This window comes from Dromiciops gliroides, chromosome 1, assembly GCF_019393635.1.
Source record: "Dromiciops gliroides isolate mDroGli1 chromosome 1, mDroGli1.pri, whole genome shotgun sequence".
Lineage (NCBI taxonomy): Eukaryota > Metazoa > Chordata > Mammalia > Microbiotheria > Microbiotheriidae > Dromiciops > Dromiciops gliroides.
In genome coordinates this window covers 141,040,492-141,165,162 of record NC_057861.1, presented here as the reverse complement: position 1 = coordinate 141,165,162, position 124,671 = coordinate 141,040,492, and the positions used below count along the sequence as shown (strand labels likewise).

Genomic DNA, 124,671 nt, shown 5'->3' with positions numbered 1-124,671 from the left:
TTTCTTTCACTTTTCAGTCCTCCTGGAGCTTAAAAGAATTTGATTAATAACAGAACTTGAATGTTTACTAAGTTCTTGTCAACCAAAACCAGTTTATAAACAAACTGAGGCTCCCAAATGTGTGTCTCAGGTCTCATAGTGTGTGACAGTGCTAGGAGTAGTTGACTCCAGTTCTGCTGACTCCAAAACCTTGTTCTTTCCCTTACAACAAATACCTAATCATATCGATTTCTACAGAGCTTTAAGATTTGCAAAGCGCTTTACACATATCGTCTCATTTTATCCTCACAACAACCATCGGAAGGTAGGGGCTATGGTTATCCCCGTTTTACAGAGGAAAAAAACCGAGTCCGGAGAGAAATTAAGTGACTCGCCCCAGGGTCACCCAGCTAATAGCTAGCTTCCCGAGGAGGGATTTGAACTCAGACCTTCTGGACCCAGTGTTGATAGGTGGTGTTCTATCCACGTTATGGTTTTCTGCAAACAAAGAGATAGAAGATAGCAGTCCGGGGGCTCCGCCTCCCACCCCTCAGATGCGGGACTTCTCCAGACAGCTCGAACTCTACCCCGCCCGAAGCCCTCTTCAGCCCTCGCCCCGCCTTCTTTCGATCCCAGCCAATCAGTTGCCCCAGTCCACGCACGAGGCAGAAGGGGTGGGGTTGTTGAGGGTGCCTTGCGTCATTTTGAAGCGCCGGAAGTAGATCTCGCCGCTGTTACTCGAAGGACTAGGGCTCTCCGGCCTGGGGCGTGTGAGGTATGGTGGGTCCTGCGGGGAGTGAGTTAACGTTTCAGCTCAATATTAGAAACGGTTGAGAGATCGGGACGGCGGAGCATGAAAGAGGGAAGTTGGCGGGATGCCGGGGCCGGTCGGTCTTGACGGCGCCCTTTCTTCCGCTGGGCTGTGCAGGCTGACCCCTGGTGCTGCTCTTGTGTGCCCAGGTTGGGTCACTGCCCTAGGCAGTGTCTGGCCGGACGAGGAGGCGGGATTGGGGAAAATGCCCTTCTGTGGACCTGAACCGTCCTTACAATTGCCGGGTCAGGACTTATTTTCGTGACCCATGTGGTTTGGGGGTGAAGAGGGAATGCAGGCTCTTGACTCAGTTTGGGGGTCGGGGGCCTCTTTGAGATGAGAACATATTCCCGTCTGTGATTTTTAGGGAGTGACGATGGATACCCAGAAAGATGTGCAACCGCCAAAACAGCAGCCTATGATATACATCTGTGGAGGTGAGTCCCTTCAGAAAAGTAATACCCAGTTTAAGTGTTTAGAAAACACATCTCCTCCTTCCTCCTTAGAGTAAATTGTGATGGACAGATTACTCTTTCAGAATATGAGACTCCACAGATTGATTTCCTATAATCAATAGCTTTCCTGTTAACCACCAGGTTTAACTTTTTAAAAACTCAACTTTTCACAGATCTATCAAACAGCTAAGAACAATAGCTCACATTTATGTCGTGGTTACTATGTGTCAGACAGTGGCTTTCTTTTTCATATTTGTAGCCTCAGTGCTTATCACAATGCCTGGTACATAGAAGGCACATAACAGCAACAATAATAATTAATAATAATAATAACAAACATTTATTTAGCACCTACTATATGCCAAGCACTGTGCTGAACATTTTACTTATCACATTTGATCCTCACAACAATCATGTCAAGTAGATGCAGTTATTATCTCTCTTTTACACATGAGGCAATTTGCCCAGGGTCACACAGCAAGTAAATGTGTCTGAACTGGATCTGAACTCAGGTCTTCCTGACTCCAGACCCGGTACTCTACCCATTGCATCAACAAGCAAAAAAGAATTGTCTTGTGTTTATCTATTCTCTGTTTCCCACCAAGCTTTACTAAATTGATTTAAAGGCAGAAAAAGATGGCAGCAGGGAGGAAGGAGGGAACAAAACAAACCATAAATAGCTTAATTAACTTATGTGTATTTGAGAATGTTATCTTTGTACATAACTAGCACCTGAAAGTTTAAAAGAATGCAATTAGTGACAGAGCCTTAAGTTTTACAAAGTGCTTTTCTTTTCTTTCTTTCTTTCTTTTTTTTTTTTTTGGTGAGGCAATTGGGGTTAAGTGACTTGCTCAGGGTCACACAGCTAGTTAGTGTTAAGTGTATGAGACTGGATTTGAACTCAGGTTCTCCTGAATCCAGGGCCAGTGCTTTATCCCTGTGCCACCTAGCTGCCCCTTACAAAGTGCTTTTCAACAAAAACTTTTATAAATAAGACCTGAGGCTCCCAGATGAGAGGTGAGACAACAATCCAAGGTCTCATAGTATGACAGTGTTGGGATTTGACTCCAAGTCTTCTGACTCTAAAACCTTGTTCTTTCACCTACAACAAAGTAGGGAGTGGTTAAAAGTACCTAGTTTGCTCTTATAGTAAAAAGTATGTCCCCTGTCTGTAATAGTACCTTGGGATATTGTAACTTTTTAGGAACTTTGTAGAGGATGGAATAGGAAAAGGAGAGACAAGGCCAAATATTAAGCTATTCTGATAAATCAGGCAGGAGCTGATAAAGGTCTGACTAGAGAAAAGGAAACCAGTGCTAAACATGTGGAGGTAGAAACAAGATTTGGCAACTAAGGGATATGTGGGGTAAGGGAGAATAGGGGATTAAGGATAATTCAGAGTTTTTGAACCTGGCTGTGTGAAAGAGTAATGTACCCTTCTCACAAATAGAGAAGTTAGGAAGAATGTTTTGTTTTGGTTTTTGGTTTTTTGTGGGGTCAGGTCAGGAAGGAAGGAGGTGATTTCAGTTTTGGATGTTCAATTTTCTCTTGGTGTTCTGTTTTGGCTGCTTGAGCTACCTATGCGACAACCCATTTTGAAATGTCTGATGGGCAGTTGGTAATGGACTGCAGCTCAGAATAAAGACTAGTACTGGATACGTATCTTGAAGAGTCATCTATATGGAGATGATGTTTGAATCCATGGGGACTGATGAAGTCACCAAGTGAGAGTGTAGACAGAAGAAAGGGCCCAGAGCCTTGGGGTAATCTTCTAGAGAGGAGGATGTGCACAGTGAACCAGCAAAGGAGACAGAGGAACTGTTGGATGGGAAAACCAAGAGAGAGTAGTGTCACGAAAACCTAAAGAAGACAGAGTATACAGGAGGATCCAGCACTTAACATAGTGCTTGACACATAAAACTTAATAAATGCATGTTGATTGATGGAGGGAAGGGTATTCAGTAATGTCAGAAAGGTTAAGAAGGATGAGGATAGGGGCAGCTAGGTGGGGCAGTGGATAGAGCACCGGCCCTGGAGTCAGGAGGACCTGAGTTCAAATCCGGCCTCAGACACATAACACTTACTAGCTGTGTGACCCTGGGCAAGTCACTTAACCCCAATTGCCTCACTAAAAAAAAAAAAAAAAGAAGAAGGATGAGGATTAGAAAAGGCCATCAGGTTTGTCAATTGAGATAATTGGTATCTTTGGAAGGAAAAGTTTGAGTTGTGAGAAAGTCAGGAAGCCAGATTATAAAAGGGTTGAAAGGAGAGAAGAGAGGAAGTTGAGGCAATGGGATAGACAGTTTTTTCTAGGATTTTCCATCAGCAAATATTCATTAAGCACCTACTACTTGCCAGGTACTTGTCTAGGTGATGGGCAATGCAAATACAAAGAATGAATCAATCCCCACAATAAGGTTGTATGCTAATGGAGTAGACAAGTATATACAGGCAGCTAGAGCACTGGTCCTGGAGTCAGGAAGATCTGAATTCAAATCTTGCCTCAGACACTAGCTGTGTAATTCACTTAACCTCTGTCTGCCTCTGTTTCCTCAGCTATATAATGGAGATAATAATAACACATACCTCACAGGCCTGTAGCAAGGATAAAATGAAGTATTTGTAAAGTGCTTAGCACAGTCCTTGTTACAGAGTTGGTGCTTAATAAATGCTTGCTCCCACCTTCTCCTTCCATTTGAAAAATAAATAGTACAAATAAAAAGTTAATAAATGCATACACACAAAGTAATTAAAAACAAGATAATTAGGGAGAGGGGAGATACTAGCAGTTGAAGGAGACCAGGAAAGATGCCTCTGGGATAGCAACTTTCCTAGAGCATAAATCTGACCATGTCACTGCCTGAATCAATAAATTCCAACATTTATTAAGTTCCTACTCTGTCAGGCTGTTCGAAGCACTGGAGGTATAAAGAAAAGCAGAAGGTGACCCCTGCTGTCCTGGAGCTCACTGTATAATGGGGGAAACAACATGCGTAAATTATGTACAAATATGAGAAATTGGAGATAATCCACAAAGGAAGGCACTCTGATTAGTTTGGGAAGGGCTTCCTGTTGAAGTTGCAGTTTTAGCTGGGACTTGAAGGAAGCCTGTAGGTGGACATGAGGGGGAAAAGAGAATTCCAGACATGGAGAACAGCCTGTGAAAATACCTGAATATTGGGCTGGAGAGGGGAGAGGGGAGCTTATCAAACAGAGGATTTTATATTTGATCCTGGAAAATGATGGAAAACCACTGGAGTTTATTTAATAGGGAGATGACATGGTCAGATGTTGGCTTTAGGAAGATCACTATGATTCATGAGTGGAGAATGGACTGGCATGTGGAGAGACTTGATATAGGGAGACCAGTCCTTAGGCTATTGCAATAGTCCAGGTGTGAAATGATGAGTTCCTACACCAGAGTGGTGACAGTGTTAGGAGAGTCATGTCATGAGGGTAAAGTTATCAGGCCTTGACAACAGATTGAATATGGGAAGTGAGTGAGGAAAGCATGACACCTAGATTGTGAGCCTGAGTGGATAGTGGTGCTCTCAACATCATAATAGGGTAATTAGGAAGAAAGGGAAGTTTGATGGGAAAGACAATGAAATCAGTTTGTATATTGAATTTTTGTGTGTGTGTGTGTGAGGCAATTGGGGTTAAATGACTTGCTCAGGGTCTCGCAGCTAGTAAGTGTTAAGTGTCTGAGGCCAAATTTGAACTCAGGTCCTCCTGAATCCAGAGCTGATGCTCTATCCACTGTGCCACCTAGCTGCCCCGTATATATTGAATTTAAAATGTCTATAGGATGTCTAGTTTTGGACGTCCAACAAGCATTTGGAAATGGGAGACTGGTGGTCAGCAGAGAGGTGAGAGTCACATGTGTAGTTTGAGACTTGACCATTGAATTCATAGGAACTACTGAGATAACCAAGTGAAATAGTACATAAGACAGCTAAGAACAGATTCCCCTGGGCTGCCTATGATTAGAAGGCACAACCCAGATAAAGATCCAGCAAAGACAACTGAGAAGTAGTAGTCTGATCGGTAGGTGGAGCCAGAAATGTCCTGAGAACCTAGAAGGAAAAAAGTATCAAGAAGGGTGTAATTGACAGGGTCAAAGAGGCTAAGAAGATTGAAGATTGAGAGAAAGCCAGCAGATTTTGCAACTAAGAAGAAATTTTTAAGAACTTTGGAAAGACCTTTTTTCGTGAATGATGAGGTTAGAAGGCAAAGAGTGAGAGAAAGGATGGGGCGCCCCCTATTTGCCACTAGGATCAAATATAAACTACTCTGTTTAGCATTTAAAGCCCTTTGCAAGCTGGCCTCAACTTACCTTTCCTGCCTTCTGCATCATTCCCCTTCTTATTTCCTAAGGGTCAGACAAACTGTTTTTTTCTTACCCAGGACACTCCTCTCTCATCTCTGTTCCTTTGTGTTTTTTGTTACCCATTGGAGGAACATTATTGCTTCCTCACCTTTACACCTTGTAGAATCTCTTGTTCCCCTTCCAAAATCAGCTCCTGAATCCCTCCCTAATCCCACTCTTCAAATGCTATAACTTGTGGATAGAGCACCAGCCCTGGAGTCAGGAGTTCCTGAGTTCAAATCCGGCCTCAGACACTTAACACTTACTAGCTGTGTGACCCTGGGCAAGTCACTTAACCCCAATAGCCTCACTAAAAAACAAAAAAACCCCAAAAAACCCCCCACAAATGCTATAACTATCTTCTTTTCCTCCCACCCCATACCTTGAATTTATAAAATATAAATTCATATAAGAATGTTACTTCTCTCAGTAGAATTTTAAGTGCCTTGAGGGTCAAGACTTTTTTTAAGAATCTTTTGAGCCTTGCACAATGCCTACACACAGGAGGAATTTAGTTTTCTCCCCTGCAAAAAGTACCTACCTTGCTCTAAGGAATAAAATCCTATCACTTACCTGTATCTGTACTTCATAATAGACAACCCATGAGCTTAGCATTCAAGCAATATATTTTGAGTTCATAAATTCATAGATTTTAAAATTGGAAGGAACCTCAAAAGTCATCTTGCTCTACCCTTTCTTTTTACAGCTAAGGAATCTAAGGCCCAAAGAGGTTAAGCCCAAGTTCACCCAGGAAGTGTTAGAGGCATAATTTGAACTCAGATCATCTGATCTTTGGGTTCAAAATTTACTAGTCATATGACCCTAGACAAAGGTCACAACTTCTCAGAGCAGATTCTTTACCTTATTAAAATGACATAAATAATATTAGACTTAATTAGGTTATTGTGAGGGGGGAAAGCAATTTATAAACCTTAAAACACTAAATGTGAATTTGTTGTTCATTACTATGTATAAAAAGCTGCTCATATGTCTATTTGGGTAGTGTGTGACAATAGAAAATACATGGCATAGGGGCAGCTAGGTGGCGCAGTGGATGGAACACCAGCCCTGGATTCAGGAGTACCGGAGTTCAGGTCTGGCTTCAGACACTTGACATTGAGTAGCTGTGTGACCCTGGGCAAGTCACTTAACCCCCATTGCCCAGCAAAAAAAAAACCATGGCACTAGGGGTCAGGAAACCTAGATTCTAGTTCAATGGCTGATGTTAGAGAGTCAAAATCTGTTTGATGTTTAGGCCAGAGCTGTCAGATTCTCTGTGGTGAGCAACATTTCCATATTACCCTAACCAGATTAAAACGTACTTGGGATTAAAAACAATAGAATGGGGCAGCTAGGTGGTGCAGTGGATAAAGTACCGGCCCTGGATTCAGGAGGACCTGGGTTCAAATACGGCCTCAGACACTTAACGCTTACTAACTGTGTAACCCTGGGCAAGTCACTTAACCCTCATTGCCCTGTGCAAAAAAACCAAAAACACAATAGAATAATGTTAATATGTGGTTTTCTAAGTCAATTATGGCACCCAGAGGATCCTTATATATGGTTTAGTGGCCCCAATTTCTATTTTTTTGACACCACTGGTTTGGGCAGCTCACTTAACTTTTCTAGGCTTTAGTATTTTCAATTGGAAAATGAAAGCATTGCCCTAGATGATCTCTAAATTCTGTTTATTTCTAAAATTGTCTAAGTCTGATTTGTACAATTAGAATAACAAGTCGATAAGCAGTTATTAGGAATGTTAATATTCCTGGGTGGTAGGGGACTTTAACTAAAAAAAAGTTTACTTTTTCAGAATGTCATACAGAAAATGAAATAAAATCCAGGGATCCAATCAGATGCAGAGAATGCGGCTATAGAATAATGTACAAGAAAAGAACAAAAAGATGTATCCTTTCACCTTCTTTAGCTATGATAATAAGAGGTGGGTAAAAAGAGTGTTTGAATTGATATCCAAGGTTGTTTACCAGCAGAAGGAGTGATTTAACTTAGGAAAAAATAATTTGTAGAAAGATTAGTATTTATATTGATCTGGTATGAATTAATTGAAATATATGACCTGGAATAACCCTAAAAGCCATCATGTTAAGCTTGCTTGATATTTTCTATATTCTCAGTATTTTTTGTAATTGACATTTACTCAGTGGGCAAACTCACTTAGTTATATAAGTTGGAATTTAAGTATTTTGTATAAACATAGACATGACATATTTTGCTTCAACCATTAAAATTGGACTTGCTTCTATGACTAAAACTCTTACTAAAAGGTCATATTAGTAGCCAGGAATAAAGGAGGGAAAATATAACAAAGCTATCATCTTCATTGTTGTTTCATATGTGTGAGAGAAACATTTAATAATATGGCATGCATGTCTTTGACTTTTCAAATGGAAAAGGAGATTGAATAAAATTTCGAGTGATTTTTCTTTTAAACCATCTTCAAGATTGTCAGTACATAGTACATTGTCTCTTTGTGCATTTAAAAATAAGCAAGACTCAATAAGTCTATCATTGAGTGCTTTGTAGTTGTCTATAGTACCATATGTGTTATTATTATTTAGTTGTATCAGAACATAATTTGAAAGTGTGATGACTGGCATAACTTTTCATTGTTTTTCCTTTGTCCTTAACACAATTTTAATACAGTGGTGGTTTTTGATGCACGGTGAAATCCCAAGAATTCAGAGTAAAACCTTCATTTTCTTCTGTATTTCCCACAACCATTTCAAATAGTATAGCTTTTGGGTGAATATGTTTTTCTTTTACACATAAAACTATGTAATACTCTTCCATTCTGTAGCTTTAAATTATTTTTAGAATAAAATTTTTGAATGTAATGAGTAGTTTGTTTATTTTCTTGTCTTATTGCTTTTAAGAAAATTATAAATGAACTAATTATCATTGAAAAAAGCATAAACAAAACAAGGAGGAACAACTTACATAAAATCTTTAACATTTAAGATATTAGAATAAATGAAGAAAAACAAATAAAAACTCCTTTTGTTCTGTGTCCCCTTCTAAGATCTGTGTGAAATTCGATTACCTCTTTAATAATTTCTTGATTTTCTCTTTAAAATAGATTTAAAACCTTCTTATAATGTCTGCATCAGGGGAAAAACCTGCCTATATGTTCTTTTTATAAAATCAACTACATGTAAAAAAAGAAAGGAATTTCTGAACAGTTTTGTGTAGCTACAGTGTGATTTACAATGTGTTGTCTGTGTTGTTCAGTGCACTGTGGTAGGTATTAAGACTACAAGAATGAAAAATCCATAGTCCCCTGCCTTCAGTGAGTTTATATAGTCCAGTAGGAATTAAGACATATTTACAAATGACTATAATATACATCAAAATGAGAAAAATGTCCCACTGTGATTTCATCACTGTGGACACCTTCCCCAGATGGATACTGCAGCCCTTTTACATCTTAGGAAATAGCCTTAATGGGTTACCACAACCAAAAAAGTGATGGGACTCTTGCAGTCTTAGCTAAGCTAGACCTCTAGCAGACTCATTCCATTCTTTGGTCCCTACTCAAAGTCATTTTAAGTTGCTGTAGGTGCTGCTAAATCGTGTGTTCAACTGACATAGTGTAATCACAGAAGCTGGGGTTCCAGCCACAGCCCTGTGAAGGATTATGGTGTGTAGGAGAGGTGAAACAGGGATGAGAGTGGGGATCGAATAATCCTTTTGAAAAAAATTAAATGTTTTTATTAAAAATTTAATGAACGGAAGTACAAGTATCTAAACTTATTTAATAACCACATATAAATTAATTTCAGTGTATAAAGTATCATAACAATTTCAATCTCTTAAGTCCTCATCAGGATTCTTTGTCCATTCTCATTGTTTTCCTCTTAAGTAGTATAGTTAATCTATACTACTATTCTGTTTTTGCTTTTTTCTGCTTTGTATTACCTCTCTTTTTTTGTAAATAGTATTTAATTACATTACATTCAATTTTTATAAATTTTTGAGTTCCAAGATTTTCTCCCTCCCTCCCTCTCCTTATACGTATGCAATCATGTTAAACATATTTCCACATTAGTCATGTTGTGAAAGAAGAAACAGAACAAAAGAGAAAAACCACAACTCTCCCTCACCCCCAAGTGAAAATAGTATGCCTTGATCTGCATGCAGACTCCATAATTCTTTCTCTGGATGTGGACAGCATCATGATGTTCATGTAAATCCTTCCAGGTTTTTCTGAAATTTGCCTGCTCATCATTTCTTGTAGCAATAAATATTTTTGTACCTGTGGGTCCTTTCCCTATTTTATGATCTCTCTGGAATACAGACCTAGTAGTGGTATTGCAGGATCAAAGGTTTGATTGCCTTTTGGGCATAGTTCCAAATTGTTTCTCCAGAGTGGTTGGATCAGTTTACAACTCCACCAACATGCATTACTTCTTAGAGGTCTGTTCAGATTTCTTTGTATTTTGTCTACTTATCTTTCCATTCCCCCAAATCCTCCCATTTTATTAACTTTCTTCTGTCAAAGATATTGCTGTACTTTCAGTCACCCAGATTAATGACCATAGAGTGATGCTTGACTGTTCACTCTAGTTCTTATTCATTTTTTATATCGATCCCTTTTAACACCTAACATCGTGCCTTCTACATAAAAAGCCTTCTATAAATGCTTGTTTAGCAGTTATATAAAGGATACAGAATTTGCTGTGGCAGCAAAAATACTATCAGAAGACTTGATATTTTGTGTCTTTTCTCCAGTCAGTATTTTGGTGCCTTCTTGAGACTTAGCAAATTTTCAAAACAATATGAAAGGCAGAACATTATAGGATTAGATAGGACCAATGAATGAAAAGAGAGCCACATGTGCTTATCCTAAGCCCCTTAGTAAGGTGTGGTTGGATTTGGACCATAAGCTTTCTGCGTTCCAGTTCTCAGGTGGGCAAGTGGTTTTAAAAAAACCCTTTTAAACCCCAGTTGAGAGTCAAGACTGGACTGGGATGACTAAGTGTCTAATAACAAGTGCCCCAGAGGCCTTTTTGGCAGCTCTGGAGCTGTAAGAGGAAAAAGCCAAAGGATAGTATCAATACCCCCTGGGGTCTGGATGGTCTTCCTGTGAGAGGAAACCAAGGTAATTTGATCTCTATAAAGACATAATAGCCTGGGCAAGGAGGTCTAAAAGGTACAAATATTTGCCCCAAGTGAAAACAATAGTTGAAGCTGCTTCTGACTCTACCCAAGAAGCCTAAGGTTGCAGTGATGATTTTGAGATTCTGGGAATGGTGGCTTTGAAAATGGAACCAGGTATGACAATGGAAACAGCCCACAGATAGCTGTGTCTGGTGCTGGCTGCCCAGAAGAAAACCTCACCTGGTTACAGCAGAGAATGAAGGGCCTGCCCAGAATACTGGGAGCATCAAGTCAAGGCAGCCTCTTGGGTCACTAATGTATAAATATTCCCTTCTTCCTGCTGCACCCTGGAATCTGTTCCCTTCTCCTTGATGGAATGTAGGATTCTGTGGGGAAATATTGCTTCCCATTTTTTATGAGGGATTACGAATGATTTTATTGCATAGGATTTGTGTTTTGTGTTAAATACCAAAGGGGAAGTAGCTAGGTGGAATGATGGATAAAACACTAGCCCTGGATTCAGGAGGACCTGAATTCAAATCTGACCTCAGACACTTGACATTTACTAGTTACTTGTGTGATCCTGGGCAAGTCACTTAACCCTCATTGCCGTGCAAATACATACATATATACATACTAAAGAGGAAGAACAAGATTGATTCCATATTGCAGCAACCTTGGCAATTGGAAATAATAAGACAAGCACATTCTTAGGAAATTACAAGGATGCTTGTGAAGCAAAATACCTTAAGATGTAAAACATAGATATTAAAGTTTGAGAATGTAAACACAGAAACCACAATATCTTATAACATCCTTGACATTTTTCTACTGTTTAATCCATTCCCCTTTAAACCTATAAAACTATAAAGCTATTCCATGTGGAACAGTAGTAGAATTCAGAAAGATCTGACAGTTTTGCCTTTTTCAAATAAGCAAAATCTCTTGATTTAATGTGTTTTATTTAGTCTAGGTTTTTTTTTAATAGTGTGGTTCATTTAAATGCTTTATTATTCTATTGCAGGTCATTGCCTTGGTCTGCAAGTAGAATCTGCCCTAGATGGTGTGGTCTGATCCCCCCTCAATAATGTATTTCACCGTTTAAATAGAACAATACATGAGAACTCTCATGGAAAAGAAACAACCCTCTCTCTTTTAATTCATATAAGACAATTTTGTAATCTTGACCACTTTAAATCTTTTCACAAAGTTGTTCTTTTTTGTGGGTTTGAAGTATCTTATATACATGTCACATGAAACTTCAATTTTTAAGTACTCTTATCAAGAGAATTATTTTTCATCATTACACCCATCTTTAAAATGGTGAAAACTGCACTTGCAAGCCACATAACACAGATAAGTAATATGAGGTACAATATCCAAAGAAGAGCATTGGTGGAGAGGGCAAAAAATATTATTTAAGAGGTAAAACAGCAATGAAACACATGGCCTCAAATTCCTCAAATGTATGACAATATGGGCAGTAAACAAGGCAAACTAGAAATCTTTGCATAAAGAGGTAAATTGGGCTTCATAGTTGTCACTGAAATTTTGTAAGATGTGACCCATGACTAGAATCTGGCCATTACAGGGTTTACTTTCTTCGAGTGGGATAGGGAACTCCCAGGTGAGGAAACTCATTCTACTAATGCAGATTGGAACCTTCTCTGCAACTTAAAAGTCTTAAAGAGTTGCCTAGAGCCCTGAGAGGTAAGAGAACAAGCATTTAAGCACTTACTGTGTGCCAGGCATTGTGCTAAACACTTTTTTAGATCTTCATAAACCTATGGCATGGGTGCTATTATAATCTCCATTTTACAGTTGAGGAAATTGAGGCAGACAGATTAAATGAGTTAAACATCTGAGGCTGGATTTTAATTTAGGTCTTCCTGACAACACACCCAAGTGTTGCTTCAGGTTAAGTGAATTGTGAGAGGCACTATTTGAATCCAGAACTTGCTGACTTTAAGGCTGGTTCTCTGTCCACTATACTATGCTGCCTCTTTCTATTCAAGGAATGTGTATAAAAATATGAATGAGTAAATTCAGGAAGAAAAAGGAGGAAGCATGATAATAAAAAACATTTGGATGAGGATCAGAGAAGGGACAAAGAGAAACAATATTGGGCTAAGTATGCTACAGAATACCTAGCCAGAAGAAAGAAATGGATGGCGAGTGGGAATTAATCTCATATCTCTCACAGAGTCATACAATAGTATTGGAGACTTTTTATTATCTGACATTTGCTAAAACTGACAAAAACTAAGAAAGCTAATAATTCATGACTTAGCTTAATGATAATTGTATTCTCTAAAAGACAGAGAAAAAGATAAAGTGACCCAATTCTGACCAATAAGGAGGATCTCTTTGCCAGAGTAGAAATGGTGGAAACCTTGGGATGAAATGGCTATCTTAGTGTGTGATAGAGGAAGACAAAAGCTAGGTATGGATTGATGTTAATGAGTATGGTCCAGATTTTAAACATCAAAGATTTCAGAGAAAGCATAGATAGGCACAGTGGATAGAATGCTGGGCCTGAAGTCCGGAAGACTCATCTTCCTGAGTTCTAATCCAGCCTCAGGCACTTACTAGCTGTGTGACCTGGGTAAACCACTTGACCCTGTTTGCCTCAGTTTCTTCATCTGTAAAATGAGCTGGAGAGGAAAATGGCAAACCAAACTGGCAGTATCATTGCCAAGAAAACCCCAAATAGGATCATGAAGAGTCAGACACGACGGAACAACAATGACCACTGAGGTCCAGACCAGTCCCATTTTACAAGATGCAACCAAAGTTTAGGGAAGCTGAGTGCCTACAAGGCACAATGATAAGTGGCAGGAACTCCCTTGTCTTTCTGACACCAGTGCCACCATTTTCTCCCACTGTACCAAGAGGATGCTTGAAAAGCTTTAAGGATAGGGAAGATTTCAATTGGCAAGGAGAGGGGAAGAAGAGCATTCTGCCACAGGGAATATCTAAAGCAAGCAAGAGTAGCCAGATGGAGAACAAAGGCATAGGCCAGGGTACAGGAGTCTTTCCTTCAAAAAAATTGCAGGGTGGACGTTGAAAAGTTAATCGCTTTTCAAAATGAGTAAAAAGATTCCCTTTAGCAAAAGGCCAGGCCAACTAATATTTCTTTAATTTTTTAAAATACTAAATATTTAGGGGCAGCTAGGTGGCACAGTGGATAAAGCACCAGCCCTGGGGATTCAGGAAGACTTGAATTCAAATCCAGCCTCAGACACTTGACACTGGCTGTGTGACCCTGGGCAAGTCATTTAACTCCAATTGCCTCAACCCCCTCAAAATACTAAACATTTATATTTATAGTTTTGAGTTTAAATTTTTATCCCTCCTTCCCTCCCCTCCCTGAGGTGGTAAGCAATCAGATATGGGTTATAGAAGTACGATTATGTAAAACATTATTATATTAGTCATTTTGTACAAGAAAACTTGAATAAAAGAAAAAAATGAAAGTGAAAAATAGCATGCTTCAGTCTGTGTTCAATCAACCTCAGTTCTTTCTTTGGAGGTGGATAGTATGTTTCATCAATAGGCCTTTGGGATTGTCTTGGATCTTTGTATTGCTGAGAATAGTTGTCATTCACAGCTCCTCATTGAACAATATTGTCACTGCACAATGTTCTCCTGGTTCTGCTCACTTCACTATACATCAGTTCATATAAGTCTTTCCAGGCCTCTCTAAGAGCATCCTGTCATTTCTTATAACACAATAGTATTCCATTATCATCATATACCACAGCTTGTTTAGCCATTTCCCAATTGATGGGCATTCCTTTGATTTCCAATTCTTAGCCACCACAAAATGACCTGCTATAAATAGTTTTGTACAAATAGGTCTTTTTCTCTTTTTGGGGCTGTCTTTGGCATATAAACCTAGCAGTGATGTTGATGTTGCGGGATCAAAAGGGACACACAGTTTTATAACCCTTTAGGCAAGTTAGGAGGAGCTATTTGAACCTAGGTCTTCCCGATGGCCAACCCAACACTATTCAAACTATTTTTTTGTGTGTGTGAAGCAATTGGGGTTAAGTGACTTGCCCAGGGTCACACAGCTAGTAAGTGTTAAGTGTCTGAGGCCAGATTTGAACTCAGGTCCTTCTGACTCCAGGGCTGGTGCTCTATCCACTGTGCCACCTAGCTGCCCCCAAACTATCTTTTAAATCTCATACTCTGAAATGAAAAGAGCTGATTGTTAAATTTACAGTGTGAACATTTACACCTCGAGAATCAGCAAACTGCAAATCAGGGATTGAGTTATTGTTTTGTTGATTGTGTGGCCTTAAGAAAGTGATGGAAAGGGGCAGCTAAGTGGTTCAGTGGATAGAGCACCGGCCCTGGATTCAGGAGGACCTGAGTTCAAATCCGGCCTCAGACACTTGCCATTTACTAGCTGTGTGACCCTGGGCAAATCACTTAATCCCAATTGCCTCACCAAAAAAAAAAAAAAGGTGTATGCTGCATATTTCTCCCCCTTCGGAAGCCTGGTTGTTAAACATTTAGCCCGACACCCTTTGTGGCAGTCTTCTCAGCTCCTCCCACCAACCCAAAACACGCTAAACGAGAGGAAGAACCAAAAGCGAAGGAGGTGGGGCTAGCCCCAGAGAAGGGGGAATGGATCAATCAGCGGATATGCTCAGGTGCCAGCCAATCAGTTCGCCAAATGGACCTTGCCCCGCCCCCTTGGAGGACAAACTACCCTGACTCCTCTCCCAGCCCCAGCAAAGCATCTTCCAGATCTCTTGGTCCTGGGTCCCGCCGCTGCCCCGCGTCTTCTCCGAAGGGCCGGTGCCTCGGAACGAGGTTAGTGCTTGTGCCCCACCCCTCTGGCCCTCTGAGGCACTGTGAGAGCCCCTTCCTATCCCCCTCCCCCTCCCCGGTGACCGCAGCGTTATATGTGCATGGGGCAAGCGGTGGGAAGGGGCCCGAGATCACCTCCGGGACAGCTCTGTGACACTACCCCAAGACACCAGCTAGGCGGACTTGGGCCGTTAACCGAAACTGAGACGGGGGCATGGGGAGGAGGGAGCGAGGCTTGAAGGGGGAGGGAAAACCCAAAGGGTCCCCCGCTGGGGCCCCGCACTGTACATAGCAACGGTTGCTAGGAGAGGGGACGCATCTCCTTCCGGTAGGTCGGGCTGGCTGGGCTGGTGGGGAGGGTGGAGGGAGGTGAGTGCGCTCTCTGGGTCCTTCAAATCCAGGCGTCTGCTTGGCTTGCCCCGGGTGGATGACAGACACCTGTAGTTTGTAGAACTAGGGGAGGCATCGGGGCAAATTCGACCCAACTATGTAAGCACGAAAGTGAAGTTTCAGTCCGGGGAACTAGAGATCTTGCAACCCAAGATCCCCAAAGAAGAGAGCAGGTAAGGGAGAACTTTATCGATTTCCTTGTGAGATCCGAGAGTGCAGACTCCACTAAGTAAGCATGGGGGGAAATTTTTAAAATTCAAAATGATTCCTTAAAACCATATTCAGAATGATGTGCATATGATTACCATGAGAAATTTATTCATTCAATCTGTGCTTTGCCCCGAAGGCTTTTAATGTATGAGAAACACTTTTCATATATCTGATCATCACTAACTATGCTGTTATTATCTATACTTTGACGATGAGGAAACTGAGATGGAGAGAGGTGACAGAGGTGACATGACTCTGCCCAGGGTAACACAGCTAGAAACTGTCTGAGGCAAGATTTGAACTTAGGTTTTCCTGATTGCAAGTCCAACACGTATCCAGCGGGCCACCCAGCTGAACACGTGGAAGTTTGTTGGTAATGAGCTGATGAGTTAGTACGACGGAGGACAAAGTATAAAAAGCAATCTATAGCCTGGAGTCCTGGACCGACAGGTTCCAGCTTACCTTTCTGAGCTCACCTCACTTTAATTCCCTTCCAAAAATCAGTCAAACTGGCCTTCTTGGAGTTCTCTAAATTTCTCATTACATCTTTGGTTTCCTGCCTTTGCACAGACTGTCCCTATCCAGCATAGAAAACATCCTCTTCTCACTTCTACTTCTTAGAATGCTTAGCTTCCAGCTTTTCAAGATTCCTTCATTATTAATACTCTCTTTTTTGAATGATCATGTACATACTTTTATGTCATAAAGAGGTGCATATGGTATTGGTATTGAATTTGTTTTTCTTTCCAATTATTTATTAATCGCCGTCTGTGTTAAAGATACTGAGCTAGATGCTAGGCATGCAAAATTAAAAAAAAACACTTGTTTTCTTTTTTAAAGTTATTTAAATTTTTCATTTCAAATTCTGAGTTTCAAATTTTCTCCTTCCCTCCTACCTCTCCCACACACACTGAGTATACAAGTAATGTGATATCAATTATACATGTGAAATAATGTAAAACATATTTCCATGTTAGACGTAGTGCAAAAAAAAAAAAGCACCAGCAAGAAAAATAAAGTGAGAAAATTATACTTTGTTTTTCACTCAGAGTTCCTCATTTTTCTTTCTGGAAGTAGAGGGCATTTTTTTCATCATGAGTCCTTTGGAATTCTCTAGCATCATTGTATTGATCAGAGTAGTGACATCTTTCACAGTTGATCATTATTTATTTATTTATTTATTTTTAGTGAGGCAATTGGGGTTAAGTGACTTGCCCAGGGTCATACAGCTAGTAAGTGTTAAGTGTCTAAGGCCGGATTTGAACTCAGGTACTCCTGACTCCAGGGCTGGTGCTCTATCCACTGCACCATCTAGCTGCCCACAGTTGATCATTATTACAACATTGCTGTTACTGTGCACAATGATCTAATTTTGCTCACTTCACTTTGCCTCGGTTCATGTTCTTCTGAAAACATCCCACCCCTGGTCATTTCATATTGTGTTATAACACAGTAGTACTTCATCAGAATCATATGTATACCACAGTTTGTTTAGCCATTCCCAAATTCATGGGCATCCCCTCAATTTCCAATTCTTTGCCACCTCAAAAAGAACTGGTATAAATATTTTTGTATATATAAGTCCTCCTTGCCTTGGAACTGTGACCATGGCTTCTGCTCCCTTGTGATCCACCACAAGCCACTTCCAGAACTGTGTATGGGCCATAGATTTGCCAGTATTTGGTGGTGTACAAATTCATAGGTATACAAATATACCGACATTAAGTAGACTTGCCTGTGCCAGCAAAGAGTCCCCTGTAATCTTTTTGTCCTACCCCTTTGCTGTGTCTGGGTTGAGAGCTCCTCATGCTGGTGTTCTTACTGTTGCAGAGGCCACCAATGCCTCCTGCTGATGCTGGCCCCACCCAGGGCCATGGGCCTTTCTTGCCACCCTCCTAAGTTTTCCTAGGCTGGAAAAAATGTCTCACCCTGACCTTTTGTTGGCCTACCACTCCAAAAATTGATTTGAGGCATCATTTTAAAGTTGTTTGGAGGGGAATGTTGAGAGAGTTCAGCTGTGTTGCAGCCTCTAATCTGCCATTTTGGCATTTTTCTTTTTTTAAAGAAAGTACCTGCTTTCAAGGAGCGTATGTGTTGGGAGGGGAGGAGAATAAAAGAAAGTAAAGAAGCAAAGCAAAAATTATCTGTAGGTGAGTATATATTCACATTCAGTGTTTCAAAATTTTTCATTAAAAAAACTATTGCTGTCAAGAGCCGGCAGTATTAACATTATCCTGCTGTTCTATTCTCTTGCCATTAAAAAAATTTTAATTTATACAAACTTCATTTTATTCCAGTAAGCCTTAAAGGGCAATAACTAATGTTAACATTATATACTAACATTTTATAACATTATATCCTAAATAGCTGTCCAAACACACAAGCTTGCTTGAGAATACTAACTTTAAAAAATATATGTCTTGGGGTGACTAGGTGGCGCAGTGGATAAAGCATGGGCCCTGGAGTTCAAATCCGGCCTCAGATACTTGACACTTACTAGCTGTGTGACCCTGGGCAAGTCACTTAACCTTCACCGCATATATATGCATTAGCTTCCTTGAAATTCATACCTTCAGACTTTTCTTGATGAGTCAGGGAAAAATTAGGAGCATAACATGGAAAATACTCTATGTTCTTTTCTTAAAAATAGACTGTGGATATTATTAGCAGAAATTCTTCATACCACAATGATGTTCACAGTAGAGAGGCATTTATTTTTATTTGGTCAATATGCATTTACTGTGTCAGAGAGAATAAACATTTATAGAGTGCTTACAACATACCAGGTACTGTGCCAAGTGCTTTATAAATATTGTCTTATTTAATTCTTATAACAACCCTGGGAAGTAGGTGTTGTTATTATTTCCATTTTACAGTTGAGGAAACTGAGGCAAACAGAGATTAAATGACTTGCCCAGGGTTCTCATACAGCTAGTAAGTGTCTGAAGCTGGATTTGAACTCAGGTCTTTCTGACTCCAGGCCCAGCACTCTATCCATAACTACCACTGTAGTTGCCTTGCAGAGAAGAGAAGAGCCCATACTTGAGATTGTTACAAAGATAAAATCAATAGAATTGTCAACAGATTGGATGGAAGGGAGGGCAGAATGAGATAGATTGAGGAGTTGAGGATGACACTTTGGTTATGAGGCTAGGAGACTGGGAAGATGATGGTATCTTGGGCAGTAATAGGGAAGTTAGGAAGAGAAGAGGGTTTGGGGGAGAAGATGATGAGTTCAGTTTTGGACTCAATGAACATATGATGTCTAAGAAACGTGCGATTCAGAGTATCTCATAGGCAGTTGGAGGTACAAGAAGGCAGACCAGCAGAGAGGCGAGGGCTGGATAAGCAGATCAGCAAAGAGACGATCATCAAAAGTGGCATCACCAAGTGAAGTCGTAAAGAGGAGAGGGCCCAGGACAGAGCCATGTGGACCAGCCATGGTTCGTTAACCCTTGCGAAGACCCAGCAAACACACCTGAGAAGGAGTGATTAGGCTGAGAGGAGGAGAGCTAGAAGAGAGCAGAATCCAGAAAACCCAGAGGGAAGAGAGTTGTAAGGGATAAGAGGGTGACCGACCACATCCGACCCTCCAGAGAGGTCAAGAAGAATGATGACTGAGGAAGAAGCCTTTGGGTTTGGCAATTAGGGGATCATTGGCAACTTTGGAAACAGCAGTTGGGGTTTAATAATGAGGTCATTGGAAGCCGGATTGTAGAGAATTAAGGAGGGAGTGAGAGGAAAGGAAGCGGAGGCATCTATTGTAGACAACCTTCTCAAGGAGTTTAGTCACCAAAGGAAGGAGAGATGTGGGGCAATAGCTATCTGGGATGGATGGATCAAGTGCTGGGTTTTTTGAGGATGGGGGAGACATGGGCATGTTTATAGGTAGTAGGGAAGTAGCCAGGGAGAGATTGAAGATAAATGAGAGCGTGGAGATGATGGAGAAGGAGCAGTCTTCTGGGACAGACTGGGTAGAATCAGATTGCTTGTGCATGGAGAGGGTTTTGCTTTGGCAAAGAAGGTCCCCTCTTCATGGGAGACCAAGGTGAAGGTGATTCTCGCGATAAAAGGCACATAGGTGATATAAGATGGGGGAGGAAAGAAGTGGGAACTCTCAGTGAATGGCCTTAAAACTACGGGGCGGGGGCAGCTAGGTGGCTCAGTGGATAAAGCACCAGCCCTGGATTCAGAAGGACCTGAGTTCAAATCTGAACTCAGACACTTGACACTTACTAGCTGTGTGACCCAGGGCAAGTCACTTAACACTCATTGCCCTGCAAAACAAAAACAAAAACAAAACAACTATGGGGCAAGGTTCTCAAGGGAGAGGATGGGGGAAGGGTGCCATGGGAGGTTTGAGGAGGGATGAAAAGGTTTGGAAGAACAGGAGTGGAGAGTGGGATGATGGGTGAATTAGGAAAGTGTAAAGGGATGGCCTCACAGCAGGGAGGGTCCAGTAGAAGTCAGACAACATGAATTTGTAGTGGACCCAGTCAGCACAGTTTTCTTCAGCTTTGTTCAATAGCACATGCATAGAAGTGAAAGCAATGGATAGTGGGTATGAACCAAGACTGAAGCTTAGATGGGCAACATCAAAGTTATGATAAGGGAGCAAATAACTCAAGAGGACGTTGGTTGAATTGGTTCACCAAAGGATCAAGATGGGTCAGGGAGGAATGTATAGCTGGTGCGGAAATGATTTCCTAGGGAAGAACTTGGGGGAGGGTCAAGGGATTGGAGTTCATGGTATGGATAAAGAACAGGCTTTGAAGGCAAGGAAGAGATGCAATGAAAAGCTACTGTGGTCAGAAAAGGGAATTTCAGATCCTTGAACACAGAGATGGTACATTTGTGGCAAGTTCATGGGTATGACCATCTTTGTGTGTGGCTGAGGTGGGGTAGAGGAGTAGCTTATGTGAGATGAATAAGTTGATGAATGGGATTTTATGGGGTTTGAGGGAATATAAATGTATACATCTTTTTTTTTTTTTTGAGTGAGGCAATTGGGGTTAAGTGACTTGCCCAGGGTCACACAGCTAGTAAGTGTTAAGTGTCTGAGGCCGGATTTGAACTCAGGTACTCCTGAATTCAGGGCCAGTGCTTTATCCACTGCGCCACCTAGCCGCCCCAAATGTATACATCTTAAAGTCCCCTAGTGTGAGAACAGGAGACGAGTAAGAGAGAAAATCAAATGGCACAACCACAGCCTCAGCTCAATCCCACTCACTTCCCCCTTGTTGCTTTGCTCTTATCATCATGGTGCCTCTGTTATAGGAGTCTAGGAAGTTGCTTGGATTTGTGCTGTCCTGTAGGCCAGTGCCTGCCTTTCTCCTTCCCTCCTCACTTCCCTACCCCACCTCCGACGATTTTTAAAAATTACAGATGAAAACATGCCTACTTATGGTTCTGGACGGACTATACAAGTTTTGTTTTGCTTCCCTCCATCCCACCTTCCTCCACCAAGGAGAATGAACCTCTGGCCATGTCTTATGGAACACAAATGCTTAACAGGTTCACAAAGGACTACAAGATATCACTTAGAGGCCTCCAACTGATGAACTAGAGTTCAGTATATGGAAAGAATTGTGGTTGTGATTGTTGTGCAGTTACCAATGATCTTTGAAAAATCACAGATGGAGAATAGGAAAGGGGCCACAGAACTGCAGATCGGTAATTGTTTTTCCAATTTTCAAGGAAGGAAAGGGCGAGTTTTTAAATTTATAGATTAGTGAATTTGGCTTTGACTTTTTGGAAACATTCTAGAACATATGATTAAAAGGATGGTTGTTGGGCACTTAGAAATGGAAACAAGGATCCCTATAAACCAGCATATTTTTTGTCAAAGACAAATCATGTCAGATTAACCTCTTTTCCTTTTTTGACAGGGTTCCTAGCTAGAATGGTAGATGCTGGGAATGCTAGAGATATGTTGTACTCACATTTCAACAAGGCATTTGAAAAAGTCCTCATGGGGGCAGCTAGATGGCGCAGTGGTTAAAGCACCGGCCCTGGATTCAGGAGTACCTGAGTTCAAATCCGGCCTCAGACACTTGACACTTACTAGCTGTGTGACCCTGGGCAAGTCACTTGACCCCCATTGCCTGAAAAAAAAAAAAAAGTCCTCATGATATATTGATGTACAAGGCAGAGTGATATGGGTGGAATCCTATTACATTTCGGGAGATCCATAAGTGGTTGGCTGACCAGACCCAAAGAGTGGATGCTTAATGGATTCATGTCAACTTGGAAGCAAGCCACCACTGGAACACCATAGATCTCTGTCTTTTGCTGATGTTTTAAAACCTTTTTTATTGATATCTGTTAAGGGCTAAAATTCTAGCTAAACTGTCTAAAATATCTAATGAGTGGTCGCCAATAAATTATAAGCTTTAGCAAGAGTTAGACTTTTAAGCATTTATTAAGGAGAATAAGAATTTGATAAAGAGAGAGAGAAAGGCCTAGATTTCTATCTATTAAAGGGAGAGCACATTTCTAGCTACACTCTCCACCAGTCTCAGGAAAGAGCCCCAGAGCAAGCGCCAGTCTCTTCCTTCCTCCTCCCACTAGCCCCCGTCACTTCCTGACGCCAAAGAAAAGACTCCTGGGTCTTGCCCTCAAAGACCTTTGCTTCATGGCAGAACTCTTCTACAGTAAGTCTCCAGCAGGTGGCGTCATTCCAATCGTTACATGACTTAAATGAAAGCCTGGATAGCATGCTTATCAAGGAAAGATGAACCTGGAAGGGAGAGCTAACTTATTGGATGACAAAATCAGAAAACAAAAAGATCTTAACAGGCTGAATGGGGCACCAGCATATCTAGGAAAATAAAAAATTAATTATGATAACTTTAAAGTTTTATACTTGGGTTCAAAAAATCAACTTCACAAGCACCAGATTGGGGAAGCATAGCTGGACCACAGTTGGTATGAAAATAACCTAGACATTTTAGTGGATTATAAACTCACTATGTGTCAGCAGAATGACATGACAAAAAAACTAATGGAAACCTGGATGGTCTAAAAAAGGAAGGGGAGGGGGCAGCTAGGTATCGCAGTGGATAAAGCACCGGCCCTGGATTCAGGAGGACCTGAGTTCAAATTCGGCCTCAGACACTTGACACTTACCAGCTGTGTGACCCTGGGCAAGTCACTTAACCCTCATTGCCCTGCATAAATAAATAAGTAAATAAATAAATGATTTTTTTTAAAGGAAGGAAGGGAATAAACATTTATATAATGCCTATGTGCCTGGTCCTATGCTAAGTGCTTTTTACTAATATTAGCTCATTTAATCCTCATAACAATCCTTCAAGGGAGGTGCTATTTTAACCCTATTTTGCAGTTGAGGAAACTGAGGCAAATAGAGGTTAGATGACTTGTCCCAGGGTCACACAGCTAAGAAGTGTCTTATCTCAGGTCTCCCTGACTTTGGGCCCAGTGTGCCACCAGAATGAGGAAGTGGGGTTTACTGATGATCCTTCTGTTCTCTGCCGTAATCAGACTGCCTCTCTAGGACTGCATTTGATTATAGATGCCATACTAAGAAAGATGTTGGCCAGTGTAGAAAGGTGGGTAACCAGAAAGACAGAGGGGGATAGAGACAATGCTATATGGGAATATGTTTTAACCAGAAAAGAGAACTTGGTAGCTATTTTCTAGTATTTTATGGATTTTCATGTGGAAGAGGATTTGACCTTGTTCTTAGAAAGCAAAAGTAGTAGTGGCAATGAGTAAAATTTGCAGAGAAAACAGAAAAGCCTCCATCTTAGGTAAACCTCCACAGTTAGAGTAGTTTAAAAGTAGGATGGGTCATACCAGGTGCTAGTCAGTCTCTGTCAGTGGTAGGGCTGTAAAGCAGAAGATGACTCCATAAACATTGGGGGGGGGATGGGGGGGATCATTCCTACTCAGTTTTGGGATTGAGCTAGTTTTCCTCTGAAATTCTTCCAAGTCTAAGATTCTGCCATTCAACAGAGGGAACAATTATTTGGGCTGAGCCTTGAATAGCAACTAATGTCATCTAGGATCTGGCCCACATCTCTTCACCTTATCCACAGGGATTTCGTGTGAAATCTTGTCACATCCCTTGCTGGATGCTAGGTGTAATATGGCTATGGCATTTCTCTGACATACCAGACAAGTCACCCTGTCCAAAACGGAAATGAAATTAGCCTGGCATGACTTACTTATTCTTATTAAACTCCTGCTGGATCTTGGTGATAATTGCTTCGTTTAAGTCCTGACAAAACATTCATTAAATAGTCTCTTTTAGAGGCAAGCCAGGTGGCACAGTGGATAAAGCACCGGCCCTGGATTCAGGAGGATCTGAGTTCAAATTTGGCCTCAGACACTTGCCACTTAGTAGCTGTATGACCCTGGACAAATCACTTACCCCCCTCGTTGTCCCCCCCCCCCCAAATAGTCTCTTTTATAATTTTGCTGGAGAGTAGTCAGTAAATATGTATGAAATGCCTACTATGTACTAAGCCCTGGGGATACAGAGAAAGGCAAAAGGCAGTCCCCTGCTCTCAAAGAGCTCACAATCTAATGGGTGAGAAAACATGAAAATAAGATTAGAGTTAAAATCACCAAGGAATTACAGAAACATTTGAACAAAACTGGATTTTTAGAGCTATAGGGCACTTTTAAGATCATTCACTCCAATTTCCAGCTTACTGATAAATAAATAAACTGAAGCTCGGAATGTTTCTGGAGGATCAAGGATATCTGAAACAAGTGGCCTCAATTGGCTACTTCAAAATGTCCTTATCTTCACCTATGATGCCTCCTTCTCTCTTGTTTTAGAGCCTCTTTCGCCAACTTTTGATCCTAATACTTTTTCTTTTCTCTCACACCGTCTACTTTGGCGATCATACCCATGCATGGTTTCTACTATTATTTCTTTTTTTTTTTTTTTGCAGGGCAATGAGGGTTAAGTGACTTGCCCAGGGTCACCCAGCTAGTAAGTGTCAAGTGTCTCAGGCCAGATTTGAACTCAGGTCCTCCTGAATCCGGGGCCAGTGCTTTATCCACTGCAACACCTAGCTTCCCCCTCTACTATTATTTCAAAGAGCATGATACCAAAGTCTGTATCTTTAGCCTCAATTCTCTCCTAAGATCCAGATCCACAATTCAGATTGCCTGCTGGACATCTCTACCTGAATGTTTTGGTGGAACTATAAACAAAGCATTTCACAGCACAGTAGAATGTTAAGAGCTGGGAGGAGCACAGCACCATAGACTTAGAGCTGGGAAGGAATTTAGGAGATCTAAGCTAATTTTGCAGACGAAGAAGCAGAAGCTTGGGAAGGGGAAATGACTTAGCTATGATCACACAACTGTTAAATATCAGAGCTGAGTTTCAAACCCAGATCCTTTGATTTCAAGCCCAGGTCAGATAGCTAGTTAGTAGCAAAGCTATGACAGGAACCCAAGTCTTCTGACTTCTGTCCTTAATAAGTGATTTTCTGCTTAATGTGGTATGTAAAATATTAAATTACACTAGTCTGATATGAGTACTACTCTATATTTTAGGAGAATAACGACAGCTTTTCTCTATTATTACATATTATAGCTATGACTGATCAAGCACCTTCACTTTGGAGCTTTGGAACAACAAAAACATTTCAAATTCCCATTGAACATCTGGATTTCAAATTTATTGAAAAATGTTCAGATGTTAAGCACTTGGAAAAGATTCTCCTTGTACTCAGGTAAATATTTAAAAAATTTTTTTAATTCTTTAGAAACAGTATGTTAATTAACTTATTTAGTTGATTCTTTTTATTTACTTTGTGTAACATTTAAATGGCATTAGTTTAAGATGTAAAAATCTTAACATGTTAGAATTTTGAATAATTTTGATTGTTTCATACACATCTTATCCCTCACTGGTGGTCTTACTATGTGTATCTCTAAAGTTCTGTTGAAAGTCCTCTTGGCCCATTAATAACTTTAAAGTTAGGCTAACTCGAACTTGTTACATTTTTCTGAGGGATTGGGAAAATAGTGTGTATATTATATACCTGCCCAGTAGCTAAACATTATGAGTTTAACTAACCTACTATCCCCTGATACACAAATGTCCTTTATAACAGTTGTAATGATTGGAATGACACCACCTCCTGGAGACTTACTGTAGGAAAGCTCCAACATGAAGAGAGGGCCTCTGAGGGCAGGACCATGTGTCTTTTCTTTGGCGTCAGGAAGTGATGTTTGCTTGTGGGAGGAAGGAGGAGGCTGGCGCTCTGACTCACTCTCTTTCCTGAGGACTCTGGTGGAGAAGGGAGCTAGAAATGCGCTTTCCCTTTAATAGATAGAGGAATCTAGGCCTTTCTCTCTCTCTTTACAACATTCTTATTCTCCTTAAAAGTCTAACTCTTGCTAAAGCTTATAATTTATTGGTGACCACTCATTAGTATAGCTAGAATTTTAGCTATCCCAAGAAAAAACATAGAGTGGTTTACTAACCAACTGATTGTGACTGGTTATGATGGCGGCTGGTGGGGTTGGATGAAACAAGCTAGAAAATGGACCATGTGTCATTTTGAAAAGGGGGGGGCCAAGGCCAGATGGAGAAGGCAAGAATCATATGGATCCAGGATAGTCATTTTCAAACTGGTAATAGGTATTTGGGGTTTCCTAGGGAGATTGAAGGGTATGTGGAGACTGAAACTAAAAGCCTGCTTTCTTCTACTATGTCAACGTTACTAGCACTGTTGTATTCCAGCCACCATGAGCACTTTGTCGATCATCCATTCTTATCTTTTAGTTCCTTCTTGCCATCTCTCTCTACCATAACATCTTCTTCCCCAGGGTAATAACATTAAGTTTAGAAACCTGATTATTTCTGAAATGGGACTATTTTAATTTATTTTTGTTGAAGAAATGATATAAGTAATGAAAGCACCAAGGAATAAAAAAGTTTGAAAATTATAGTTATCTAAAGATGTCCAGTAGTGGTTAGGGGTAGGTGCTTAGCTGAGGATTAGAGTTAGTCATTATCTCTCTGGCCTTCACCCTCATGTGGGCATTGCCACTTTGTTCCCAGTTCCTCCCTTCAGGGACTTTCTAGTCACTACCTTGGCTCCACTTCCATGTGTCGGTAAGTACAGGGTCATTTAAATCTGTAGAGAAAGAAACAATGGGGAGAAAATTTGTCTGCAGCCACTGACTGCCTCAGATGGTGCTGATTCTGACCAATTTACTAAACCTCCTCCCACCAGAAAACTCCTGTCTCATCCTGTGTTCCACAAGAAAACTGCTCTCATCCTATGTTCATGATGGTCCTGATTAATTTATCCTTCTCTGCCTTAGTTGTTGTTGGTGGTTGTTCAGTCATTTTCCAGTCCTGTCCAACTCTTTGTGACCCCACTTGGAGTTTTCTTGTCAAAGATACTGGAGTGTTGGGGCAGCTAGGTGGTGCAGTAGATAACACACCAGCTTGGATTCAGGAGGACCTGAGTTCAAATCCGGCCTCAGACACTTGATGCTTACTAGCTATGTGACCCTGGACAAGTCACTTAGCCCTCATTGCCCCGCCCCCCCCCCAAAACAAAGACATCACTAAAGATACTGGAATGGTTGGCCATTCCCTTCTCCAGATGAGGAAAGTGAGGCAAAAAGGGGTTAAATGACTTGCCCAGGGTCACACAGCTACTAAGTGTCAGGCCAGATTTGAACTCACCAAGATGTGTTTTCCTGACTCCAGGCTCAACACTCCATCTCCTACAATGCTTTTAGAGATCTATACTATATAACAATAAAATCTTTTCTTGTTCAGCTCCCAGTTGGTATTTCCAGCAATGAGGTAGAGTCAATTTCTCTCTCTTCTGTATCTGGCCAATCATACATAGCCTTCTTCTCTTCTGCATTTAATCTCTCCAGGGGAAAAAAATAACACAATGAACAGAATTTTAGGGAAACCCGTTTAAAAACACACACATGCCAAATAAAAAAGTAGATACATTCTTTAAGTTTACCATAATTTAAGAATACATTAAAAAAAAACTTCTGTCAATTGACATGGTGCATTTTTTAATCTAGAAGACAAAGAAAATACAGATAGCATGATAGAGATTTTTATTTCCAAGTAAAATTATAACATCTGTTTGTGATGACTTTTATTTGATTCATTTGCACATGTAGAAGAAATTATAGCTAATTATAGTAAAATTATGTTTTAAAATTCTTGTACCAATTGATGCATCTGGTCCTTGTGGTATTAAATAAATGGAGAGTGGGAATATAGGCTTAGCATGAGAGCCATAGCAAGGTAAGGGTAATGAGGAGCATCCCCCAGTTCCATTCTCAGCAAATAGAAACATTTACAACAATCTTTCATCATATTCAATGTGGCTTCTCCTTAGTATACCAGCAAAGCAGCAGCAGATCTGGGCAGCTTCCCAGCGTAGATGGTGTCTCATCTTCTCTCCCTTGCTTGGTTGTGTCTTGGAGGGCCTCACATGCTCCCTCTCAGCTTAGCCTCCTCACTTCCCTGACATTTCAGCTCTTCTTTCTACTTCAGGGGAAGCACAGACACAGCCCCCATCCCCCTACCAGAATACACTTAATATTTTGATCTTTTCCTACAGTTTTTTAATCTGCTCTCTAATTCCTTGAATAAGGAGGTATTACATGAGACATTTTATGAATATTCTAAGATTATTGTATTAAGTTCTATACTTGTTTGTATTTATTCTTTTTTTGTACAGTACCCCCAAAAGGATGAACTTTAAAAAAATGATCAGATGCCCTAGTTTAACTAAGGAAGGAGTATGCTACTATTTCTCTATGTGTGAGCTGCTTTTTTTCCAATTTCTTCTTGGATTATATTAGGTTATAGAATCTACATTCTAGGAGCAGCTAGATGGCTCAGTGGATAAAGCACTGGTCCTGGATTCAGGAGGACCTGAGTTCAAATCCGGCCTCAGAGACTTGATACTTACTAGCTATGTGACCCTGGACAAGTCACTTAGCCCTCATTGCCTGGCCAAAAAGAAAAAAGAAAAAGAAAAAGAATCTACATTCTACATGGGTGTTGCAGCTTCTCCTACTTTGCCTCTGTCTAAGATTTGCAATCCCATCTGTGAGCTGTAGATCTTGCTATTCATTAAATGAAGAGTATGTATGTTCTAGTGATCATATTTTTCTAAACCAAAAAAGGGAATACATATTCTTATGAAGCCTCACTAAAGTATCCTCCCCTTCCCAACGCCTTGAAATCAGGACCACTCCAGAAAATCAAGGCTGTATGCTCACTATAGACATATGGTACCCATTGTCTTGTTTATTCACTTTTTGATGCATGTAACTGCTGTATCTTTTAAGGTCTGGTGAGGAAGGATTTTACCCTGAACTTATAGAATGTTGTGAAAAACGCATTCAAAGCCTATGTCCTGAAAGCAGAATCTTAAGAAAAGAGAAACCTGCAGCAACAGCATCTAGTTTTACACGAGAAGAATGGGAACAAATCGATGGTGATATAAAGGTATCTCTGTGACATCTGTTTTTTGACAAATTGTATATAACTGTTTGGTTAGACTTTAAGACCACAAAATTATCAACATCCATTCTTGTCATAAAGGTGATATTTGAGGCACCTGGGTGTTAGAGGCCTAAAATACTAGGGATTTAGTAGATGAATAAATGGGGTGAATGATGTTCCATCACTCACTCTCAGTGATACACATAAGACCACATGGTAAGAGGATATAATGGAAGGATATAATCAGGTAGTTGAATGTTTAGAGAAGGGGAAAAATAATCTTTGGAAGGGTTAGCTCCAGTCAAGTTTGGGTAGCCACAGCCCCTTGAACCATTTTCTGGTCTCTGTGGCCCTGTTGAATGCTTTCTGAACCTAACCCAAATTTGGCACATATGGTCAACAGATGCAGTGTATCACATATTAGACAGAATAAAGCTTTTATGTTACTCAGCCACCGATCTCATTTCTTTCTGTCCTTTCTAATTATTGGTTCTCATTTCAAGCTAGGGATTGTGAGAAAGGATACTAAGTTGCTCTTGGAGAATCTTGGTCCTATTAAAAATGCAGCAATTGAGTCCTGCCTTATCTGAATCTACCCTTTTGAAAACTTCATAAAATGATGTGACTAGAAAGGTAAGAACAGAGTAGTGGCTGCAGGAAGCAGAAATGTAGCTGATCTGGGAGCTTGTTGTGGATAACAGAGGACAAAATGTATCAAGTTGCTCTAACTAGCTACATTCTATTTGGTCAGGATCTCTTTCTTGGTTTCCCCTGTCTTTATTCTGAAGGAAAAATAAAAGCTTTTTACTGGTAGTGAAGATGAAAAAGGAGTTTCACAGAACTTTCAGGTTTAATTTTTTTTATCAATAAGTTGCAAGAGTTACTGGTCTCATAGTTTACCATGTGGGTAGGCTAGTAAGTGGCTAGTAAGATGGGTAATGAGATCTTCTTGTTGACTCTTTTTTTTTTTTTAGTGAGGCAATGGGGGTTAAGTGACTTGCCCAGGGTCACACAGCTAGTAAGTGTTAAGTGTCTGAGGCCGGATTTGAACTCAGGTACTCCTGAATCCAGGGCCAATGCTCTTGTTGACTCTTAACAGTGAAATCATCTAGGTGGCTGAAAAGAACAAATGGCTGTCCCAAAGAACAATGTTTCTACTTACTAGCAGATGTGAACACTCCTTCCCCACGGTAGATGGGTAGGCTGTCATTAGTTCTCCCATTTAATAGATTTGAAATTGAGACAGAGATAATAATGTGATATCATATTTCTGGAGCCCCTTAAGATAGATCATAATTCTATGAGGTAGGAAGTATATTATTATGCCCATTTTAGAAGTGGGTAATTCAGTCTCAGAAAGATAAATCATGTGACTTCACTCATGTTCATACAGCCAGTAGGTATCAGAGATGATTTGAACACACATCTCCTGACTCTGAGGGTAGTATTCTTTCCTCTACACCAAGCCTTGAAAGGTCAGTTTTTAAAGGTAAATTTGATTCATTCAGTTCAAATGATTGCTTTCATATTGTGTTCTCCTTTATTCGGTTTGTTTTCCAACAGGTTATTTTTCTTTTCATCTTGATTAGGTTTTGTTGTTGTTATAATGGTACAAAGTTTTATTTTTTTGTGAAATTGAATCCATCTATCTTGTTTGCAATAAGTCCTGTTTATTTAGTAGAATACAATTGAGCTAAATATATTTTCTACTTTCTTCTAACTTTTTTAAATAGTTTTTTTAATTGAGTCTATGATCCAGCTGGAATTTATTATGATATATAATGTGAGGTAAAGATTGAGATTTTTTTAAAATCACATTTCACTTCAGTTTTTCCCACATTTGTTAATCCTTTTTCCAGTTTTATTTTCCATAGTTTACCCAGCACTACTACTTTGTATACATCTGTTTCTTTTTTGTGATTAAATATATTCTGTTCTGAGAGGCAGTGTCATATAATGGAGAGAATTTCTGGACTCAGAGGCAGAAAGTTTAGCGTTACATCCTGCCTTTGACATTTCCTGGCTGTGACTGCCATGGCCAAGTCACTGATCCTCTCTGAGACTCAAGGAACACTCAATGACTATCTAAACTCTAGAGTGATTGGACTGAATTCCTGCACCTACAAGATCATAGGTCATTGACAGATTCATATTCCTCTATTTCCCACCCCACCGGCAGTAACAACTTTGATCATCACTACTTTATAGCTCGCTCTCTCTCTCTCTCTCTCTCTCTCTCTCTCTCTCTCTCTCTCTCTCTCTCTCTCTCTCTCTCTCTCTCTCTCTCTCTCTCTCTCTCTCTCTCTCTCTCTCTCTCTCTCTCTCTCTCTCTCTTTCTCTCTCTCACACACACACAGAAGCATGTCCGTGAAGGCAAATTTGCCTTCATCAGAACCCCTCCCCACTATTAATTCTCGATATTCTTGCCTCTTTGATTTTCAATATATATTTTTGTTACACTTTTATCCAGTTCTATATCTCTAAAGAAACTTACTGATATCATTGTTATTTTGATTGATATTTTATATCAAGTTAGAGATTACTGTCATTTCAAGTCAACAAGCATTTATTTACTATCTGCAATGGGCCCAGCACTGTGCTAAGCACCAGGTCATTAGCCTTTATTGAACAGATACATTCATGAACACTGAATTTCCCTTCAATTATTTGTATCTGCACATTTATTATAAAGATCACACGTTGATCTAGGTAAGTTAAATCCCACATATATTATTTCTTTATCATTATAAATGCAGTTTCTTTTTTTTAAATAATGTCTTCTTGGTTTTAATTTGGCAGTAAAGAATAATGCAAATCAATGTTAATCCCTGAATATTTGAATTAATTATATATTATTTTAGCACAATTGTTTGAATATTTTAAACTCTGTTTTCCTGTAATTGTTTTTCTTCTTTTTAGAGTTGGGTATCAGAAATAAAAAAGGAAGACTCCAAGATGCATTTTCATGACATGGACACATTTCAAGAAGTTGCAGGCCAGCTGCCTCCAGTTCGTGGTACAAATAGTCCTCTCAATAATGGCAAGGTATTTGGGTTTCTTTTGGGGGTTTTTTTGTTTTTGTTTTTGTTTTGTTTTTGGGTGGGGCAATGAGGGTTAAGTGACTTGCCCAGGGTCACACAGCTAGTAAGTGTCAAGTGTCTGAGGCTGGACTCAAACTCGGGTCTTCCTGAATCCAGGGCTGGTGCTTTATCCACTGTGCCACCTAGCTGCCTCCTGGGTTTCTTTTTGTTTGTTTGTTTGTAAGTGAGGCAATTGGGGTTAAGTGACTTGCCCAGGGTCACACAGCTAGTAACTGTTAAGTGTCTGAGGCCGGATTTGAATTCAGGCATTCCTGACTCCGGGGCAGGTGCTCTATCCACTGTGCCACCTAGCTGCCCAACCTGGGTTTCTTTTCAAACAAGTTTTTAAATAGCTGTGGCCAGAAGTCACCCGTGAGTGGCTTGTTTCAGTTGTCCTTTTCCTGTTACACTCTTCCAGTTGACATCCAGTCACCAAGAAGTGAAAAGGATGAAAGTTTCTCCTGTCAATGAAATCCCTGAGGTCACAGTTTTCTCTACTTTCTCTTCTCCTGTCTATTGCTTCTTCCACCTTGGTAACCACAATCTAGTGTATGTGCACAGGTATCCCTAGAGAGTGTGGGGGGATATCATGGTGTATATACACACACACACACACACACACACACACACACACACACACACACACATATATATATATTTATATACAATTGAGGGAAATTAAAGGTTCAGTCTCCTGTTATTTGGTTTGGTGCAAGACTTAAAATATTAAATAATATCCTCTAAGGCATTCCCTATTGCCATTCAATTCAGCCAATGCTCATTAAAGTGCCCACTGTATAAAGCTCTCTGATGGGTTCTAGGAATATGAAGATGAAAATGAAACAGTCTTTGTCCTCATGAACCTTTAGTCACTCATTAAGCACCTACTGTGTGCCAGACCCTGTGCGGGGCTCTAGGGAGGCAAACACAAAGATGAAATACCACTTCCCCTCAAGGAGCTTACTTTCTAAGAGGGGAGAGGGGACAACAGATGTCAGTATATACATTTATATGTTTACATACACGTATATGTGTATATACACAAAGCAGCTCAATACAAGGGGGTTTGGGGTGAAGGTCACTATTACTTGGGGGAGGGGGTCAGCAAAGACATTGAGCACAGGATTTGCATCTCAAAGGAAGAGAGGCAGAAGTCAGGAGAGTTCCTTTTTCCAGTCCACAGGCCCTTCTTCTGGACCTTGACTCTTCATCTACTGCCTCGAACTTTTTATATATAAATTAGCCACTCAAATGCACACCCTTGTACGTTTATATACAACATTTATCTAGCCATTTCCCAATGAATGGTAACCTACTTTCTTTCTAGTTTTTGTTGTCCAAAAAATGTCTGCTGTAAAACTGTGGGATATGTGGGGTTTTACTATCTTTGAACTTGAAATATATCAATCAGTTAATAAACATTAAGCACCTACTATGTGCTAAGCACTGGGAGATACAAAAAGAGGTAAAAGATAGTCCCTGCCCTCAATTTAATGGGGAAGACAACATGCAAAACAATATGCAAACCAAGCTATGTACAGAATAGGAAATATTCAACAGAGGGAAGACACTGGAATTAAGAGGAGTTGAGAAAGGCTAGAAGGTAGAATTTAATTGGGACTTAAAGGCAGTAGTTAGAGCAAAGGAGGGAGTGTTCCTGGCATAAGGAATGGTCAGAGAAAATGCTTGAAGCTAAGAGTTTTGTTAATGGGACAGTCAGAAGTGAGATCTCTAGGCCAAAGAGTATGAACTCTTAAGTGACTTTTCTTATAATTCCAGAAGGGTTGGATACATTTATAGATCCACTAATGTGTAAGTGTGCCTGTCTTCCTTCTGTCATTGAGAGGTAATGACCTAGAGTCAGAAGGACCTGGGTTCAGACAGGATTAGCTTTGTGACCATGGGCAAGTCATTTAAGCTTTTAATGTCTCAGTTTCCTCATCTAATTTAATTTTTTTCCCTCTAAGGTCCCCTCTGTCTCTGAATCTATGGTCTTGTGATTATTTCTATTTTTCTCAATTTGTTGGGTTTGAGATAAAACTTTGGAGTTGTTTTAATTTATATTTCTCTTACTTGTAATCACTCAAAGCATTTTGGCCTGATCATCCACACTGGAAAGACCGAGTGGATGATAAATATAGATTGTCCAGACTACAACATACATTTAGATGGGCAAAACCAAGAACTTTTCCATTGGCGTGCATATCTAGAATAGACAAGTCAGAATGTTTATCTAGGACAGACAAGAGAGAGGAGTCAGGTCTAGAGGTAAATAGGAGAAAGAGAACATACTGGATTGCTCTGAGAAAATTGTAAAGCAATTTTGGGGGATCCTTTATTGACTCCAAGCTTCTCATGAAAGCAAATACCCATCTTTTTAATAACAGCCTTCCACCTGTGCTGCTATAGGTCAGCAAGACACGAAATATGGCAGTCTCTGAGAAATTAAAAATGAATAACATATAGAAGGTAATGGAGAAGCTCATTGGGGGAGGGCAGGGTTGTTCAGGAACTCTGAAGAATAGGAGTAAAAGATGTCATCAGGGACTTATGTGATAGGAAGATAAAAATGAAGCAGTTTTGTGGTGAGTCCAGGGCATGACAGGTGAATAGCCAAAGTGCTCCATGGATACCCTCTTGATGTCAGGAGAAAGCAAGGCAGGAATCCAACATATTGGGTGGACCTCCTATGGCAAATTTATGGGAAAACATGGGCAAGAGCTGCATGGGATGTGCAAGCATGGATGGATTGCTATTTCATCTTTGGAAGGAACTTCCGTATCAGTAAAATCCTAGATCCATTTGAGTATTTGAGTTCTCATACTAGAATAGTCTTTCATATATAGGACAATAATCTGAAATTCTTCTTTTAAAAAATGTTTGTTCTTACCCTTTTATCATTTATTTATTGGGAAAATTTAAACTTGATATACTGGATATGATCCTGATTTTGGGGCTCTCAGCCCAGATAGAGTTGTTATGAAGATAACCAGAACCTGGAAACAGACAGTAGATTCAATAGATTCTGGCCCATAGTTCATTGGTTTAGTGACATCTTTTTAAACTTGGCTTTGGAGAATTCTGGGCACAAGGATACCAGAAGAGAGAAGATTGTCCGTTTTGTACCACATGGGAGGAAGTTATATTGGCTGCATATGATTTGTGTGGCAAAGTATAGGGCACCCCACCTAGAAAGGGTGTGATGGGTAACCCCGGCTCGTGGAGCATGAACACCACACAGGAGGCTGGTCCTGCCCAGCTTCCACTTGCATTTGCCTCAAGGGTTTGCCTCAGTGAGGGCTAAGATAATATGTATATAAAATAATATCTCTCTACTTATAGCACCTCCTATTTATGAGGGAGCTTGAACTCACCTCAGGGCTTGATATCAGCACACCTCCTTTGCTCATATACCTTGCTTAAGGGATCAGTGTCCACTTGTCCCTCTTGGGGTTCAGCCTAGACTGAAGCTGAGGTGAATCTCCTTCCTTTCAAAAAAAAGATAAAAAAATTTTCCCCCAAATCTCTATCCTTAATGGCCACTGTCATGTATCTCACCAGACAAGGATTTGCTGGCCCACAGGATTTTCTTTATAGACAATGCAAGGGGGCAACCCTATTGGAACATAACTGCACAGAGGAACTCTGGTCTCTTTAATTATATTCAGGAGTCCACCCTCTGGTTCTCTTCCATATTTTCTTCTTTTATTCAAGCAGGAAGCACTGTGGGGTAGGAAGTAAGTGTGGCATCACTTCTGCGTGCCCCTGGCCTGCCTCAGCCTTCCAGTCCTGGAGAAGTGGGGCAGGGTATCCAGCATCTAGAAATTGGATGTGAATTGACCCTACCAGTAGTACTTCTCCCACTGGTGCATGGTTCTTATGTTGCTTAGTTCTGGGTTTCTCTCTCTCTCCCCTCTGTTCAGAGTAAAATTTTACTTATCCTGAGAGTGGTCATTTATAAGGCTATTATACTCTTGTGGTTGTTTTTCATGTAATGGGTACCACTGAACACTAGAGGGTACTGTGGGCATCAGCCCATCCACGTCTCTTTTCCTCCTTCAGTATCTTAGGCCAGTTGGTTGTCAGTCACTCCTGTCTTGGTGGTGCCAGGTTCTATGGCTGCTTGTGGGTGTGGTTACATCTACCAATCACACCATTCAACTTGGGCCCCTATCTAGCTACTCCCGTTTCATTGCTTTGAGCTTTGTCTCCCCAAATTACTTTTACTAAGGTCATTATTTTATAAAAGTGTTTAAACTGGTAACACAAATTAATATCAAATCCCAATCTACCAAGCAAATCCCAGATTGCCACACACCCTGGGGGGAAAAATTCTAGAAATTCACTTTTGACCCAGCTTCCAGCCTGAGCTGAACAAAAGAGTTTCTGGTTTTTTGTTTGTTTGTTTTTTTAAACTGGATGATTGGCAGGACTGCTTCAGTGAATGCCAGAACGGAACAGCACCTGATCTTTCTCCCAAAAGCTGCATTTGCTGATACAATGTGTGGGGCAGGGCCGTTGGATTAATTTTATTTACCCCAAGGTTTTGGCAGTTTCCTTCCCACCAATTCCCCACCAACCCAGCATCATTCTTTCAGTTGAGAATCAGTTTCAAGAATCAAACCCTGTCCCTTTATTGCTGGAGCAAATTAAAGTTTTTTGGGTTTCACCTCAGGAAGGTAGTGTTGCCCAATTATCAGATTCCCTATGTGAGCAAACATGAGGGGAATGAATTAGCAGACCTGTGGTCTATCTCCATTACTTCTTGCCCAAGAGTTCTATCTTCCAATGCCTGCTCTTAGAAATGTGTGCCCTAGGGGCAGCTAGGTGTCACAGTGGACAAAGCACCAGCCCTGGATTCATGAGGACCTGAGTTCAAATATGACCTTCAAACACTTGACAGTATTAGCTGTATGACCCTGGGCAAGTCACTTAACTTTCATTGCCCCGCAAGAAAGGAAGAAAGTTCGGAAGGAAGGAAGGAAGGAAGGAAGGAAGGAAGGAAGGAAGGAAGGAAGGAAGGAAGGAAGGAAGGAAGGAAGGAAGAAAGAAAGAAAGAAAGAAAGAAAGAAAGAAAGAAAGAAAGAAAGAAAGAAAGAAAGAAAGAAAGAAAGAAAGAAGTGTGTGCCCTTACATCACTATAACTCCCCACATCCATTGACTGGGGAGAATGTAGCTACCTTGCCTGAAACTATAATTGTGTTTACTATAACCCAAGGTCCCCACATCTAAATCACATTATTAAGAAAATAATTAAGAAAAATAGTAAATAGTTTGTAAAACTTGGCTTTATTCTTCCTTCAGGAGAAAGATAATAAATCTAGATCTTCTCAAAAGAAGAGAGTACCAAGAGATTATGCCGAGTGGGATAAGTAAGTACATTTATAACATCTATTTCCTTAGGTGTGTGTATTTGTTTCTGAAAAGTAATGAATTACTATAAAATGAATTCTAGGGGCAGCTAGGTGGCGCAGTGGATAGAGCACCAGCCCTGGAATCAGGAGTACCTGAGTTCAAATCTGGCCTCAGACACTTAACACTTACTAGCTGTGTGACCCTGGGCAAGTCACTTAACCCCAATTGCCTCACTAAAAAAAAAAAAAAAAAAAACAGAAAAAAAAAATGAATTCTAAAACAACTTCCTAAATGTCCAGTCAATCCAATTAACATTTATTTAGCCCCTCAGATGTTCCGGGCACTGTGCTAGGCGCTGGGAATACTGCTGATAAAAAGAAAGGTAGTACCTGCCTTCAGTGAGCTTACAATGTAAAGGGGGAGACAATATGCAAAAGGTTACCAAAAAAAAAAGCAGGAGACACCAGGAAGTACCAGGCCAGGGGCATCTTGTTTCCTGGTGTGGAAGAGCAGCAGATGCAAACTGGAGAGAGCTGAGAGTCCAGTGTCTGCCTTCTATAAAGGAAGGTATTGGGAGGAGTTTGGTGCTTTGCCCTGAGGGGAGATATCCTAAGTTTGTGTCCAAGGCTCTTCAATAATCATAATGATGAGAGCTGAGATTTGTAGAGCCCTGAAGTTTTATAAAGTGATTGATATCCATGATATCATTTGATCCTCATAACCACCTTGTGAGGCCATACTACATTTGGAGTACCTTGTGAGGCAGTACCTCATTTATCATCCCAGGTGTACAGGTGACAAAACAGGCTCAGAGATAAAGATGTCTAGGGCCACCCAGCTTGTATGTGTGACAGCCTTCAAACTTGGGTCTCTTCCTCTTTCTGGGTCCAGCACTGTTCTTATTACATATGCCATACTGCCTTTAACGCACATGCAAAGGACGCTGGAAATTTGGAGTCTATATGGCTGTTCTTGGTGCAATTTATTCTGTGGATATTTTTTCTAGAGATAATTGCATCCCCTTCCTCAAGTCCTGCCTTTTATACATACTAATTGTGTGGTCCTGGCCAAGTCACATAGCCTCTCAATACTCTAGGCATCACCCTGACACTCTAAGTTGTAGAGAAAGCTCCAGCCTACATTGGTAGGAACTCTATACCTGGTAGCTGTGTGGTGCAGTGGATCAAGGGCTGGGCCTGGAGTCAGGAAGATTGGAACTCAAATTCAACCTCAGATACTTACTAGCCATGTGACCCTGGGCCAGTCACTTAACCTCTGCCTCAGCTTCCTCATCCATAAAATGAGGACAATAGTGGCCCCTACCTCCCAGGATTATTGTGAAAATCAAAGGATATTTTATAAATTTTTTAGTACAGTGCCTAGCATATAGTAGGTACTTTATGTTAGCTATCACCATCATCATATTGTATTATTATTAATATATTATTATGTCAGGTTCAATTCTTATCCCCTATTATCTTTCCAATCCCCTGTTACCATTTTGTTGAGTTGTTCAGTCATGTCCGAATCTTCATGACCCCATTTAGGGTTTTCTTGGCAAAAATACTGGAGTGGTTTACTATTTCCTTCCCTGACTTACTTTTCAGCTGAGGAAACTGAGGCAAACAGGGTTAAGTAACCAAGCAATAATATCTTCCCTATCCAACAAGGCACAATGCCTGAGACTTGAAAGGTGTTTCTTGATTTTAATCTATAAGGCCAACTATGGCATAGGTTTTAATTATTTTAGAAGTTCTCATTAGATTATGAACTATAGGAAGGATAATTTCTAATGTCAGCCTATCTTGAGAAGCAATGTGGTATTGTGAAAAGAATGCTGGACTTGGAAGCGGGAGAGACCTGGGTTCAAATCCTGGTTCTGTAACTTATTAGCTGTGTGACCTTGGGCAAGTCATTTGTTTAAATCTTCTGGCCTCTCTAAAACAGGACTTCCTAAACTTTTTCCACTTGAAACCCCTTTTCACCCAAGAAATTGTTATGCAGTCCCAGGCATATAGGTATACATAACCTTTTACTGTTGTCAGATTTTCCACAACCCTCACATTCAGTTACACAACCCCATATGGGATCGTGACCCACAGTTTAAAAAGCTTTGCTCTAAAATAGGAATCTGAAGTAAACAACTGTAGGTATTAACTGCTCATAGAGCAGTGATAAGGTACCAACAAGATCAGTCCATCCTCAGTATTCATTAAGTGTCGACTAAGTGCTAGGCACTGTGCTAAGTAAATGCTAGGCAGACAGAGACAAAAATGAAGTTCATTCTACCATAGGACACTACATGTACCAAGGTTAAAGTTTTGGTAATACATCTGTGCATCTATACAAAAGGCACACAAGGTGGTGGCAGGCAGTGGAGAGGAGAAAGCTTGGGATGAGGAAAGCCTGCTAGAAGAGGTGGCTTTTGAGCAGAGCTTTGAGGAGAATAAGGGGTTCTAAGAAAGGATGGTAAGGGTGGGGGGGAGTGCATTTCAAGCTCGGGGATAACCTCTGCAAAGGCACAGGGAAGGAAGATGGAATGGCATTTGTGTGAAGCACTGTATAAACCTTAAACCGTTATGCAAAGACCGCATTTACTCGGCTTAGTGTCACATTTTAACGTGTATTTGTTGTTTGAAAAGGTTCTCAAAGGCACAGCGCAGAAAACTAAATATAGTGATAATTAAACTTTCCTTTGTTGTTTTGAAGCGTTCCATATGTTCCATTTATAAGTTACTTTTTTTTCTTTTATTTAAGATTTGATGTGGAAAAAGAATGTTCGAAGCTCGATGAAGATTATAAAGAAAATACTACCCCAAATGTAAAATCAGAGCCGCTTAAGATTGAGAAGAATATTGGTACAATAGGTAATTGCAACATAGCAGAAGTTAATTTAGTAAGTTTTGAAATTTCTGTCGTATTATGTTGACCTTTGATAATAAACTGGAAGACATCTTTAAGGGTTCAAAAATACAATTTTAAAAATTGTTTGAAGGTTTAGGAATTTCCCCCCGAAGCTACTTTTCCTATTCCAGTCAAACCCTATCTTGTCACAGGAACATACCATTTAAATACTGATTTATTATATTGGGGTTATAGAACTTCAAATATATCCAATTTTCTTGCCATGTATCCAATTGTTTTTCTTTCTTTTAAAATTCTTCTCTAAAGCTCTTCAATTCCTTTGTTTGCCATCATTCACATACAAAACAGATTTAAGGCATGCTGTAACAGTTCATTGGTTCACTTTAGGAATCAACTAAGATTAACATTATTCAACAACAGCAACAACCAAAAAAGCCCTCAGACTGAATTCTGTGATTCCCCACAAGACCTTCAAAATTATAGAATTTTTTATTAACGAAAACTTGGTGATTGTAAAAAGCTTTAGTTCCTATTTAAAAAATTAAATACTCTTAGTTTGGTTTTTTAAGTTTTTAGCCCTTTTTATATGCAAAGATGTTCTTTTCTAGGTCTGAGTGACAAGGAAAAAGATTTCTTAGCTACTCGTGAAAAAGAAAAAGGCAATGAAGCCTTCAGTTCTGGTGACTATGAAGAGGCTGTGACGTATTATACTAGGTGAGCTGGGACATAGTTTTATATTCATAGCTCACTGATATAGATAGCGAACACAAGATCCCATTCTTTGGGAGTGCATCGATTTTTTTTAAAGTTTTCAACATTCATTTTTTATAAGATTTTGAGTTCCAAATTTTTCTCCCTCCCTCCTCCCTTCCCCAAAATGACAAGCAATCTGATGTAGGTTGTACATGTGCAATCATGTTAAACATATTTCCACATTAGTCTTGTTGGGAAATAAGAATCAGAATAAAAGGGCAAAACCATGAGAAAGAAAAAACAAAAGACAAAAAATGGAAATAGTATGCTTCAGACTCCATAGTTCTTTCTCTGGGTGTGGATTGCACTTTCCATCATGAGTCGTTTAGCATTGTCTTGGATCATCATATTGCTGAGAAGAGCTAAATCTATCCCAGATTATCATCATACAATGTTGCTTTTACTGTTGTTTTCTTGGTTCTGCTCAAGGAGGGCATTGATTTTAATAGAGAATTTGGTTTTGTTTTCTGCTCTAAGCTAGGCTGATCCTTGGTTACCAGATTGAGTCTGCTGTACCTCAATCCTCCCTGCTTGGTAGAATCTTCATAGAACCAGGAGAACATTGTATACAGTAATAGCAACATTGTGTGATGATCAACTGTGATAGACTTGACTCTTCTCAGCAGTGCAGTGATCCAAGGCAATTCCAAAGGACTCATCATGGAAAATGTTCTCCACATCCAAAAAAGAAAAGAACTGTGGATTCCGAATGCAGATTGAACCATACTGTTTCTACTTTTTGGTTGTTGGTTTTTTTCCCCTTTTTTGAGGTTTTTCCCTTGTGTTCTGATTCTTCTTTCACAACATGACTAATGCAGAAATATGTTTAATGTGATTGTACATATATAACCTATATCAGATTGCTTTCTGTCTTGGAGACGGGGGAGGGAGGGGAGGGAGGGAGGGAGAAAAATTTGGAACCAAAAAGTCTTATAAAAACAAATGTTGAAAACTATCTTTAGGGGCAGCTAGGTGGCACAGTGGATAGAGCACTGGTCCTGGATTCAGGAGGACCTGAGTTCAAATCTGGCCTCAGACACTTGACACTTACTAGCTGTGTGACCCTGGGCAAGTCATTTAACCCCAATTGCCTCACCAAAAAAAAAGGAAAAAGAAAAAAACTATCTTTACATGTAACTGGAAAATAACAAAATACTTTTTATAATTAAAAAAAAAAGAATCTTTATAGAGCTTGTGCCTCCATACCATGATGGAGGATCGGGTAGAGCTTTGGTGGAGGCTCTTGACTATCATGGGAGTAACATTTTTTAATTCTTTATCTTTTAAGTGATATTTTTTAACAAAATGTGTCAATGGCCACCACATGCAGCATCTCTTTTCAGCTTTGGGTCTCCTCATCTTGTCCTAGCTGTGCAGGGCTTTTATACTTCCTTTAGTAATCTGAACTCATTCTCGCTTTTTATTACTTTCTGCCTGTAATTTGCCTTCTCAGAATTGATAGTTTTCTTGAATCTCTTGTTATCCTTATCATTCCTATACACATGTATAATTTGTTCTAGGATATCATATAGCATTTTTTGAACGGCAGCCAGACTTGTGGGTCCTTTTGTTTCTTAGTTTTTGTTTCTGCTGGATGCTTCCCACTCATACCCTGAAGCTCATAAAATTTTCATCTTTAGAATTCATTTTCTAAATCTTGTTGACTTCTTTCTTCTATCTCTATGAGTATTAAATTCAGTTGATTTTGTGATCACTACTTCAAAGATTTACAGCCACTTCTCAATTATTTTCTATTAGCAAAGAAATGAAAACAAGATTATTTATTCTAATTGATTCTTTTACCTTCTATATGAGAAAATTGTCTTTACAGTGATCCAAAATCTGCTTGGCATTTATGGGCTCTCAAATGAATTTTCAATTAGCTATCTTGGATAGTTAAAGAAGTCTCTTATCACTTTTAAATTCTGGGTCAAACTTTAGCTCTCAAGTATATTTAAAAACTTTTATTGAAAACTGACTTGTATGAGTTTGGTTTTGCTTGTATTAATTTTTATTTTATCTTTTTAAATGGCTTTATAATTTTATCTGAGTTATTATATAGATATGCTTATATGTACATATGAATATACACATACTTTTGATGTCTAACAATTTAAGCTTTTTTGGTAAATAGGTTCACTTTAATATTACAGGAGCATATCAGTATCTCCCACAGTGGCTGCATATAACAACAGAGCTCAAGCAGAAATCAAACTTAAGAACTGGGATAATGCTCTTCAGGATTGTGAAAAAGTGTTAGAGCTGGAACCTGGAAACTTAAAGGGTAAAACAATTCATAAAAATGACTTATTGGGGCAGCTAGGTGGTGCAGTGGATAAAGCACTGGCCCTGGATTCAGGAGGACCTGAGTTCAAATCTGGCCTCAGACACTTGACACTTACTAGCTGTGTGACCCTGGGCAAGTCACTTAATTCTCATTGCCCTGCCCCCCCCCAAAAAAAAGACTTATTAAAAATTTCAGTAGAATCTGTTTGTTTGTAATGTCTAATTATGAGTTACCTCCTTCATGTAAGTATCCTTAATTAGAAAAAGAGCCAAAGTTGGAGTCAGAGAATCTGGATTCAAATCCTGGCCCAACTCCCTGTGTGACCTGGGCTGAGTCATTTACAGTCTCTTGGCCTGAGTTTCATCATATGTAGAAATGAGGGAATTCACAGGAGCATAGATTTAGTGTCACAAAAGACCTGAGAGGCTGTCAAGTCCAGCTTCTCCCTCATTTTGTAGATGAAGGAACTGAGGCCCAGAGTATTTAAATGACTTGCCTAGTGTCACACATCTAGGGTGTATCTGAAGCAGGATTTGAACCCAGGTTTCTTGACTCCAAGTCCAGTGCCCAACCCACTACTCCACACTACCTCCTGGGATTGGCCAAAATAAATTCTAAGACATTGCCCAGTTCTATTAAAGTTGTGACACATTAAGCTATTAAGCTAATCATTCTCATTTTTTAGAGGCAGTTTGGTACAATGGAAGATATGGTGGCACAGAGTGTGTTACCCCATCTGTAAGATGGAGAAAATATTGCATATAACAACAGAGCTCAAGCAGAAATCAAACTTAAGCTTATATTGCTTAAAAGCTGATGAGAAGAAAGCTCTTTGCCAGCCTTAGAGTGCTATGTAAATGTGAATTATTATTATTACTATTATTATTACTATTATTATTATTATTACTATTATTATTATTATTACTACTACTACATGAGCGCTCTATTGGGTCTACTGGAGTCAGTGGTGTACCATCAAGTATGTGGAGTTTTAAACCAATGATGCTATCAATATCGCTAACTTAAATTCAGTTTATCGAAGTGCCCACCTCTAGATATAGATGATTTCCACCCTTGTGTCTTCTAAAGGACTCTCTGCTGATATTGTCTCAGAAGTACCTTTTGGGGGCAGCTAGATGGCGCAGTGGATAGAGCACCAGCTCTGGTGTCAGGAGTACCTGAGTTCAAATCCGGCCTCAGACACTTAACACTTACTAGCTGTGTGACCCTGGGCAAGTCATTTAACCCCAATTGCCTCACTAAAAAAAAAAAAAAAAGAAGAAGAAGTACCTTTTACCAATTACTTTGGAACCTTCAATGTAAACTTCACTGATGGTACCATATATGGAGAGAAATACTAATATGAAATAAGCTAAAATTAGAACCAGGATATTCTAAAATTTTCCTGCTTTTTGTCACTATTAAAAGATTAAAAAAGAAGTTGAGACTGGAAAAATGATTCTTATTTGGTATCTATACACCTTAGTAATTACATAATTAATGGCTTTGTGCTACTTGCATTTTTTCTTTAGTTGCAAAATAAGCCATGTCTGTCTATGGTGTAAATGTTGAAAGAATTATTTTTGCAAATTTGCAGCTTTCATGAGACGTGCCACTGCATATAAACATCAAAACAAGTACCAGGAAGCAATAGTTGATTTGAAGAAAGTGCTAAATGTTGAACCAGACAACGTTATAGCAAAGGTAAGGAAAATGATCTCCTGCTTGCTTCTCTAACTTCTGTTCCTAAATTGTATTAAAATGTAACAAATCTAGTGGATAACAACCTTAGCAAATAAAAAGACTGAGGGCTAGAGTATTTATTTGAAAGGTATTATAGGTAGTGCAGAATATAAATTTTTTTTGGAGGTTGAAAATATATACTTAGGTTTTTTTAAAAAATGATGCATTTAATACACGTGTGCACCCACACAAACTATTAACTTGTTAGCAAAGGACACATCGTTGTGTCACAAAGTCAGTATGTGTCAGAGGAATGACTTGAACTTAGGTCTTCCTGACTTTGAGGCCATCTGCCACAATCTACTGTATCTCCTGCCTCCTTACTGAGAGCTCCCTGCACCAATGTAAGCATAGGTCCAGTCCAAAGTCAACATGTATACACATCTTCTTTGCCTAAAACAATAGTCAATCAGGACCATTAGCAAGCAAATGTGTCTGCTGGCATCTTCTTTGAGACTACCTATCAGTTCAAAAAATACAATTGGATGCAGCCTTTGGTGTGTTCCATGGGTGGTTTGAGCACAGGAATTCCTCATTATTTGGAAGGATTTTCACTTATTCCCAGAGGCCTCAGTTAGAATGTGAAGGAAATATGTCTTTCCTGAACTCAATTGCCTAACTGGGCCTTACAGATTAGAAATAGAGGAGAGACAGAGATAAGTATAAGCCTCTGGAACTGCTTAAATTTTGGGGTGCTGGGCCTGGAGTCAATAAGACCTGAGTTCAAATACAGCTCAGACCTTGAGCAAGTCACTTAACCTTTATCTGCTACCATTTCCTCAAAAGAAAAATGGGGATAATCATAGCACCTACCTCCCAGGGTTTTGGTGAAGATTAAATGAGATATTTGTAAGATGTTTAGTAGTGGGGCAGCTAGATGGCGCAGTGGATAGAGCACCGGCCCTGGAGTCAGGAGTACCTGAGTTCAAATCCGGCCTCAGACACTTAACACTTACTAGCTGTGTGACCCTGGGCAAGTCACTTAACCCCAATTGCCTCACTAAAAAAAAAAAAAAGATGTTTAGTAGTGTCTAGACATAGTGCATGGTTAATAAATGTTTGTTCCCACCCTCCCCTTCCACCAAAGTTTTCTGCAATGAAAACTAAGTGGACAAAGACTTCCTGGCAGAAAGGGCTTGAGGAACATAGAGTATGGTTTATAATAGCTCTGGGAAATGGGCACTTAGTCCAAAGTAGCATAAACTTGGCTAGATTAAGTAATACCAGAAGATGGTGCATTTCTACAGGAACTAGATGCACCAAAACAGGCTGAAATGGGGTCATTTCATCAAAAAAATTCCTCAAGCAGATGTCCAGTGGCTTCTTGACATATAGTATGTGTATACATGCACACACACATATGTATATGTATATTTGCACATATGTGTGTGTTTATGTATGTATATTTATATACACACATATTATAGGCAGAAATGAAGTCAGGAAGAAGAAAATAACCTTGCTGTCAGGGCCTAGCTTTATTTTGGAGCCTCTCCCCCTTCCCACTCAATTGAATGGGAAACCAAAAGAATCTTTGGGGTCCTCGAACCCAGAGAGCCAGTGGCAGCTTGTTAGAAGGGCAGCCTCTAAACTGATGCCAAGTTGGTGCAGTTGAACAGTCAACCATTCATCAGGAGGTCACTAGGAACATCAGTCCTAAATCAGATTGAGGGTTCTGAAAGTGACTATACCCTTAGTGAGCAGGAAGTCAAGCTCCAAGAATCAAAGAATAGTGTTTGCAGCCACTTCTGTTGCCCTCCAGTAGTAGGAGTCATTTTTAGGGACTTGTCTCATACCAGACAAACTGTCTGCAAATTCCCTGGTGGTAGAGCACCCAGGAAGTAGCTCCTTGTCCTAGAGGAGTCTAGAAAATTCAGTGCTGCAGGCCAGGAACCATGGCCTTCTGGGAAATCTGACCTTCAGAAGACCACTGAGCTTCTGATTGGGACACTTCCCCTCTAGCCCTGGGCCTGGGAAAGTGCTCCAGATTTCAAAGCAAACCTGCATTTCCAGAGTGCAGCAATTGGGGCTTTGGAGGAGCAGAGGGAAGCCTGTCTGGTTGGTCCATCTGAGAACACCACTGAAGTGCTATCCTTGCCAAACATGTTGTAGTCATGCCAAAAGGTATCCAGCTAGCACACCACATATGTGGAGAGCATGCTTAGAACTCCACTGAGGAGAAACATTCTTCATTCTCAAAACAGAAAAAAGAAATTCTTCTTCCTGTTATTGGTAGTTTTGAATGTTAGATATTTTTTCCAGTTGAGTCAAAAGGTACCTAGGTATATGATTTTGAATGGAAAAATAAGGGATAGAATCAGGTATTGGCAATTTTTTCCCCCGTTTTCATTTGGAAGTGAATTTTTAATATAAATGTGATGACATAAAGGCTTAATGCAGTAAAAATATTTCAACCATTCAATTTTATAATAATTATAAATAAATCTGTTACATTTTTCTGGACATGCCAGCATTTGGACTTTTAAAAATAAGTAAATTTCTTTTTGATGGCAACTAAATAGTGTTTATAATATTTTTATTATTCAGTAGATTCTTTCCATTCACTATACTTTTCCGAGTTGTCCTATATGTATGTGTTTTTAATGTTGTCTGTGTTTTAACTAAATTACGGGGGTCATCAGCTGTTTTTGGCTAAATTATTATGGGGCTAGGCTGGGTTTTCTCAAATATTGCTAAATTATATATTAATGGCTATTGCACCAGTTTGGGCAGTAAGCATTTATTATTAATTAATATCACATATTATTAAAGTATTGACCACGTGTCTCCCTGACTTCCCCACTAGTCACAGGCTTACAGGCCTAGACAATTACATACCCAGCATAATGAGCCAAGAGGGAGAGGACAGGGCACGTAGAGAATAAAAGAGAGTCCAGGGAAGAAAAGAGAGGAAGCCCCTCCTGGCCCAGTCTTTTTATCCTCTTTTTGTTAGAGGCGGGTCACCATACATTGATCTAAGCTAATTGGTTAGCATCATTCAGCTCCATTGATTGACATGACTTGGGGGGTAGTCTAGAGATCAAATTCCAACCATTTAGGTATGCTGCTTCCCCTAGCCAATCAGAAGAATCCATCTGCATTCCTTTTGTTAAAGTGCCCAGGCAGGTTTCTGGTGTGAGGGAAGAAAGTAGCAAAAACTAATGTCTGGGTTTCTCCTAGAAATCCATTATTAATAATTATTTTCTCACATCTGTCTCCTGTGCTGTTCCTATAAGTTTGCTATCAAAATACATTAAACTTAAAACAAAGAGTTAGCTGGGGCTCTTCTCTGCCCAAAGAGCTTGGTACCTGGAGTAAGGGACCACCATTTGAAAAGGAAATACCCATTAAAGCTAAGGCTAATAGAACTGACAAGATTTTCCTTATGGGAAGAAAAATTGTTTAGGTTTTTTTCTCCCAGTCTAATAATTCAGTCAATAAACATTTAGTATCAGCCTCAGACCCTTGACACATACTAGCTGTGTGACCTTGGGCAAGTTACTTAACCCTTGTTGCCCTGCCCAAAAAACCCCACAAACCCCCCCCCCCCAACCTTTAGTAAGCACCTATTATGTGCCAACACTGTAGTCAGTGCTAGGGATCCAACAAGAGTCATAAGACATTCCTTCCCTCAAGGAGCTCACAATGTGATGGGGAGACAACATGCAAACAAATAAATGCAAAGCAAGCTATATACAGGAGAAATAGGAAATAATCGAGAAGAAAGGCATTAGGATTAAGAGGGAATGGGAAAGGCTTTCTACAGAAGATGGGATTTTAGTTGGGACAGAAAGGAAGCCAGTAGGCAGAGATGAAGCATGGGGGACCAGCCAGTGACAATGCCTGGGGTTGGTTGATGAAACATCTTGTTTGTGGAAGAGCCAGGAGGTCAGTGTCACCCGGGATGCACAAGTGTCTGGCAAGGAGTAAGGTATAAGAAAACTGGAAAGGTCGGAGGGAGCCAGGTTATGAAGGGCTCTGAATGCCAAACAGCATTTTGTGTTTGATCCTAGAGGGGATAGGGAGCCCCTGGAATGTATTGAGTGTCAGGGGTCAGATGGTCAGATGGGCACGTTAGGAATATCACTTTGGTGGTTGAATGGAGGGTGGATTGGAGAGGGGAGGGACTTGAGGCAGGCCGACCCACCAACAGGCTATTGCTGTAATCCAGGTGTGAGGTGAGGGCCTGCACCAGAGGGGTGGCAGTGTTGGAGGAGAGAAGGTGTGTAACGATTGGAATGACGCCACCTGCTGGAGACTTACTGTAGAAGAGTTCCGCCCATGAAACGAAGGTCTTTGAGGGCAAGACCAGGAGTCTTTTCTTTGGCGTCAGGAAGTGACGCAGGCGAGTGGGAGGAGGAAGGAGGAGACTGGCGCTCAGTCTCGCTCTCTTTCCTTTGGACTCTGGTGGAGAGCGGAACTAGAAATGTGCTCTCCCTTTAATAGATAGGAATCTAGGCCTTTCTCTCTCTTTACCAAATTCTTATTCTCCTTAATAAATGCTTAAAAGTCTAACTCTTGCTAAAGCTTATAATTTATTGGCGACCACTCATTAGATATTTTAGACAGTTTAGCTAGAATTTTAGCCCTTAATAGGTGCCATATTGGAGAGATGTTGCAAAGGTGAAATCCACAGGCCTTGGGAACAGCTTGGATATGGGCACTGAGAGATAGTGAGGAATCCAAGATAACTCCTAGGTTGTGAGCCTGAGGGCCTGGGAGGATGGTGTTGGCCTTGTACAGTATTAGAGAAGGTATGGTATTAGAAGAAGGGAGGGTTTAGGGGGAAAGATAATGAGTTCTGCTACAAAGATAAGGACATGTTTTACTTAAATGTCTCCTGGACATCATTATGAAATGTCTGAAAGGCAGTTGGAGATGTGATTGGAGATCAGCAGAGACATTGTGATGTAGATAGTGTTGAATATTAAAATATAATTTTTGTATCTGCCTGTCTCCTACAAACAGATCAGAGAAATAATCTTTAATCTCTCCTATAAAATTAATAAACAGATCAAATTACAATATCTTATAATATCTCCTACAAAACCAGATCAGAGACTTAATCTCCTACTAACCAGATCAGAGAACATGATACCCACCCTCCTACGAAACAGATTAGAGACAGACAGAAAAAATATAATATCAATTTAATATTTTGTCCCCAAAAGAAATATATAATACATGATCATGTGGAGACACCCCTCCTAAGAAGAGAGCTCAGAGAGTGCCCATTTCTGAGGGTATATATGGTTTTTTGTTCACTGATTTCAGGGCGTTATCAGTTTCAATACTATGATACAGAAGCAAAGGCAGTTTAACAATTTCAGTTATAACAAGTATGAAAGAAATTCCGAAGCATCATGATAAGATTACAGGATTTTTTTTTTAAAAGGGTTTGTCAAGGATGAGGACACCCAGATGTCACCATAAGATAGGGACTTACTATCCTGAGGGAAGAGAAGACACTAGGTAGGGTCTTTTATCTGCTGGCTATCTGGGTTCAGTTCGGAGTTCAATTGAAGGACATTTTACTCCTATTAATCCTAGTGATCCAGGGTTTCATAAAAAATACTTTTGGATAATAAGTTACCTCCATCAAATCCAGGTGATCCATATATTCATATTAATAGTAGATAGATTTGAGGGTCGTCGGCACAGAGTGTAATGACACATGCATAAAGGCTTTGCCTTTCAAAAAAGCGTTAAAGCTAAAAGAGATGACAGAGCACACTCTTTTTCTCATGGGGAAGAGGTAGCATATCGGCTGAGGACTTCCAAGTAGTAGTATTAGAAGTAGAAACAGAAGTGAGGCCTTGGTGCTTCACTGCAGTTTGGAACTGGGATGATCCCAGTGCAAAAGTGAGCACTGCCAGATTTAGGATGCCTCTCAGCACTGAGTCCAAGCCCTCACTGGATGCAAAGACAAGTTTCATAGCCGTGCCTTTACTGGAACTGCACCTGGAATCAACCGTGACGCTGCTGTTGTAACATATAACGTGGCCACCCATTTTTGCTTCCTACACCTACTATTCCATTCTTACCTTTCTAGTCACAGGCACATGAGATTCCTCGACCTTGTGCCCTATAAGTCTATGCCTCCTTATGTATGTTTAGTATTCCCACTAATGGTATTGTAACACAAACCAACTTGCCCCCTACACACCCCTAAGGTCCAGGTGTGTTAGGTTTTACCATTTCACCTCTCTCCCAGAGTTCTCCACTACCCCTAAGGAGCTTGAGGGGTGTCTAGGCTCTCTGCAAATTACTCCAGCCCCCACTGATGTTGTTCCCCTAATTATAGGGACGTTGTCTCTTGAACTCCAGTTGCATAAGTCTCTAAAAATCAGATCAGCTTTTACACATAAATATTTACTTGAAAAGGCATAATAATAAATATACAGACATACCATGCTCCCCCCCCTCCCAATGCATGAGAGGTGTAATACTCCTCCTGCTCTAATATCATCTCAGTATCTGGGGAGGGCAAGGAGATATGGTTCATCACTCTTGTTCAGGTTCCCACAGAGCAGTGCTAGTTCCAAATCCAACCCCCCCACACACACCTTGGGTTTAAGTCCCAGGCACCCTGGCTTTTCAGACCTTCCATGTGGGGCTATCTGGCTGCATCATCCCACTTGCAATCCTGGCTCCAAAGTCACTATGACTTGAACTTCCTGGTCCTGTGGAGAACTCCTCCAGCACCTGAAACTGAGGAGGCCAAACTACACAGAACAGAAACAAACACCCTCAGGCTCCCAGAGTGAAAGAAGGAGCAGGGGAATAAAAGTCCTTCCCTTCCCACCAGTCCAGTTCAACACCTCTGTGCTGTGAGAGAATGTGCAGCAGGGAGGAGCACACAGGAAAGAGAACAGCTCAGCCTCACCAATTCTAAAGATGTAGGCAGGCAGCCAATCAAAGGAGGCTACACCCCCCATCCATGTAGTACAGGGTGACAAGGCCTCCATGTGAGACAATCTGGACATGCTCCAAAGGCCCCTTAAGGCACCTTCATAATAGCTGAAATTCCCAGGTAACAATAACAAACAAATAAGTAAACAAATGAATGAATGAACAAAGAAATGAATGAATGGCTGAATAAATAAGTAAATAAATGAATTAATGAATAAATGAGCAGGCTAATGCTTAGATAAATAAATGGGTGGGTAGATGATAGATGTCTAAATAAATAAAGGAGTGAGCGAGCAAATGAATAAACAAATGAGGGTGCCTATATGCGTCTATGTATACATACATGTCTATATGTATGTGAGTATATGTAGATATTCTTTAGTGTATGCCAAACTTATGGAATAAATATATTATTGTTATTTTTCTTACTTTACTGTTTCTTTAAATATCTTTGCTTTGAACTACTTGTGTCTTATGGCTGACTAGTACAATTAAACATTTTTCTGTGGGGCTCATGAGCTATGGTTTTTGAACAGATGAGCACTTTGGACCTGGGGTAGCCTTTTCTGGAAACCCAGCTGTGGGCTGGGGAGTGCTCCCAAATACTATATAGAACAATCTTGATTGTGTGCTGCTTCCAGAGTAAGGATTGTGCAACCAGGGGTTTGCCAGAAAAGCCTTCCTTTGGGTAATCGCAAATACCCTGAAAGAAGTTGTAGAAAAGGAAATGGAAAAGTGGCTCGTGCCAATAGTGAGTGAGCTACACAATAGAAGGTATTTGGTCTGAGATTCCTGATGATTTATTGAATTGAAATAATGAATTGAAATAATGGAAATGATATCATAATATACATTTATATAATGCTTTAAGGTTTGCAAAACACTTTACAAATATTATCACATTTAATCCTCACAACAACCCTGGGAGGCAGTTGCCATGTTTACCCTTCATTTACAGTTGAGGAAACTGAGCCAGACAGAAGTTAAGTTGACTTGCCCAGGGTCATACAGCTACTAAGTGTCTGAAGCTGGATTTGAATTTGTCTTTCTGACTCCAAGTCCAGCTCTCTATATACTTCACCACCTAACTTTTGTATAAAGCATAATATAACACCAGCTTTATAAAAGTGACATCAGAGAAAGCTGTTTTGGCAGAATCGGTGAAGGTGTTCAGGTGAATTCAAGGAATGGCCTTGGTTTGGCTCAAGGCTGGGAACGTTGAACCTGCTGAACAGATATTAACCAGGGAAGCATTCCAGTATCATCCCCCTGGTCAGAAGTTGGAATGTAGCTTAATCCATCAGAAAACTTGACTGAAAAAACAAGCCACTCTCTGGAGGAAGGAAGATGACCCCTATGAGCCACATACACAGTGACACCCTACTCCTGTTAGCCTTGACTTCTGCATTGAGATCATCTCAGATCCAAACTGTAGAAAAGCCTCATGTGTGTTGCTGTTTCTAATACTAAAGTTGGGTTTTGCCTTCAGATGAACTTAGGCTAGTACAGAAGTTTCCCAGGAAAACTCATAGCATTTTACCAAAGGGACTTCTCATGTCCTAATGAAAATAAATGTTGAGTTTGTGAACGGACCCTGAAGAATTTCCTGATGATTGCAGAAGAATAATACAGAGTTTGTTTCCTGTGGTAGTTCAGTCTTTTAAAGAGAAGCTGAGTGTGACTTTGGAGTCATCAGTGGAAGAAACCACAAGGTCCAGATAGAGCAGGCCAATTCTGTGACTGAACAAAAGGGCTTATTGCCTGCATTGTCTAGTTATGTGACATGCTTTACAGCATTGCCCAGTCTCCTAACTGTTTGGATGAGAGGCTATGCATTATCAGCATTATTATCCCCACCTCCATCACAGTGGGGCTTACGGGCTGTACTGCTAAGCTGGAAAGTGGGCCACTTTGAGCTCCCTCTCAGTCCTAGTGACATGTGGCATCACAGTAACGGGGGAGGGGGAAAGGAAAGGAGAAAGGAATAAGCGATTAATTATACGATGTCTATTATGTGTCAGGGACTGTGCTAAGTGCTTTACAAATATTATCTCATTTAATCACAACACTATGAAGTAGATGCTGTCCTTATCCCCATTTGACAGCTGAGGAAACCAAAGCAAACAGAGATTAAATGACCTGCTCCAGATCACAAAGCTAGTAAGCATCTGAGGCCAGAATGGAGCTTAGGTCTCCCTGACTTCAGGTGTTCTATCTGCTGCTTCTCAAAGCTATAATAGGAGATGTCCTATCCAGGTTACTATGAAGAAATAAATAAGCCTGATGTCTTGATTTGCCTTAATGATCATCTCAACCTTCCAAAGATAAAGGGACCAACATAAGGAACTTCTTTTCCAGATCTGATTCTCACCAACAAGGAAGTAGCTTCAGTAGAAATGATGGGAAGCTTTGGAAAAAGTGACTGTTCCATCTCAGAATTTTTGATAAAAATGGAAATCTAAAGATAGGCATAGTATGACATTCATCCTAGATTTGAATAGAATAGATTTCAAAGCATTATAGTCCCATGGACTATAATTCTAAAGGTATGTCAGAGCAGGGAAACTTTCAGGAGTAAAATCCTGAAGACACAAAAGAAAGTCATTCAGGGAGGGGGGCCGGGGGAAGGAGAGACAGAGAGAGAGAGAGAGAGAGAGAGAGAGAGAGAGAGAGAGAGAGAGAGAGAGAGAGAGAGAGAGAGAGAGAGAGAGAAAGAGAGAGAGAGATTGAAAAATTGAGAAATTGAGATTTGGATGCACAAGAAGTTCATTAACCTGGGCAGCTAGGTGGTGCAGTGGATAGAGCACTGGCCCTGGAGTCAGAAGGACCTGGGTTCAAATCCGGCCTCAGACATTTAACACTTACTAGTTGTGTGACCCTAGGCAAGTCACTTAACCCCAATTGAACCAACCCCCCCCCCCAAAAAAAACCAAAACAAAAAAAGAAGTTCATTAACCAACTTATATTGTAAAAGACAGAGAAAATGGAAACAAGGGTAAGTGACAAATACAAAAGCATGACTATTAAGAATGGTGGAAGGTAATTTTTCTAACCAAGGACGGCTTGGAAGGTCAGAAGGAGGGAGCTGCTGTGCTGAGACAGGAATGGAGCCCAACCCCACAGTCACACTGATACAGACCCAGTCCTAGGAAGGCTTCACCAGAGAAAGAGACCCCCCCCCCCCAGAGTCTCTGAATCAGCTGTCATCTGCCAGTGCCAGTGTTGTTTGTAACTAAGCTCACAGTCTGGTGAGAGGGCTGAGCCCTGGGCAGGGGGGAGATTACAGGGGTCTCTGCTGGTGCTGAGGCAGAACTTGGGTTTTCACCCCTGCTGAGAACCAGTAGGTCAGCTGAAGTAGCATGGAGAGGGGCAGAGGCTCATCAGAGCTGAAAACCACAGCACTCAAAGCTGGTTGGTTAGCAAGTTGGTCTAGAGTCATCTACAGACCAGGGAACAGGCCAGGTAAGTGAAGAACATACTCCTCCTTAAATCATACCACCTGGGACCTCCTGAAGCTTGGGCTAGTGCAGCCTGGAAACAGTGCCCCACTTTAAGGAGCTAAAAGTCAAGTAAAAGAAAGGCAAGATGAGCAGACAGAGAAAGGTGAGGACCATAGATAGTTTCTTTAGTGACAAGGAAGATGGAGGTATACCCTCAGAGGAAGATGTCAATGTCAGGACCCCTATATCTAAAGCTCCCAAGAAAAATATTAATTGGTCTCAGGCCATAGAGGTGCTCAAAAAGGACTTTGAAGATAAAGTTAGAGAGGTAGAGGAAAAAATGGAAAGAGAAATGAGGGTGATGCAGGAAATATATGAGAAAAAATTCAACAGCTTGAAAAGCCAAATGGAAAAGCTCTCTGACAAAAATAATTGCCTAAGAATCAGTATTGAACAAATGGAAGCTAGCAACTTTATGAGAAACCAAGACACAATAAAACAAATCCAAATGAATAAAAAAATAATAGAGGGTAATGTGAAATATCTTCTTGGAAAAACTGCTGACCTGGAAAATAGATCCAGGAGAGATAATTTGAAAATTATTGGTCTACCTGGAAACCATAATCAAGGAAAGAGCTTAGACATCATCTTCCAAGAAATTGTCAGGGAAAATTGCCCTGATATTCTAGAAGCAGAAGGTAAAATAGAAATTGAAAGAATCTTCTGTTCACTTCCTGAAAGAGATCCCAAAAGGAAAACTCCCAGGAATAGTATAGCCAAATTCCAGAGCTCCCAGGCCAAGGAGAAAATATTGCAAGCTGCCAAAAAGAAAGAATTCAAGTACTGTGGAGCCCTAGTCAGGATAGCACAAGATCTAGCAGCTTCTACATTAAAGGACTGGAGGGCATGGAATATAAAATTCCAGAGGGCAAAAGAATTGGGATTACAACCAAGAATCCAGCAAAATTGATCATAATCTCTCAGAGGAAAAAATGGGACTTTAATGAAAAAGAGGACTTTCAGGTATTCATGATGAAAAGACCTGAACTGAATGGAAAATTTGACTTTCAAATACAAGACCCTAGAGAACCATAAAAAAAAATTGGAGTTGGGAGACATACTTGGAGTCATGCAGTGAGTGCCTTGTGTCTGAGGCCAGGTTTTGGCTGGCGTCCCCCTGTGTCCAGGGTGGATGCTTTTTCCACTGTGTCACCTAGCTGCCCCATGATGATATCTTTAGAGTAAAACTGAGGGGTGAGAGGAATGCACTGGGGGAGGGGGAAGGGCAGAGGTAGCATGGGGTGAAATCCCACATGAAAGAAATAGGAAAGGGCTTATGGAGTGGGGGAAGAGATGGGGGAGGAGCAGGACAGTGAATGAACTTTACACTCATCAGAATAGGCTCAAAGACCTTAATCTCATCAGAGTTGGCTCAAGGAGGGATTAATACCAAACCCAATTGGGTGGAGTAATCTATTTAATCTGGGCAGTAAATGAGCCTAACACTCATCAGAATTGGCTCAAAGACCTTAATTTCATCAGAATTGGCCCAAAGAGGGAATAACATACACACTTAATTGGGTGGAGTAATCTGTCTAACCCTGAAGGAAAATAGAAGGGGAAGGGGATAAAGAGAAAGGGGAAAAAGAAGGAAGGGCAGATTGGGGGAAGGAACAGACAGAAGCAAATCCCTTTTTTTTGGTTTTGTTTTTTGTTTTTAAATCAATAAAGTATTTTATTTTTTTCCCCATTACATGTAAAGATAGTTCTCAACTTTTGTTTATACAAGCTTTACAATTTCAGATTTTTCTCCCTCTCTCCCCTCCCTCCCCCCTCCCCTAGACAGCAGGTAATCTGATATAGGTTTTATATATATATATATACAAATAATAACATTAATCCTATTTCTGCATTAGTCATGTTATAAGAGAAAAAATCAGAGCAATGATGAAAAACCTCAAAATAGAAAAAAACAACAGCATCAAAAACAAAAGAAATAGTATGGTTCATTCAGCATCTATACTCCACAGTTCTTTTTTTTTTTCTTGGATTTGGGGATCCTCTTCTATCACGAGTTCCCTGGAACTCTTCTGTGCCATTGCATTGGTGAGAAGAATATAGTCCATCACAGTAGATCAACACTCAATGTTGATGATACTGTGTATAATGTTCTTTAGGTTCTGCTCATCTCGCTCATCATCAGCTCATGCAAGACCCTCCAGGTTTCTCTGAACTCTTCCTGCTCATCATTTCTTACAGCACAATAGTATTCCATTGTATTCATATACCACAACTTGTCCAGCCATTCCCCAATTGATGGGCACCCCCTCAACTTCCAATTCCTTGCCACCACATAAAGAGCAGCTATAAATATTTTTGTACATGTGGGTCCCTTTCCCCTTTCCATGATTTCTTTGGGGAAAAGACCCAAAAGTGGTATTGCTGGGTCAAAGGGTATGCACAGCTCTATTGCCCTTTGGGCATAATTCCAAATTGCTCTCCAGAATGGTTGGATCAGTTCACACCTCCACCAACAATGGATTAGTGTTCCAATTTTCCCACAGCTTCTCCAACAAGCAAATCCCTTTTGAAGAGTAGAGGGATAGGGTGAAAGAAGATATAGAGTAAATATCATGGGGAAGGAAATAGTATGGAGGGAAACAGTTAACAATAGTAATCATGAAAAAAGGAAAAGGGGGGAAATTGTACAAAAATATTTATAGCAAGTCTTTGTGGTAGCTAAGAATTGGGAATCAAGGGAATGTCTATCAATTAAGGAATGACTGAAGAAGATGTGGTATATGATTGTAGTGGAATGGTATTGTGCTATAGGAAATGACAAACAGGATGATCCCAGAAAAACCTGGAAAGACTCATATGAACTGATATATAGTGAAGTGAGCAGAGCTGGGAGGACATTGTGCATAGTGACAGCAGTATTGTTCAGTGAGCAATTGAGAATGACTTAACTACTCTAAGCAATACAATGATCCAAGACAATCCCAAAGGACTAATGATGAAGCATACTATCCACTCCCATAGAAAGAACTGATAAAAAGAGCACTTGTGGATTGTACATATATAACCTATATCAGATTGGTTGCTGTCTTGCAGAGGGGAGAGGAAAGGGAGGGAGAAAAATTTGGAACTCTAAATCTTATGAAAATGAATGTTGAAAACTACCCTTACATGTAACTGGGAAAAAAAAAAATGTTTGTTTCATTGAAATAAATAAATAAATAAAAATACCTAGTTTTTTTTTTTTAAAGAATTGTGGAAGCTTAGAATGGGTTGAGGCTGGCAAGAGAAACTTAATGAGCACACCTGTGAAGGCTTTTGTTTGTTTTTTCACCATGATGGTAGAAAAGAAGAGGATCAAATAAAGGATGGGACTGCTGCTCAGGGTGGACAGGATGATGATTATTGTTAAGAGAGAAAGCAGAGCTTTCATTTGTTACATTGCTTCTCATTTTCTCCACAAAGGAGAATGTTTATTGGCCTGGAAAAGCTAGAACAGAAATAACTTATGGGGAATTGATGCTTAAGATAAGTAGGGACATTGGGGAGTTCACATCCACTGGCACAGGCATTATTGCTGAGACACTGAGTGATTTTGGAAAGATCACAGAGGATGGGGCAGGTAGCACTTGATTAGAGAAGGGCAAATGTCCTGATTTTCAAAGAAGGGAAGAGAATGGAGTCTGAAATCTACACAAGACCAGCAAGTCTGACTTTGCAAAATTCTAGAATATATTACAAAGGGATGATTAATGAAAAGCTAGAAAATGAGGCAGTGATCTCGAAGAGGAAGTGTGATTCCCTCATGAACAAGGTAGCTAGAAGGTACAGTGGAGAGAGTCAGGAAAACCAGAGTTCAACTTTAACCTCAAACACTCACTGACTGTGGGACCCTAGATAAGACACTTAACCTCTGCCTCAGTTTTCCCATCTGTAAAATAGAGATAATAATCGCACCTATTTCCCAGAATTGTTGTAAGGATAAAGTGAGATAGTATTTGTAAGCAGTTTTCCAAAAACTCTGAAGCCCTATATAAATGTCTGTTGTGGTGGTGGTTGGTGGTGGTTGTTCATGGTGGTGGGTGGTGGGTGGTGTTGGTGTCAGAGTAATCCTACTTCATCTTTTGACCAGGTTGCCAAACTCTTAGGTCAGGGGAATCCTAGAGTTTGCCTAGAGTTTAGTTCATCATTTCACAGTGACAATAACAATAAGCTGAATTTATGTAGCCAAGTATTTATGGTTTACAAAATGTACAAAATACATTGCCATAATATCACATACATTATCCCATTTGATTGCCACAATAACCCTGTGAGGCAGGTACTATAGGTATAATTTTTGTTTTAGAGATGAGGAAGCTGAGGGTAAGAGACTTTAGGTGACTTTTCTAGGGTCACGTACCTAGTAAATGACTGATATAGTATTTGGATCCAGCTATTCTTGACTCCAAGTACATTTTCTGTCCACTTTTCTACTTTTCCATATTTTCCATAAGAAAAGCATGTTATACTTTACCAAATACCTTGCTAAAAATCTAGTTTACTTATGGGTACAGCATTTTCCCCATGTGGACTTTGTAGAATTGTGTGAGTTCAGAAGTGCTTAAATGACCAAATCCTTTACTAGTTAGATGTCATCTTAGAAAAGGGGTTCCAGGGGCAACTAGGTGGCACAGTGGATAAAGCACCAGCCCCCTGGATTCAAGAGGACCTGAGTACAAATCCAGCCTCAGACACTTGATACTTGCTAGCTGTTTGACCCTGGGCAAGTCACTTAACCCCCATTGCCCTGCAAAAGAAAGAAAGAAAGAAAGAAAGAAAGAAAGAAAGAAAGAAAGAAAGAAAGAAAGAAAGAAAGAAAGAAAGAAGGAAGGAAGGAAGGAAGGAAGGAAGGAAGGAAGGAAGGAAGGAAGGAAGGAAGGAAGGAAGGAAGGAAGGAAGGAAGGAAGGAAGGAAGGAAAGAAAGAAAGAAAGAAAGAAAGAAAGAAAGAAAGAAAGAAAGAAAGAAAGAAAGAAAAAGGGTTCCAGGGAAGTGACCCAGGGGTACAACTATGAGGGGAAGAAGGACAGTGCAACTAATTTGTGGCTCTGCTCAGCCTTGGGCAGACCATATGTGAAATATTGTTCTCAGTAGTGGGTACTACATTTTAGGGAGGACTTTGATCATACAGTCTGCATCTATAGCAGAACAATCAGGATGATAGAAGGGACCACAGAAAATTCTTTGGTTGAAGGAGCTAGAAGTGTTTAGCCCAGAAAAGACTTAGGAGAGACATGATGACTTTCTTCAAGTATTTGAATGATGCTCCCTGGAAAAAGGAAGACTTATTCTGCTTAGTCCCAGAGGACAAAGCTAAAAGCAATAGGTGGAATTTGCAGAAACAGATTTTGATTCAACGTAAAAGGGCAAATTCCTAACAATTAGAGCAATCCAGATGTCCAATGCACTATCCTGGAGGGAGCAGATTTCTGCTCAGGGACATCTTTAAAGCAAATGCTAAATGACAGCTTGTCAGGCTGAGAATATCCTAGCCCTTTGCTTCTATATAAGATAGGCTAGTTTTTCCTTAAAAGGTATGGAAATGGGGCAGCTAGATGGAGCAGTGGATAAAACACCAACCCTGGATTCAGGAGGACCTGAGTTCAAATCCAGCCTCAGATACTTGACACTTACTAGCTGTGTGACCCTGGACAAGTCACTTAATCCTCACTGCCCCACCAAAAACCAAAACAAAAAACACACAGAAAAAAAACCAAAACAACAACAACAACAACAACAAAAAGGTAAGAAAACCATCCTCAAGACTTACTTGGTTCTGGGGACTAAAAGCTTAGGGTGTTGATATCACTTCCTAATCACTTAAATACAAAACAGCCACTCCAGGAACAAGCTGATGCTTGGCTGGCAGGCAATTATGGGCAATTCAGAGGGAGGGGATCTTTGCTCACCTGACTAGGAGTGTCCTCAAAGCATATCCTTCCTTGTTGAATATCATTCTCCTGCTATGGATAAGTAGATTTCCTTTTGCTAACTGTTGAATGACTTCTGGGTATCTCATTTCATTCCTAAACTAAAAAGAGATTGATCTGAATGAGGCCCAGTCCTGGACAGATGTAGAGGGATTTCTCATTACATTAGATTGTAATCTTGAAGACAAAGGCTGTCTTTTGCCTCTTTTTGTATCCCCAGTACTTAGCACAGTGTCTGGCACATAGCAAGGGCTTAATAAATGTACATTCATTCATTGATACAGATAGCCTATGAGATTCCTTCTGATTCTGTGATTTTATGATTCTGCGATTCTGTGAAACTAATTCTCCTTCTCACAAAGTCAAAGGAACTTCACACCTAGGGAATTAGTTACAGTGAAAGAACTTGGCAGTTATTGTAGTGGCAGGAAGAGCCCACTCTTTTTTGATATGAGTAATTCCATTTTAGAATAAACCTCGGGGCAACTAGGTGGTAAGCACCGGCCCTGGATTCAGGAGTGCCAGAGTTCAAATCCGGCCTCAGACACTTAACACTTACTAGCTGTGTGACCCTGGGCAAGTCACTTAACCCCAATTGCCTTACCAAAAAAAAAAAAAAAAAGAATAAACCTCAATTTTAGTATAAAGGGACGAGTCATATCTAACTCCCATATTTTGCCTTCCTTTAGCCAAGTTCTTATGCAAGAAGAGCCAAAAAAGAATCTAGCCTATCTCATACCCCAATACTAATGATATACTAAGGATAGATAGAAAGGGAAGAAGCATTTATTAAGTTCCTATTATATGCCAGGCACTATGCTAAATGCTTTACAAATATTATTTCATTTTATCTTCATAACAACCCTGAGAGGTAGGTGCTATTATTTTCCCCAGTTGAGCAAACTTGAAGCAGACAGTTTAAGTGCCCAGGGCCACAGAGCTAGGAAGTATGAAAGGGATTAAGCTTTTCTTAATAATTATTAAATTTCTCTTTTTGTGCCTTTCCCTTATATTCTGGTTACCCTCCACCCAAGGTTCCTAGATGCCCATTCTCCTGTATTGACTTAAATGACCCACCGTAGCCTGTTCAACTTGCTGAAGAATCCAATGCCTGCAAATTACTCATTTTCTTAATCTCCAATCAAAAATCCTCATGGTATTTGAAGGAGGCACTGGACTTATATTCAGAAAGAGCTTGGTTCAAATCCCACTTCAGACACTTACTAGCTGTATGATTCTGGGCAAGTCACTTAATTTCTCTGTACCTTAGTTTTCACATCTGTAAAATGAGGAGGTTAAACTAGGTGGCATCCAGGGTCCCTTCTAACTTTAAATATAGGATCCTAACATCCTTCAGTGTAGCTAATTACAGGGAGAACTACTACAAAGGCGAAGAGACCTAGTTTCTAGTCCTGGCTTTATCACTAGCTGTTTTTCCCTGTACAAGGAAGCTGATCTCCCTGGGCCTCAGTTTGCTTATTTGAGTGAGAATGACTAAAGATGACTAGATGAGATGACCATCTCAACTAGATGGTCTACTCAAGTTGCTAGAATTCTGTGATCCTAGGGTGTGTGGGGGAGGGTGGGAAGTCTGATTGGCACACATCAGGATACTGTCTTGTGTGCAGCCTATAGCTCTGCTGTCTGTCTGGATGCTTAGGATAGTACCTGGTCCATCATAAGCCCCCAATAAATGCATGTTGACTGACTATTCAACAGCTACTTCAGGTACTTAGAAGTAGAAGAAAACAACAAAATTTTAGATTATATAGAGGTTTGAAGAAAACAAATACATTTAATGTAGTAGAATTAGAAATAAAACTCTTAATGGGCTATACCAATGAATCCAATATAATAATATGAAAAAATGTAAAGTTTGACATTTAGGTTAAAAAGTCAGTGATAGTAGTACAAGATGAAGACCTATCCTAACAGCAGTTGAAGTAAAAATGCCAATGGTTTTCATTAAGTTCAAGCTCCATACGAGTAAACATATGATACAATTGCTAAAAAACAAAAAACAAAAAACAAAAAACAACCCTAATAAAATATTGTTGTTCAGTCGTGCTTGACTCTTTGTGACCTCGTGAACCATACTACATCAATACTATCTATGGGATTTCCTTGGCAAAGGTACTGGAATGGTTTGTCATTCCCTTTTCTGGTAAATGAAGGCGAGCAAGTTAAATGACTTGCCTAGAGTCACACAGCTAGTATGTGTCTGCGACTGGATTTGACTTCAAGTCTTCTTAACTCCAGGTCCAGCACTCCATCCACTGAACCATCTAGCTTCCTCTTAATGAAACATTAGACAATATTAATAGATATAGAGGCATATCCCATACAATGTCATTAATTTGATTCACAAAAATTCCATATGAAGATGTTAGGGGGGCAGCTAGGTGGCGCAGTGGATAAAGCACTGGCCCTGAATTCAGGAGGACCTGAGTTCAAATCCAGCCTCAGACACTTGACACTTACTAGCTGTGTGACCCTGGGCAAGTCACTTAACCCTCATTGCCCTGCGCAAAAACAAACAAAAAAGGCTAGGTAAAATTCCACTAAAGGGGATAATTAGTTTCATAGGCACACTATTTTGAGACATCCAATAAGCCATATAGGGATGATAAGCAGATGATCCCCATAAGAGTTAACCCTCCTTGGGTTTATTAGATAGCTCATTATTACAGACCATCTGATTGGCTGAGTGACTAGAGATATTATAACAAGATTTTGTGGCTATGGTTATAATGTATTAATGATATTCTTATATGAGAACATGGTATAGTATGTAGCTAACCAGTCTTGAAATCAGGAAGACCTAGGTTCAAATCCTGCCTCTTAGACATACTGTGTGACTGTGAGTAAAGCACTTAATCTCTTAGGTCCCATCAACACCACCAGGTTACTCTCTTAAGACTATGAGTTGCAGAAGACAAAAGTGGGGAGGAGGGGTGTTTCCTACTGGGAGGTTCCCATGCCAGTAAAATCATACTGCCATGACATAATTGTAAAATGTTGGTTCAGGCCACATTATGCATATGTTCCTATATAATGATATAATGTCCAGAACAAAGAGGATCATAGTCCCTTGTGCTTTGCACTGAGCAGAGAACATCTGGAACACTGTGTTCAGTTCTGGGTGCCACATTTTAAAAGAAACATTGACAGACTGAATGGAGTCTAGAGAAGGGTTATGGGTTTGGTTTAGGATCTAGTAATTATGTTGTACAAAGAATGGTTGTACAAAGAATGGATATGATAGCTGTTTTCAAATATTTGATGGCCTATCATATGGAGGAAGAATTAGCTCTAAATCTCTTTGCCCTTGTTCTCTTTTCTTACTTTTTGGGGGGGTTTTATTTCACATTTATTCTTTATTGCTCCAAAGGACATAATTAAGACCAAATGGTTAGAAGCTAAAGAGAGACAAATTTTTGGCTCAATATAACTTTCTTGAAATTTAAACTGCACCTAAGTAGGATAGCCTTCTCAGTTAGGTAGTGAGTTCCTTGACACTAGAAGTATTAACCAAAAAACTGTCTGGTTGGCCATTTGTCAGCGATGTTGCAGAGGGGATTCTTGCTTCATGGTGGGGTTTGGAGTCAGTGATCCTTAAGGCCCTTTACAAATATGAGACCCTCTGGTACTACTTACTGGGCTTAATGGGATTTTCTTTATTGACTTTTTAAAACTTGAAAATGCTTTATTATTTTTATTGGTGTAAAACATTTTCCTAACACGATCACATTACAGAAAATATTGTCAGAAGTTGAAAAAGACCTGAACAAGTCTCAGCCTGAATCTACTCCCAAAACCAAAGGGAAGAGAATGGTTATTCAGGAAGTAGAGGATTCAGAGGATGAAGATGGAAAAAGAAGTGAAGAACATGAAAATGGCAGTGGAGATAAGAGTAAAATATTATTTCTTCAATTGTTTTATGAGAAAAAAAGACCATTTAAGGAATTGAGGCTTTCTATATTTTTCAGCTTGCATGGAAAAGGACATGAGCTTCCACAGGTTCATTTCAACCATATTTTTTGTTCTGAAGATTACTTTCAGGTCACCTTACAAGTTACTTTTTTTCCCCAGAGCAGTGAGGGTTAAGTGACTTGCCCAGGGTCACACAGCTAGTAAGTGTCAAGTGTCTGAGGCTGAATCTGAACTCAGGTCCTCCTGAATCCAGGGCTGGTGCTCTATCCACTGTGCCACCTAGCTGCCCCTACAAGTTACTTTTTAAAAACTTTTCCGATTCTTACAAACCTCCCCAATTTTGTTCTTCTTTTAATGACTTGCTTTCACTCCTAAACATCAGATCTTTTAGATGAAAGTATGACTGTGCCATCTTAACACCAAAATTTGCAAGTAAAATAAGCATTCCACTCTTAAATGGGGGTTTTGTGACCATTTGCTTAGTGGCAAATGGAGGAATTGACTAGGAAAGGAAAAAAATAGAATGTGGGCACAGCCTTGTAAACATCCTTAAACTGGGTGAATCAATGAAGACATCGTATGTTTTGCCTCTTTAAAAAGCTCTGCTTTCCAAAATAAAAGATCCCAAAGAGAAGCAATGTAGAGAAAGATCTACTTTTCAAAATAAATTATGGGGGCAGCTAGGTGGTGCAGTGGATAAAGCACCGGCCCTGGATTCAGGAGTGCCTGAGTTCAAATCCGGCCTCAGACACTTGACACTTACTAGCTGTGTGACCCTGGGCAAGTCACTTAACCCTCATTGCCCCGCAAAAACAAAAACAAAAAACAAAAATAAACAAAATAAATTATGGATCCCAAAGAGAGGCAGTGAAATAACAGTGATCTTGAACATAGAAGATCATAGAATCTCAGAGAGAGAGCTGTCAGGGAGAGGTTAAATAATGTGCCCAAGGTCATACAGGTAGTTAAGAGGCAGAGCTAGGGATGAGACAGTCTCCTTGGAATCCATCTTCCTGGACTCCAAAAGCTGCGCTCCTTCCACCGTGCCACAATGAGAGGGTTCCAAACCTGGATCTGACCCTTATGCAACCCTGATCAAGTGGGCCTCAGGAAAATGAGGGTAACACTACTAAACAAGGGGGTGATGAGGAAAGTCTTGGTAGAGCTTAAATTACTATATATGTGAGTTATTATAAGGGATAAATTCACTTTCTAAGAGATAAAATATTTTTTAAAACAAAAGTGTTCCTGGGGGCAGCTAGGTGGTACAGTGGATAAAACACTGGCTCTGGATTCAGGTGGACCTGAGTTCAAATCCAGCCTCAGACACTTGACACTTACTAGCTGTGTGACCCTGGGCAAGTCACTTAACCCTCATTGCCCCTAAAAAAACACAACCTAACCCCCCACAAAAAAACCCAAAAGTGATCTTTAGTCAATAAACAGTAGGTGGTGCAGTATGGATGGAGTGTGGGGCCTGAAGTCAAATACCTGAGAGCAAATATCAGCTCAGGCACTTACTGGTTGTGTGACCCTGGGCAAGTCACTTAGCATCTTTTGGGTTTGCCTCAGTCTCCTGAAATGTAAAATGATGATAATAATAAACTGCCTCTCAGGGTTATTGTAAGGATCAAATGAGGTAAACTTGCAAAGAATTTAGCACTCAGTAGATGCTTTAATAAGTCCTTCCCTCTCTCCCTTCCTTCTCTCCTTCCTTCCTTCCTTCCTCCTCCCACCTCCCACCTCCTTCAACATATAAAATGAAAGGTAAATATGTTTGAAAGAAAAAACAAAAAAACTTATGTTTCCTAGCCTCTAGGGCAAGATTGGAGGACCTTTTTTTTTTTTTACACTGAGGGCAACAAACCCACAGAAGAAAACAATCTGTAATCATAGTGGGCCACCAAGAAGAAAAACCTTCATTTAGTAGGTGTAACCAATAATGTTAAAATCCTCCGGTTTTATATTATGACTTAGTAAGGTAGAAATAGTAAAAGAGAAAGAAGAAAGACAGGAAAGGAAGAGAACTATCACTTAAAAAGGGGGGGGAGGGGAAGAGAGAGCCAAACCGAAAGCAGTGAGTGAGGGGGCCAGTATCTTCTTCCCTCTGCAGCCTCCATTCTCATCCCTGCCCATTCTGGCCTTTTGTTTCTTAGTTCCATTCTGCTTTCAGCTCCCAGCAGCTTAAACCATCCTGGTACTGGAACAGTAGCTCTGCATGTCTTCCTCTTCGGGCAGGGCAAGCAAGCTGGCCAAGGACTTGAGGACTCCTTGCACTCCAGCTACTGTCTTCTCCTCTAACTCTGAGAGTGCCCCTTGAGCTTGGAGAAGGCCCCTAGTCTCTGTTTCATTGCATGTAACTATATTTGGTCATTTCTGCAGGAGTCAAAAGAAACAAACACATTTGACTCTAGAGCAAAGCTTCTTAAAATGTCAGTAGAGACTTCATATGAACGTGGGGGTCGTGAAAAATTTGGCACAGTACAGTAAAAGGTTATTGGGGGCAGCCAGGTGGCACAGTGAGTAGAGCACTGGCCCTGGAGTCAGGAGGACCTGAGTTCAAATCCAGCCTCAGGCACTTAACACAAGCTGTGTGACCCTGGGCAAGTCACTTAACTCCAATTGTCTCATATACACACACACACACATACACACACACAACAGTAAGAGGTTTTCTATACCTATTATATATTCCTATATACCTGAGGTCGTGTAAAAATGTCTTGGGTGAAAAGGGGTCGCGAGTGGAAAAGGTTTAAGAAGCCCTGTACTCGAGAACTTGATAGAGGCTGGAGGAAATTAAGCTGAGGGGCAGATACATCTAAAAGACTAGAAGCCAGAGGGTTGGGGTGATGGGAGGACCATATTTATTAATCCCCTGCTGTGTGCTAGATGCTGAGGATACAAAAACCAGAAGGAAACTGTGTTTTCCTTTATTTCACCTGCTTAACAATTTCACCTGCTTGGTTCTTCTCAGATAAATGGGGGAAAATCACCTTGGATTTCCTTTGACACCCCCATTTGTTTTTGCACACCAACACTGGCTGGTTGTGGAAGGTTGGCCCTTTCAGTTACTGCTGCCCTGGTTGATGGCATTGATCGGTCACAGGTTTGTTGTTTGTTTACTTCCAGGATCTCCTCCTGAGCCTGCTAGAGGCCTTGCCACATCTTAGTTTTCTCTTTTGTGAAGGCAGTTCATAAACTAGGTCACCCATGATCCCTCTTTAGGAAGAGAGGGTATTAAAACCTGCCTCCAGGGCTTTATGCCCAATCTTAAAGAAGCATAATTCTCTTGAGAAGGTTAAAACATTTTTTCCTCTAGCTTCAACAGGGCCCCATGAAGAGAGCTTTACTCATAATTTTCAAATTTTTATAGGACAAAAATCAGAAACCAACAGGCTTGTTGGAGACAGAACAATTAAGTAACAATGCGGAAAACTAGTTCATTAAATGCCGGAATGAGTGGTAGAGACAGGAAATAGAGTAAGTACAGAATACAGGGAGGGAAAGAAATCAGCATGGGCTTGGAGAGGCCAGGGGAGGTCTCCCGGAAGAGAGGGCTAGGCTTTGGATAGGTGAAGGAGCAAGGGAAAGGCTTTCTAGGCTGGAGGAGTAACAGGAGCAAAGATCTGGAGCAAAGGGACCAGATAGGAGGCTGAGCAGGGGCTGTGTAGGTTGGATCGCAGGCAGGCAGGCAGGTAGGTAGGTTGCCAGAGTGGTTTGAACTTTATCCTTAAAGCACTGGAGGGCCATCAAACAAGGCATTCTTAAACAAGAGGATGACACAGAGGAATCGGTATTTTATTTACTTGGGTGTGTGATGGGTATCGGAGAGGGAAGGGACTGGAGGCCACAAGACCAGCTGGGAGGCTGTTAATGTGTATGAAGAGACGAGGGTGGCGGCAAGGAATAGAAAAGAAGGTATGAAGGTTGGGCTTCCACTAGGGCTACTTGTGCCTCCACCCATCCTGACTACATTAGCTCTTGGTCCAGGCAGGGGTAGGAGAAGCCAGGTTAAGTATACCAGAGCTGCCTTATATTAGGGCAGTAATGATCCCCTTTTAATGAGGGAGACCAAATCATACATCATCTTTTTATACTGAATTGGAGCTCAGTGCCTGGCACATGATAAGTGCTTAATAAATGCTTCTCGAATGATTGATCATAAAGGGAACATTATTTGGTATTGCATTTTTAAATCAAATGACAAGGGGCAGCTAGGTGGCACAGCGGATAAAGCACTGGCCCTGGATTCAGGAGGACCCGAGTTCAAATCCAGCCTCAGACACTTAACACTTAGTAGCTGTGTGACCCTGGGTAAGTCACTTAACCCTCATTGCCCTACCAAAAAACCCAACCCAAATACAAAAAACCCCCCCAAAACAAATAAACAAACTAAATCAAATGACAAAGTGACCTTTCACTGATTTCTCAAGAGAGTAAGTTCTCATTACAAAAAGAAACCCACCTCAGAATGCTAAATGTTTCCTGTTACCCTTATTCACTCAATCTCTACCTTCCATGTATTGGTTTCACTACCCATAAAACACATTGAATAATATTCCTAGTCAAAATTACAAATTAGGTATTAGTGATGTCCAACTTTTAGTGACCCCATTTGGGGTTTCTTTTTGGCAAAGATACTGGAGTGGTTTGCCATTTCCTTCACTAGCTCATTTTACAGATGAAACTGAGGCAAACAGGGTCAAGTGACTTGCCCAGGATCACACATATAGTAAGTATCTAAGACCCGATTTGAACTCAGAATGATGAGTCTTCCTGATATCAGACCTGGCACTCTATCCATTGTGCCAACCTAGCTGAAGTTAGGTAAGACCTAATAATTCAGTTTTAAATAATTCTAGCTAGAGATTTTTTGTACATAGTCATAATCTGTGGTTAATAGCTGTAATTTATTTAGCATTCCTCAAATATTTCCTTCAAACATTTCCACAGCCAGGTTGATGGCAAGTTGTGAAATCTTTTCTAGACCTGAATGTTTTCTGTGAAGAGATGAATTGTAGGTCTTAGAGCTGGGGTGGCTGCTAGCAATCATGCCCTTCATTTTATGGATGAGGAGACTAAAGGGAACATGAGGTGCCCACATTCACCCATGTGGCAATAGCAGAAGTAGGATGTGAAAAGAGCTCTTCTGGCTTCCAACAGATCCTTCTGCTGTATTATTGGGCCTCCAGGCAGGCCTCATAAAACAAGGGGATAGGATTCAGATAGCTACAGTGCAAGAGAGGGGCATCCAGTGTGGGGAAAACATTTTCTAACCTAAGGGGGAACAGTAATATAATGACTGTTGACTATGGATTGATCACATTTTAAAAATTGAAAACATTTGAAAGACTCTTTCTTGGACCCTCTAATACTTTTGGAAAAAAAAACATTTATTAACAAATATAGAAATATGTCTGACATGATTTCACATGTATAATCTCTATCAGATTGCTTACTGCCTCAGGAAGGAGTGGAGGGGGGAGGGAGGAAAGGATAGAATTTGGAACTCAAAACTTAAAGAAAACCTGAATGTTAGAAATTGTTTTTACATGTAATTGGGGGGGGGAATAAATATTATTTTCTTAAAAGATAGAAAAAACATTTGGGATATAAGGTGCCTATTGATACATTTCTATCTGTATACTGATGCAAATAAGATAATGCTAAAGTAGTAAAAGGCCAATATGCTTAAGAAGTGATTAGTACTTGTTATCTCTTAATCACAATACTAGGAGAATGCAAGAATGAAGAAGGCATTGAAAAGAACACAACTACAAAACCTAACCTAGAGCCATTTAAAGTGAATTCCACTGTGGCTCAGTGGTTAGAGTGCTAGACTTGGAGTCAAGATGAAACATATTAACTCTGCCTCTGTCATCCACTGGGGCATCATGAGTTACCCCTTGAACCTCAAGTGACTGTAATTTATCAAATAAAGCTGTTTTAATCTTTATCAGTGGAGGGCATTCTCACTTCTGGGCCATCAAAGAGCCTAGAAGTATTGGTGCATATTTTAAATATTCTATGCTTGAAAATTTCAGTGAGCTACCATGTTGGTTTTTTTAAGAACATCACTTTAAAATAAATTCATTAATCAAAACTCACCGGGATTTCATTTTCATCATTTACAAATGGCCATGGTCTGTAATGGCAAGAGAAAGCAAGTAGAGAACATGTGTCTAATTTTGATATTATTTAAAAGTTCTCCTTGTCATTAATAGTACTTTTACTGTTAAAACCAAGTCATATTAATTCATGAAATATTATTGAAAAGAAAAATAACATTATTGTAAGCATCTATTATTGTTTGAGCAGTAATTTGACAGGTAGTTGAGAGTGAAAAAAGCAGAATCCTAAGTGACTCATTCCTAGTGTCATTATTTCATTCGTTCTTCTGCATTTAAAGAGTTAATGTTGCAGGACACAAACCTACAATTCAGTAGCACAAGACTGGAAGCCCTAAGGAGAAACAGGGGTGGCAAAGAGAAAGCAGCCTTGGCTGCAATGTTTCTTAGTGCGGTATACACTTTCACTTCCTAGGCCTTTGTCTGGCATCTTCGGGTACATGGTTTTGATCCCAATTTCCCTCAAAAACCCGATTGCCCAATTACCTGGGCTTTGGCTCCTGGCCGGTCCACCCCTCTGTTGTGTTCACAGTAGTTTCTTCTGATGATGCAAAACTCTAACCTCTTAATCAACTTCCTTATAGAAACCGATGTGCCCGTGGGAAGAGAGCTGAGAAGTGACCGGGCTGAAATGGGGAATGTGCAAAATAAGTTTTCTGGCAAAGGCAATGGGAAAAAGTTACGAGGAAAGGAGGCGCGGAAGTGCAGAGAACGCACCTTGAGCGGAGGCACCTCCGAGGGGCAGAACTTAAAGCCTTCCCCCGAAGTCGGAGGGGAAGTTAATGGCCATCTCCGGAGTGACAAAACTGCAGGTGGGAGCAGTGGGGCCAAAGAGGTCCCCAGCCCGGGGTCTCCTCCCTCTCCTCTGCCCCTTCCCGCCGCCGCCGCAGACCTGAAAAGCCAAGGAAATGAGTTGTTCAAGAACGGGCAGTTTGGGGAGGCAGTGCTCAGATACTCGGAGGCGATCGAAAAACTCCAGGCTTTAGGTGAGTTGTCATGTGATTTGACCTTGTCTCCTGGAATGTCTCGAGCTTCGTTGCAAACAAACCCTTCAGTTGCTGCTAATTTTATTTGCACGAATCACAGTATAAAAAATCCAAGCCCAGCCCTTTTGAGTGACAGGAATTTGCTGTCCATAAATTCCTTTGTAATGAATAATGATGGCATGCTCTGATTTATGAGTGATAACTGGCAGGGAATAGGAAGCTATTTGAAAAGTTGCATTGAAGGAGGCCCGTTTGTATTTGGTTTACATGTTGTGATTGCTGATTTTATGGTGGCTGTAGAGGGAATAGCCCCTGGAAGCTTTGCAACATCAGCAAAAAGTAGTGCTGCAGTGCAACCCTGAAGCCACAGGAGGCTTTTAATTCTAAGGAAAAAGGGTTTTTTAAATTAATTTAAACTCTGTATAATTTTAGGAAATGAAAGTGCCGATGAACTAAGTGTCTTATACTCAAATAGAGCAGCATGTTACCTAAAGGAAGGCAACTGCACTGGCTGCATTCAAGATTGTAACAGGTAAATCACACACTTTGGGGTTTGGAGGAGATTGTTTGATTTCAACATTTTGAATGTATATTCTTATTTGTTTGTTTGTTTGTTTTGGGAACATTTCTTGATAGGGACCAAATTTGGCTAGAAACATAGCCTACTTGGTAGGTAATGAGGAAGCACTCAAAGTTTTTGAGCAGGTAAAGGATGGAATAAAAGGGTGATTTGGTAAAAAAGAAATTAATCTGGAGGCAATGCAAAGGATGAATTGAATAGGGAAGAATCCGGTGACCCGAATATCAATGAAGAGGCTGTTATTATAGTCAAGATTTGAAATAAGGATGGGTGAGTATATTGTATGTGTATAGTAAATTTTGTAGCTACAGTTTCTTGCCTAGATTACTTACTATTAGAGACTTCTTTCTAGTCTCCCTGTCTTAAGATTTCCCCTTCAGTCCATCCTGAACACCTCTTCCAGGTTAATCTTCCCAAAGCATCATTTTGATTGAGTGCTGTAAGGAAAAGAAGACTGGGTTTAAAGTCCTTAGGCCTGAGTCTGGCTTGGTTTAGCACTGTTGCTACTGCTACTTACCACCTATGTCACCATTTAACCTTTCTGGCCCAAGTTTTCATATCTGAAAAATTAGGGAGTTGTCCTAGATTGTCTTTAAAATTCCCTTCTAACCAACTCTAAGCCCAGTGATTTGGAATTATTTCATTCACTCGCTCAAAAACTTCTCACGTGATAGTCAGCTTTTTATTACAGCTATTTGTGTACATGTTAACACATATTTAGATTGTAAGGTTCTGGAGGTCAGTCATACCATTTAAACTTTGTGATCTGTATAATTGCTTGTACTATGGCATATATGTTATAGAAACATAAATAAATATAAAAAGAAACAGATACAAAAATAAATATTTGTTGAATGCATGATGATAATGTGTCTTAAATACCTCAATATAGTAAAGTACCAAATTATGTCCTGGGAAGTAGGCTATTCACTTCAATAGCAAATAGTGAGTTCTCTTTTACCATTGAATAGTTTCACACCTTGGACCAAGAGGGGACTTTTAAAAGTGCATTACAGTGGTAAATATCAGACATGAAAGAGTTAACTTTACTTCCATAATATGAGTGCTTTACTCTTTTTCTCATTGGCAGAATTAGCTTCATTAAGTGGGTCAGAGAATTCATTACTCAAAAAATATTTCATAATATTTTAACTAAATTATACAAACTTTTAACTCTTTAATTTTGCCATGATCACATTTTAAAATTTATAGTATTGAAAATTTTATTACCAAATAAGTGATTGACTTATGGTTGACCCATAAACTTCTTCTTCTTCTTCTTTTTTTTTTTTACACAAAGTTCTTAAGAAAACAAACAATTGGCATTTGTCTTGGTGGAGCAAACACCTAGCCTAGAGATCATGTACACTTTGAGCTTTGTAGAAGACAAAACCTTATGTGACGGAAGGCCAAGAACCTTCAGTTTCTCAAACAGTATATATTTCCATTACTGTATAATCCAGGTACCATAGGACGTTATTGCTTTCTTTATTTTTTGTTGCATTTTCCTAGTAATGGACTGTATCCTGACTTCAGTGGCTAGACTTGAGTCCTTAACATAGTCTGGACTTCTGTCAAACAATGAACTTCCTTCTTTTACATGGCTTTGAGAGGCTGTCATTTACTAGTGAACAATGTTAGTTTCAGTGAGGTGCCTGGAGGACATGAATGATCTCACTTCAAAAGTTGGTTGAGACTTCTTGAATGGACATTGGTTTAAGAGGAAATAATCTACTATCTTGAGAAGGAAGATTGGTTCAGGGCAGGGAGGGAGGGTCCTTAGAAAGAAATTGTGTCTGAGGGCCAAGGGATTCAGCCCAGCTGACTACAGCATGATTGTCAAAAGTACTGCAAGCTAGGAAGCCAGTTGAGGATGACCCAGTGTTCATCTTGCCTTTAGTATGGATGTTGTGGGCTTGGAGGTATGTCTTTTTTAGCAAATGGGTGACACTGGCATCATGGAAATCTTTAGTAGCTAGCATACCTCATCATCATCATAGCTAACATTTATGAAGTGCTTACTTTGTGCCAGGCACTGTGCTAAGCATTTTACAATTATTATATCATTTGATTATTGCAACAACCCTGGGACGTAAGTGCTGTCATTGTTCCCATTTTACAGATGAGAAAACTAATATAAATAGGGTTAAGTGACTTGCCTAGTGTTACAAGCTGGTAAGTGTTTGAGGCTGGATTTAAACTCAGGTCTTCCTGATTACACTTTTATCAAACACTAAGTATAGTGTGCTTCTTGTAGCAAACACGGGGCATAAGCAGTTAGCCCTGCTTTTTGTTGTTGTTGTTGTTTGTTGGTGAGGCAGTTGGGGTTAAGTGACTTGCCCAGGGTCACACAACTAGTAAGTGTCAAGCGTCTGAGGCCGGATTTGAACTCAGATACTCCTGACTCCAGGGCCAGTGCTCTATCCACTGCACCACCTAGCTGCCCCTAGCCCTACTTTTGATACTAGAGTCATAGAGAAGCTGTAGGAGGACTCAGATGAATTATTCTTTTCTCTTTGAATATTCCTCATAAATGTATGTAGTGGACTCCAAGGTAGGAGATATATTTAAATAAAGATTCCTTCTTTTTTGTGTGTGTTGCCTTCTGCTTCCTTTCCCTTTCTTCACAACAGAGATACTTTCATCTCCCTGAGAGATGTTCCATATATAGGGATATCTAGAATGAAGGCTTGGAGCCAGGTGAAGATGGCACATATTCAGTTCTTTGGAATTTTGTAGCATGTTTTTTCTTGTCCACATTTGGTTCAAGGAACAAGAAATCTTTATGAACTTCTATGTAGTGATATCAGGGTTTAATTTTTTTCGATGAGCAGAATCCACCTTCTATCCCTCCCACCCATCTCCCACTGAGAAAGAAGGGAAAAAACAAAACCCCTTGTAACAAGTATGCATGGTCTAACAAAACAAATCCCTGAACTGGTCATGTCCAAAAAAAAAAAGGTCTCGTTTTATGCCTCGAGTCTACCCTGAGTCCTTTGTCAGGAGATAAGTAGTATGTTTCATCATGAGTCCTCTGGAATTATGGTCAGTTGAATTGATTAGAATTCTGAAGTCTTTCAAAGTTATTTTTATGTTACTGTTACCAGGTACATTGTTCACCTGACTCTGCTCACTTCATTCTACATTCACTCACACAAGTCTTCCCAAGTGTCTTTGAAACTATCCTCTTCATCACCTATTGCCTCCAGGAGCAAATACAAAATGCTGTTTGGCATTCAAAGCCCTCCATAAGATGGACCCTGCCTATCCTTCAAGTCTTCTTATACCTTTACTCCCTGACACATACTCTTTGATTCAGTGACACTGGCCTCCCAGCTGTTCTATGAACACATCTCTCAGCCCTGGGCATTTTCTCTACTTGTCCCCTCTTCTGACTAATGACCTCTGTGGTTTCCTTTAAGTCCCGAGTAAACTCCCCCTGTCTGTAGGAAGTCTTCCCTAACCTTTCTTAATTGTAGTGCTTTCCCTCTTCCAGTTAGTCCTTATTTATCCTGTATACAGCTTGCTTTGTATATATTTGTTTGCATGTTGTCTCCCCCATTAGACTGTAAACTCTCTGAAGGCAGGGACTATCTTTTGCCTCTTTTGTATCCCTAGCACTTAGTACACTGCATGACCCATAGTAGGTGCTTAAATGTTTAATGAATTGAATTAAATCGAATTCATCATTTCTTATAACACAATGGTATTCCATTATATTGATATGCTATAAGTGGTTCAGCTATTCCCCAATTGAGGGGTGCCCCCTTAGTTTCCAGTTCTTTGTCACACAGAAAGAGCTGATATAAATATTTTTATACTTAAGGGTTTTTTCTTCTTTTGTTCTCTTTGGGTTATAAATCTAGAAGTTGTAGGTAGTAGTTGGGGCCAAAGGGTGCACATTTGAACAACTTTGGGGCTATATTCCAAATTACTTTCCAGAATAGCTAAACTAGTTCATAGCTCCAACCACAAGTATATTAACATCTCTGTTTTTCTGCAGCCCTTTCAGTATTTGTCATTTTCTTTTTTGGTCAACTTTGCCAATCTGATGGGTATGAGGTGGAGCCTCAGAATTGCATTTCCTGATCTCCCTTAATTCTAGTGCCTTCCATTTATACCACCCGATCTCAGGTCTGTATCACTTCTTTCCTGGACTATTATCCTTGTTTCCTAACTTGTCTCCTAATCCCTTCTCCCACCTGTCCTTTATGAAGCTGCCAGGGTAATCTTCCTAAAGCAAAGGTATGGTATTGACATTTCCCTTCTTACAAAACTCTCATATTACCCTCTTTCACATAGCCTGTGATCTAGCCAAACAGGATTACTAGCTGTTATTGCACAATCTCCTCCTGCTGACTCTCATCTTCATACATCTGTGCAGGTAGTTCCCTACACCTGGAATTCATTCCCACCTCATTATTGTTATTCACATCTTCCATCAAGGCCCAATGCAGGTGCCTGTTCTGTGAATCTTTTCCCGATCCCTTCCCCATCTCTACCTCCATCCCCCCCAGATGAAAGGGTCTGTCTCTCTCTCTCTGTCTTTGTGTGTGTGTGTGTGTGTGTGTGTGTGTGTGTGTGTGTGTGTGTGTGTGTGTGTCTCGCTCTGCAAATTTTCCTAAAGAATTTTGAATCTTCCCTTTGCGCCTATCTTTTTTTTTTTTGGTGAGACAATTGGGGTTAAGTGACTTGCCTAGGGTCACACAGCTAGTAAGTGTTAAGTGTCTGAGGTCGAATTTGAACTCAGGTCCTCCTGAATCCAGAGCCGGTACTCTATCCACTGCACCACCTAGCTGCCCCCTATCATATTATTTTTGTGCAAATTATATCCTCCTAGTAGACTGTAAGCTCCTTGAAGGCATCCTTTATGTTGCTTACCATCTTTGTCTCCCTGTTCTCTAGCAGAGTATCTCGAATCTAGTGGCTACTTAATACATGTTCGCTGAATTGAATTCACATACATGAGCACATTTGATGCTCACAAGCACCCGCTGTGGTGGGGAGGAGAAATATTGTTTCCATTTTGCAGATGAGTACAATGAGGCTCAGAGAGGTTATGACTTGCCCCAAATTCCACAGCTAGTCTGGACTAGCACTGACATCTCCCAAATCCTACTACTATGTTCTTCCAGAGAAAGCTTGAAGTTATGGTCTCCTTGATCCCCAAGTCAGATAGAGTAACAAAAATAAGGCATCAGTGGTGCTACAGCTGCAAGAAAAACTAAGGGCAACAAGGGTTTTTTTGGTGGTGGTTGGTTTTTTTTCCTTGGGGTCTTTTCAGAAAGCTATCTTGGAGAAGAGGGAGAGATAAAAGAAAGATGTTGCTTGGGTGAATGGGAATATAGTAAACAACAGTGGAGAGAAGATGGGTTCTCTCATTGGACAACTTGAAGTGGAAGATGACCATTTGTCAGGAATGATGTGTAAAGGGATTGCTTGTTCAGAAATATATGGGTTGTGCTAGATCAGTGGTCTCCAAATTTTTTTGATCATGTAGCTTATCAGTGTTGTTTGAGCATGCCTATATTTATTTATTTATAGATGATATACAGATATGTACTACTATACTGGTCATTGTATACATTATACAACTTACACACAAAAAAGAAAATAAAAAAGGATGAAGTAAAGATGAAAGAATATTTGATCAAGACAAAATAAGATGCCACTGGAGATTATTGAGTGGTGGAGTGACATGGTCAGACTTGCCTTTAGGAAAATCTCTTTGGCAGATGTGTTGAGGATGAATTGGAGAAGAGAGAGGCTTGAAGCAGGGAGACCAATCTGGAGGGTATTTCTTTTTTTTATAATAAACATTTTTATTTATTTAAAGTTTTGAGTTCCAAACACCTGGCTAAGAGTGGGAAGGAATGTACAATGAAGGGAGAAAGCAAGGTAGATGTGGTTGTGTTGGGGCTAGGCCCCCATGATTGGCTTTCAAGGGGATTATGAATCAGGCCAGGGCCCCTTGGGAGCCCCAGCCTCCATTTTGGAGACCAGTGGATTGGTGGATAGTCAGTGAGGTACCTTCTAACTCTGAAATTCTGTGATTCTATAAATGTCAGGTTATCTATGTTATGGTAAAATCCTGTAAAATAAGACCTTTACTTATGGAATTTTATTTATTCAATACTTGGCCCATCGCCACAGATAACATAACAAATTTTTATTGGTTGATGGAATGATTTTCTACCCATTTTGTATATCTTGTGGGTTTTTTTGTTTTGTTTTGTTTTGTTTTTTGCAGGGCAATGAAGGTTAAGTGACTTGCCCAGGGTCACACAGCTAGTAAGTGTCAAGTGTCTGAGGGCGGATTTGAACTCAGGTCCTCCTGACTCCAGGGCTGGTATCTGCTGTTTTAAAAACTTGATCTTGGAGGATTCTGGGAAGATGGCAGAGTAGAAAACTTTTGCCTCTCCAAATTTCCTCCACAAAAAAATGCAGAATATTGCCTCAAAGTAGCGGAAATAAACGCAGGGTAAAGCAGGTGTCCTTTTAAGACAATTTGAGAAGACCCGCAAGAAAGACCCAACATTTCAGGGGCAAAGGTCTGCCCTGAATGAAATGCAGACACCTACAGGCTGACTCTGTAGAATCAACAAACAACAAACCCAGGAGGCAGCTGGTCTGAGACAGCCTCAGACTTGGAAACATTCTTCTCACCGACTGTCTGTTGGGGAGGGGGGAGGGTGAAGGAGGGGAGAGTTTGATGGTTGAGTAAGAGAAGATTGAAAAAACTTCCACTATTGAGGGAAGCCAAGCACAACTGTGGCTGACCAGAGGTATCCCGGGCTGTGACTGAGGGGAGAAGGAGCTAGGACACACCTGGTGAGTACAGTAGCAATGGGTGGGTACCTTGTTGGCTGTGGTCACTTGCAAGAGAGCAGAGTCCCTGGTTTCAATTTCAGGGCAAAGAGGACAGTTGTCGTTTGCAGCCATTAGATGGACCACAGAAAGCAAGATAATTTGCACAATAGTGTGGTTGGGGACCTGGCCATGGCTTAGGAGTGAAGAGGAGAGCCCGAGGTTGGGCCCCAAAACAAAATAAAATGAACAAACAAATAAATAAATGTGAGCAAGCTAATGAGAAAGAGCCCAACCATAGATAGTTACCATAGATAGTTACTATGGGGATAAAAAAAGGCCACTCCTTTTTCAATGAGAAATATTAAATGGTCCAAAGCACAAAAAAAGTTCTTAGAAGAACTTAAAAAGGACTTTAAAAACCACTTAAGGGGCAGCTAGGTGGCATAGTGGATAGAGCACCGGCCCTGGAGTCAGGAGTACCTGAGTTCAAATCCAGCCTCAGACACATAACACTTACTAGCTGTGTGACCCTGGGCAAGTCACTTAACCCCAATTGCCTCACTAAAACAAACAAACAAACAAACAAACCACTTAAGAGATATTGAGAAAAAATTAGAAAAAAATATCAGAGCAATCCAAGAAAATCAGGAAAATTATGAAAAGAAAGCTAATCCACTTGAACTAGAGAACCAAAAACTTAAGGAAGAAAATAATTCCTTGAAAACTAGAATTCAGCAAGGGGAAGATAATGATGTTGTAAGATGAGAAGAAATCTTAAAACCAAAAGAATAAAAAAAGAAAAGAAAATGAAACATCAGAAAAACAACTGTGGGAGAAAGAAGATAAGAATAATCAAGCTACCCGAAAATTATAATAAAAGAATCTTGATAGAATATTTCAAAAAATTATCAAGGAAAATTGCTCTGAAGTTCTAGAAGAAGAAGGCAAAGCAGAAATAGAAAAAAAAAATGCACCGATCGCCACCTGAAAGAGATCCTAGGAGAAAAACCTACAGGAATATCATAGCCAAGTTTCAAAGCCAGGTCAAGGAGAAAATATAGGAAACAACCAAAACAATTTAAATGCCATGGAGCTGGGGCAGCTAGGTGGTGCAGTGGATATAGCACCGGCCCTGGATTCAGGAGGATCTGAGTTCAAATCTGGCCTCAGACAGTTGACACTCACTAGCTGTGTGACCCTGGGCAAGTTACTTAACCCTCATTGCCCCGCCAAAAAAAACCCAAAAAAATAAATATCATGGAGCTGTTACAATAAGGATTACACAAGCAGCTATTATGTTAAAGGACTGTAGGTCTTGGAATACTATATTCAATAGAGCAAAAGAGCTGGGGTGATGACCAAGGGTAACTTACCCAGTAAAATTAAGTATAATCCTAAATGAAAAAAATAGGGACATTTAATGAATTGAAAGACTTTCAAGTTTTTGTGACAAAGACCCCAGAACTTAAGGGAAAATTCAACATATAATATGCAGGAGAAATATAAGGTAAACATTAAAGACCAATTATAAGGGACTCAATAAGGACAAAGTGTTTATTTCTTATATGGGAAAATATTAGCAGCACTTTTATGAATGTCATTATTATTTGGGTAGTTTTATAGAAAAGCTTTGGCTGACCTGAGTCTGATAGGGTGATTCTAAAAACTAAAACTCCGTTGAGCAATATAAAAAGGCGTAATTATCTCTTACAAATGAAGCACAGGGCAGCTAGATGGCGCAGTGGTAAAGCGCCGGCCCTGGATTCAGGAGTACCTGAGTTCAAATTCGGCCTCAGACACTTGACACTTACTAGCTGTGTGACCCTAGGCAAGTCACTTAACCCTCATTGCCCTACCAAAAAACAAACAAACAAACAAACAAACAAACAAACAAACCAAAAAACAAATGAAGCACAAAAGGAAAAACTGATACAGAAGAAGCTAATAGGGGGGAGCACAGGTAGTAATAGAACCTAATTCATCAAAAATAGGTTAAAAGAGGATAAGGAAGGGGGAGAAGATAAAGGAAAGAATCTTAGAAGGGTTGGTAGGATAAGGAATAGGAGGGCAAAGTAGTGGATAGAAGTAAAACAGAGGAGTAAGGAGGGATAGGATAAGAAGGATAGTGAGGAAAACTAGAAAGAATGTGAATGGGATGAATTTACACATAAAACAACTGGAGCAGCAGCTTGGTGGTGCAGTGGATAGAGCACTGGCCCTGGAGTCAGGAAGACCTGAGTTCAAATGTGGCCTCAGACACTTGAGACTTACTAGCTGTGTGACCCTGGGCAAGTCACTTAACCCCAATTGCCTCACCCCTCCCCCTACCAAAAAAAAAACAACAACCACAAGCAGAACTGGTTAGCAGAATAAAAATTTGAATTCAACAATATGTTGCTGTCAGGAAACAAAAATGAAAGATATGCACAAAGATAAAATAAAAGGCAGGAGTAGAATTTACTATGTAAAAAAAACAGGGATAGTAATCATGATTTCAGACCAAGTTAAAGTCAAAATAGATTTAATTAAAAGAGAAAAATAGAGAAACTACATTATGTGTCAGCAATAGTATTCAATATTTTTTTAGACCATTTAAAATAACTAGACCATATAAAATACCTGGGTATATACCTGCCAAAACAGACACCAGAACTATTTGAACATAAACATAAAAGACTTTTTCTACAAATAAATTCAGATCCAAATAATTGAAGCAATATTTATTGTTCATGGGTAGGTAAAGCCAATATAACTTTTTAAATGACAATTTTACTTAACATCTGCAGACTCAATGTCATCCCAATTAAATTGCTAAAAGAATTTTTTTACTGAGTTAGAAAAATAATTTAAAAGTTCATTTGGTGCAGACCCTACCTAAGCTGATGGAGACACAATGATTTCCACCTAGGTGTGGTTTGGTGCAGGCTAAATTTCTTCAGTAAAATCCTTCACTTACCTAGATAAACAGATCTGCCTCCACCAAGATTCTTTGACCCAGATGAATCTTGCTTTCAAGGAGAACTGTACCTTGGAGTGGAAGGGAAGAAAGGACTACTAAAGAAAGGGAAAAGACTGGGTCCCCCTCCAGTTAGTGATTATAATTATTTTTCACAGTATTGAAGGAAGAGAGAGATATGCTATATATAAAACTCAGATTTTTCTTTATTTTAAAAAGATGGTTAAGGAATTGCTAAAATTCTCAAATTAAATATGAATGAATTATTGAAACATTTGAATACTTAATTTTAATAATGCCCCCAAAAAAGTTTATTTGAAAGAGCAAAAGGTCAGGAACGTCAAAGAAACAAGGAAAAAAGATGTAAAGGAAATCGTTTCAGCAGTATTAGACCTTAAACTATATTATAAGGTGAGAGCATTGTTGATGAATAATTTTGATTATTATTATTTTTTTTTGTGGGGCTATGGGGGTTAAGTGACTTGCCTAGGGTCACACAGCTAGTAAGTGTCAAGTGTCTGAGGCCAGATTTGAACTCAGGTACTTCTGACTCCAGGGCTGGTGTTTTATCCACTGCGCCACCCAGCTAGCTGCTTCTAATTTTGATTATTTTAAGCTAAATTTTTCACGTATAAGTAAAACCTATGTAGCCAAGAATAGAAGGAATGCAGACAATTGGGGGAAAAAACTTTCATGGACAATCTCTCAGGTAGGATGTGATTGGGTTGGAATATTACCATGTTGTGGGAGATGATGAGCTGGTTGACTTGGAAAGGCATGGAAAGACTTGGACTTGTGAAGGAAGATGCTATCCATCTTCAGAGAAACAGATGACAGGTGGAAATAAGCATAGCATGGTCTTACATATATGTATATGAATGTATATGTGAATATATGTGTATAGATATCTATGTCTATATGTATCTACACTTATCCATGACTTCTTGGGGGGGGGGTAAGAGTAGGAAAGGGGAAAATAATAACGTAAAAAGTACACAGTTGAGAACAAAAGAAAACCAACAAGGAAGCAAAGAAAAGCTGGGCAGATTTGAAAACGTTGTGTAGTTTTTATTTTATAGGTTTTCCTGAAATGGAAATTTATTGTTTTATATTGAATTGTCTCCCATGTTCTGTTGTGTACATGACAACTTTTTTTTTTCTTTTCTCATTTTGTATTTAAGTCCAAAATAAATTTTTTTAATTTGCAAAAAAAAACACCCCACAACAAACGTTATCTTCCACGTGTCAAACAACAGGCATTGAATAAGCACCTACTATGTGCAAATCATTACACTAGGAATAAAAAGAGATAAGTCCTTGCCCTCAAGGGGCTTACCTTCTAATAGGAAGGATAACATTCAGGTAGATAAATAATACACAGACAACAGATACAAGGTAAACTTGGTAGGGAGAAGCACTTAGCTACAGGAACCAAGAAAAGCTTCGTGTAGTAGGGGGTACTTGGGCTGAATCTGGAAGGAATCCAGGGATTTCAAGAGGCAGAGATGAGGAGGGAGTATACATCGAGCGTGAGTTGGGAGCTAGGGCAAAGGCATGGAGACCACAAATGGGAGTATTGTGCATGAGGAACAGGAAGGCCATGCTGGCGCAATCATCATGTGTGTGAAGAGCAGTACTGTGTAATAATGTGGGGAACATATCCCACAAACACCTTCTTCCTAAACTAGGTGGCATTCAGTGGCTGCCATCAGTCACTCCTTCCACCTTCTTCCTCCAGTTGCCCTCAGTTGACCTGAAGCTTTAGTAAAGCTTTAAGTGGACTCAGATACATAAATGAATGGTTCTTTCATTCATTTGACAACAAGAAACTGGGATGGAGCACTTACTGGTACTGGGTACCTTATGTGTGCTGTGTGCTGGGAGACATGAACAAAAACCAAAATCATCTTCCCAAGAACCTTACAGTCTTTTCTCCACCATGACTAAGAAGCATATTTTTGCCTGACCTCACCTGCTGGAGAACAGCTTCCCAGAATTTCCACCTACTTCTTTGGCGAGCCTCTTCCCCTATTATTTGTTCAGTTTGTGGGAATGTTTTATATCTGTCCATATGTTGCCTTGTAATTTTTATGACTGTCCTACTCATCCTTCTGATGGAGCATTTATTTTGCACCTTTTTAATCCATTTGTGTCTTATTGTTTAATGTACCTTATAGGTTTACCTGGGCATGTATCTCATCTGCTTAGGAGACTTGTAAATTCCATGAAAGCTAGATTCTCTGTCTCCTGCATATGTAGTGCAGTGCCCTCTACATGCTAGGGCCTCATAACTGTTGGTCCGAGTTGCTCATTTCCTTCCTGCCCTACATTGAATGCTGGCAGTAGACAGCTGGTTTCCAAGACTGAGGCAAAGTGCCAGACCAAGGAGCTTGCGTTTAGTCGAGGAGACAAAACTGACAAACATGAAGCAATGAAAGAATAAACAAAATGGCAAAGTTTGTGGTTTCCAGTTTGCTTCCAAGTCATATCTTTGTAAATTCCGTTTTGCGTTTAGCTGTTCACGTCCTGTTCTCACTTAGCTCTTCTGCTGTGCCATTGTCACTAAGAGGCAATTGCAGATGTGTGCCCTTTTGAGGACGCATGATTCTACATTGTATAGTCTCACTGTATTTCATTTTTGAAAATTAAGAATATTTTGGCTGGGGCAGCTAGATGGCGCAGTGGATAGAGCACTGGCCCTGGAATCAGGAGTACCTGAGTTCAAATCCGGCCTCAGACACTTAACACTTACTAGCTGTGTGACCCTGGGCAAGTCACTTAACCCCAATTGCCTCAAAAAAAAAAAAAGAATATTTTGACTGACGTTGTCATTTTTTCTTTTCATTTAGGGCCCTGGAACTTCATCCATTTTCTATAAAACCTCTCTTGAGACGAGCAGTAGCCTATGAAACTGTGGAGCAGTATCGAAAAGCATACGTAGATTATAAAACAGTATTGCAGATAGACAACAGAATACAGGCAGCAAACGACAGCATTAACAGGTAACCTGATTTTTGTCTTTTGAAGAAGGGCTGGTATATTTGTAATTAAGTTGAATGACTTTTAATCGATTCTCCAAGTTAGATATCACAGAATTTTAGACTTAACATTCTTTCAAGGAAAGTAAAATAACTTTATGATTGCCAAGAGTAGTTGAAGTCACAGTTATAATACTGGTTTTTTTTGGGGGGGGCAATAAGGGTTAAGTGACTTTCCCAGGGTCACACAGCTAGTAAGTGTCAAGTATCTGAGGCTGGATTTGAACTCAGGTCCTCCTGAATCCAGGGCCAGTGCTTTATCCACTGTACCACCTAGCTGCCCCCCACAGTAATATTACTATTACTACTCCAACATCTTTTTTTTTCCTTTGCATTATAAGACTCTGCTTGGGACTCAGTTTCAGACTTTCCTTTAATCTCTTTTAATTTTCTTTCTGCCTCTGTCATCTTCAGTGATCCTGTATTTCACAATCCACTTCAAAAGTTAAGTCTTCACTGGAGCATCTTTCTTTTTTGGTGGGGAGGGGGCACCAAGGTACATATTTCCTTTCTGATTAAATCCTATATGGGTATGCTCACGAATGCCTTTAAATATTCCTGTGGTTTCTCATCTATGTCACTATTTTAGACACTTAAAAATGTCTAAAAACTCACAAATCTTCCCACCATCACATGATAGTAGTTTTACTGTTGGTCATGTTAACAAACATTTGTTAAAGGCCTACTATGTTCCGAAAAGAAAGGCAAAAATATTTCCTCAAGGAAGTCAAAGAATTATGGGAAAGACAACATGCAAACAACTATGAACTTTACAGGGTCAATTAGAGGTTATTTCAGAGAGAAGGCAGCACTAGCACTAAGAGAGGCTAGGAAAGCCTTCTTGTAGAAGGCCCCAAACGGAGGCCTTGAAGAAGCCAAGAAAGCTGAGGGAGAGATGAGAAGGGGGGATGTTGCAGGCAGGGGCGACAGTCACGAGGAAGCTGAGAGATGGAGGATCCTGAGCATGGAACAGCCAGAAGGCCAGTGTCCCCAGGTCTCATGATACATGAAGGGACGTAAAGGGTAGGAAGACTGGAAAGGTAGGAAGGGACCAGGTTATGAAGGGCTCTAAAAGCCAGTGGATCTTTAGCCTCTATTGAATGAGAAAATACACGGTGACAGCTGTTAGGAATTCAGCAACACTTTAAAATTCACTTTCATTTCAGTAATCACAAGAGCATCGTTATACACCTGAAAAAATAGTCACATATGCGAGATGTTATTTATTCCATGTACACCATGTATGTTCATTTCTTATCAATCCATCAAACAGTAAACATTTATTACCCACCTACTACATGCCAGGTACTGTGCTAAGCACAGTTGCATCTCCAGTTGTAACGAAGGAAAGATCAGATTGATGTTGCTCGATATCCATATGTGAACCCCTTGCAATAATTCCTTGGCCCAGAAGTTGGGAATCACTGACCTAAATCATATGGCAGGTTAGGAAAGTGAGAATAACCAGATAAGCCTTATCAGATCATCGTCACTAGAAATTCCTGGGTATAGATTCATATCTTTAGTCTAAACACTGAATCTTCAGCTATATTTGTCATGGCGATGGAAAAGGTATTCATGATTTGCTACTCTGCTGGTACCATGTCTGCCACTACAAGTATATGTATTTTTTTCAGGGTTTAATGAATTTATGCCCACATGACTCAGAATTTGATGGATTTATGGTTTGTAAATGATACTTATCTGGGATTAATAACAGTTCCTAATGGTGAAATAGTAAAGAATGCTAATATTTATTTAATAACATCTATATTCCCAAGGGAAAATGAACTGTGTATTATTTTTTGTTTGTTTTTAATTTGGTGATCTGGTTAGGCCTTATAAAATTGTTTGGAATAAAAGTGATAATATAATTATTTTGTGATATTTCAAATTCTATTTTTGAGGGATGGTATCTGGACTTGTGATTTTATCCACATAGGGAACTCCTAGTTTGGAAACTCTCCAGCCATGTACATCAACAGACTTGTCCACAGGTTATGGTCTTAGAATTGCCAGGGTCCAGATACATTATGTGATGTGTTGGTGGTTACACAAGTCATATGTGACAGAGACTGTACTTGAACTCCAATGTTCCTGACTCTGATACCAGCCCCATACCCAGTCTGCCACAATTTCCTGGCCTCATTTGGCACTCGGGTAGTATTCATTGAGTACCTGGTCTGCCATGTTGTATACCCCACTGTGGGATATGCAAGAGAAGTCTGACTTAATCCCTGCTCACAAGGAGATAACAAGGTAATTGAAAAGATGTCTTAAATGTATTTAATAATTAGGAAAAATACAAGATACAATGTAATCAGGTACCCAAAATGTGGCCTACGGGGGAAGAGATCATTTTGGGTCAGACTTGTTGGGAAAGGTTTCACAGGGGACGTTGTACCCGAGGCTGTCCTTAAAGGATGGCCAGGAGTTATATCATCAGAGAGGAGCATGGAAGGATTTCCAGGCAGGGGAACAAGTACTAGGTCATATCAGTAAGAGCAGGCCAAGACACAGATGTCTCTGAATGCTGTGACACTAAGTTTAGACTTTATTCTGTAAGCGATGGAAGGAGCCCAGAGACCTGATTCTAGATCTTGCTCTGTCAGTCACTTGCTATGTGATCTTGGGCTCTCCACGACCTAGTTTCTTCATCTGAAAAAGTGAGAGAGGTAGGCTTGGATGACCTTCAAGGTCATTTCCAGGTCTGTCAATTTTGCAATAGAGAGGACTTTTATAAGGCTGGTTGCTACTACTATACCTGGAACTTATTTCTCCAAAGTTTTTATTTAGGGGGGGACTCATTGCCAGGCATGGCTCTGCTCTATTCTGGGTGTTTAGCTATACCTAATGCTGATGTTCCCCAGATTTGGGGTAAATTTAAAAAAATAGCTTCTCCTTATAAAAGTGGTTAGGGACTCATTTATGTAGCTTTTTGAGGTTAAAAAGTGTTTTCTTAACAGTTTATGACCAAACAAGAGATAGAATATATTATAAAATGCAAAGTGGATGATTTTGATTACATTAAATTTAAAAATTTTTGTACAAACAGAAGCAATGCATCCAAAATTAGAAGGGAGGCAGAAAGCTGGGAAATAACTTTTGTGGCCAGTACTTCTGATAAAGGTCTCATCTCTAAAATATATAGGGAACTAAATCAAATTTATAAGAATCCAAGTCATTCCCCAATTGAGAAATGGTCAAAAGATATGAACAGGCAGTTTTCTGATGAAGAAACCAAAGCTATCTATTCCCATATGAAAAAATGCTCTAAATCTCTAATGATTAGAGAGATGCAAATTAAAACAACTCTGAAGTACCACCTGACACCTATCAGATTGGCTAAAATGATAAAAAAGGAAAATAATAAATGTTGGAGAAGCTGTGGGAAAATTGGAACACTGATGCATTGTTGGTGGAGCTGTGAACTGATCCAACCATTCTGGAGAGCAATTTGGAATTATGCCCAAAGGGCGATAAAGCTGTCCATACCCTTTGACCCAGCAATACCACTTTTGGGTCTTTTTCCCAAAGAAATCATGGAAAGAGGAAAGGGACCCACATGTACAAAAATATTTATAGCTGCTCTTTATGTGTTGGCAAGGAATTGGAAATTGAGGGGATGCCCATCAATTGGGGAATGGCTGGACAAGTTGTGGTATATGAATACAATGGAATACTATTGTGCTGTAAGAAATGATGAGCAGGAGGAGTTCAGAGAAACCTTCAGGGTCTTGCGTGGGCTGATGATGAGTGTGATGAGCAGAACCAGAAGAACATTGTACACAGTATCATCAACATTGAGTGTTGATCTATTGTGATGGACTATATTCTTCTCACCAATGCAATGGTACGGAAAAGTTCCAGGGAACTCATGATAGAAGAGGATCTCCAAATCCAAGGGAAAAAAAAAAAAAGAACTGTGGAGTATAGATGCTGAATGAACCATACTATTTCTTTTGTTTTTGGTGCTGTTGTTTTTTCTATTTTGAGGTTTTTCATTATTGCTCTGATTTTTCTCTTATAACATGACTAATGCAGAAATAGGATTAATGTTAGTGTGTGTGTGTGTGTATATATATATATATATATATATATATATATATATATATATATATATATATATATATATAAAACCCATATCAGATTACCTGCTGTCTAGGGGAGGGGGGAGGGAGGGGAGGGAGAAAAATCTGAAATTGGAAAACCTGTATAAACAAAAGTTGAGAACTATCTTTACATGTAATGGGAAAAAAAATAAAATACTTTATTAATTTTTTTTAAAGTGTTTTCTTTGCAAGATCTCCAGGAGGTAGGTAGGGCTAAGTAGATTATTAGCCTTCTTTTTGTGATGAGAAAGTTGAATCTTGGAGATAGCATATGACAGAGATGGTAAATGATTTGCCCCTGGTTATGCAGTTCATAAGTGTCAGAGTTAGGATTAAAATTGAGTTGTCCAGATCATAAGCTAAGACTCATTCCTTCCAACATTACCAAGTTCTGAAGCAGGAGAGTAACATGAGAAAAGTGGTATTTGGGATTTTGTCAGACAGCGACGGGCAGGATGGATTAGAGGCGGGATATACAGAATCAACTTTGGATATTGAAATTTTTCCCCCAGTATTTACATCTACTGATGAGGGCCTTTTAAAAAAATTTCCTCTTTACTTACTATTTAGGAAGTTATGAAGACTTTCTTCTCTTCGTGGCTATATAGTTTTTGTAATCCTGTTAGAGGATTTGTCCAGTATGAAGGTAGAAATGTATATGCCCAGTCACATATGATATTATTTTTTCTAACTTCAATATCTATTTATGAATCCCATAATTGTTTGCTTCTTTTGCTCTGTTAAATTTCAGTAATAGAAAACTGAACAATAGTAGCTTTATTTTTTTTAAAATACATATTCATTTTATTTTTTGTCCTCTTTTAACCATATTCCTCTCTTCCTCTCTAGGCATCTCTTATGTTTTTAGATTTCCCTGCACATAGCTATTTACTCCCTGGCAACACATCACCTTTTTTCAGCTGCTTCTTCCTTCTTCTCTGCTGGTAATTCATTTTTTGCTTGCAAATTCTTTCTCTAAAGCTCCTTTTCCATCTGTAATTTGAGATGATTATTCATTTATTTTCCACACTGAAATATATGTATAAAGCCAAGTAAATACAAGACCTCTGATAGACTGACATGAAGTTGATAGTGTCAAGTAAATCAAGTGAATCCCACTAATTTTCAATAAATCCTGTTAGTGTCCGGTGGGCAGCAATTATTGTTACTAAAGTTTTGTTAGAAATGCATTGCTTTAAGACTGGGTACCATTTTGTTTTGTCATCATAAATAGGAGGTCTTCCAGTTTATTTGGTATAAGTCCAAAGATAATGATTTTTTGAAGTATGTTGGTATTTTTTAATAGTCACTAGTAAATGCCAACTGTAAAATGTGTTATGAGAGTAATTGGTTGTAATGTCATTCTCTATTCTGTGTGCCTTGTAAATGTATAAACAATATAGCTGGAATAATTTTGGACATCAAAAATACAAGGTAAGAATATTATTAACTATGAAAATGTTTTAAGAGCAAATGAATATTATGTAACATTTATCCCTCATAACAGTTTTACAAATCAGTGAATATATTTTAAACCACTCACTGTACAATTAGGTTCTAAACCTGTTGGTGTCTATTTGGTTATTTTTAAGAATAAAACTTGACTAATTTATATAATAATTAAATGTTAAAGCAAACCTTCCCCCAGGTCTATTAAATGCCAGTCTTACATTTTGCCTCTTGAATAGTATGTCAGATGTGCCTGTGACCAAATCAGTAAACTATTAGTGAGAAAATTTCTTCTTTCAATAAAAATTATATTAATTTTATTTGATAGTTTAGCACTCACTGTAACATTTCATGGTTTTGAAGCCTCTTTGTTATGTACTTAGATGGCAACAGTGGCTGAAAATAGCTTGGGTTTCTGTGTTTTGCACAAAGGAACATATCAAATGGCATCATAAGCTTACAAAACATTTGCCACTTTGACTGTGGGGTAAAGTCTTATGTCATAGTAAAGAAGCAAATTATATGGTCATTGGAAACAACTTTTTTTCCTTTCTTTTTAGAATAACAAGAACTTTGATAGATCAAGATGGCCCAACTTGGAGGGAGAAACTATCACCAATTCCAGCTGTTCCCTTTTCAGTTCAGTTGCATAGATTGGATAGAGAAGATCCTGCAGCGCAGATGACACAAAACGGAACTACAGAGTCTGGACACCATCAAAAATCAAGTGTCACAGGTATGCAGGTCATGTGTTATTTTAGGATCTTACCCATCCCTTGTGCTGGGATGAAAAGCTGTTCTTTGCTATATCCATGGTGTGACATAAATCCAAAATCAGCCCTTGTATGAGGTTAGTGCTTTGATATATATTTCTCCTTTTTGTGTTGTTATGTGTGAAAATGCTCTTTTTTGGTGTTTAAGTTCAGAATAAAGTGTTTTTAAAATAATTACTAATATATCATGAAAGATCGTCAGATGTCTTGCTGAAATCTAAACATAAGACCGTCTGTGGCATTTCCCAATTTTCTAGTCTAATAACCCTTTCAAAAACAGAAATGAGGTTAACATGGCATCTTGTTCTTATGGAACCCTTTTTGTCTCTGTGAGCACCTTCTCCCTTTCTATGTGATCACAAACCTTTTGTTTAATAATCTCTTCTATGATTTGCCACGAATCAACATGACCCTCACTGGTCTGTGGTCTTAAGTATATACCCTTTATCCTTTTTTTGTAAATCAAGGCAATATTTTCCTCTCTCCCATCCTATTTCGCATCATGGTTCCTTAAACCACTAAATCGCGGTGGTTCACCACTCCTATCTGCATGTCTTTCTGTATGGTGGGATGTAGTTCATCTGGGACTGGTGACTTGAACTCATTTAGTGCAGCTTAGTGCCGTCTTACCCTGTTTCCTTATTGGAGTTCAGTTCTGTTAACCATAACAGTCCTCAGTCTAAATATAACTTCTTTGCTAGAGAAACCTGAAAAAAATCAAAATGATAAAGCACACAAGAGTCAGGCTAGTGACTTCATAGCCAGGATTTATTTTTTGACCCAAAGTACAACTTGATCTTACCAAACTTGATTTACTGAATTTGATTCCAGATTACTCTTGACTGTTTCCAAAATCAGGGGATAAAGATTAACTGCTATCAAGGTGCCTCCTATATGCCAGGCACCATTCTAACATCTTAGAAATATTATCTCATTTGATCTTAAGTGCTGTTATTAGCCCATTTTACAGATGAGGAACCTGAGGCAAACAGAGGTAAAGTAGAATGCCGAGATCAGCAAGCTAATCAACTTGGCTGGAATGTGTTTGGATATATAGGTTAGAGCTTTCTGTGCCAAGCAAAGTCATTTGTACTTCATCCTAGTGACAGTGGGAAGCAGCAAGCAGTTGGAAATGCTGGCTGGAGCTCAGGAGAGAGATGAACACACGGATATGTAGAATTGGGAGTCCCCTGCCAGAGGACATGAAGCTCATGGGAGTTGATGAGATCACCAAAAAAGAAGGCCCAAGACAAGATGCCCATGCATAGAGAACAGAACAATGAGGATCCAGTGGAGAATTGAGAAGAATCGTGTCAGACAAGCAGATGGAGAACAAGGAGAGAAGAGCATCAGGAAGAAAATGTGTCCAGAGGGAAGGAGGGGCCAGCAATGTCAGTGTTGCTGGGGTGTCAGGGAGGGTCAGGACTAAGAAAAGGCCATTGCATAGATTACTCAAAAGCTCATTAACAACCTTGGAAAACAGAGTTTCTTTCTTTCTTATTTTTTTTTTTTATGAGGCAATTGGGGTTAAGCCACTTGCCCAGGGTCACACAGCTAGTAAGTGATAAGTGTCTGAGGCCGGATTTGAACTCAGGTACTCCTGAATCCAGGGCTGGTGCTCTATCCACTGCACCATCTAGCTGCCCCCCAGAGTTTCTTTCAAGTGGCAGGACTGGAAACTGAATCACTGGGTCTCTAAAGTGAGTATAGAGGTGATTTTCCCGAGGAATTTGGCTATGAAAAGAAGCTCAAAATTATGGTGATGTGTAGTGAAAACCTTTTTTTTGTTGTTGTTGGAAGAGATTTAAAATTAGGAAAGAGGGAGAGAAGGGGAAAAAAGGAAGGGAAAAGAGAAAAAGAAAGAGGGGAAGAGTGGGAAGGGGTGTGTGTGTGTGTGTGTGTGTGTGTGTGTGTGTAGTGAGAGAGAGAGAGCAAGCACTAGCCAGACAGAGACAGAGAGAGCTCAATGAACAATCTCAGTAAAGTGTGAGGATGTGAGGTGTGGTCTTTGAAGAGCATTATGAAATGCATTGAACTTGGGCCCCTTTGTACTGAAGGAAAAGGAAATGGATCCTGCATCAAGCATGTCTGAACCATTATTTCTAGGAGGATAGGGACTGAACCTGCGATGTCATTGGTACGGAGAACTCCTCCTGAGTAAGGAAGCTCTTACCTAAGCAGATCCCCACCTGCTCTGTAACTCACTGTCTTACAGAGCAGCCTAGAGCACTGAGGGTTAAAGTGACCGGTCTAGGGTCACACAGCATGTATTCATCAGAAGAGGGTCTTGAACCCAGGTCCTCCTGTCTACCACACTATACCACCTTTTGTTGTTAGTAGCTATGACAAATGGATAGTAGAAAGTTTAAATTATTGTTCTTTTTAAAAATCTAGGTTTTCTTTAGCATGTCATAAGTTCATGGGGTCTTCATGAATTCTAATTTTTCAACATTTTAAATTTTAATAATTTAGATGGTAGGAATGATAGATGTGACTTTTTAAAATCTTTCTGGTAATGAGTAGTGAATGTTCTTCTGGCATTTGTTGTGTCCTTGGGTTCTTTGGCCCCAGGAAGCAGATTACTATTTTATTTATAGCTACTATTTTAAAATTTTGTGACAGGTTCTGAAAGGAGGGTACATTGTGCACAAAAGGTCATGTCATTGTCCTCAACTTTAATAGTTCAGGTTGTAGGTAAGATCGACAATCCGTGAATGACATTTACAATTAAGCTTATGAAAGTACCCAAGAACTTGATTAAGGCCTTATATTTGAGTATCATCTTGACACTACACCAGAGGATGTAGGGAGATGTCACAGAATAGGGTCAAAACAGTTGCTATGACTTTAGGGTTTTCAGTTAACAATCATGTCTGGTGTATCACTGACCTTTTCCAGACCTCTTAATGGTCTCTGCCTCTGCCACCCTGTGGTGACTTAGATGTCCCTAAATACTCAGTGGAGAAAAATTAAGTTGTATAAACACACCAAGTGAATTTTAAAATGCACTCTGGTACTTAGTTTTAACTGCGCAATTACTGTACTTTATCATATCCAGTATTTTTTTTTTCAGATAACATTGACATTTACATGAAGAAAGCAGCAGCAGTTGGGTTAGCTTGAACTGTCTGTAAACATTACTACCTTAAGAGCTACCTGTATGAAAAAATTCCCTTTTTCTTCACACATAGGTGAAAAACGTGAAGAAATGTTTGCAGTCCTTAAGGAAGAGGGAAATGAATTTGTAAAGAAAGGAAAATATAAAGAAGCTCTCGACAAATATAGCGAATGTTTGGAGATAAATCACAGTGAATGTGTCATATACACAAACAGGTAAATTTGGGTCTGACCCCCTTTAATGGCGTTTTTACTGGGTTAATCCTGACAGCAGATTTCCTGTAGAAGTAGTAGTTGCCAATATTGTTTTTCGTGACTCAGTTTAATAATATGTTTAGTTGTTTCATTCACAACTCTTTGTGAGCTCATTTGGGATTTTCTTGGTGAAGATACTGGAGAGGTTTGCCATTTCCTTCTCAAGCTCATTTTATAGATGAGAAAAATGAGGCAAACAGGATGAAGTGACTTGCCCAGGGTCACACAGCTAGTCAGTGTTTGCGGCCAGATTTAAACTCGGGAAGATTACTCTTCCTGACTCCAGGCCTAGTGCTTTCTCTATTGTCCCACCTTCTTTTCTCTGTTTAATAATATAAATCGTTCTAAATCAGTGTTATTGCTTTGGGAGTCACAGAAGTTTGGGGGTTGTTACCAGGTTCATAAAAATTATTTCTGCTCTTGTTGGTGTTTCTATGATCATCTTTAATGCCCCTCCAGTTCTGTTCACTCTAGATGAGTGTCCTAGATGAGGCAGAGCACAATCACTGAGTCTTCTAAGAAGCAAGGTGGTCACAGCATCTAATATTGTCATGGAGAGAGTCGTGGAGAATTTGTACAGCTTCTCCAAGCCTTTTCAGATGAATTCTTCAGATGGTAACTGTTGACTGTGTTGGTGTTTTCTTTTTCATCCGTTGAAGAACGACTAGGTCTCATTCTTCAATGACTATGAAAAAGTCAAGTTTCTAATAATGTACCAGTCACTGACCTAAGCTAGGCTTCTGTTTAGCATTCATGGTTGTGGAGAAGGAAGATGTTTGAGAGTCACTGCCTTTTATGACGCTATGTTCCCAACCTTATCCTAGGGCTCTTTGTTACTTGAAGTTATGCCAGTTTGAAGAGGCAAAACACGACTGTGATCGAGCTCTTGAGCTAGAAGAGACTAATGTTAAAGCTTTCTATAGGAGAGGTCTTGCTCACAAAGGACTAAAGGTAAGAGAAGAGGGGAAGAATATGTGTCAGGAGCCGTGTGGCCCGGTGGAAAGAGTCAGAGGACCTGGGCTACAATCCCAGCCTTGCTCTTTGCTGCTATCTCTGTGATCTTTGGAAAGTTCCTGAATTTCCCTCAATTTCAGCTGCTTCATCTATAAACTGGAAGTCAGACGAGAAGGCGACTGAAGTCCCTTCTAGCTCCAAATTTAGGATCCTGTGAATGTCCAAACTCAGAATTATTTCAAAACAAATCAAGTGGTTTCCCTTAACAGAAGCATGGGAAAGATGAAATAACATAGCTTCTAATGGAAGGGGGGAAAATAAATTATTAGGCACTGTGGATATGAAAGAAGGAAGGAAGGAGGAGGCAGGAAGGGAGGGAGGAAGAAAGGAGAATTTGCCTTCTATTTAGGAGATAAACACATGTATGTATGGAGGTACATTAAAAAAATATACAAGATAGATATAAAGTGATTTGACAGCAGGGAAATAACTAGCAGCATCGAGAATCAGGGAAAGCTTAAAGCCTTGAAGGCAAGGAAGGCTTTTGAGACTTGGCAATGAAGAGGGAGTACATTCCAGGCATGGGGGATGGCTGGTACAGAGATATGGTGAGGGAAATGGGGAGTCACATATAAGGGCTGGTATGACTGGACCGGGTTGGCAGGGTAAATTCAGACCAAGTCATAAAGAGTTTATGTTTAATCCTAGAGATGAAAAGAGTCCATCACAGTTTATTATGAATTATAAATCCAGAGACTTTGAGGCTTCTTGTTATCTCCATATTAACTTGTGGCCTTGAGTATCTCTGTGCTTCATCTGTAAAATGTTTTTGGTTTTTGGTGAGGCATTTGGGGTTAAGTGACTTGCTCAGGGTCACACAGCTAGTAAGTGTCAAGTGTCTGAGGCCAGATTTGAACTCAGGTCCTCCTGAATCCAGGGCCAGTGCTTTATCCACTGCGCCACCTCCACTGCACCACCTAGCTGCCCCTTTGTTTTTTGTTTTTGTTTTTTGTAAAAAAAATTTTTTTTTTAAAGTGAGGCAATTGGGGTTAAGTGACTTTCCCAGGGTCACACAGCTAGTAAGTGTTAAGTGTCTGAGGCCAGATTTGAACTCAGGTACTCCTGACTCCAGGGCCAGTGCTCTATCCACTGCGCCACCTAGCTGCCCCACTTCATCTGTAAAATGGCAGATGTAGATCTAATGATCAGTGCCTTCTAACTCTAATAGCCTGTGCTTTTGTACATAGATTTTAGTTTATTATGCTGAATGAATTCCTGTTGTGCTTAAAGTTAGAACTATGAAACAAGGGTCAGGCAAAGTGTTACTGAGGACCACCAGCATTACTAAGTAATGTCCATAGGTGCCACTATTATGACATGAGAGGGAGAGAGAGTGAGCAGTAGAGATCAAGAGCAAGAGTGTGAGAAAGAGTGAGAGACACAGAGAGAGAGAGAGCATGAGAGAAAGCGAGAGTGAGAGAGAGATCAAAGAGGAGAAAGAAGAGTTTGGAAAAGGTCTCTCTTTGGTAGAGACAGCAACACGAGGACATCTAAGTCTCTAAGTGGGATGACAACATGGCTAGTCATATGTTGCTGTTTGATGCTGGAAAGGTGTAATGACAAGTTTATAGCCCATCTTAGAGTAACATTTAGCTTAAAGAGGGATTTTTGTTTTATATTCTACTTTTTTCCTTGCTATTCACTCTATGTATAAGTTGTGATATTAAAATACATCTGCCTAAAATATATATATAACTGTTATATAACAAACAACTAGGAATGTATGAAAGATTTAAGCCTTGATAATAATTCTGTTTTGAGATCATTTAAATTGATATTGTTCTTAGAAATTATGTTTGCAGAAATTATATGAAATCAATAGCTCACATCTTCAAAGACTCCCACTGAAAGTTTGTGTTAAATGCAGTTTTTCAATATTGTTGCTCTCAGTGTCCCAACTCTTGCCACTTTTTTTTTTTTAACAAATTTCTACCGGAAGGTCTTGAGTGATCCTTCTGCTCTTTGTTTTCTGAATGCCACCCATTATATGTATTCATGTATTTGAAATGATTTGGCATAGCAGAACTATTTGAAACAAATATGTGCATGCAGCAGGCTTCAATTAAAACTTTGGCTTCCTTTATGTTTTCTTCTAAAAATTGCCCATTACCCTTTTTTCAGAATCCTTCACCCTGGCCACCGATTTGTATAGATAAAAATCTGACTTTGAGTCAAGCTCTCAACCCTTGTTTCTGTCCAGGGTAGAATAATCATCTGAATTTAGAGACTCTAAGATAATAGGGAAGGTAGAACTAAGTTTTTGCTTTCATTGTGAGAATCAAGTATAGGTTTTGGTAAGCACAACAGTCAAAATATACTTGAGCAGGTATAATAATAGAGGTAAGCTACTTAAGATGGAAAATTTGCAGCTAGGGCTTCCATTAGCTTGGATTCTCACCAAAGCTCAGATTTGGTATACTTCTTAAAGGTAGGAGTAAAAAAGGCTAGGAGAGGGTACAATTACCAGCAAATAAAAGGAAAAGTAAATAATCTCTACTCTAGTTCCTGCTCCAACCTTTAACCCTATACTTTGTTATCATCGGGGAAACACCTCCTTAGTAATGTAGATGAATTTTGAAGTACAAGATACCTTTTAAACATATTATTCACATTAATAAGAGGCAGAATGTTTTAGTGGGTAGAGAGATGGCTTTGGAGTTAGGAACATCTGTGCCTCTGACACATACTAGCTCTGTGACTAGCAAGTCTTGTTGCCCCAAAGCGATTCTCTAAGATTCTAAGTTACTGTTGAGTTGCGGCCTATATCCTATATCCGACCTGTGTTGATGCACTCAGTTTCTACAGCTGCAGTTCCCTGTCCTGAAAAAAATCATAGACGTGGACAAAGAAATGTAATGACAAATGCTAAGTGAAGATTTATCAGTGTGTGTGTGTGTGTGTGTGTGTGTGTGTGTGTGTGTGTGTGCGCGCGCGTGGCCGAGGGTGGGGGGGTGGACGTTGTTTTAGAAAAAGAGGTGCTTTGCTGTTCGGTTTCCCCAGGGAAGGCCGTTGCTTGAAGGTACTTGAAGAAAAGAATTTTGTACTTTGTTAGGATGAATGACTAAATTGTGTTGTTAGTCTTTTCTTAGTTCTGAGTTATGTGACTGTAATGTATTTTTCTAGGTTAGACTTCTTCTATTCCATCTATCTAACTGATGGGCTGTAGTGTTGACTATAGCGTCTGAGCTGCTTGAATTTAACGTCAATAACTTCAAAGTCAGCGTCTCTGTAGAATTCGAACTCACTTTTTCTTCTTAGTGGACATAGATATGTAAATGTCTTAGGTACTCTTTAACTTTGGTGTTTGGATTTAGAGCTAGGCGTCTCACTTCCTTGACACCAGTTCAAGACTTAATTTCCCAAATGGATTGTCCTGTCTCATCCAGTGGTCTTAATAAATTCTTTCTTGTCTAAGAGCATATGGGCTAGTTCCTCAGAAGCAGGAGATACATGAACATCGGCCTTTTTTTTTTTTTTAAGTGAGGCCATTGGGGTTAAGTGACTTGCCCAGGGTCACACAGCTAGTAAGTGTTAAGTGTCTGAGGCCGGATTTGAACTCAGGTACTCCTGAATCCAGGGCCAGTGCTCTATCCACTGTGCCACCTAGCTGCCCCTGGCCTTTTTTTTTTTTTAAACAAGATAAAAAAGCATCAAAACAATGACTTATTGCAAAGTAATTGTTGCTGTTTTTAGCCTTCATATCTAGTGTCCCTAAAGTCTTAAGCTTAAAACTGCAATAAGATTTTTGGGACTGTGTGTGTATGTGTATTTGTTTTACAAGTGTAATTTGTGAAAACAATATCATTTTAAAAGATCTTAAAATACACTTAGATATTTATGTCTATTAAGAGAAAGTAAATTTGAATTCTAAAAAGATGCTGACTTTGAAATTAAATTCATGTAGCCCAGGTACTATTGTTACACTATAGCCCATAAATTAAGCACCAGATAGCATATAAGAAGTCAAGCCAGAAAAATATATATAGATGTATACACACACACATATACAATATAGGAGTATGCATATAAAAAATACAGAGTGTGAAAAAGCCACATGAAGATACCTTGCCTCTGTATTATGCTTCTACAAAATGCTTATTTCTGTGAAATTGCCAGCAAATAGTATCACAACTTTTATACAGCTTTATTTTGATGTGTGTTGAGCCCTGGGATATTTCATGAAGCAAATCTGTTTGTATTATAAACACACACAATTCATTGCCAGGCTATACCTTGTAATATTCTGGCCCCATAGACCTGAATTTATGAATCCTTTGAAGTGGAAGATTTACTGCCTTGGGAGCGGGAATGAGAACAGGCCTCTGCACCTCCCACTTAAGTGTATGAAATGGAATATTACACAGTTTCCTAACCCATGTCAGTTTTCATATGATTAATAAAACAGTATTTCTTCTCTCCCCCCCCCCACCTTGACTTTCAGAATTACCAGGAAAGTTTGAATGACCTCAGCAAAGTTCTCCAAATGGATCCAAATATTTCTGAAGCAAAGAAAGAGCTAAAAGAGATAACTGTACTTCTTGATAACAAGGATGACACACCACTGCCCAGTCAAGAAAAGGAAAGGAGGAAAATAAAAATTGAAGAGGTATTGTCATCATAAAAGTAACGTGGTGGAGGCGGTGGGGAGGGGGAGGTAATGGTTTCAGCCTGCAGGCCCCAGCCTGGACTGATGGTCCTGGAAGCCAACTTGGGATAAACCTGGGGCAGCTCAAACCTCTTTGAAGCTTAACTCAACTCCTCAGTCCTACAGCATGGGGCATGGGGCATGGGACTACCACAGAACTAAACTTCTTTACTTTAGCTAACCTAAAATTCTATTGCTGCTGCTCAATCCTTTCTTAGCGAAGTATGTGGCAGGAACAGTGGCCTCCACAGAAGTGAGATGGACAGAGGGGAGGCTCCCTCAGCTTCCCCCACCTCTGTCCCTACAGCCACCTCCCTCTCCAGCCCCTCATCACCAGTCACTTGGAAGGCTACTGCAGGAGCCTCCAACAGGCCTTCCTGCCTTTCCTTCTTCCCTGCCTTTATCTGGTCCTGCCTCTTCTCTGTTCCAACCTTGTCAGGGGCTCCTGACTGAAGGTCGAAGTTTTGAGCCTAAGGTTCTAGGTCCTTCACAATTTGACAACCCAACCTTTCCAGAACTTTTCTCATATTACTCCCTTCCATGCCCTCTTCACCCCTGCCAAACCGGGCAGCTCTCAATCCACCAGAGACCCTTTGCTCTTCCACCTTCATATCCTTTTTTCTGTCTACACATATTAACTTCCCACCTGTTCTTTTTTTGGGGGGTGGGGCAATGAGGGTTAAGTGACTTGCCCAGGGTCACACAGCTAGTAAGTGTCACGTGTCTGAGACTGGATTTAAACTCAGGTCCTAAAAGCCAACTCTAATAGGCCATATTCTATTTTAAATGCTCGAAGGGAGCTCATTATTTGAAGAATCTCTGCAGTGAATCTTTGTGCAAAGTAAATGTTGGGAGCAGTGAACATAGTGGTCAACTGGGAATTTTGAGACCCAAGTTCTAGTCCTTCCTAGCCCTCCTGCTGCCTGCCTGTAGGACCTTAAGCAAAGGTCTGCAGAACTGATAGCTTCAATTGGTTTCTCTAAAGTCCTTCTATTTCTAAAATACATTAGTTCTGATTTTTAAAATTCATGTTTGTATAAAGTATATTTAATGTAAACACTCATTTGGGAAATGCCCGTTGAGCTAATATGCGTGGCTGTTAATGTATCATGTTCCTCAATGTCAAAATTAAATTCTTTTCATCATGAAGGTGGTTGAGAGCAGGAAGGATCAGCCTGAAGATGGTTCTCCAGGGAACATCTCCATTACATGCCACGACAATTTGGAGAGAGGGCCAGCAAGCAGCCGGCCTGCAGCGACAGGCTTGGAAAAACTCCACATCTCCAAACCTGCCAATGCCTATGAATTTGGGCAGGTTCTAAATGCCATAAACACGAGGAAGGATGAAGAAGCCTGCTCCAAGCTCTTAGCCGTCACAGACCCTAAAGAGTTGCCAGCACTGCTGAGTAACAAACTGGAAGGGGATACTTTCCTTCTCCTCATCCAGTCTCTGAAAAATCACCTTCTTGACAGTGATCCTGCACTGGTCTATCAGCATCTTTTACATCTAAGTAAAGCAGACAGATTTACGGTAAGGTGCTGCCAAATGTCTCATTCTCTGTGCAAAAGAACTCAAGAGAAAGTTCAAATTTCATATGCAGAAGAACTCAAAAGACTGATACCGCTTTGATCTCTGAAATACCAGCTGACTGTACTGTTGTTATAATGTAAGTTTCTTTTTCTTTCAGACAATGTTGACTCTGCTTAGCAAAGAACAAAAAGAACAGACTGAACAGCTGTTGGAGTCCCTTTCAGACAAATCGAACCACACATTTACTTTAGAGGATGTACAGAACTTGAAAAAGCATTATGAGCTTTAAGCCAAGGTTTTTTGTTTTTTTTTTTTAAATTCTCCATTCATGATTGGGTACCAGGAATATTTGTGGGCTGGGGCTATAAATTGCCTGGTTGGGTGGATAAAGTCCAGCTTTGAAAGGCGCCCTTTTTGTCTGGACTGTTGGAAGATTTGCAAACGATTGTGTACGCACATTCTACAATCTGCTGCTCACCTTCTGCCTGTATATATTGTCTTCCCCAGAGACTTAACATCTTTTTATTTAATTATTTGACTTGATAATGATTCATTTTGAGGGTATTTTAAGTACAGTCACCTTTTCATTGCTCCCATCTTTCCTTTTAGTCATCCATTTGGTAAAACGGTTGCACTAAATTTGCATTCTCTTATACTCTGAAAATGGAACCTTTTGACATTTAATAGAAGTAGATTTACTTAGTTGATTTTTAAAATTTAATTCCATGAAAGGCTGACTACTGTGTCATCTTCATTTCTTGCCATGAAATACACAGAACCTATTTTTTATGACACAGTTAAATAAATACAGGATATCCCCAAAGCCTTTAGTGTAGCTTAAGCTTTAATGAGCCATAAGTATTTGGGGACATCTTGTACTTTGGTACTATGAAGGTTTGGGGTTATGAAATAAATGGCCCATATTTAGATAAAGATGAAATGTGAATTCTAGATAATCAGGCTTTTCAGGCTTATGAAAGAAATGTTCATTTACTGTTTCTCAAAGCAATTCTGGGAAGCAATTTTGCCTTTCTCAAAGTATTCTGTTGTTGCATGTGATTTTTTCCCAATGGTGTTTGTTGCACACAGTAATTTCAACTGTCATAGTAGTAGTTTCTTATTTATATCCGATAGTAATCAGTCTTAATTAAGATATTAATATTACAAAAAAGGTCCTATAGTTTTACTTAGAGCCCTTATAAAGCAGGGTGCTATTTGCTTATGAAAACAGAAACAAAACAGGCATTTTGCCGAAACTCCCTGGTCCTACTCTTTTCTTTGAATTGTCCCAACCAAGTATTTGCCTATTTTCCTGTCAGCTTTTACTACTATTCATTTAAGTTCTCCATTTCTTTTTGTCTGTATATCTGACCACATTAACTTCCTCACTACGGAAGTGAAAGTAAAGACTTTGGGTCTTACTTGTACTGAAAATTTCTCTCAGTTGTACACTAGAATTAAAGGAATGGTTTTTTTATATATATGACCTGAGAAGCCTACTCTCCATCTAGCATATTTGGTTCTTTTTTCACTTGTCTAACTAGGATAGATGATAATAAGTAGTGGACTTCAAAAAAGCAATATTTCTGTGCTTGTGGGCCATTCTGGAACCAGTGTAGACTGCAACCCCTCCTCAACTTAGATTATCTGATGGTGGAAAAACCCATTACCTGGTGGCCAGCCTTCAAGTGATGAAACTCTTTCTCTGAATGTAGCTTAGCTGAAAAGTACACAGTGGAGTCCGTACATTTGCCATATTGTTCTGAAGCTGTTCCAGTGTGATAGGATGTGCAAGAGACTGTGCTTCTTTGGCATAATCCTTGTGATCCTAGCATTCTTTTCCACGCCGTGGAGACAGGCTATACATGATAAGAGTTATATTCAGATATGGTTTGGTAGTCTTTGAAAAGGTTGTCACGTCCACATATATATTTTCTAGCATTCTTTTAAAACTGGAATGAGAAAAAACATTTTATAGAAAAACATTATACTAACTTGAATTTAACTTTCTTAACCTAGTTACCATTCTTAGGTAGTGTTTTACTTAAGAACTGCAAAAATTGAAGATGTATTATAAGAAGCATTCTACCTCTAGTTTTAAAAAAAAGAACATCTCTTCCTCTAAAATATAAAGTAAAACAGTAAATTATTGACTTATTCACAGAACACATTTATTCAAATGGAACCACAACCACTCAAGTTTTGATTAATTTACTATTTTCTTTATTTAGTAACTTAAAAAAATTATTTGTGATCCTGTAACGGTAGAGCCACGCAATGAAAGAAGAAGAAAAATGCATTATAAATCATACCAAAGAACCCATCTTTAGTGACTGTCAGTTGTGTCTGCTGCTTTCAAGGGTAGAAAACTGTATTTCATATGAAATGGTGGTGGATTAGATTAACATACAACTTAAAATATAAAAACATTTTTTTAAAAAACCCCAAACCCTTTGTTCTTGTTAACTTTTGATTTTGTAATTTGCATTTCCCCATCTGCTGCCTGAACAATTCACTTGAATTTGGTTGTTCTGTGTCCCAACTTCTTCAGTCCTAGAGCAAAGCCATTGTGCTTGGTTGAGCGTCCAGATTTCACTCGTTGGTAGGGAGCCCAAACAGAACTGTGGCATGCATAACAATAAAAGATTTTATCTGAGTTATCTCTTTTCCACTTGTTGCATATTAGTGGTGTGAAGGTTTGCCCTGATCCTTCCTGTAAGACTTGCTTCTGTCTATTCCTCAAAGAATGTGACCCTTCTGACAGTGACTTCCTTCCCATGCCGTCTTACACCCATCAGATTATTGTACATGTTTTCTATGGTAAGCTTTCTTATTATTCAATTTAACTAACATCTATTAAGTGCCTACTTTCTGCCAAACACAGTAGAAGAGTGGGGTTTTCTGGTTAATTACATATTTTAGCTAATTCAGTTACCTTATGCTCTATTTATGGACTTATAAACTTTCAAATAATGATAATAAAATTCACTTGTGCTATTGAACATAATTTAGTCTTTGGTGGTCAGAAAGTACTTTAGGATCTTGCAATCATCAAAATCATTGCAGAAATTGCAAATTCTTCATTAAGATTGCCTGTAAGAGAGTTTTCTGTATGGAGAAGTGAGAAAAAGTTTCAAATTTATAAAGGGAAGCTCAGAACCAATTTTAAAATTCTTTAGCCTAAAACTCTGTTAATTCCCACTCATTTAAAAAAAATTAGTTTTAAATAAATTATTTGAGCCATCTAAATTTTGTATAACTCCTCACAGTTATAGAGTGCATTGTTGTCTATAGGCCATATGAGATGTATAAATATCATCACCCCCATTTTCAGTGGGGATATCTATTCAGAGAGGTTATGGGACCTGCTCGGTCATACTGATAGTAAGTGGCAAACCCAAGATTATTAATGTTACCTTCCTGTTTCTAAAATATCTTTTAAAGTTTCACAACTGAATAAAAGGAACTATGTAGATAATCTTCAAAAACTCCTGCCTTAATTTTAAAAAAAATTAATAAAGTCTTTTTTTCCTCATTACATGTAAAGATAGTTCTCAACTTGTGTTTATACAAGCTTTCCAATTTCAGATTTTTCTCCCTCCCTCCCCCCTCCCCTAGACAGCAGGTAATCTGATATGGGTTATATATATATATATATATATATATATATGTATATATATATATATATATATACACACACACACACACACACACACACACACACACACACACATACACACACACACATAATAACATTAAACATATTTCTGCATTAGTCATGTTATAAGAGAAAAATCAGAGCAATAATGAAAAACCTCAAAATAGGAAAACATCAGCACCAAAAACAAAAGAAATAGTATGGTTCATTCAGCATCTATACTCCACAGTTCTTTTTTTTTCCCCCCTGGATTTGGAGATCCTCTTCTATCATGAGTTCCCTGGAACTCTTCTGTACCATTGCATTGGTGAAAAGAATATAGTCCATCACAGTAGATCAACACTCAATGTTGATGATACTGTGTACAATGTTCAGTATTCAATGTATTCAATACTGAATACAATGTTCAGGAGGACCTGATTCCAAATATGACCTCAGACACTTAACATTTGCTAGCTGTGTGACCCTGGGCAAGTCACTTAATCTTCAAGTGTCTGAGGCTGGAGTTGAACTCAGGTCCTCTTGAATCCAACCTCAGGTTCAATTCCCTCTGAGATCTCTTCCAGGGTCATTGATTTAGAGCTGAGAGAGATCTCTAACACCTTACTTCCACCCCCATTTTACAGATGAGGAAGATGAGGTCCAATGAAATAAATCATTCAGCTAGGTTATTTTGCACTGTGGCTTTCAATGAATCACAAGCAATGCCTTAACCAAAGTTTGGTGAAGGCTGCTGCTGAAAGCTTTACTATGACTCTAATAAGATAAAATGTAACAGGAGGAAACTTCCAACCTCTTATCTCTAAATCTCTGTAGAGTTTCTGAAAGAAACTGAAAGTTCTGTAGAACTCGCTGAAAATCTTGGCATGGTCTAAGTGAGTGATTGTTCTGAGTTTATATAATTGAACCTGTCCAAATTCCAAGAGAACATAATCCAGGTTTAAGGAAGTTAAGCACTTGGATTGAAAAATAAAGTGACTGGGGTAGCTAGGTGGTACAGTGGATAAAACATTGGCCCTGGATTCAAATCCAACTTCAGACACTTGACGCTTACTAGCTGTGTGACCCTGAGCAACTCACTTAACCCTCATTGTTCAATAACTGATTTATCAATGAAGAACTGAGGGTCGGAGGTATTGCAATTTGCCCAAAGTTACAGGAATGGTAAATGGCAGATCTGTCGCTAGAATTCAAGTTTTCTGACTTCTACCCCAGTGATCTACCCTAGCACTATGGAAATACTAGATAGAGCACTGGATTTGGAATCAAGAATTCCTAGGTTTTAATACTAGACACTAGCTATATGGTTCTGTGGCTAGAGCACTGGGTCCAGAGTCAGAAGACTCATCTTAAAAAACAAACAAAAACAGTTTTTTAAAAAAAGAAAAAAATGGGGCAGCTAGGTGGCACAGTGGATAGAGCATCAGCCCTGAATTCAGGAGGACCTGAGTTCAAATCCGGCCTCAGACCCTTGATACTTACTAGCTGTGTGACCCTGGGCAAGTCACTTAACCCCAATTGCCTCACCAAAAAAGAAAAGAAAAGAAAAAAAAGACTCATCTTCCTGAGTTCAAATCTGACCTCACTTACTGGCTGTGTGACCCTGGGCAAGTCACTTAACCCTTTCTGCCTCAGTTTCCTCATCTACAAAATGAGCTGGAGAAGGAAATGTGGCAAACCATTCCACTATCTTTGCCAAGAAAACTCTAAATGGGGGTTACAAAGAGTTGGATCCAAATGAACAACAAAAACAACCCCTGCTACATCTAAGAGAAAAATTAGTAAGTCTGACAAAGTAATGGGTTCTAGATTATCAAAGCAAAACTGCAAGCCAAAAGCAAAGCCATAAACTAGGGTGGGGCAACCAGGAGCTTTTTTTTTTGTTTTCAGGGCCCTGAAATTTAGAAAGTCACTTCCAAATGAACTTAGGTTGCCACATCCCAGGTGAACTCCTCCCTGCTCCATACTACCCTGGCAAGAGAAGTTCTATCCCCTGAGCAGCTCCCTCACCTGCCCTGGTTCACCCCAAATTCTTGCCAGTTTAACAGCAGAAAATAAACAGCATAGAAACCTAATAGGCTCTCTCAGGGTTAGAACAGCTACACCCTAAGTGAAAATTCTCCCCACCACCCTTTTGGCACAATTCCTAGTTTTGGCCCTGGCTAGAATAATATTTGAAATGGAAGGAAATACAAAGTTGTATGTATGTATGTATGTATATTTTTGTCTATAATTTTGTGTGTACATGTTATTTCTCTCCATAAAATGTGAAGTCCCTGAGCTAAAATACAGAATGATAAATACATTTTGGGGGTGTGGCCAATAGGAATTAATGTGATATAGTAGATAAGAGAGCTGGATTTAGACTAAGCATACCTGAAATCAACAACTGACTGCTACTTACTACCTGTGGCAAATCACTTAATCTCTTTTTGTGCTTCAGTCTCCTCACCTGTAAAAGTAGTGCCTTGGACTAATGGTCTCTTGTAACTCTAAAATTATGATCCTATGAAGACTACAAAGAAATACAAAGGAAAAAAAAGAAATACAAAGCAAAACATCTGTGAAGTAATTGAGAGTAGAAAAAAACAGTAGCAAACACTGACCTCAACCATGTCAGGAAAGGATGATATCAAGTAGCAGAAAAATTGGTGGTAATGGATAACATTAGTAACATAATAGATGACACTGGCAACATAGTGGATAAAGTTGATAACAAATGGATAATGTTAGAGGGCCGCTATGTGGTGCAGTGGATAAAGCACAGGCCCTGAATTCAGGAGGACTTGAGTTCAAAAGGGGCCTCAGACACTTGACACTTACTAGCTGTGTGACCCTGGGCAAGACACTTAACCCTCAATGCCCTGCAAAAACGAAAAAAGAAAACAAATGGATAATGTTGGTAACAAATGGATAATGTTAATAATGATTCATTAATAGACAGTTTTCATTTTTTTATCAATTAGTAAATAAGAGAAAGCTCTATTTGCAGATGTCATTAAAATCATGACAAGAATTATAGACTCCTAGGAAACATACTATTTAACCTCACACTCAGTATTATTGGGCTTTAAAATGGCATAAAATTCAGGGCAGCTAAGTGGCGCAGTGGATAGAGTACCAGCCCTGGATTCAGGAGGACCTGACTTCAAATGTGACCTCAGAAACTTGACACTTGTGTGACTCTGGGCAAGTCATTTAACCCCAATTGCCTCACCAAAAAAAAAAAAAAAAGATACAAAATTCAAGAGTTGTAGTGATGCCCCTAAAAACATACTCACTTCAGTCTTTTATTTTGTGGCTTTCTGATTGTCGTCAGCATGGGTCTTCCCTCCACAATGTAGTAGATGGTTCTAAAGCATTATTGTGGCAGAAAAATGCTTCCTGTCACCTTGACATCAATATCAGATAGTCAAGTAAACAAACATTTGCTAAGTGCCTGTTATGTGCCAGGTGATGTGCTAAGCACTCAGGATACAAAGAAAGGCCAAAATAGTCCCTGCCCTCAGGGAGCAGAGTCTAATGGGGAAAGAGAATATACAAACAAGATACATATAGGATAAATTGGGGGTGTTCTCAGAGGGAAGGCATTAAGATTAAGGACCAGGAAAGGCTTCTTGCAGAATCTGAAGCCAGGAGAGCTAGGTGAGGATGGAGAGAGTTTCAGAACAGGGAGAGACCAGAGAAAATGCCTGGAGTTCAGAGATGAGAGTGTCATGTGGGAGGAACAGTAAGGAAAGCCAGTATTGTCATTGGATCTCAAGGATATGTGGAAGAGTGGCAAAGGTAGGAAGATCCTAGGTTATGGGAAGTCAACGGAGTTGATTGAATAGGGGAGGTGATGTGGGCAGATTTGTACTTTTAGGAAGATCAATTTGACAGCTGAGTGCATGAGAGTGGAGTGACGAGAGACTTGTATTGCAATAGTCCTGGGTACAAGGTGACTGGGGCCTATCCAAGGGTGGTGGAGACATCAAAAGTCAGAGACATGAAAGCTTAGGGCATGCTCAGCATACACAAGGCTGACCAGCTTAGGTAGGTGGAGCAAAGAATGGACAGGAGAATGATAAAAGACCAAGCTAGAATGGTTGTAGGAGAGAGGGGAGAGGACCTTATGATGAAAAGTCTTGAAATGCTAGGAAGAAGAGTCTGAACCAAGGCAGGCTGAGTCAGGAAGCTCTGGGTTCCTCTTCTGCTTCGGACACACTGGCTATATGACCTTGGGCAACTCACTTAGGAATTGATTTGTAATCACTTCCTCTTAGGAAGAGGCACATTCTCTTCATGCTCTGCAACTACTGTCCCAAGACTACATAGGTGGAGGAAGCCGCCTTACCAGGAGCTTCCCATATCAATGAAATCACAATTTGGTTTAAAACAAATAAAACAAAACAAACCCAGAGAAATTACGGCAGGAACTCTTGGCCTGGGAGGGTATGTCAGCTTGCTCTGGGCTCAAGAATACTAATCCTCCCCTTAGAAATCTCTCAGAAGTGGGCGGGGGCTGCTCCTATTCTTGTATAGACAGGACACTGACTGTCAGAAATTGCCAGCTCTTCCTCTTCCCTAATTGTCGTCTGGCTGGGAATTAAGCAGTCTTGTTTCTCACTTTTGTCTAGCTTAAGGGAGTTCAGGATTGTTTACAGCTGATTATTCCAATGCTTAATGAATTTGAGATCCAGCAACTTCACAGAAGGGAGGGAAGTGTGTGACTTTGTCATTTTCTCCCGGTCTCTGATTGTGACTTTGTCAAATAGCACACTTTCCTAAATAACCAAATCTGTAGGTGACTAAGTGGCACAGTAAATAGACCCAACAAACACCTGAGTTCAAATCCTCTTTTGAACTTTACTAGCTGTGTGACCCTGGGCAAGTCACTTAACTGCTCTCAGCCTCAGTTTCCTCATCTGTAAAATGGGGATTATAATAGCGCACCTCCAAGCCCAGGTTTTTGTAAAGATCAAATGAGATCATATTTGTAAAGCTCTTGGAAAACAAAGTGCTTAATATAAATGCTAGTTATTCTGAAGAGTTTAAATTCTATCATATCCCACTTTCAAAGAGCTTGTTTTTAAGCTCTAAGGATCTAGCTTTTCTTCCTTCCTCCCCCCCCCCCCCGCGGGGGCAATGAAGGTTAAGTGACTTACCCAAGGGTCACACAGCTAGTAAGTGTCAAGTGTCTGAGGTAAAATTTGAACTCAGGTCCTACTGAATCCAGGGCCGGTGCTTTATCCACAGCGCCACCTAGCTGCCCCCCAGGATCTAGTTTTCCTACGAATACGTGTTACATATGCATTTGACAGTGAATAAGCAGTGAATGTCAGTCAGTAATTCAATTCAGCATTTATTAAGAGTCAGCAAGGGGCAGCTAGGTGGCGCAGTGAATAGAGCACCGGCCCTGCAGTCAGGAGTACCTGAGTTCAAATCCGGCCTCAGACACTTAACACTTAACTAGCTGTGTGACCCTGGGCAAGTCACTTAACCCCAATTGCCTCACTTAAAAAAAAAAAAAAAGAGCAAGTACAAGGTACTAGCCCCGAGGTGTTTGAGATGCAAAGAATGAAGTAAGTCATTGTCCTTGCCCTCAGGGAGCTTACAATGTAGTAAATGAAATAGGTCCACAAAAATACAAATTAGGGTGAGTAGGCACATGGGAGAGACAAAACAGATTGAGAAAAAGATCTCCTCTGAGGAGAAATGGAAATGCTTAGAGCAGAGTGACAAGGAAGAGGCAGACACAAGAGATGTCACTGAGGTAAGATCCATGGAACTTTGAAAATAACTGGATGTGGAGAGTAAGGCCTTTATTTCTTAAATGCTTCTTGTCCATGACACTGTGATGGGGATAAACAAAAATTAGGTAGCATGGGTCCTGCCCTCGGGGCCATGAAACTTGGCTTGTTAGATTAGAAACTAAAAAGGCTCTAAGAAACTCACCTGGAAGCATACATATGTTGTTGGAGGGTGCTGCTAATTATGAATACCAATGAATCTGAATCTGAATTCAAAGCCTTGAATAGCTACAGGACATTTATTAGCAAAGTAGAATGTGTCGCAAAAAAAAAAATACCCACTTCAGCTACATCTTCTGCTTGCAAGAGGTGTCTACTTGCTGGAAATCAGATAATTTAGCTGGTTGAGTTGTTTCATGGATGAACTGCATGAGAAAAATTGGGGGAAGGTAAAGAATCAACAATAAGGAAGGCAACTCTTGTTACAGTTGGCTGTGTGTTTGTGTGTGTGTGTGAGTGAATTAACACCACCCAAATTTAGCTCGTCACTTTGCTCTTAGAAAAGCATGTGGAGGTCCTCTAAAAATCCTAAACCCCTAAGCAAAAACACCATACTTACCCAGCTGAAGAAGTCATCTTTTGGTATCTATCCCCAATAAAATTACCGTAGGCTCCCGGAGAATGGACGAAGCTTTCTGGCGCCATCTCCTGGCAATGAGTCATGTTACAACGACAAGAAATTTCTCCCCAGGTTGAGCAGCATAAAGAAACTACTCCAAATGAGATATCATTTATTTTTAACGTGTTGAAGAATCACATTTTCCCCATTCTACCTAATTATTTTTGCTCATCACTGCTTCTCCCAATTGCAGTTCAAAGACTGGCAGTGTTGATATAAGTTAAACAGATCTGAAATATCTACACCTCCCCCCCCCCCAAAAAAGGCACTTGGGGTTTCTGGAAATTAGACCAGCTCCTTCTCTCTACCTGCAGAAGCTTAGTGCTCAACAAATACACCAGAAATAATCCTCTAATCGTGGTTGTCACTCATTATTGGGGTGTCAAAATGGTACAGTGGACAGTGAAGGAATCATGAGCACATCAAAAGCCCTGGTTTTAAATTCCAGCTTTTCAGCTTCCTGCTTGTGACTCCCGGGGCCCCCCCCATCCCTCCCCCTCCCCAAAGAAAAACAAAAATAAATAATTTTTAAAAATATCTCAGTTCCCTCATCTGTAAATGGAGGAGATTGGGTGAGATGGTCTGACATGGTCCCTTTCTAGATCTATGATCCTATTATGTATTTTGGTATTATGTATTGTAGGGTACAAATAATTCATATAGTGATTTTTTTTTTGTTGGGGGGGGGTTGTGTGTTTTCTTCCCTGGGGAAATGAGAGTTAATGACTTGTCCAGGGTCACACAGTTAGTGTCAAGTGCCTGAGGCGAGATTTGAACTCAGGTTCTCCTGAATCAAGAGCCAGTGCTTTATCCACTGCGCCACCTAGCTGCCCCCTATGTTTTTTATGTGTGTGTGTTTGTGTGTATACACACATACAAAAGCTTACATTTACATATACATATGAATACACATATACAAGTTCCCCTAACAGTTTCCATATGGTCTAATTGAAAAGATGAATGACTAAAAAAATTGATAACAAAATAAGGATAATAAAATATAATACAAAACATCTATTATATTTTATTATTTTGAATCAATACATGCTAAAGGGACTGAGTCAAAGTGAATGCAGTCTGGGCAGGGTTAATCAGGCAAGGCTTTGTGGATGGGTTGTCTGAGCTGGGTTTTGCAGGAGGTGGGAGGCACAGACCAAAGGAGAGGAGGGACCAGGTGTTTATTTTTATTTACTGTAGAAAAATCTACAGGACAATAGACACAGGACAACAGACACTTACCCAGGAGCTCTCCTCTGCGGTTCCCTTTTGTAGCACAATGGAAGCTAGGAGCAGGAGTTTCAAAATACTATTTGAGTTGATTTTCTTTTTTCCTTTTAGTGTTTTATTGGTGACAAAAACCAGAGTACCCATGAGTCTAAAGCTGGAAATCAGATCTGGTCCTGGTGCTGATTAGTGGCTATGTGACCTGTCTTAACTTCAGTTTTCCCACCTGTACAACAGGATTAAGTGAACTTTGTAGGCAGGCCCCATCCCCAGCATGAGAGAAATCTGATATAATTAAAAAGGTGGGTAAGAGGGCAATTTCCAGATTCAGTCCATTTAAATCCTACATCAAAAATCTCTGCCTCAAATAATGGAGTAAGATTTCCTCCTCCTCCCATCCCATTTCCCAGTATGTCCTGCAAATCCCAACGAGTAGCTCCAGCTGGTTTGTGGAAAATTCATGCATCATTTAAGAGTTCTTCTGCCTGATGATAAAATAGAAGAGCATTTTCTTTCTCAAATATAGATTAAATAAACAACTGTTGAGCAAGTGCTGGTCAGTTTTAGGCTAAAGATCCTATTTTTCCAGTTTCAAACCTCCTAACCCTATTCCACCACATATGGGGTGTTGAACCACATATAGGGGTCATGATTTTTCTTGTCTTTTTTGTGCTGGTAGGAAATGAAACCATTTTCATAACCTGGGGCAAGTCACTTAATCTCAATATTCTAAGCAACTTTCTACAGAGATGAGGAGTTCCCTATACAAATGAAATCACTGGTACAGTTCTTATCTCTTTCAGGATCTTAATATATTAGAAAGGAAAAGGTTTCCCTTTAGAAAGGATGGAGGCTCTAAGTAATTTTGTAATGGGGTTGAGGACTTCTGAGCTGTAATCCAAAAAGATAAAGTTTTTGTATATTAGGAAAAAAATAATCCCCCCCCCCACTCATTATTTTTGAGACTAAAGAGCAACTTTGAGAAATATTACCAAGGGGGAAGAAATGATAACTAATAGTAAAATGAATAAGGACCTGAGATAGTGCCTCTACAAGTATCCTGTTACCTTCTGTTGTGGAGACCTGCTCAGTTAGGGTGGTCAGGCTTGGAAATCTTTCAGGCTTGACTACTGCAGCCTGCCTGGGGATTTCTCGGTCTTCAGTGCCCAATACTTTAGAATCTGTTGGTTTTCCTTCATTCTATGCTCCCAGTGATGTTGTACTGAAGAGTAGAAAGCCAGATCAGGCAAAAGATTTTGATGTACAATTACTTAACATAGTACATGTTGGAGAGGGGGACGGTTAGGTGGGTGTGGTGCTAGACCAGAAAGAAAACCTGAGTTCAAATCCTGCCTCAGATATATACTATCTTTTTGACCCTGGACTCTCTCAGCCTCAGTATGCTCATTTATGAAATCGTTACCTGTGAAATATTGATAGCTAGCATCTGTATAACATTTCTATTCCTTGTGGCAATTGGAGTTGTGACTTGCACAAGGTCACACAGCTAGAGTCTGAAGCCACATTTGAACTCAGGTCCTCCTGAATCCAGGGCTGGTGTGCTATCCACCGTGCCATATAGCCACCCCATCTGTATAACATTTCAAGATTCACTAAGTGCTTTATATATTCAAATTCATTTGATCTTTACAACTATGTGAGGTTGATGCTGCTATCATCACCACTTACTTGCCCAGGGTCACACAACTATTAAGTGTCTGAGGATAGTGTTGAACTCAGATCTTCCTGACTCCCAAGTTCCTTCCATCTACCTATCTACTAATAGCATCTACCTCAGTCTTGTTGTGAGGGTCAACTGAAATAACTTATGTGAAACATTTTACAAATCTGAAAGTGCTAGAGAGTTTTAAATGGTAGCTATTATGATCAAGTAAGTTCACTGCAATTTTCCTCAAGGCAGTTGGGGGGAAAGTTCAAACCAAACCAAAATGTTAAGATTCTCACAGTTACCCACACATGAATTTGTCTTTTAGCATTTCTCTTATAATAATCATAGCTATTTAGCACAAGTACCAGGAGACACTGGCTTTTACATTGTTCCTCTGACACACACCTTCACCACTCCATGCCTCAGTCAAGTCTCTTAGGATTAGAGATTTGTAAATTTAGAAGAAATCTCCACCCTGGGAACTCCCTGCAGTGATGAAATAACAGGTGCAGATCCTCCCCAAAATTAATAACAGAGGCTAATGACCATTCTCCAATTGATAATAGTCAAAGGATATGAACAGGCAGTTTTCAGAAGATGAAATCAAAGCTATTGTCACATGAAAAAATGCTCTAAAATCACCACTGAATAGAGAAATGTGAATTAAAACAATTGAGATACTACCTCACACCTATCAGAATGACTAAAATGACAGAAAGGGAAAATAACAAATATTGGTGGGGATGTGGAAAAATTAGGACACTAATGCATTGTTGGTGGAGTTGTGAGCTGATCCAACTATTCTGAAGAGCAATTTGGAAATATGCCCAAAGGACTATAAAACTGAATACCCTTTGAGCCAGCAATACACACTGCTAAGTCTGTATACCAAAGAGATCAAACAAAAAAGAAATGGATCTATATGTATAAAAATATTTATAGTAGCTTTTTTGTGGTGGCAAGGAATTAAAAATTAAGGGGATGTCCATCAATTGAGGAATGGCTAAATAAGTTGTGGTATATGATTATGATGGAGTGACAAGGATGGTTTCAGAAAAACCTGGGGAGTTTTATATGAACTGATGCAAAGTGAAGAGAGCAGAACCAATATAATGTTGCACACAGTAACAGCAACATTGTAAAAATAATCAACTGTGAAAGACTTAGTTTCTCTGATCAAGACAATGGTCCAAGACAATTCCAAAGTAACTATGATGAAAAATGCTATCCACTTCCAGAGAGAACTGAATTCTTGAGAATGAATCATATTTTTTTCATTTTTAATTTGTGTCTGTGTATTTGTTTTCTTTTGCAACGTGGCTAATATGGAAATGTTTTGCATGACTCCACATGTATAATTTATATCACATCTCTTGCCTTTTTAGGGAGGGAGAGAACTTGGAATTAAAAGTATTTTTAAATGAATGAAATTGTGAAATATGTAATGAAACATTTAAAACAAGAGAAGCTGATTTAGTTCTCTTTCCTTGAAAGATCACAAAGCATAAAATTTTAGATCTGCACATATAATTAAATGTATAAGTCATTAGATTTTGAGATAGTTTTATTTCAGTGGCTGGCACTACATTTGATCTGGTGAGAGATCTTTAGTCAAAAATTCTTTGGTCCTTTTAGTTTACATCCTTACAAACGCCAAGGAAACAAACCATTCTTTTGTTCCGAGTTTACTTAACTTACCAAAAGTTCACACTTTCTTTCAAGATCCTCCAGCCTGAACTGGCAAAACAGCAGATACAGAAAGAAAAACCATGTTAGCACCAGGTCTTTTATTATTTTCCTATATAATCTACCTCAAAGTAGCCAGGGAGAGAATGACTGGGAGCTCTCCAAGTACTGAAGAAAATCTGCATTCAGTAAAACAGCAATTAGGAAAGGGAACTCCCAAAGAAAAGGACCCAGTCCCATAGCTTGGGGCTAATGTTTCACTGAGAGGAATGAAACTATAGAAACACAGCAAAGCCCTTCAGGAGTGCTCCTAAGTGATGCTCTCTGCATATTTACTGGCAGTCTGGAATAGGCAAATTACCCACGCAGGTCCTTTCTCCTTTTAAAAGAGCTAGTATTCACATTCTTTAGCAACTGCTGACCCAAAAAGTAGAGGTCCCCAATGTTGGCAGGATCGTTCTCACTTGGGATTTATCCAAGGAACTAAGCTAAAAGAGGCCAATTAGTTTTGCATATAAATTCTTCTTACCTTGGGTAATCAAAGTCAGTACCTTGCACAGCCCTAGGAGCACAATGAACCCCCAAAACAAGTCTTCTGGTTTTAATGACAAGGGTCACTCCAGTGTCTCTTTTGCTGACAACTTTACCAGTTCAGGTTCCTCTAGTTGACACAATGACAAAAACCCAACTTTGTGCCACAAGTCAATTAGACAATGCTTAAAAACACCTCCTGTGTTACTTTATAGGTGGATCTAAGAAGCAAATCCTCAAATTATATATATATATATGAGAGAGAGAGAGAGAGAGAGAGAGAGAGAGAGAGAGAGAGAGGGAAGGAAGGAAGGAAGGAAGGAAGGAAGGAAGGAAGGAAGGAAGGAAGGAAGGAAGGAAGGAAGGAAGGAAGGAAGGAAGGAAGGAAGGAAGGAAGGAGAGGAGAGGAAAAAGGAAAGGAAAGGAGAGGAGAGGAGAGGAGAGGAGAGGAGAGGAAGAAACTTGGTCAAAGTGTGGTTCCATGGAGAGTCCTGATCTGGAGGCAGAGGACCAGGTCTGAACCTGGCTCGGCCACGTAATTTATGTGGTCTTCAGCAATTCACTTAACCTCTCTCAGCCTCATCTTTCTCATCTACAAAATTCTACTGGGTTAGATGACCAACAAGGTCCTTTCCAACTCTAAATCTATGATCCTATGTGGCAAAGTTTCTCATGCCACATTACTTTCCTCTGATTTGTGGGTCTGTTCTTTCATTGTAGAAGTTATGATTTTTCTTTGAAAACTTCTTTAATCTGAAACAAATGCTTTTTTGGGGGGCGGGACTGAATAGGGAAAAAAACCTATTTAAGAACATTGGTCCATATGCTGCTTGGACACCCTCTTCCCCATACCAAAAACATCTGAAGTAGTTCTGTATTAAATTCACTAAGGAGCAAAGGACATGTTCTCCAGGATGGAAACCACACTGACTTGCAATGTCAAACCAAGATATCAGCCCCAATTCTTTATTTGCTAAGTTACAAATCTGGCCACTGTAGGACTTAAAGAGACCTTATTTAGTCCAACCTGCTCATTTTACAGATGAAGAAACTGAGGCCTGGGGATCACCTGAGAAATAGCCCATTATGATAAAATGGTTAACACCAAAGATATTTTTTGGTTTTTTGGTTGAGACCTGTGATTTGACCAATGTGGGGAAATCCTGGTGTGGAAACTCCCTATACCTACTAGCAAAACTACAGTACCATAAAGGTCTTAAGAGAGTGGTCTAGGCCACTTAGTTAGAGATTAAGAATACTTAAAAGGAAAAAAAATAAAAAATTTATATATATATATATATATATATATCTTGGACTTTAGCTCAGGTTTTTTTTTTTAATTTCAAGTTTGATTCCTTTATCCACTAACCTATGTTGCCTCTCATCACCCTTAGGAGCCTTTAGAGGGAAGGAAATACAAATTTCCACTAAGGTCAATGTGTTGATTTGCATTCATTTGGTGAAATCAACACCAAAAAGTTTCTATACACATTCCAATCCTATTTAAAACATCTTAACAGTTGTGTATGTAGAGTAGCCTAGTATGGGGAAAACAGTGAAACTGGAGTTGGAGGACTTGGGTTTGGAACCCTGGTATATGTATGACCTGGGGAGAGTAATTTGAACTTCTGTTGTTCTGTTTCCTCAACTGGAAAATGAGGTGACTGAGCTGAATGACTCCAAGGTCTTTTCTATGACCAAATATAAGATCCTATGACCTTAATCAACTGATAATGAATATAACATGTTCACTAATTGCAAAATAATCTTGTATATTAAGTCACCAAAATACAGGATCCAAAATGAGATTATCTAGTTGAAAGAATAAAATATTTTTGTTTAAGGGAAATACCTATACCATCTCTGGAAGGCATGGTATATTATACATTCACAAGTTATAGTGGGGTGTTTTCTCCCAATAAGAGTAATACAAAACTTTGTTAAAGAACCTTTATTATTTTCCTGCTGTACATTTTAAAGAACTCGTTTTAAGGCACGATACTTTGAAGTGACCTGACAGTATATTCAGAGACCCATTATCAACACATCACAAATGTGACCTCCTCCGCCTAACCCCAGCATTTGTCCTACATCCCTTTGCTTTTCAAGTCAATCAATTTTAAAGGCTTCCATTGTAGTCCTCAGGATTGTGGGGAATAGAAAACTTTTCAAAGGCATAGTTTTTGTCCTCAAGGAAGGCAAAACAAATATGCTAGTTAGTGGCTTGGGTTTTAGTCACTGGTTATTTTGAAGTGGCAAGTCTTTGGTTCTACCTCAATCTCTTAGACAAAGAGACAGCATCAATGGCTGTTAAGAAAAGGAGCAGTATAACTAATTTAGCACATGGGGTGTTTTACTTGCCTACAAGAGAACAACTCATCCCATTTAAGTTTGTATTGATGTGAGAGTAGGCAGCTTTGTGACAATTTTACAAAATTCTATGAGCCTAACTCTTCATGGTAAAAATAAAAGCTGATATTGACCAGTTTACATGTATTAAAAAAAAAAGTTTTATTCAATGCTGGGCCTACCTAGGAGATAAGCATAGGGATCACAGAAACTCAAAACCATTCAACTTTAGCTTGCTGGAGGTTTATTAACTGTTGACCTTCACGTTTCAAGGTGGAGAGGTAGGCTCAAATATTGAGACAAATTAAATGAAACAAAAACACAGGAAGATGTTAAGTAATAACCAGATCTAAGAATAAATGCTGAATAGGTAGGATAAATTCCAGGAAAGATGTAGAAAATGATTATCAATAGATTTGACAGGTTCTCAGAGACAGTGATGCTGCTGTCCCCACATACCCATGTTTCTTTCTAGAAAGCCATCATGGTATAATGGAAGGAGCACAGGCTCTATTAGTAAGGAGTCCTGGGCTCGAATTCTGCCTTAAGAGACTTACTAGCACTGTGTCCTCACCTAGGCAAGTCACTTACATTTAAGAGCCTCAGTTTTCTGATCAGTAAAATGGGGTTTGCACTACCAACCTCAAAAGATTATGTGAAAATTGTTTTGTAAACCTTTAAGTGATATGCTATATCATAAGAGTTGTTACATACAGAATACTTTTATAAACTCAATCTAAGGGCCTGTTTATGATATTAATTTTAAGGAAAACTACAAACTGAGAAAACAACATAAACAATGTATATAATATGCTAGAAAAAAAGTTAAAAGGCAACTAAAAGGAAGACAAGCATTTTAAGTCACAGGCATATATACACCAATACTAAGAAGTCTTATAAAAATGTGCTTCAGGGGCAGCTAGGTAGCACAGTTGATAGAGCACTGGCCTTGGATTCAGGAGGACCTGAGTTCAAATCCAGCCTCAGACACTTTACTAGCTGTGTGGCCCTGGGCAAGTCACTTAACCCCAAATGCCTCACCAAAAAAAAAAATGTGCTTCAGAAAGATGTGGCACAGGTTGGGTTAGAATGAGATGAGATGGAGCAAGTATATTTAGAGGGTAAAAAAAAAAAGCAGCAATTAAATTATTTGGTGGACAGGAAAATAACTAAGGTTCAACATTATGAAGGTATTATAGTAATGACATACAACAAAAAGTGAAAACTTTGACAATTTAAGATAGAATTGGAGTCAGATGTCTGACAGAAAAGTCTGGGAATCTAACAATAAAACTGGCCGGCTGAGAACGTCTTTCCAAGATATTCACTATACAAATCTATCTCCGAGTCCTGGCAGGCGGCACAACTGAACTCACAATACACAGTGAAGCCTGAGACTATAAGAAATCAGGTGGCATCTAATGACAGCAGAAACCTTGTATAATAGCAAAAAACAAACAAAACCCAGAGATAAACAGTATCTAGAATAGTTAATTTTCAAGCAATAACATTTACTTAGCAACTACCATTGGCAAAGCACATTTACTTTATAGACACACAGAAGTTGGAAGGGATCCAAGAAGGCCAAGTGGTTATTAATTTTGGGTTGTAGCTCCCAAGTTCATTTTTGAGTGACTTTGAGACAAAGGGTTGATAGTTGTTTTTTATTATTAGGTCAGAAAGAATGCTAGACATGTATAATCTATATCCGATTACTTTACGCCTCTGGGAGGGGATAGGAGAGGGAAGGCCAGATAAAATCTGGAATTCAAAACTTTAAATAAAAATGATTATTATTGAAAAAAAATATTAGGGGCAGCTAGATGGCCCAGTGGACATAGCCCCGGAGGTAGGAGCTTAAAATCCTGCCCAACACCTGGGAAAGAAAAAAAAAAAGGAAAGGAAAGAAGGAAGTTGGGAAAATTGTTCCCCCGTCCCTTCTATCCCAAGAGATCTGATCTCACATTTTAGCTGATGAGCCATGGCGGTGAATGGGAGAAGTATTGCAGGATTAGAGAAAGATAAATGTTTCAGTAGGCGAGAAAAAAAAATCATAAAAAACAGGTCATTTCCAAACTAACTTTACTACCTTTATTGATGGATTAAACTAGTAGATTAAAGAAATGCTGTTTAGTTTAACTATATTTTAGCAATGCATTTGATAGGATCTTTCATGATATTCTTCTGAAAAAATATGTAAGCAAGATGATAGCACATTGTGCATCTGAAACTAGTGGAATGACTGGACCCCAAAATAACTATTTGTAGTTTGATGTCAACCTAGAAGATCTCCAGTTGGAGTGCCCCAAATCTGTACTTGGGCCTGTGATGTTTAGCAATTCTACTTAAATAAAACAAAAATAATTTATCTGTATTTGAATAAAAGTAAATAGTATAAGCTTATCAAATTTGTAGAAGATATAAAGCCAGGAGGAACAGCTAACACACTTGATGACAACCAGGTGTTAAAAAGATCTTGACAGGTTAGCACACTGGAATCAAAGAAGAGAAATTTTAATAGGGGTAAATGTAAAGGTTTACATTTGAGTTGAAAAAAAGTCAACTTTGCAGGTACAATGTGAGAGGGGTGTGCCAGACAGCAACTCATCTGAAAGAGATCTGGGGAGCCCAGAATAAGTCAGCAGTGTGATATGGATGTAAAGAAAGTGAATGCAGTTTCAGGCCACACTAAAGGAGGCATTGTATCCAGAATTAAGGAGGTGACAGTTCCAGTGTACTCTGCTCTGATCAGATCCCATTTAAAGTAAGTATTGTGTTCTCAGTAGTACATTTCAGGCAGGAAATTGATAAGTGGGAACAAGTCCAAAAAAGGGGAATGAAGGGCTTTGAGATCCTGACAAAGATTTTGTGGAAGGAACTGGAGATATTTATCCCAAAGAATAGAATACTTTGAAGGGTGTAGGTGGACATCAGAAAATATATTAAATAAATTTAGGCTTGATGTAAGCAAAAACCCCAACAGTTCATACTATCCCAGGATAATGTGAATGGGGTGCTCTGGGAATAGCTTGGTTCTACTTCATTAGCAATCTTTGACTAAAGGCTGGAGGATCCCTTTGTCAGGAATGTTATAGAGGGGGGTTTTCTTCAGGCAAAGGTCGAATTAGATGGCCACTGATGTTTCTACAAATCCATAATCAAATAATACTATTAACAACAAAGATTCATTTAGGTAGTGTCTTAAGGCCTACAAATCAACTTTGGTATAGACCTACTAGGATATTTTGGTTTCTCAATCTAAAGATTGACTTCCCCCCCCCCCCCCAAAATGCCAATAAAACAATCAACTCCAATTAGTCACAAGTGATTCTGATAATATGGATAACTATACCTCAACAATAACATGGATGCCATCTATGCATTCTATAGAGGGAATCAGAAGTTGACAGCATTCAATTATTATCAACACGAACTTGAGTGGATCACTTCACAATGTGCCCACATTTAAATTCCTTGAAATAAACTAAGGATATATTTCTCTTAGATAGATGAGAATAGTTATTATTCATCTCTAGTCATACTTTAACAATAGATTTAAAAAACTATAAAGTATTCCAGTGAATAAAATAGCTATTTGTATGAACAGAGTTTGGGGGTAAGGAGGAAAGGCATGGGAAATAAGTGATTATAACTTGATACTTTTGTTCATAACCCTTTTTCACAGACATGGAAACCAAGATTCAGAACCTGCCCATGATCACAGTTGTAGTTAGCATTTGTTTTTAAG

General features: G+C 39.6%; 2 protein-coding genes across 2 annotated transcripts; both read left to right on the top strand.

Moving 5' to 3' along the window:
• Positions 1–659: 659 nt before the first annotated feature.
• On the top strand, positions 660–8,467 carry POLR2K (RNA polymerase II, I and III subunit K). The gene is made up of 4 exons (XM_043976557.1): positions 660–754; positions 1,158–1,227; positions 7,428–7,520; positions 8,279–8,467. The coding sequence occupies exons 2-4, from the start codon at positions 1,167–1,169 to the stop codon at positions 8,299–8,301; spliced, it is 177 nt and encodes a 58-aa protein (XP_043832492.1). The 5' UTR covers positions 660–754; positions 1,158–1,166; the 3' UTR covers positions 8,302–8,467.
• A 6,991-nt stretch (positions 8,468–15,458) lies between these two features.
• On the top strand, positions 15,459–106,883 carry SPAG1 (sperm associated antigen 1). The gene is made up of 20 exons (XM_043978660.1): positions 15,459–15,556; positions 18,219–18,303; positions 25,731–25,869; positions 29,486–29,645; positions 32,562–32,687; positions 38,027–38,094; positions 40,835–40,944; positions 41,551–41,656; positions 43,849–43,979; positions 45,580–45,686; positions 65,822–65,978; positions 72,714–73,115; positions 73,548–73,647; positions 86,311–86,463; positions 92,621–92,796; positions 96,025–96,166; positions 97,030–97,156; positions 101,661–101,825; positions 103,015–103,395; positions 103,553–106,883. Exons 2-20 carry the CDS (start codon positions 18,243–18,245, stop codon positions 103,682–103,684), a joined length of 2,943 nt encoding a protein of 980 aa, XP_043834595.1. The 5' UTR covers positions 15,459–15,556; positions 18,219–18,242; the 3' UTR covers positions 103,685–106,883.
• Positions 106,884–124,671: the final 17,788 nt, after the last annotated feature.

What these genes read in the sequence shown, in the direction of transcription:
- SPAG1 (XM_043978660.1), top strand. Translation starts at nt 18,243, where the DNA reads ATGTGTTGGGAGGGGAGGAGAATAAAAGAAAGTAAAGAAGCAAAGCAA. An exon ending in AAATGGCAGTGGAGATAAGA is followed by an intron (nt 65,979 to 72,713) that starts GTAAAATATTAT and finishes ACTTCCTTATAG; the next exon opens with AAACCGATGTGCCCGTGGGA. An exon ending in TGTGTCATATACACAAACAG is followed by an intron (nt 96,167 to 97,029) that starts GTAAATTTGGGT and finishes ACCTTATCCTAG; the next exon opens with GGCTCTTTGTTACTTGAAGT.
- POLR2K (XM_043976557.1), top strand. Translation starts at nt 1,167, where the DNA reads ATGGATACCCAGAAAGATGTGCAACCGCCAAAACAGCAGCCTATGATA. An exon ending in TATGATATACATCTGTGGAG is followed by an intron (nt 1,228 to 7,427) that starts GTGAGTCCCTTC and finishes TTACTTTTTCAG; the next exon opens with AATGTCATACAGAAAATGAA. An exon ending in CAAGAAAAGAACAAAAAGAT is followed by an intron (nt 7,521 to 8,278) that starts GTATCCTTTCAC and finishes ATTTTAATACAG; the next exon opens with TGGTGGTTTTTGATGCACGG.